The sequence below is a fragment of the Hibiscus syriacus genome, unplaced genomic scaffold (genome assembly GCF_006381635.1).
Source record: "Hibiscus syriacus cultivar Baekdansim isolate YM2019G1 unplaced genomic scaffold, ASM638163v2 tig00000910_pilon, whole genome shotgun sequence".
Lineage (NCBI taxonomy): Eukaryota > Viridiplantae > Streptophyta > Magnoliopsida > Malvales > Malvaceae > Hibiscus > Hibiscus syriacus.
Window position 1 is genome coordinate 40,545 of NW_024061831.1, and position 144,179 is coordinate 184,723.

General features: G+C 34.4%; 2 protein-coding genes, 1 long non-coding RNA gene and 3 pseudogenes across 3 annotated transcripts; 2 read left to right on the plus strand and 4 right to left on the minus strand.

Moving 5' to 3' along the window:
- The first annotated feature begins 8,039 nt into the window (after positions 1-8,039).
- On the plus strand, positions 8,040-10,176 carry LOC120115944 (40S ribosomal protein S8-like). Its single transcript, XM_039136557.1, has 5 exons — positions 8,040-8,121; positions 8,235-8,307; positions 8,704-9,040; positions 9,482-9,651; positions 9,863-10,176. The coding sequence occupies exons 1-5, from the start codon at positions 8,118-8,120 to the stop codon at positions 9,936-9,938; spliced, it is 660 nt and encodes a 219-aa protein (XP_038992488.1). The 5' UTR covers positions 8,040-8,117; the 3' UTR covers positions 9,939-10,176.
- Positions 10,177-13,815: 3,639 nt separating this feature from the next.
- On the minus strand, positions 13,816-26,832 carry LOC120115824 (beta-1,2-xylosyltransferase-like). Its single transcript, XM_039136426.1, has 4 exons — positions 26,822-26,832; positions 15,269-15,908; positions 14,628-14,777; positions 13,816-14,558 (listed from the first exon to the last, which is right to left on the minus strand). The coding sequence occupies exons 1-4, from the start codon at positions 26,830-26,832 to the stop codon at positions 13,836-13,838; spliced, it is 1,524 nt and encodes a 507-aa protein (XP_038992357.1). The 3' UTR covers positions 13,816-13,835.
- Positions 26,833-34,942: 8,110 nt separating this feature from the next.
- LOC120115832 lies at positions 34,943-44,725 on the minus strand (annotated as a pseudogene).
- Positions 44,726-46,694: 1,969 nt separating this feature from the next.
- On the minus strand, positions 46,695-69,332 carry LOC120115796. The gene is made up of 5 exons (XR_005515510.1): positions 69,284-69,332; positions 69,149-69,177; positions 68,887-69,053; positions 50,083-50,085; positions 46,695-46,707 (listed from the first exon to the last, which is right to left on the minus strand). It is a non-coding gene; the product is annotated as an uncharacterized LOC120115796 (long non-coding RNA).
- LOC120116077 lies at positions 64,230-64,368 on the plus strand (annotated as a pseudogene).
- Positions 69,333-94,154: 24,822 nt separating the features above from the next.
- On the minus strand, positions 94,155-107,748 carry LOC120115954 (annotated as a pseudogene).
- Between the last annotated feature and the right edge of the window lie 36,431 nt (positions 107,749-144,179).

A 144,179-nucleotide genomic window follows, 5' to 3' on the forward strand; every position in this document is an offset into this window, starting at 1 on the left:
CAGAACCCCAGGGGGGTATCGATTCCCCTGTGGGGGGAATCGGTTCCCCTTAAAAGGGGGAATCGGTTCCCTCAAAGGGGGGATCGATTCCCTCTGCACCAAAATGCTAAAATCCGATTTTAAACACCCAAAATGCTAAATTAATTTCCTCTAGTGGTATTGGCAACTCATATATTAAAAATTAATCATATTTAAACAATTCAATTAATCTTTAAACGATATTTGAACATAAAATTAATTTTTCATCAAGAATCATAAATTCCCCCTAACTAATAGCAATGAATGCAATCAAAAATTACTATTATAAGCATTTTTCATTTATTATTAAAAGTGCTAAAATTATTTTAAACACTCAGTGAAGATAGATTGGTCAAACATAATTCTCTCCTAAGTGTCCAAAATCGTTCCTTGTCTAAAGGTTTTGTAAAGATATTCTCTAATTGGTGCAAAGTATCAACAAATTCTAGAGCTACATCTTCCTTAGTGACATGGTCTCTAATGAAGTGATGTCTTATTTCAATGTGCTTAGTTCTAGAGTGTTGGATGGGATCTTTAGTGAGACAAATAGCACTAGTATTGTCACACTTGATAGGAATGGTACCTACTTCAATTCCATAATCAAAAAGTTGTTGTTTCATCCATAAAACTTGTGCACAGCAACTACCAGCTGAAATGTATTCGTCTTCAGTGGTAGATAATGCAACACAATTTTGTTTCTTTGAAAACCAAGAAATTAGCATATTTCCAAGGAATTGGCAAGTACCGGAGGTGTTTTTCCTATCTAATTTGCATTCTCCATAATCCGCATCAGAAAAAGCATGCAAGCTAAAGCTAGAGTCTCTAGGATACCAAAGTCCTAAACTAGGAGTGTCTTTAAGGTATCTAAAGATTCTCTTAACAGCTAGTAAATGTGATTCCTTAGGACATGATTGAAATCTAGCACATAAGCAAACACTAAACATAATATCCGGTCTACTTGCAGTTAGATAAAGTATAGATCCAATCATTGACCTATATAATTTAACATCTATACATTTACCTCCTTCATCTAAGTCAAGCTTTGTTGAAGAGCTCATTGGAGTGTCATGAGGTTTCCCATTTTCCAGTCCAAACTTCTTGAGAATATCTTTGACGTACTTAGCTTGATTGATGAAGATGCCATCTTTTCTTTGCTTGATTTGGAGTCCCAAGAAAAATGAGAGCTCCCCCATCATGCTCATCTCAAACTCACTTTGCATTAGCTTAGAAAATTCTTGGCAAAGAACATCATTAGTAGAACCAAATATTATATCATCAACATAAATTTGAACTACTAATAAATCTTTACCTTTATGCTTCAAAAATAATGTAGTGTCAACCTTCCCTTTTGAAAAACCTTTTTCAATTAAAAAATTTGACAATCTTTCATACCAAGCTCTAGGAGCTTGCTTTAAACCATAAAGAGCTTTTGTCAATTTTAAAACATGATCCGGAAAATTTGAATCTTCAAAACCTGGAGGTTGTTCCACATACACTTCTTCTTTTATAAAACCATTTAAAAATACACTTTTAACATCCATTTGATATAATTTAAATTCATTGAAACATGCAAATGCTAATAACATTCTAATTGCTTACATCCTAGCTACGGGAGAGTATGTTTAATCATAGTCTATGCCCTCTTCTTGAGTATACCCTTGAGCAACAAGTCTAGCCTTGTTTCTCACTATATTACCACTCTCATCAAGCTTATTCTTAAATACCCATCTAGTACCTACAATAGATTTATTACTAGGCCTTTCAACTAATGTCCATCCTTTACTTCTCTCAAATTGATTTAACTCTTCTTGCATAGTCATAATCCAATGTTCATCATTTAATGCTTCTTTAATATTATTAGGCTCTATGCATGAAATAAATGCAACATAATTACAAATATTTCTAAGAGAAGATCGAGTTGTTACCCCTTTTGATGTATCACCTATAATTTCACCATCCTTGACATAGTTGTACTCTCTTGGATAAGATACTTCCCTTTCTTCAATGGTTGGATTCTTAAGAGGATCATAAGTTTCCTCATTTTTCGTTTCTTCCTTTGATGATGGTTCTCCAACGTCATGTCTAATGTCATTTGTATTTATAACACCTACATCATCATTCACACAAGAATCCTTCCTCAGAAGGGGATTATCATCGAAAACAACATGTATAGACTCTTCTACAACTAAAGTTCTTTTATTAAATACACGATAGGCTTTAGAATTTAAGTAATAACCCAAAAAAATTCCTTCATCACTTTTAACATCAAATTTTCCAAGGTTTTCTTTACCGTTGTTTAAAACAAAACATTTACATCCAAAAGGATGAAAATAACTAATGTTAGGCTTTTTATTTTTGAAAATTTCATATGGAGTTTTCTTTAAAATTGACCTAATCATTACTCAATTTATAACATAACAAGCAGTATTTGTGGCTTCCGCCCAAAAATATTTTGGCAAATTATTTTCACAAAGCATGGTTCTAGCCATTTCTTCTAAAGTTCGATTTTTCCTCTCAACAACTCCATTTTGTTGAGGGGTTCTAGGTGCTGAAAAATTATGGCTAATACTGTTAGAGTTACAAAATTCAGTAAATCCAAGATTTTCAAATTCAGTTCCATGATCACTCCTAACACTAGTTATAGAGAAACCATTTTCATTTTGGATTACTTTTGAAAACGTGATGAATTGTTCTAATGCTTCATCTTTAGTATTTAAAAATAGAACCCAAGTATATCTAGAATAGTCATCTACCAAGACAAATGCATATTGTTTTCCACCCAAGCTAGTAGTTCTAGTTGGCCCAAAAAGATCTAAATGGATCAATTGTAAAACTCTACTAGTTGATACATCATTAATGGAATTAAAAGAAACTCGCTTTTGTTTTCCTTTAGCACAAGCATCACAGATTTTATCATTATCAAATTTAAGCTTAGGCAACCCTCGAACTAAATCACCTTGAATTAGCCGTTGCAAAACACTCATACTAGCATGTCCTAGTCTCCTATGCCATAACCAACTATCATGTTCATCCTTAGCAACTAGGCACAAATTAGTCATATCAATATAATCTAAATGCACCATGTAGATATCCCTATTTTATGACCAATAAGCATAATCGAAAGTAGATGCAATGTCAATCAATTTTGTAATCATTTAAAATAAAACATTGTATATTTTATCAAATTTATTTTTTCAAAAGATTATGCTTTTAACCCATTCACATATAAAATATTATGCAATGTTGATTATAGAGAGTAAGAGCACATGCATAAAGTTTTTGAAAATGTTATGCATTAAAACTTTATAATATTTAAACAAAAATCTATGCATAAACATTAAAAATTTCAGATCAAAATTTTGCAAAACCAAAGTTCTTGAAAAATCAATATCAATTATTAAAGAGATATCAATTACATTTTAAAAACAATTGTGACCAAAAATTAATATGATGAACTAGAGTTTTAAAAAAAATTACCAAAAATTACCATGTTCATCATACAATATTTTTCAACATACATGAGACAAAACATAATCATTTAGAATTATTTAACATTTAAAACCTCATGCATGCATATAATAAATGAGCAACCAAATAAAATAAAAAAAAATTAAGTTTAGAGGTTACCCATTACTTTTTCATGTGTGGCTAGAGCATCTTGAATATCATCAACTTCATCACCATTGCTCCCACACACCTACAAGAGACATTTAAGTAGATTTTGGTATCCAAATTGCTTTGGATCCTTGAACATTAGTTTCAATGCCTCTTGTTCCTTTTGGAATCCATACTTGTCTAATTTTAAATCGTTTTCCTTTCTTTAAAGGACAAGTATGTTCCTTATGACCATGATAATGACAATGTGAACATATTGTCATTATTGAACTAGATGAATTATTTAGAATGATCTATTTTTCTTTAGTTAAACATTCAAGCTTATCTTTTAAATTGAAATTTTCTTTTTCAATACTTTCAAATTTCATTTTTGAGAGTTCTAAATCCTTCTTCAAGATTTCGTTTGATTTTCAAAATCCATTTTCATTTCTAGAAGAAGTTTGTTTAATTTGAAAATTTCTTTTTCAAAGTTTTCAGATTTTATTTTTGAAAGCTCTAACTCCTTTCTCAACATTTCATTTTGATTTTCCAAGTCTGTTTTAGCTTTCAAAAGAATATCATTTTTAGCAATAAATTTAGAAATCAATTTATTGTATTTGGAGTTCATAGTCTCAAACTCCGAAAATAATTTATCATAAGCATCTTGTAACTCATTAAAAGATTTTGAATTTGATATATTTGAGTTAGAAGATACCTTTGGCTCTGTGAGAGCTAATAGAGACATCACTTTTATTGGTTCTTCTTCTTCCTTGTCTCTATAGATCTCCTCAAGCTTATCCCACATTTTCTTGGCACTTGAACAAGAAGAAACTCCTTTATATACATTAGGATCAATTGCACAACACAACATGTGCATAGCCTTTGAGTTTTGTTGAGCTTCATTCCGTTCTTGAATACTCCACTTCTTTGCCTTCTTAGTAGGAGATGAATATCATTTCTTGATTATCATCCAAGCTTCCATATCAAATGCTTTGATGAATATCATCATACACCTCTTCCAATGACGATAAATTGTTCCATTGAAGTGTGGAGGCACGTCAATTGGTCTGGATTCTTCCATGGAGAATGAACCGAAAGTGGACGCCATCTTTATCGATTTAACTCTTCCCGGATCGACTCAAGAGGCGATTAAACCTTCAAATGAGTTAGGATCTGATGCCAATTGTTGAGTTAATCGATTGACGGAATTGGCCAAGAGGGGGTGAATTGGCAATTAAAAATTTGGTGGAAGCTTTTGCAGAAAATTGAAAGTAATTACACAGCGATTTAGAGTGGTTCGACTTTCTCAATCAAAGTCTACGTCCACTACCTTAGCTATCCACACTAAGGATTTTCCAACAAATTCACTAATTTGTTCTTTCTTTTGAGGCCAAAGAGATAACCTTACAACACCCTCAAGAATATACCCCAATTCTTGAGAACACTCTTTCCCAAAGAGAAGATTACAAATTTGCAAACTTACAAGAAAAACCTCTCAAGGTAAGATGTTTGCACAATTCTAGAACAAGAAAAGAACACTCACAAATAATTACAAATGAGCACAAATGGTGTTCTTTGAAAGCAAAATGAATATTGAAAGGAAAATTGGCTTGATTTGCACAAACTTGGTGTTTGATGCTTTCTCTCTTGTTTCTCTATAATTTCTTGTTGATCAAGGGCTTCAGAACTTGTTTAAATACACTTTGAATCACTTCTGAACGTTGGGGATGATTAGTGAAGATCATATAGCCGTTTTAGTGTGAAAACAATTAATAAAACAGCTTGGAGCGTGGGGGGAATCGGTACCCCCTATGGGGAATCAGTTCCCTAAGTGTAAAATTCAAATATTTCGACCGTTATACAAGGGGGGAATCGGTACCCCCTGGGGGGGAATCGATTCCCTCCGAGCATACTGGAATTCTCGGAGCCAAACCATTCAGGGGGGAATCGGTACCCCCTTAGGGGGGAATCGGTTTCCTCTGAGCAATCTGGAATTTTTGGCTTTGAAATGGTTCGAAATACTTTGTAAAATTATTTTGAAATTGTTTTAAGATTAAAACTTAATTTTACACTTTGAGTAAGGATTAAAAATGATCTTTGAAAGATTTAGAGTAATGTTTTGATATTCGAATAATTCTATCGAATATACTTAGAAAATCATTTGGAAAATCTTAAAATTCATTTAACTTAATTTGTTATATCGAAATATCAAAATGTTTTCAACAGTAAGAATCAAGAAGAACATGATTAAAAAGCTCAAATACATTCAAATTATATTTAAGATCATCTCCTGTTGCAACAAGCTGAGAATCAATCTCAGTTTCTGCTATTTTTGCATTATAGATCGGCTCCGATGTAGCATTAGTTTGCCAGTTGAAATATGAACTCAAAACCATGACTTACGTACTACGTAGCTTCGGAAAGAAGGAGTCCATAAGTTGAGGGATTCCAAGTTGAGCTTGCAAATACTTGACATATTTGAAGGCAGACTGAAGCATTTCAGCAGTATTCATCTTACTCCTACCGGGAACAGGCTTCTCGAGCTCTTCTTTTTCATTTTTTCATTTGTGGTTGTCCTCCCCTTTTCAGAATCAAAGGTCCCTATGCTCTTACCAACTTTGTAAAGTCGGATCATTCACGACTATTGCACATTCAAATGATTTTCGGGTATGATTCTGGCCAAGAATCTCACTTTCTTTGTTCACCAACTTCTGTTCTCGGATTTCAACCCGACGAAGAAGCTCAACTTCGAACCGAGTCGAAAGATGGAGCTGGTTGGAGACAAGTTTTTGATGAGTAATTGTTAACAGAACCAGGGGTTTTGTATGATTACTTCGATTATGAAAGCCATGCACTAATACTTGTCGATGAAATGAGGTTACCAGAAGATAGTAAATTAGAACAAGGCTATCCTTTTTCCCACCAGTGGCTCCAAGTTGATTTGATATTTAAGCCCCCGAGAGCGTGAGACCAACGCCAATTAAATGTGGGAATGAAATTGCCATTTGATGTTGGAAACTAGAAAGTGGAAACCATGGAAGACAGAGAAAGAATACCGAGAGAGAACCCCACGCCCAGTGTCCCCCCTTTTCAATTTCTGGTGGCCCCCTTTAAAAAGCAAAAGAAAATGGAGTTTGTTTTAGTTAGTTGGGGGTAGTGGCACGATGGAAGGGGAAATCAATTGTTTGTTGGGTAGTGTTTAAGTGGGTTAAACATGAGGTCTGTAAAAAATAAAAAAATAATAAAAAATAAAAATAATAAAAATAATAATAAATAAATAATATAATATAATATAATATTTTTGTAGATCTGGATAAAAACGGGTGTCTACAGATTTTTTTTAAAAAATTGTAATTTTGGTGTAACAATTTTTTACAGCTACATTACCCATGTAAACATATCAAATTTTGGTATTGGATAAACACGTGTTTAATATATAAACTATTATTTTTGTTTTCTTTTGGTACCTAAATTTTTATTTATTTCAAAATTATACCCTGAGACGGAGTCACGATTTTAGTTCGGGGCAAAGTATAATTAACAATAGAAAATGTGGGGAGGAAAAATCAAAATAAATCAAAATTTAAAGGTCTAAATTGATAATTATCCATATTTTTTAATGGTAAAAAATTTTGGGTTAGTGCCTCCGGGGCTAAATGGCTCTGTCACTGATTATACTTAAAGTATACTTTCTATTTCATTTTGGTACCTCGTTGTTAAAATTAAATTTAAAAGTTAGAGTGATTAAATTAAGATCAATTTGAAAGTTATTAAATTTTTTTTATTTTATTTATATATTAATAAATTAATAATAAAATGTGATGTCACAAAATTAAAAAATTAAACATGAGTGGGAAGATAATTGAGTAATAAATGATGTAATTTACCCATAAAAACGTTATGCTTATTCCACTAAACTTTTCATAGCGAGCTACCAAAATGAAATAAAAAAACTAAACTTTAGGTATAATTTTAAAACAAATAAAAATTTAGGTACCAAAAGAAAACAAAAATGATAGTTTATATATTAAACATGTAGTTTACCGAATACCAAAATTTGATATGTTTACATGGGTAATGTAGCTGGAAAAAATTGTTACACCAAAAGGAATTTGTCACCTTAAGGTGACGAGTTTCACAATAAATATTAAAATATTGGGCATAGAATAAAAAATAATATCATATAGAACTCGTTATCTCGAGATGACGAGTTCGTCATGCACCGTAGAAAATTCTATAGATCCCAAAATAATTTCTAGACACTCTTTTTCCCTAAATAATTTTAGGGCCCACGGTAATGGGCCTAAAAAACTTCCAAACTTTGTATTGGGCCTATAGCTATAATCTATCCGTTGACCAACATAAGCCCAAACTCAGACAGGACACAAAAGTAATTTCAGACAAACTAGGGTTTTTGTATAACCAACCTTCACATCTCAGTTTATCATTTCCTTTGAATCTTAAAAATCTACCCCCAAAAGGCTTTAGCTTCTTCCTCAGCTAAAATGGGTATTGCTCACATTTCTCTAATTTTTATTTTATCAATCTCTTCTACATCATGCAACGTTTCTTATTGATATTATTGTTTAATATTTTTAATTGGTTTTCTTTTGTTCTGACAGGTATTTCTCGTGATTCCATGCACAAGAGGCGTGCCACTGGTGGCAAAAAGAAGGCTTGGAGGAAGAAGAGAAAGTAATCTACTGAACCCTTTTTTCTCTCTCTTTTTATCGTGCTTCGACTTTTTTTATGATGATTTTTTTCCTGTAGTTGATTTAAAATTATTAATAAATGTGGGCTTTTGTTCTTGTGATTTAATTGATCTGTATATGGCTTCATTTTATTGTGATTGAAAATTTGGGAGCAATTTTATTAAGCCTAAGGGGGGATTGTTTTTGGTTGATAGATTCAAATTCATTATCATTACCATCGACTATGCTATTTATTTTTGACTGTAAAAGTTCAACCTTTCTAGTTTGTTTAGCTCCAGGGACCTTATCCCTTTTTTCTCTCATTATTGTTAGGTTGTTTCACTTGAAGTTCTTCTGTTTGAGTTTATCCGTTTTTCTAAATTTTGTTGCTTTTTAAAAGGTATGAGCTCGGAAGGCAACCTGCAAACACAAAGCTGTCGAGTAACAAGACCATAAGGAGGATTCGTGTTCGTGGTGGGAATGTGAAGTGGCGTGCTTTACGTCTTGACACAGGAAACTACTCATGGGGCAGTGAAGCTGTGTCTCGGAAGACCAGGATTTTGGATGTGGTGTACAATGCATCTAACAATGAGCTTGTTCGTACTCAAACTTTGGTTAAGAGTGCTATTATTCAGGTTGATGCTGCTCCGTTCAAGCAATGGTATCTCCAGCACTATGGCGTTGACATTGGTCGCAAGAAGAAAGCTGCAGCTGGAGCAGCCAAAAAGGAAGGAGAGGTGAGACTTTAATTCTTATTTTTACATCTCATAGATATTGCATCAATAACAGATTATTTGCTATGTTGATGCATTAATTATTTTTGTAAAGTGTTGGTCATTTTGCTCTGTTGTCGACTTGAGTATGTCTTTATTTTGTTTGTCAGGAGCTGATTTTAGTTTTTCTTACCTTCTTGTGAAATTGTTCTTTTTCTTCGCACAGCTGTCCTTGCTGCAACTGATTTGCCCTCACTATTAGAGATATCAGTGCATACGGTTATTCCTATCTTGCTATCATTTCAGTTGGTTTCTGCCCCTTCTTGAACTTGGTTCCCTACAAAATAAAAGTTATATAGCAATCCAACTTATACCTTAGACAAGGCTAATGATGTGGTTCTTTTAATCCTCAGTTGGGGATATCCTGTTTACAGTTTCACATTGCTTTGACCCATTTTCCTACAGGAAGGTGAAACTGTCACTGCGGAGGTGAAGAAGAGCAACCATGTCTTGAGGAAGCTGGAGAAGCGTCAGCAGACTCGCAAGCTTGACTCCCATATTGAGGATCAATTTGGTGGTGGTCGTTTACTGGCTTGCATCTCTTCACGGCCTGGTCAGTGTGGCCGTGCTGACGGGTATGGAATCTCCTAAATGTCTTCCTGCAGAAGCCTTTTATCATGTTCCCTTTACCTCTTACCTTTTACTGTCGGCATCTACAATTTCTTTGTCGGACTTGTTAATTGTTTCTCGATAGCCTTCGTAAAAGCTTTTCAATCCTCTAATCTCTTGTATATGCTGGACAAGTAGTTCTTAGGTAACCATAACTATGTCAAATCGGCTTGACAGGTATATCTTGGAGGGCAAAGAGTTAGAATTCTACATGAAAAAGATCCAGAGAAAGAAAGGAAAGGGAGCTGCCTAAACTTTTGTTGCTCGAGATTTTATCTTTCTGATGGAAATGTTGTTTTCTGCTTTACTTTCATCTTTTCGGAACGCTTGAGATTGTGCTAGTGTTTATCTACGAAGAAGTGGCGTGTACCCCTATACGAGTGTATTCTCATGTACTTCAGTTGCATGCTAGTTTTTGTACTTTGGAGTTAGTACGTTGAACCTTATAAACTTAGCCTATTTTGGTTGGTATGGATGAGAGGCTGGTTAAATTGATGAATAATTTTCTGGTTATGGTATTATGTATGTTCCAACAATCAACTTGATAAAATGGTTAAAAGTGGGATCAGGGTTTGCAACTACATGCAGTTGATGTTCGGATTGTGGTCTTGGATGTTAAAAATTATAAAATGGAATCAGGTTGTGTGTGATCCAATAATCAATTTGGTGGATTCGGATGTTAGAATTAAAAAATGGAGCGGATTTTGAACAATAGTAAATGATGTTTCGAAAATCTATTATTTCAATTCAAATAACTTACAGCATATACTACTGTAGGTTCGAGATATTCAAATATAACTTTGAATTCTAAATTATAAAGTTGTAGGAAGAAATTTATTTTAGGGTGAATCGTACTATCGTTAATGTTTAAGCTTTTATTGTGTCCATTGAAATTCTAAAAGTAATAATCGATCACTAATATTTTTGATTTGTAATATGTCAACCACTCAACGTTAACAATCATTAATGTGGGGATGGAAAGCTTACTTGACATGTTAACCACTTCCCTGAATTATTGGTTGCCATGTTGGAGAGTTTGATCGACACTTCAAATAAATTAAAATTGAAAAGAAAAAAAGATGTCTGGGCAAGTTTTACATGCCATTGCCACCGGTAGCAGTAATCGCATTGTTAGGAATCCAAGGAAGGTCAAAACTAGTCAAAAAATATCAGACCAACAATCTTCGGTGACCATTTCAGCAATTCCTTCAAATCCTTCGAATAAGTCATCACTCAATGTCGTGTCAGACATCCCAATCTTCAACTAAATCCTTCATGTTTGCCACCTTTGTACTTTGAACCACAACTCTTGAGATAAACCTGTTGACAGTTCGTCTCCGGCAACCTCCGTGGATGAAGGGGTTGTGGTTCAAAGTATAAAGGTGGACAGTTGAAGGATTTGATTGAAGATGAAGGCGAAGATGAGTTTGGGATGTTTGACATGACAATAAGTGATGATTTTTTTGAGTGTCTAGAAGGAATTGTTGAGAATTGTCTGTCCAGCTCAGTTGGTAGAGCGCAAGGCTCTTAACTTTGTGGTTGTGGGATCGAGTCCCAGGGTAATTCATAATTCTGACTGCCGGAGGTCTTCCACGGAAACTGCTCACAACCTGGCGTTGGGGGCAACCTACTACCTTACCTCCCCTCACCCTATTATATATGGAATAGGGTCAACTATTTAGAAGGAATTGCTGAAATGATTGTCGGAGATTGTTGGTCTGGTATTTTTCTAGCTACTTTTGACCTTCCTTGGATTGTCAACAGTGTGGCTACTGCCGTTGGTGGCATATAAAACTTGCCCATATACGTTTTTTTCACCTTTAATTCATTTGAAGTGTCGGTCAAACTCTCTAGGTGGAAGTCAACGATTCAAGTAAGTGGTTAACGGGCCTAGTAAGTTTTTTATCACCACGTTAATGATTGTTAATGTCTAAGTGATTTATTTATTACAAACCAATAATGTTAGTGATCTATTTATTATTTTTAAAACTTTAGTAGAAAAAACAAAAACTTATTCAAACATTATTGACTATTTTTATAGTTCACCATTTATTTTATAAGGGTGTAAACTTAGAGACACAATTAGGGAGATCATACTGAAAAAAAAGATTTTGAAAAAAAAATGAGGACGATTGAGAATTATTTTGGAATATAAGTCATTTGTTATAATACAAGAGAAACTCGTCACGTAGAGGTGACGAGTTTCATATAATTTTAATCCTTTTTATTTTTCAACATGTATTGTAGCAAATGATCTATATCTCAAAATAAATTTGATGGTGTCCTATTTTACTAATTAGTTATGCCGTCTGCATTATTTGCCTAATTTCTCCAAACTTAGACATTTATATTAGAAATTTAAGATTACAGAATTATAGTAAGTGCAGAATTAGATCATTAATAAAAAAAATATAAAAAATACTTAAATATTCAATAAATAGGATTGCACTTCGAAACATCCCTCTCCGTTTATTCCTGTTTATTTGGCAAGCAATCTGTCATCTAGCAAGTAACAATTACGAACCATAACACAACAGTCTATAACATGGGCTGAATCTCAACGGATAAAGGAACCAGATGAACTAAGAAAATGGTTATAAACCCAAAGTTATTCCACATAACACTGATGCTCATATACCCGAAACGAGAGCAGAGAATGTGAGTACAACCGAGGATGGACCGACGGTGCAATTCAATTCTATAGTTTGCCATATTTCTTCCTTAACCTCTCCTTAACGAAGTCGTTTCGAGCTTTAGTTCGAGCTTGCTGTGGGGCGGCGTTCACGTAAGAGAAATGCGTGCCGAGTGCAAAAAGGCCAGCACCAGCAAGGAAGCACCCCACTGTCACCGCCAGCTTCTTGGGCGTTGATGGGAAACAAAAAACCATCTTGGCTGATCACAAAAGTAATTGCTTTGCTCCCACAGATGGATCCAACACTTAACCTGGAAACATAAATCACGTAACATAAAAAAACCATACTTTTTCTTAGAGGCAATTTGCCAGACACTTGGTAGGCTGTCTTGATTTATCGTATTTCAATGCTTCCATGACTCGATTTCTGCATTAAATAACACAAGTAGGGATATTGAAATATTTAACCACCATGTTTTCATGCCTCTTTTTGTCTTGATTTGAAATAATTACCTCATGTGTGTATGTTTGTTTTTGACATTCCAAATGAAAACGAAAATAGAAGGAACTCATACCTCAAACTAACAGACAAGATTCCAGATGATGGAGCTTAATTTAATTTAATGCGAAATGTTGGAATGTGTTGAGATTCAGATTTTATGTAAAATAAGAAGAATTGTAATCCATTAATACTAACTCAGAGTAGATATGGAAGACCCGAAACTCATGCGATGAATATTTTTCTTTGGGGATAAATCAATTTTTCACCCCTGAATTCCATAATTTTATAAATTTGACACTTCATTTTTTTTCTGTCCACATGTGTTGTCCACATGCATTAGACTTTAAATACGATGCGTTTGATTAAGGGTGAGTAAAATCGACTAAAAATCAAATAAAATTTGAGTTATAAAATAGAACTCAAACAACTTAATCTTTTTTTTTTGTAATTAGTGTATTAATTTTTAAGTTTAAATATAGTTCCTCAAACCTACGCTATATATGTATGCATTGACGGATCTAGAAATTTAACAACGGGTGTCCAAAATTTTAATTTTATTTTCTTAAAAATAATGTGGTGCAATTTTTTTTCCATTTTTCTTTAACGTATCATACTAAATATCACTTTTTTTCCTAAATAATGAAAACGCACTTGCCCCTATAGGGGGCTTAGTGCATCTGCCCCTGTATGTATGTATGTATGTATGTATGTATGTTGTATATGGTTATAGAAAGACATTTAAATTGGAATCAATCATTATCATAACATTATAAATATTTATTTATACTCAAACAACTCGAAAACATTTAAATGGAATTTTAATTATAAAATAAGATTTATCAATTCGATTAATTCAAAATTTTGTAAGTCGACTCGGCTTCAATTTGATGTTCATCTTTACTTTTTGATAATGTAATCAAAATAAGAATTAGCATAAACTAAAAAAAAAATTCAAAGATCAAACCTTAATTTTTGTATCTGTATATGAATTTATGAAAGGATCGACCTTGAATCATTTAGCAACCAAGAGTCCTCATTATCCTGTCAAGCCGATTAATGACAAGTTGAGGATCAGCATATATTCCATGAAGATCAATGCCATGAGCTTCCAACCCTTTCCACTGCGCAATCAGTTGGAAGTGCGGCCGTTTGAATTTCGGGCTAATGATCTCAAGAAGCACCGTGTTCGGTGTTGCGGATACCAGGTGCGTTAGACCAGCACCGTGAGCACCGATGACAACCGAAGCATCTTGAACGACTCGGACCTGCTCTTTCATCGGCATATGAGCAAACAACCCATTGATGAGGTTCACTTTGCATTCAACATGGTTAGATGCCCAACTCGATAGTGAATCGAACACTTCTTGTTCATTGCCGAGTCTTTTTTCAACTGTACCTTCATGGCGTGGATGTGCTAAATAATCTTCTCGACGGATAAACAGAACATTGTGACCGGAGGCTGCCTTACCGGCACGATGCATGTTCACTGGAAGGTCGAAAGCGGCTCTTATCATTTCTCCAAACTCGGATAATCGAGCGGTTTTGTCGAAATCGGGACTTTGCTGAAGATCATGAGCAGAAACTCCATGGCAATCTATTTCTTCGTCGAGTCCTCTAAATAATGGGGTCTCGTACCCCAAAGGCGAGAAAATAACATGGCTGAAGCACATTGGACCAGTGAAGCTTTTAGCGTATCTGAGGCTCGAAAACAATGCATTCCATGTTTCGTCCAACTGTGTCTGGAAAAAAAGATCAACATTAACAGAAGAACAATGACAAACCTAACATGGAATAGTGATTATGTATACCTGAGAATGGCCATCGACAAAGACCAAATGCGGCCGATTAGGCAAGCCGGCCACCCTAGAAGACACGTACGCGCTGTACCAATCAGTGACCGTGTGGAAAAGGTTAGCATACTCCACTCTTGTTACCAGAAGTGTAGGCTCTTCTACCCACTGTAATCAGAGCTTCCCACATCAGAATCCATAAAACCAGAACTAAACAATAAGCATGTAAACCAGCCAATCGAACACGAACAAGTGTATGTTTATATTCGTGTGTCTAATTTTAACCACACAAATCAACAAGAAGAACTAAACAAACATAATTTTTATTCGTATTAGTTCCTTAAAGAACATAGCTTATTCATGTTCGACACAAACGAACATAAACAAACATAAATGAACACATATTTAAATGTTTTTCTTTTTCAATCTACAAATAAATAGTAAGTTGTTGGATGGAAAACACACATGCGAATAAATTTAAATGAATAAATTATCGAATTTTCATGAACATAAATGAACGAATGAACCATTTTTTTTCAAGTTTGTTAATTTAATTAAATAAATAGAAAATCTTATGTTTCGTATATGTTCATTCGATTCATTTAGAGTCCTAACTAAACATTAACATGCAAAAACTTGGAAACGAAATATAATCAAACCTCTTCACAATCGAAATCATTTGCACCAACAACAACAATCGACCTAACCGATTCCCTAATAGGATGTCTTGAATCACCTTCAACAGGTATAAACTTACGCAAGAACCCTTCACCAACAAGGTTCCTTCTCTTTAATCCTCCATGATTACCTTCAACCACAAAAGCTCCATCTCTAAACCTTGGCAGTTCATCTTCTTCCCTTCTGCCAATAACATCCTCAAGCTTTTCACCTCCTCTCGACATCTCAATCTTCGAAGGATCCATCCTTATCTTCCCACCTTCACAGATTGAAGTCCTCAATGTCTCCGAGTAATGACACCGAAACCAACTGGAGGCGACCTTTGCGGGTAAAATATCAGCTACCTTTGTAAACCCATTTCCGAAATAAGCTTCACATGAATTTACAGCTACGTTTGCGTTCATAAACCAAGGCAAATATGATGGGATGATTGGCCAGGGCTTTGACGAACGAGGTCTACGGTATGGGATGTTTGATGGATAACTTTCAGCCGTACGGTGGTGGTTCACCGCCGGATGGTGGTGGTGGGTGGGGTGGATGGACGAGAAGTAATGATAAAGAGTAATGGAGTTGAGAGCAAATAGAGATATGATGATTATGATAAAAAATAGAGAAAATCGCCTCAGTGACCAAAAAAAAGTTATAATATACGATTTTAACCAACTTTTTTTGGATTTGCCAAAATGACCAACAAAATCGCAACGCGAAATAAAAATCGCAACGCGATCCCCAGAATCGCAAATCAGTTTCCAGAATCGCAACGCGATTCTTGAAAATCGCGATGCGATAGTACAAATTCGCATTGCGATTTTCCATAATCGCAACGCGAATATGAAAATCGCAACGCGAACACATAAATCGCAACGCGTATCCGTAAATCGCAACGTGTATCCGTAAATCGCAACGCGTATGGGTAAATCGCAATGCGTATCCGTATATCGCAACGCGTATCCGTAAATCGCAACGCGTATCCGTAAACCGCAACGTGTATCCGTAAATCGCAACGCGTATCCGTAAATCGCAATGCGTATCCGTAAATCGCAACGCGTATCCGTAAATCGCAACGATAATCCGTAAATCGCAACGCGTATCCGTAAATCGCAACGATAATCCGTAAATCGCAACGAGAATCTGTAAATCGCAACGATAATCCGTAAATCGCAACGAGAATCTGTAAATCACAACACTGAAATTTTGGGTATATAACACTGAAATCATAAACTAAATCCCTAAATCGCAACTCATTCCATCTCCATCTATCACTCTCTCCGGCGACATCCGTTCCTATATCCAACGACATCCTTCCCCATCCGGCAACAGGTCTTAGTTTCGCATCTCGTTTGTTTAGTTACAACCATGAAATCATCTAATGTTGATCATGTTTGGATAGATTTGTGTTTTGGAGGGTCATGGGATAATGTTAATGGTGTTTTACAATATATGCCTTTACCCATAAATCTTCAACTAAAATTGTCTTTACAAAAGTTAACTTATGAAACTCTAATGCTACGTGTTTCAAATAAATTGAATTTAGAGCCCCTAAGTGGATTTAGGCTATCTTATCAGAGAAATGGTAAAGTTTATTGTTAACCGACAATGAAGATGTTGAACGATTCATTGCTTACATTAGTGTTTCACAAGATGATGTTACATTGTATGTTGTTGAACCTAGAAGTAGTATTGTTGGGTCAGTAGCGGGTAGTAATCAACTAAGTTTTTCTCAAAACCCACAACCTTTCTCTAATCCAAATCCCAATCAACTTTCAGCACCAAATTCCGGTTTTCGTATTGACCAGTTAGACGATGATGAGCCAACAGAAAAAATTGTGATTACTAGTCAGTATTCGAAATTTGGTCTTGGTCAATATCCGGACTTTGATATTGGTCAATACACGGATTTTGATGATGTTTCAGAAGAAGAAACAGACCATGCGTGTAATGATATTGATATTGGTCAATACCCGAATTTTGATGATGAAACAGCCGTTGCCGAAGAATGTAATGTTGATGATAATGAGGAGGAAGTTACGACTGTGAATGAACATGTTGAACATCCATTCTGTAATTCATATAATCCTGAAGAAGAAAAAGAAGAAGAAAAAGTCCCCGAAGAAAAGAAAATGCCACGGGCGTATAACTGGAATATGCCAGAATTACTTCAGATACCAGAAGAAGAGTTGATAAAGAAAGCAGTTGATTGTTACACAAAAGTTATTCGTATCAAGAAAGATGATTGTTTTGATACAAAGGAAGACTTGAAGATAGCTTTATATACGAAATGTGTGGAAGATGGCTATCAACTAAAAGTTAACAAATCAAGCAAAGATCGTTTCGAAACAAGGTGTATGATTGACAAAAACTGTACGTGGCGTATGATTGCAAAGAGAATAAAAGATTGCAAAATGTTTCAAGTTAGGACTTTTATTGATAAACATACATGTTCAAGAACCCAAGTTTTCCTCACCATAGACAGGCAAACAAAAAGGTGTTGGGTGGTTTTCTGGCTGAGTTAATGTTTTTGAATGGCAGGGTATATCGGGGACATGAAATTATGACTGACATGAATGCTCGGTTCAAGATTAGTATATCATATTCTCAAGCTTGGAGAGCCAAATGTTATGCCTTGGAATTGTTGAGGGGGTCGCCAGAAGCATCGTTTGCCCAACTGCCGGCTTATTGTCACAATTTAAAGCTGAAAAATCCTGGGTCGGTAACTCATATCAAAACAGATAGAGATGGACGCTTTGAGTTGCTGTTTATCGCCATTGGTGCTACGGTTAGTAAATCAATATAATTTTGTTGACTCATTTTTGTTAGTTACATGCATTTCACATTTAAATGATTATATTTCTTGTGTATATTATTTTGTAGATTCGTTCGTTTATTACTTGCATGCGCCCAGTTATTATAGTTGACGGAGCACATTTGAAAGGTCGATACCTTGGAGTAAACTTATTAGCAGTAGCCATGGATGCTAACAATGGGATATTGCCAATAGCTTACGGGGTTGGCAAATCTGAAACCTCTGATTCATGGACATGGTTTATGGGGCATCTTAGGGATTGCATAGGTCCTATTAGCAATCTGACAATCATATCCGATAGGGCAAACTCAATTGACAAAGCTGTTAGAAGGTGTTTCCCAGATGCTTTTCATGGACTTTGTGGTGTTCATTTGTATAGAAATCTAAAATCAAGGTCTGCTGGTATAAAAAAGCACAAATGGACATACTGGAAGGCTGTAAAAGCTTATCGGGAAGTGGATTTCAATAAGCATATAAATTGTTTAAGACGTGTTTTGCCTCAGTGTGCTCAAACACTAGAAGATGTCGGGTTTGAAAGATGGTCAAGAGTACATCAACTTGGAGCAAGATATGGTTTCATGACGTCTAATAGTGCAGAATCAATCAACGCTCTAAGTCGTCATTCCCGGAAATTACCCATTACTATGTTAATGGAGTTTTTTCGAGCCTCTATTCAACAGTGGTACTACAAGAAAAGAAACCATGCAGGTATTATTTCTTTGAATTCGTAACTTATCATATTTATATTTTACTAAGTATTGTTTATTTAAATTTACAGGAACATTGGAACATCGTGTTACACCATGGACTGAAAAAAAGATAACGAAACGTGTTGTGAAGTCAACGTCATGGAGAGTTGAACCATGTTCAAACACTTTGTTTCAAGTACTGGATAATAACTTAAATGGGCTAGTCGATCTAAATGCAAAGACGTGTAGTTGTATGAAATGGCAAACATCTGGTTATCCGTGTGGCCATGTTATAAAAGTTGCTCTTCATTTAAACCAAGATGATTCAAGCGCATACGCTATGGATTGCTACACTACAGAAGTTTATCGACAGACTTATGCCGAGATTGTCTACCCTATTCCACATCCTTCTGAGTGGGACATACCAGATGACTTACAAACAGTTTTGCCACCAGCCATGGACAGAAGGCTACCTGGCCGACCAAAAAGTCACGATCGTATACCGTCTAAGGGTGAAGAGAAGAAGAGATCGACATGTAGTCGGTGCAAGGAAAGTGGTCATACAAGGTTGACATGTGGATCACCAGTGCCATCAAAATCATCTTTTCCTCTACCAAAATATGGATCCTCATCAAAATCCAAAGCTCATATGGTGTGAACTTTGTATTATGTAAACGTTGTTATTCAGTTGTATTATGTAAACGTTTTAACATTTAACATTTTATGTGTATTATGTAAACGTTGCCATCAAAAGCTCATATGCAAACGTTGTATTATGTGGATTTTATGTGTGAACTTTTAACATTTTCAGTTGAATTAATGACTCAGGCCAACCATTTTGACTTAACCAACTCTTGTTATTCAGTTGTTATCACTATTAGGCATGCATTTGACTATCGCAACACGGAAAATACAATCGCAACGCGAAATGAAAATCCCAACATGAAAATCGCAATGCGGAAATGAAAATCGCAACGAGAGAATCGCAATGCGAAATGAAAATCGCAATGCGAAATGAAAATCGCAACGAGAGAATCGCAATGCGAAATGAAAATCGCAATGCGAAATTAAAATCGCAATACGAAATGAAAATCGCAATGCGAAATGAAAATCGCAATGCGAAATGAAAATCGCAACGAAAGAATCGCAATGCGAAATGAAAATCGCAATGCGAAATGAAAATCGCAACGAGATAATCGCAATGCGAAATTATAAACGCATTGCGATTTTCATTTCCGCATTGCGATTTTCATTTCGCATTGCGATTCTCTCGTTGTGATTTTCATTTCGCATTGCGATTTTCATTTCGCATTGCGATAGTCATTTTTGCCTTCAACATAATGCAGATTGAAATCAACAAAATCAACCATTACATTTCAATCAATTAAACAAGCACAAATAAGAATTATGTTCGCATCAATTACACAAATCAACTTTTACAAATCATCTTTTACAAATCAATTAAACAATCAAAAATTGAATCAACTTTTACAAATCAATTAAACAATCAAAAAACAATCAATTAAACTATTGAATCAACTTTTGCAGCTCGACATCATTTTCACGCAGTTCACTTCTGAGATTAACCTGCAGAAACCAAACATTTGTTCAAACAACACTTTCTACGCAAATTATTGAATTCTAATTACTTAACCAAACATTTTCATTTATAAGTATATAAACTTACCAATTGTTTATGGACATTTTTATAACGCGGATGCAGGTAGGCAGCGTCTCGTATATATCGATTTAGCCATATAATGCCGAAACCACAAGCCTACTGCAGCTTTATCTCTATCGGTGGGAGGTAGATACTTGATGCTTCCCGTCGTCAAACGCTCCAACGCCAAGCATACGAGAGGACCACAATCTCCTCTGGCTCCGCTCGTTTGTTGTGGCGCGGTCTCGTCTCTAATAACTGTAATATTGAGCTTCTTTGGCTTCTTATTTCCAGAACGAGTCCAATAATTGATCGCATCCAAGAATTTAGCCAAATGAGAGCTCCATCCCTTAATAACATCTCTTAAATCATCCAATGATATGTAATTTATCATGCTGTCATACACTATTGTCTTAAGGGATGGGAGCTGAAGCTCGACGAGAATCCAATGTTTACGTTCCAAAACAGGGATAAACACCTGCAATCATAAGTAATAATTCATTCATTTGCGCACTTATTTCATAAAACCTTTAAACTCAATCTAAAATAAATACTAACCTTATCGACCTCCCACCATGCAGGATAAAGTTTAGCTTGTCCATTGCCCAAATCAAATGATTCATCTCGTGCATTCTTCAAGTGAACGGCGTGAAAAGACGTCGGCATTATTGTATATCGTATATTTTTATTTTTCTTAAGTTTTCTTATTATTAGAAGACGTGTCACCCACGCATCGATATGCTGTTTTACAAAAAAAGACATATATTAGTGACTTACATAAATTTAAAAAAAAATTAATCAAATTGAAATATAAGAAAAATATAAGACTTACCCCCCCATCGAAATAGCCATTGTCTTCGACCCCTAATAATACGCCCCACCAAGGCCGTTCAAGCAACAAAAGATATCATCGGTGAGCTTGCATATGTCAGTGAAACACCCCTTGCTCCGCTCATGTAGATAAAAATCAACTGCGGTCTTAGCCCAAAGGGTGTTATCCAAAATTGTGTCCGGTAGTTGTTCCCTCTCCTCTTCAGATACCGGTATGGTACTGGCCGGTAACTCATACGAGAGCCAACTCTCATCCATCATGTCCGGAACCGGTGGGGGTTTCTCAATACTTCGATATATTACCCCATGTGAATCGGGCTCTGGAATGGTGGGAGGGACCTCTTCAACGATGACAGTTGCCTCTTGAACGGTGGGAGGGGACTCTCGAGGAATGATATGGGGGCCTCTTCAACGATAGGAGTGGACTCTTGAGGGATGACAGGCGAGTCGGGCTTCTTCTTGCGGTGTCTTCGCACTATTGGGGTGTACGGAGACTTAATAGCACGTGCACGCTGTCTGATGCGTGAACTCCGTCGTGCAAGCATAACCCGACGTAAAGCATCCACTCTATCGGGCCGTTAAATAATTAAATACAAAAATCAGTAAATAAACAGACATGATATTTAAACAGTGAAAACAAAGACAAATATGTTTCAAACTTGCATTGTATTCACCCAAGTCATTATTCTATCATAGTTCACAAAATGCATCAGATAACAAAGAAAAATATGTTTCAAACTAATACCCTGAAGTTAGTATTTGTCTTTGATTTGTCTATTGGTTGAAGTAATGCAATCCATTCAAGTTTCAATTTGCAGAAGAAGAAATAGTTTACTTTCGCAACACGAAACTTAAAATCGCAACGAGAAACCAAAATCGCAACGCGAAATGAAAATCGCAACGACAGAATCGCAATGCGAAATGAAAATCGCAACGAAAGAATCGCAACGCGAAATGAAAATCGCAATGCGATTTTGGTTTCGCGTTGCGATCTTGTCGTTGCGATTTTGGTTTCGCGTTGCGATTCTGTCGTTGCGATTTTCATTTCGCGTTGCGATTTTGGTTTCGCGTTGCGATTTTAAGTTTCGTGTTGCGAAAGTAAACTATAAATTCTTCTGCAAATTGAAACTTGAATGGATAAATTTACTTTCAACCAAAAGACAAAACAAAGACAAATACTATTTCACAGTGTTAAAGAATACACAGTTTAGCAGAATTGGCAGCAACCGAACAAATTTACTTTCAACCAAAAGACAAAACAAAGACAAATATATTTCACAGTGTTAAAGAATACACAGTTTAGCAGAATTGGCAGCAACCGAACAAATTTACTTTCAACCAAAAGACAAAACAAAGACAAATACTATTTCACAGTGTTAAAGAATACACAGTTTAGCAGAATTGGCAGCAACCGAACAAATTTACTAAGCAATCTAAGTGAAATGGCTAATCTAAGTGAAATTACGAGTAAATTTATCATTAAGTTAAATATGGAAAATCTTAAACTTACCTCGTTGCGTAGAGTATGAACCTCATTCTGCAACGATACTATCATCTCACGTAGAGCGGCAACCTCACCACGTAAAGTTGACACCTCCACACGCCATGCACCATCGTTATCGCGTAGAGTACCGATCTCCTCACGCAAGGCATTGACCTCATCACGTAACTCCCTTGACTCATCCCGTTGAGGTGGAGGTGGAGAACAGGGAGATAGGAGTCGTGGCATCTTTGCCGGTCGCCTATCATGAGGTGATGGTGGAGAAGAGGCTCGATGATGTGACGAGATAGGTGATGGCTCTCGTTCTAGAGGTGTATAGTCGTCACGATCGGGTGATGGCTCTAGGTGAGGTGATGGCTCTCGAATTGGAGGAAGTGGATGCTGCTCATCATCCGTGCCATCAAAAAAACTCTGACTAGCTTGCCACCAATCAGTGGCAAGCTCTTCCTCCGTGGGTGACAGTCTTTGTAATGGAATGTTGGCCTCCTAAAATATAAAAACTCAAACAAAGTTAAACGTCTACTATTAATAACTTGTTTATATATTATATGAAAGTATTTGTGTTAACTTACATTATTTATTGTGGCATATGGTATTAAGTCTTCCCAATCCAACAGAGTTTTCCTCTTCCAGGAAATAGCCCTGGGAATATCATTTGACGTTTTTATTGCATATGTACGCATGCTGGGGAAAGCCTCGAATATCCAAATCTACAAACAATATAATAACAAAATTAGTAATTGTTAAATAATTAATTATAATTTTAGAAACATTATATAGAAATTCTTACCTTAAAGGCCCAAACAAAGCCTGACAAAGTGTATTTGGACCCATCGCCCCGCAAACTTTTGCGGTCATCAAAGGCAGACGACAACTTAGTCCAGGTAGCTTTCCATATATACGAACCCCACGGAAACAGATTCCATGCATTCAGGTCCTCTACCAATATTATTAGCTCCCGATGAATAGGTTGTCTGGCCTCTCTGCCTAAAAGCCGGCATACACAAGTAGTAGAAGGCATACTCGGACAACATCGACGTCTTCCATCCGAGTGAAACCAGCTTTCTTATTAAATAATTTCTTCAGGTCGTCGACATGTAGGTTCGGCTTCTCCATTGACTCATCCGGAAAAACCCGGGATAACCATGATGGGCGGGCGATATGACGAGTGTACCGGCCTACATCATCGTGTCCGAATCGTAGACCAGTGATTAAGCAGAACTCCTTCCGCCCAAAGCAAGTATACGCTGGTGGAAAATGAAACCATATCTCTTCCTCACCACGTTGTATACTGTCGGGTAGATTTGATGTCATGGTCTGAAGCCACAAATGGGTCAAATTAGCATCTCCACCCGGATGCTGTACTCTCAGCCATGGCCCGAAGCAGGTTTCCTCAAACAATTGTCTTTGAGCAGGTGAAAGCTTCTTTGCAATTGTAGTGGCCAGGCTGACTTTATTTCTCAAGGTCAATTGAGCCGAAAAAAATTTCTACAAAAACAATAAACATACCAAGTTAGATATACCAAAAACTACACTGTGAAGATATACCAAAACAATAAACATAAAAAGTAGTAGTTTATTCTTGAAACTAAAATTTGCAACACTGTTTTGTCTTTTGGTTGAAATGAAAATCGCAACGAGAGAATCGCAACGCGAGATGACAATCGCAACGAGAGAATCGCAACGCGAAATGAAAATCGCAACGAGAGAATCGCAACGCGAAATGAAAATCGTAATGCGATTTTGGTTTCGCGTTGCGATTCTCTCGTTGCGATTTTCATTTCGCGTTGCGATTCTCTCGTTGCGACAGTCATTCTCTCGTTGCGATTTTCATTTATCTCGTTGCGACTCTTCTGCAAATTGAAACTTGAATGGATTGCATTACTTCAACCAAAAGACAGAACAAAGACAAAGACAAATACTAACTTGAAAATCGCAACGAGAGAATAGCAACGCGAAATGAAAATCGCAACGACAGAATCGTAACGCGAAATGAAATCTAAGTGAAATGGTTAATCTATTATTGAAATGACCAGTAAACTTATCATCAGTTTCAATATGAAAAACCTACAATAATGCAAACATTTCAAAATAAAAATAATTAAAAAAACTAACCCTCGGAGGTTGATTTTCCATTTCTGAATATTGTGAGGGATTTCTGACCGTGAATGGTTGTGAGGGATTTCGCCGGAGATGGGGACGGAAATCTTCGGAGATGGGGACGGATTTCTTCGCCGTAGAGAGTGAGAGATGGAGATGGGACTGAGTTGTGATTTTAGGTTTTAGGTTATGAGTTGCGATTACGGGATTTTTGTCTTAATATTCTTTTTGTAATTTGAAAATAAAATACGCGTAGCGATTATAATGGCGCTTTAAATATCGCGTTGCGATTTACGGATACGCGTTGCGATTTTATGTATTATCGTTGCGATTTACGGATACGCGTTGCGATATACGGATACGCATTGCGATTTACCCATACGCGTTGCGATTTACGGATACACGTTGCGATTTACGGATACGCGTTGCGATTTATGTGTTCGCGTTGCAATTTTCATATTCGCGTTGCGATTTTTGAAAATCGCAATGCGAATTTGTACTATCGCATCGCGATTTTCAAGAATCGCGTTGCGATTTTGGAAACTGATTTGCGATTCTGGAAACTGATTTGCGATTCTGGGGATCGCGTTGCGATTTTTATTTCGCGTTGCGATTTTGTTGGTCATTTTGGCAAATCCAAAAAAAGTTGGTTAAAATCGTATATTATAACTTTTTTTTTGGTCACTGAGGCGATTTTCTCTAAAAAATAATACTTCCCTGTTCATGGGTGAATTTTTCCTCTTATTATGATAGAAATTTCGTATTTTAGAAAAGTTGAAACTCGAGATGGAAAATCTCAAATGGGTTGATATGATCAAACTTTAATACTTTAAGGGAAATTCAGTTAGTATCATAACGATGAATATATAATTTTGTTTTGATATTGTACATATCTATCATATCTTTTCGTAGATTTCATTGATAAAATATAAAACTAATTGATTCTTAAATGCAAAAAGTAAAAAAATCTAGGCTGAGACCAGTCACGGATCAACATTCTCCTATACCTTTCTCAAATTCGTTGGTGTAATTTTCTTGAATTTTCATCACAAACGGTCCAAATTACGGTAATGCATGATTCATTTAAATATTGAAAGCCGTGGTCATAAGGGCTTGGTATGCACAAGGCAATATTCCTCTCAGATAAGAAAAGACCGAGTATTAGTATGGGTTATGAGGGCAGTTTACTCTTTTCGGTTTGAGCGAAAAGTCACAATCGATGATATTATTATTTCTTTTAACGTTGGTCAAATAATTTTTTAACGACTCTTAAATTTGGTGTTAGGTGTAAAGTTATTATAGTTTATAGTAGACTAACATACTAGATGAATATGATCAACTGATGATAAACTTTAACTCTGATAGGTTACGTGAATTTGCTAGAAATCATATCAACTGGTTACGGCTTTTTAAGATTAGATCTTCTAGATCATTCTTTTGGTAATATTTTTCTGAGAGTTCTCGAAGAATATTGAGTGTTTGAGACTCTTTCTTCGAAGATGTTCTTATAGGAAAATTCTCTAGAATCTACGAGATGCGATGAATCCCTAGCAAAGGTACAACATTTTGTCACTGTTGAAAATATTTTGATGTTCCGATGTAACAAATAAAGTGTAAATGAATTTTAAGATTTTATATTTTAAAAATAATATTCGATTAAATTAATCGAATATAAAAAATATTGCTCCAAGTTTTCAAATGTCAATTTTACTCCTTACTTAAGTGTAAAATTGTGTTTCAATCTTAAAATATTTTTAAAACAATTTTTACAAAGTATTTCGAACCATAATCAAGCCAAAAATAAGTTTTATATAGGGAGGTACCGATACACTCTTTGAATGTACCGATACCCCTAAATTTCGAATGTAATAAGGGTTTAAATCCCTAATTTCTTCATTTTGTTAAAATTCCTAAACCTAAAGCACCTCGCCGTTCGTCCCTCTCTCTCACCCAATCTCCATTTTTGCTTAAATCAACAAATTTAAGTCAGATTTCACTCGATTTTCAACTTCTAAACCTGATACAATCATCAAAATCGTGCAAACAACTCAACATTCCACTCAATCTTCAATTTTTCAAGGTAAACTTTTCTAAAACTATTTTATTGATTTTTTAACATAGGACTAGTTTTAATTAGTTCTAGTTTGAATTAGTGATCGAGCATTGCTTGTATTATGATTTTATACTAGAATCTACAACAAATTTCATCAAAAACACAAAATTTTTCAATTTTTTTAAAAATTTTCAAAATTTTCAAAATTTTCAAAATGATTTTATTTTAAAATTGTTGTTTTTGATTTAATTATGTTGTTTTAATGAAAGCTATACATATAATGATTTTTCAAACTTAGTTTTTCAAATAGTTTTCAAAATTGCCCATTAGGATTAGTTTTAGAGAACCTTTAATATTGAGGACTCATATTGAGTTTTGGGATTGATATTGTTGCTTACACGTGTTTTCAAGTTGCAAGTATCCTTATCCCATTCTGATTTAAACCAATCTCATTCCAAACGACCTAGGACTTCGTCTAGTCGGTCAAACCAACCTCCAAACTGACCTCCTATTCCACCTCCCAATCCAAACCCAACTAAACCCAAAATGACTATATGAAATTCTTGTTTTAACGAACCTGTCCATTGGGAAAATCTCTACACTAGGTTTATTAACCTATTTGAGTCTTATAACATTCGGGAAGAACGTATCCCTTCACTTCAAGCCGTGATTGATATGAAATTTAAATATCTTCCTACCCTTCAATCTTGGAAATTTGATAAACTATTTCAGCTTACACCTGTTGTTTATCACCAACTCGTCCGTATTTTCTATTATATTGTGGTTTATGTCCAAAATGAGTCTCAAACTGCCACTGTTAGTGTTTGGTCTTATCTCCTAGGCCAATACATTCATATTGACTCAGACTCAATCGCCAAAACCTTTGGTTTAGATAATGAGGGCTTAGATAACGAGAGGGAAATTGTGGCTACTCCTATAGAGCCAAGGCTAGTGCGAGTACGTTGTCAGATCACCACGATCGTTTTCTTCATCTGATCATATCTTGGTGGTTTAGACCATCCAGAGGCAAATAATCCACCCTTAGAGCTTTAGATTTATGGTGGATACATTGTATCCAGTATAATAAGAAAATAAACTTGCCACAAATTATTTTTGCTGAACTAGTTGAAACCGTATACAACGTTCCTTCTAAACACGTAGAAACCTTAGTTTACGGTTATCTTATTAGTAATATGTTTATCAAAGTCAAGCTTAGGGTACAACTTGATGTAGTCATCCTTATTAAAAACCAAATTAATCTAAAATATTTGCGTAAATCGGGATGGAGTGGGGATAAAGATCAATGGGTTCGATCAACCAAGAAAACACCGGGCGCTAGCTCTTCACGAGTTGTTCCGACACCAGCTGCTGATGATCCAGAACTTGAAGATCTTTTTCGGGATGTCGATGATTCCGTTAACCTAGCCGAAGATGAGCTGGTCCAGCAAGAGAGTCAGATGCCTCCATATTTTCGTTCATTCATGGAGACATTTGACATGAGGTTTGCATCCATAGAGTCTCACTTAACTGCAATGGGGCTCTAAAATTGGAGAATCAACGAGAGATGCGAGCTAACAACGAAGCAATAAATCATCGACTCATTGCTATGGACGAAAGACTCAATGCACTCAAACTCGACATGGCTGCTCTACGAGCACATTTTCCTCCTCTTGACCCACTGATGGATGACTAAACCTTTTCTTGCTTGTTTTCTTGGTTGAATGTTGGACTTAAACATTGTTAAAACATTTTGATGTGTTGGGATAATTAAACTTGAATGTTTATTGGATTTGTTTGACTTTGTTTGATTTTGAATGATTATTAGTTATTTGCACTTAGATTGATTTGTCATAATTATTGCATCATTTACATATTAGATATCAAATGACCAATTCCCAATTTACACATTGTTTATGAATATTGTTTATGGACTAATGGCTAACAATTCTCTTGATTGTGATCTTAGCAGCTAAATCACTATATCTATATAAATCAATTGGCTATTTTCCTTAAAAACTTGTTTAAAACGTTTCCATAGAGTCTTTTTGATTTAAAAAAAGGGAGAATAATATAGTAAGAGGAGTAATTTTTCAAAATCGATTTCAAAAATGATTTTTCAAAAAGAAAATCTTAAAATTATTAAATTGTTTTGTTATACCAAAAAGGGGAGATTGTTGAAAACATTTTGATATTCCGATATAACAAATAAAGTGTAAATGAATTTTAAGATTTTATATTTCAAAATAATATTCGATTAAATTAATCGAATATAAAAAATATTGCTCCAAGTTTTCAAATGTCAATTTTACGCCTTACTTAAGTGTAAAATTTTGTTTCAATCTTAAAATATTTTTGAAACAATTTCTACAAAGTATTTTGAACCATAATCGAGCCAAAAATAAGTTTTATATAGGGAGGTACCGATACACTCTTTGAATGTACCGATACCCCTGAATTTCGAATGTAATAAGGGTACCGATACATAGCCGAATGTACTGATACCCCTCATGTCAAATTTGGCTCCAAGAAACATCGAATGTCATAGGTGTACCAATACACTCGGTCAAAAAACGGGCGAAATATTTAAATTTTACACTGGTGTACCGATACCCTTTAAAGGTGTACCGATACCCCTACGCTCCCAACAATTTTTTTAAATGGAAAGCATACAACAACGGCTTTATTGACTTCACCAATGATCCCTAATGTTCAGAATTAATCCAAGGTGTATTTAAACAAGTTCGGAAACCATTGATCAACAAGAATTGAGAGAGAATCAAAAGAGAAAGCCTTAAACTTATTGTTTGAGCATTTCAAGCCTATTTCCATTCAATATTCATTTTGCTTTCAAGAACACCATTTGTGCTCAATTGTATTTATTCTTGAGTGTTCTTTTCTTGTTATAAAATTGTGCAAACATCTTGCCTAGTGAGGTTTTTCTGTAAAGTTTACGAATTTGTAATTTTCTCTTTGGGAGAGAGTGTTCTCAAGAATTTTGTAACACCCCAATTTAGGGGCAAAATTTTAGAATTATAAAGTGGTGGATTTAATTGGTATTTTGGGAAGAAAATTGAGGATTAAATTGAAAATTTTCAAAGTTGGTAGATCGTTTTATAAAGTGCAGGAAATTTAGTGGCTAAACACATAGTTTAACCATTTTTATTTTTGAGACAATTATAACTCTCTTCCCATGAATTTCTGCAGAAAATTCTCATTTTTCCTCTCCCCCGATCAACGACTTTGATCTCCGATCCACTCGTCGTCCGGCCTCCGTTCGACGAACCAAAACCATCATCGTGTTCGTTGTCGACCGATGAACAAATCCCCTCAAGCCTCTCGTCGTGAATCGACGTCGTTCATCGTTAATTTCAATCGGAAGTATCGTCGGTTTTAACTTAATTTTTGTTGGTTTTCCGTCGATTCAATTCGATCCGACCACTTGTTTTTGACACCTCCCACACCATCGTGTTCCTTGCATCGTTCCAAGTCCACCGGTGATCTCTGTGTCTTCGTCGTCGCCGGCGCGTGGAGGGGTGAGAAAGTCAAAGTTTCCAACGTTTCGGAATCGAGCTCTCCACCATTCAAAATTGTGAACCGAGCTTGGTAAGTGTCTCAAAATGCCATAAAATAATTGTTAAATTTTTTTTTCAGGATTTTTAGGGGCTTCGAGGATGCCACACGCGCCACCCCCTGCGCGTGGGGATAGTTCTGCGCAGGTAACATGAAAAAAAAGAAAAAAATCGGTTTGATTGATCCGATCCGACCAACCGACCGACCGACCGACCCAACCCGTTGACTGCGTTGATCGTTAACCGACGTTGACTTCCGTTGACCACAATTGACCAGAACTTTGACCGGTGTTGACCGGGCATTTAACGACCGTTGACTTTTTTCCGGGTATACCTATCCTGATGTTTTTTAACGTACTGAATCCGTTTTTGGGGTACGTTTCGCCAAATTTGAATCTGATAAGTTGTTTTTCACTGATTTATCATCCGATTTGATCCGTTTTTTAGAATTAAGCCCCGTTGTTTTATGAAAATTATATTGTTATTTATTTGAGAAATTATTGGAAGTTGAATTAAGGATCGAGGAAGTAAGAATGGAAATTAATGGCCGATCAGTATTGCACGGAAATCAAGGTAATACTTTACTACTTTTTTATGATTTGTGGAACATGTTGATATTGGAAAATGCATGATTGAACATGCTTGGTCACTTTTGGGTTTTTAATTAATTAATACACTCGATATGGATGCGGTAAAATTTCGGTAAATGAATACGGCTCGGATGATTGATATAAGAAATTGAGGGATTTTTAGAATTAAATTACGAGTTCTGTGATCAGTGATAAAGGAATTAGCCTGGATATGTAACTTATAATTTATTTCATCAAAGGTTAAATATTAAAGGTACTTGGATGAGAAAGTATGAGAATACTCTGGTAGGGTAAAATTACGAAAATACTCTTATGTTGTAAAAAGATAAGATTTGACCATGAAAGTTGAATAAATGATTTTTAAAGACATTGATCTGATGAAACTACTGATGTGCATAAGAAATGCTAGTTTTGCTTAGAAAATTTGAATAAACGATTTTTAACCCCAAGATGGTTTGGGCAATATTCTAGGAGTCTGTTAAGGAATCATTTCAAGATCAGAAAATATTCGGGAAAAAAATTAACCATAAGATCTCAATATTATAATTATTTTCGTTAAGAGTTAATACCGAAATTATTCGGTTAAGAAATTACGAAAATGACCTTGAGAGATAAAAATAGTCCGAGTTGACCATAAATGAGAAAACACCCTGAGATTTCGTATTTAACCCGATAAATTATAGATTTAATTGTTAAGATCTTGTCTTTGTACGGAATATTCCTGATAATCTGTTTGTAACTTCTGAGAAGGCAATTGACCTGAAATCTCTGAATTAAGAATAAATTATTGAGGGTGCTCTTTTGTCAGAATTGTTCGAAAGGTCTGGAAAAGATGACACGTTTGAATTAAATAATAAGATCGTTTGGAAGGAAGAGATTGAAATACACTAGATTTGTAAAATGACCAGAATACCCTGAAATATAAATGACCCAATAATATCACCAAGCTCAGGAATAATTGGATATCCTCGAGCTCTGAAATGAATGAAATAAAACTGAACACCAAAATGACCAAAATACTCTTATGGCCTAGACTAAATAAATGTTTTGGATTAATTAAGGAATCCAAGTAAATATGGGTGTTGTAGAACCCTTAAAAGTTACGGAAAACAACTTAAGTAAGCTGATCAACCTCAATGATATGTCAGTACCTGAACTGCATAGATATTACTTGAATATGTGTTCGTCTACTCAAGTTTGACTCGATGATAATTTTGGAAGTATTCAGCTCAGCTCAACTCTAGATCGCATTCAGTACTATGAATTGGATGTTTATTCGACAAATCAACCACGAAGACCAAATTGAATGGAATAGAAGTACAATATGTATATGAAATTCAGGAACGTTTGAATTACTCTGAAAAATCCCGAAGTAACTGGAATGGACTTGAATGCTAAATGAACTAAGTAACCTCAAGGACTAAGGATTAAGTAAGTGATTGGGATAAGCCTGGAAACTAGGATGAACTTATATGATGTATCATCCCTATGGATTATGAACCATAAATCAAGTACGTGGCATTTCCTGGTATAATTGAAACATGGAAATAAAATAAAAAACATTAGAATATCTGTTCGTCTCCTTAAGATCTGTTTAGTGATGACTCAGAAGATGATCTATGGACAAGAATTTTTAGTATTAAAGAATGGATACCCTGGAAGGGTAATGAATTGACCAGTTGATAAGCATCAGTTCTGAGAGTTGTTTAGCTCGAGTTGTTCGATATTCTGATAGATCGATACAAATCATAAATGTTTCGAATCTTCGTTTCTTCCTTATCAGCTCAATTCACATTCTGAATAACTGATGATTCTGTCAGTTAATGAACTCTTCCAATAGTGATTCTAAATTCCAACATTCTATCGGCATACTGAAGATCCGTGTTTCTCTGCCTGATAAGATTATCCGGTACCTCTGAATAATATATGTAAACTCTGGTGTGTTCCCTGATCAAATGAATTTTTTATTTGATTTCCGATTTGAATTCTGTTATGATATTTGACCTGGATTATGATTTGATACTTGACATGGATTCTGATATGATACTTGACATGGATTCTGATTTGATACTTGACCTGAATTATGTTTTTATTTTTTATATATCCGTTTACGGACGTAACATATTTTTATTGGGGGTATTGTTGGAGGAATAATATTTGAAGGCTCCTCGGCTTTGTGCTTAGGGTCTTACTGGACGTGACGGAGTTGTATGGTTCTGGAGAACCTACACATTTTGTTCGTGATGGATGGGGGTAGTGTTTATATATATATGTTTTAAAAGATTTGTATCATTTTTATTGGTTTAACGGGAACACACTAGACAACATATTCTGATCTCTTGAACTTAGTCATTCAAAATACTTATCTGAACTGAAAGCTCATTGTCCGTTACCCCTGAAATATCAGTAGGATCTCCGCTCAACATAAAAATCTGTAGATGTTTGGAACCAATAAGAAAATCTGTAGATGTTTGGAACCAATAAGGAAATATATGTTTATCTGTATCTGCACGTTCTTCAGCATCATTTGGTAGTTTTGTATTACTGAGATTTCCAAAGCTCACCCTGTTATTTACCTTTTCAGGTTAAAAGAATCATACCAGTGCAACTATCGACATCAGTAAAAGAGTTCTTCCGGTGTTGCTTGCAGAGTATAGTACATGTGATTAGGGGGCATGTAATTGTATTTTGTTTATATACGAGTCTGAAAATCTATTTTATCTCTGCATACTAATAAATCATTTTATAAGTTAAATGTTTTAATAAAAGTTTTAAATTTTCTGCTATTTTTACAGTGGGTCGCTCTGTGACACTTCATATCGGATCGGGTTACTCACATCGGTCTGAGGGGGTTACAAATTTGGGGTATAATTCTTGAGGGACTTGTAAGGTTACTCTTTGTCCTCAAAAGAAAGACAAATTAGTGAATTTGTGGAAAATCCTTAGTATGAATAGCTAAGGTAGTGGACGTAGACTTTGGTTGAGAAAGTCGAACCACTATAAATCGCTGTGCAAATATTTTCAATTTTCTGTCAAAGCTTCCACCGACGTTTTAATTGTCAATTCACCGCCTCTTGGTTGATTCATCCGATCGATTAACTCAACAGTCACAATATAATCAAGGGAATATTAAAAAGAGATTTGATCCAAGACTTAATCGTTGAAGCATTACAACCGATTAATAGTTGAGGGAATACCAATATACTTCCTTCATTAGTTTCATTACACTCTTTAGCTATTAGTGATTAAAAAAATGTTACAATGGTTTGTCATTTGTTAAAATATTTTAAATTAAATCTTAAATTATTTACATTTTACTAGAAATTAGGTCACTAATATAAATTTTAAACCTAGAAAAATATATCTCAGTACTCTTCAACAATCTAGGATTCTAAAATAAATGTTAAACTTTTTTAATAATTAATATTATTTTAAAAATTAAACTTATACGGATTTAAAAATTTATTTTATATTACTAAATTTGACATACGATTTAAATAGAATTACACTTTATCAATCAAATATATATTTAGAATTTTAGCATCAACCCAACCACTTCGGTGTTTAAATAGAATTAGACTCTATATCAATGTTAAGAATTTTAGCATCAATTTAGCGACTTCGGTGGTAAGAGAATTGTTGTTATTTCTTAAGGTCCAGAGTTTGAGCACTAAGAATGTCAAGGGTGTGAACGTTCAATGTCAAATGATTGAAAATTATCTTTGAATAGATACAAACTTTTACTTACCCCAAATTAATAAAAAAATGTTTAGAACTTAAAATTCTTTATAATTAGCACAAACCAACTTACCTTAATGGTTAAATGAATCAACCAAAGAATCATTATTGTTCTTAGAGGTCAGGGTTTGAATACCAACGACTGCAGTAGGGTGATTGAGCAGTCAATGTCAAATAATTGAGAGTATTTAAAACATATACTACTTTATAATCACCCTAGCTTAATTGAAAAATATTTATAATTACAACTTGAGGATTGGCATATGGTCCATAAAGGTAAATGCCATGAGATTCCAACCCTTTCCACTATGCAATCAATTGAAAGTGTGGCCGTTTGAATTTTCTGCTATCTATCTCTAGAAGCACTGTGTTTCGTGATGCAGTTACCAGGCGTGTTAGACCGGCACCGTGAGCTCAGATGATAACCGAAGCATCTTGAATGGCTCGGACCTGTTCTTTCATCGGCATATGTGCAAACAACCCATTGATAAGGTTCACTTTGCATTCAACATGATTAGATGCCCAGCTCGATAGTGAATCAAACACTTCTTGTTCATCGCTAAGTCTTTGTTCAACTGTACCTTCACGGCGTGGATGTGCTAAATAATCTTCTCGACGGATAAACAGAACATTATGGCCCGAGGCTTCCTCACCGGCACGATATCTGTTTAACTGAAGATCGAAAGTGGATCTTATCATTTCTCCGAACTCGGATAATCGAGCAGTTTTGTGGATATCAGGACTTTGTACTAGATCATGGGCTGAAACTCCATGACAGTTTATTTTTCACCGAGTCCTCTGGATAATGGGGTCTCGTAACCCAGAGGTGAGAAAATAGCATGGCGGAAAGAGACTGAACCAGTGAAGCTTTTAGCGAATCTAAGGCTTGAAAACAATTCTTTCCATGTTTCATCTAATTGTGTCTGCAAATGTTCAGCCAACAACTAAAGATAATAAACTATTACAAGACAAACGAGTTATACTCAATAGAAACCGAACATGGAATACCGATCAATGTGTACCTGACAATGAACATCGACAAAGACCAAATGCGGCCGATTAGGCAAGCCGGTCACCCTAGAAGACACGTTCGCGCTGTACCAATGGGTGACCGTGTGGAAAAGGTTAGCATACTCGAATCTTGTTACCAGAAGTGTAGGCTCATCCACCCACTGTGATCAGAACTTCCCACATCAGAATCCATACAACCCGAACTAAACATAAGCATGTAAACGAACTGAACGAATACTAATGAGGGTATATTCACGTTCATTTAACTTTCTTTAATCGAATTAACACGAACAATTAACCTATCAGCCTTAAACATATGTTCTGACATTGAGCATTGCATTAAATAGTAATCAAAATCAAAGGAAATATAATTTAACCTCTGGGCAATCAAAATCATTTGCACCAACAATAACAATAGACCCGATTGATTCCCTGATAGGATGGCTTGAATCATCATTATCATCAACAGGTATAAATTCATCCAAGAACCCTTCCCCAACAAGCTTCCTTATCTTTGATCCTCCATTACCTTCAACCACAAAAGCTCCATCTTGAAACCGAGGCAGTTCTTCTTCTCCACTTCTACCAATAACATCCTCAAGCTTTTCACCTCCTCTCTCAATCTTTGTCTCCGAGTGATGGCTCCGAAACCAACTGGACCCGGTTCTCAAGGCAACCTTTGCGGGCAAAATATCAGCTACCTTTGAAAACCCATTTCCGAAATAAGCTTCACATGACATTAAAGCTACGTTTGGGTTCAAAGACCGAGGCAAATATGACGATATGATTGGCCAGGGCTTCGATGGGATGATTGGTGATGGCTTTGATAAAGAGAAAATCGCCTCAGTGACCAAAAAAAAGTTATAATATACGATTTTAACCAACTTTTTTTGGATTTGCCAAAATGACCAATAAAATCGCAACGCGAAATAAAAATCGCAACGCGATCCCCAGAATCGCAAATCAGTTTCCAAAATCGCAACGCGATTCTTGAAAATCGCAATGCGATAGTACAAATTCGCATTGCGATTTTCCAAAATCGCAACGCGAATATGAAAATCGCAACGCGAACACATAAATCGCAACGCGTATCCGTAAATCGCAACGTGTATCCGTAAATCGCAACGCGTATGGGTAAATCGCAATGCGTATCCGTATATCGCAACGCGTATCCGTAAATCGCAACGATAATCCGTAAATCGCAACGAGAATCTGTAAATCGCAACGATAATCCGTAAATCGCAACGATAATCCGTAAATCGCAACGAGAATCTGTAAATCCGGTAGGGCATATGTCTGTAAATCACAACACTGAAATTTTGGGTATATAACACTGAAATCATAAACTAAATCCCTAAATCGCAACTCATTCCATCTCCATCTATCACTCTCTCCGGCGACATCCGTTCCTATATCCAACGACATCCTTCCCAATCCGGCAACAGGTTTTAGTTTCGCAGCTCGTCTGTTTAGGGTTTTAATTTACAACCATGAAATCATCTAATGTTGATCATGTTTGGATAGATTTGTGTTTTGGAGGGTCATGGGATAATGTTAATGGTGTTTTACAATATATGCCTTTACCCATGAATCTTCAACTAAAATTGTCTTTACAAAAGTTAACTTATGAAACTCTAATGCTACGTGTTTCAAATAAATTGAATTTAGAGCCCCTAAGTGGATTTAGGCTATCTTATCAGAGAAATGGTAAAGTTTATTTGTTAACCGACAATGAAGATGTTGAACGATTCATTGCTTACATTAGTGTTTCACAAGATGATGTTACATTGTATGTTGTTGAACCTAGAAGTAGTATTGTTGGGTCAGTAGCGGGTAGTAATCAACTAAGTTTTTCTCAAAACCCACAACCTTTCTCTAATCCAAATCCCAATCAACTTTCAGCACCAAATTCCGGTTTTCGTATTGACCAGTTAGACGATGATGAGCCAACAGAAAAAATTGTGAGTACTAGTCAGTATTCGAAATTTGGTCTTGGTCAATATCCGGACTTTGATATTGGTCAATACACGGATTTTGATGATGTTTCAGAAGAAGAAACAGACCCTGCGTGTAATGATTTTGATATTGGTCAATACCCGAATTTTGATGATGAAACAGCCGTTGCCGAAGAATGTATTGATGATGATAATGAGGAGGAAGTTACGACTGTGAATGAACATGTTGAACATCCATTCTGTAATTCATATAATCCTGAAGAAGAAAAGAAGAAGAAAAGTCCCCGAGAAAAGAAAATGCCACGGGCGTATAACTGGAATATGCCAGAATTACTTCAGATACCGGAAGAAGAGTTGATAAAGAAAGCAGTTGATTGTTACACAAAAGTTATTCGTATCAAGAAAGATGATTGTTTTGATACAAAGGAAGACTTGAAGATAGCTTTGTATACGAAATGTGTGGAAGATGGCTATCAACTAAAAGTTAACAAATCAAGCAAAGATCGTTTCGAAACAAGGTGTATGATTGACAAAAACTGTACGTGGCGTATGATTGCAAAGAGAATAAAAGATTGCAAAATGTTTCAAGTTAGGACTTTTATTGATAAACATACATGTTCAAGAACCCAAGTTTTCCTCACCATAGACAGGCAAACAAAAAGGTGTTGGGTGGTTTTCTGGCTGAGTTAATGTTTTTGAATGGCAGGGTATATCGGGGACATGAAATTATGACTGACATGAATGCTCGGTTCAAGATTAGTATATCATATTCTCAAGCTTGGAGAGCCAAATGTTATGCCTTGGAATTGTTGAGGGGGTCGCCAGAAGCATCGTTTGCCCAACTGCCGGCTTATTGTCACAATTTAAAGCTGAAAAATCTTGGGTCGGTAACTCATATCAAAACAGATAGAGATGGACGCTTTGAGTTGCTGTTTATCGCCATTGGTGCTACGGTTAGTAAATCAATATAATTTTGTTGACTCATTTTTGTTAGTTACATGCATTTCACATTTAAATGATTATATTCTTGTGTATATTATTTTGTAGATTCGTTCGTTTATTACTTGCATGCGCCCAGTTATTATAGTTGACGGAGCACATTTGAAAGGTCGATACCTTGGAGTAAACTTATTAGCAGTAGCCATGGATGCTAACAATGGGATATTGCCAATAGCTTACGGGGTTGGCAAATCTGAAACCTCTGATTCATGGACATGGTTTATGGGGCATCTTAGGGATTGCATAAGTCCTATTAGCAATCTGACAATCATATCCGATAGGGCAAACTCAATTGACAACGCTGTTAGAAGGTGTTTCCCAGATGCTTTTCATGGACTTTGTGGTGTTCATTTGTATAGAAATCTAAAATCAAGGTCTGCTGGTATAAAAAAGCACAAATGGACATACTGGAAGGCTGTAAAAGCTTATCGGGAAGTGGATTTCAATAAGCATATAAATTGTTTAAGACGTGTTTTGCCTCAGTGTGCTCAAACACTAGAAGATGTCGGGTTTGAAAGATGGTCAAGAGTACATCAACTTGGAGTAAGATATGGTTTCATGACGTCTAATAGTGCAGAATCAATCAACGCTCTAAGTCGTCATTCCCGGAAATTACCCATTACTATGTTAATGGAGTTTTTTCGAGCCTCTATTCAACAGTGGTACTACAAGAAAAGAAACCATGCAGGTATTATTTCTTTGAATTCGTAACTTATCATATTTATATATTTTACTAAGTATTGTTTATTTAAATTTACAGGAACATTGGAACATCGTGTTACACCATGGACTGAAAAAAAGATAACGAAACGTGTTGTGAAGTCAACGTCATGGAGAGTTGAACCATGTTCAAACACTTTGTTTCAAGTACTGGATAATAACTTAAATGGGCTAGTCGATCTAAATGCAAAGACGTGTAGTTGTATGAAATGGCAAACATCTGGTTATCCGTGTGGCCATGTTATAAAAGTTGCTCTTCATTTAAACCAAGATGATTCAAGCGCATACGCTATGGATTGCTACACTACAGAAGTTTATCGACAGACTTATGCCGAGATTGTCTACCCTATTCCACATCCTTCTGAGTGGGACATACCAGATGACTTACAAACAGTTTTGCCACCAGCCATGGACAGAAGGCTACCTGGCCGACCAAAAAGTCACGATCGTATACCGTCTAAGGGTGAAGAGAAGAAGAGATCGACATGTAGTCGGTGCAAGGAAAGTGGTCATACAAGGTTGACATGTGGATCACCAGTGCCATCAAAATCATCTTTTCCTCTACCAAAATATGGATCCTCATCAAAATCCAAAGCTCATATGGTGTGAACTTACGTATTATATAAACGTTGTTATTCAGTTGTATTATGTAAACGTTTTAACATTTAACATTTTATGTGTATTATGTAAACGTTGCCATCAAAAGCTCATATGCAAACGTTGTATTATGTGGATTTTATGTGTGAACTTTTAACATTTTCAGTTGAATTAATGAATCAGGCCAACCATTTTGACTTAACCAACTCTTGTTATTCAGTTGTTATCACTATTAGGCATGCATTTGACTATCGCAACACGGAAATTACAATCGCAACGAGAGAATCGCAATGCGAAATGAAAATCCCAACATGAAAATCGCAATGCGGAAATAAAAATCGCAACGAGAGAATCGCAATGCGAAATGAAAATCGCAATGCGAAATGAAAATCGCAATGCGAAATGAAAATCGCAACGATAGAATCGCAATGCGAAATGAAAATCGCAATGCGAAATGAAAATCGCAACGAGATAATCGCAATGCGAAATGAAAATCGCAATGCGAAATGAAAATCGCATTGCGATTCTCTCGTTGCGATTTTCATTTCCGCATTGCGATTTTCATTTCGCATTGCGATTCTCTCGTTGCGATTTTTATTTCGCATTGCGATTTTCATTTCGCATTGCGATAGTCATTTTTGCCTTCAACATAATGCAGATTGAAATCAACAAAATCAACCATTACATTTCAATCAATTAAACAAGCACAAATAAGAATTATGTTCGCATCAATTACACAAATCAACTTTTACAAATCATCTTTTACAAATCAATTAAACAATCAAAAAATAAGCAATAATTCTTATTTCCGATCATCTACTATTGAATCAACTTTTACAAATCAATTAAACAATCAAAAAACAATCAATTAAACTATTGAATCAACTTTTGCAGCCATACATCATTTTCACGTTGCGATTTTGGTTTCGCGTTGCGATTCTTTCGTTGCGATTTTCATTTCGCGTTGCGATTTTGGTTTCGCGTTGCGATTTTAAGTTTCGTGTTGCGAAAGTAAACTATTTCTTCTTCTGCAAATTGAAACTTGAATGGATTGCATTACTTCAACCAATAGACAAAACAAAGACAAATACTATTTCACAGTGTTAAAGAATACACAGTTTAGCAGAATTGGCAGCAACCGAACAAATTTACTTTCAACCAAAAGACAAAACAAAGACAAATACTATTTCACAGTGTTAAAGAATACACAGTTTAGCAGAATTGGCAGCAACCGAACAAATTTACTTTCAACCAAAAGACAAAACAAAGACAAATACTATTTCACAGTGTTAAAGAATACACAGTTTAGCAGAATTGGCAGCAACCGAACAAATTTACTTTCAACCAAAAGACAAAACAAAGACAAATACTATTTCACAGTGTTAAAGAATACACAGTTTAGCAGAATTGGCAGCAACCGAACAAATTTACTAAGCAATCTAAGTGAAATGGCTAATCTAAGTGAAATTACGAGTAAATTTATCATTAAGTTAAATATGGAAAATCTTAAACTTACCTCGTTGCGTAGAGTATGAACCTCATTCTGCAACGATACTATCATCTCACGTAGAGCGGCAACCTCACCACGTAAAGTTGACACCTCCACACGCCATGCACCATCGTTATCGCGTAGAGTACCGATCTCCTCACGCAAGGCATTGACCTCATCACGTAACTCCCTTGACTCATCCCGTTGAGGTGGAGGTGGAGAACAGGGATAGGAGTCGTGGCATCTTTGCCGGTCGCCTATCATGAGGTGATGGTGGAGAAGAGGGTCGATGATGTGACGGGATAGGTGATGGCTCTCGTTCTAGAGGTGTATAGTCGGGTCGATCGGGTGATGGCTCTAGGTGAGGTGATGGCTCTCGAATTGGAGGAAGTGGATGCTGCTCATCATCCGTGCCATCAAAAAAACTCTGACTAGCTTGCCACCAATCAGTGGCAAGCTCTTCCTCCGTGGGTGTCAGTCTTTGTAATGGAATGTTGGCCTCCTAAAATATAAAAACTCAAACAAAGTTAAACGTCTACTATTAATAACTTGTTTATATATATGAAAGTATTTGTGTTAACTTACATTATTTATTGTCGCATATGGTATTAAGTCTTCCCAATCCAACAGAGTTTTCCTCTTCCAGGAAATAGCCCTGGGAATATCATTTGACGTTTTGATTGCATATGTACGCATGCTGGGGAAAGCCTCGAATATCCAAATCTACAAACAATATAATAACAAAATTAGTAATTGTTAAATAATTAATTATAATTTTAGAAACATTATATAGAAATTCTTACCTTAAAGGCCCAAACAAAGCCTGACAAAGTGTATTTGGACCCATCGCCCCGCAAACTTTTGCGGTCATCAAAGGCAGACGACAACTTAGTCCAGGTAGCTTTCCATATATATGAACCCCACGGAAACAGATTCCATGCATTCAGGTCCTCTACCAATATTATTAGCTCCCGATGAATAGGTTGTCTGGCCTCTCTGCCTAAAAAGCCGGCATACACAAGTAGTAGAAGGCATACTCGGACAACATCGACGTCATCCATCCGAGTGAAACCAGCTTTCTTATTAAATAATTTCTTCAGGTCGTCGACATGTAGGTTCGGCTTCTCCATTGACTCATCCGGAAAAACCCGGGATAACCATGATGGGCGGGCGATATGACGAGTGTACCGGCCTACATCATCGTGTCCGAATCGTAGACCAGTGATTAAGCAGAACTCCTTCCGCCCAAAACAAGTATACGCTGGTGGAAAATGAAACCATATCTCTTCCTCACCACGTTGTATACTGTCGGGTAGATTTGATGTCATGGTCTAAAGCCATAAATGGGTCAAATTAGCATCTCCACCCGGATGCTGTACTCTCAGCCATGGCCCGAAGCAGGTTTCCTCAAACAATTGTCTTTGAGCAGGTGAAAGCTTCGAAGCAATTGTAGTGGCCAGGCTGACTTTATTTCTCAAGGTCAATTGAGCCGAAAAAAATTTCTACAAAAACAATAATAAACATACCAAGTTAGATATACCAAAAACTACACTGTGAAGATATACTAAAAACAATAAACATAAAAAGTAGTAGTTTATTCTTGAAACTAAAATTTGCAACACTGTTTTGTCTTTGGGTTGAAATGAAAATCGCAACGAGAGAATCGCAACGCGAAATGACAATCGCAACGAGAGAATCGCAACGCGAAATGAAAATCGCAACGAGAGAATCGCAACGCGAAATGAAAATCGCAATGCGATTTGGTTTCGCGTTGCGATTCTCTCGTTGCGATTTTCATTTCGCGTTGCGATTCTCTCGTTGCGATTTTCATTTCTCTCGTTGCGACAGTCATTCTCTCGTTGCGACTCTTCTGCAAATTGAAACTTGAATGGATTGCATTACTTCAACCAAAAGACAGAACAAAGACAAAGACAAATACTAACTTGAAAATCGCAACGACAGAATCGTAACGCGAAATGAAATCTAAGTGAAATAGTTAATCTATTATTGAAATGACCAGTAAACTTATCATCAGTTTCAATATGAAAAACCTACAATAATGCAAACATTTCAAAATAAAATAATTAAAAAAACTAACCCTCGGAGGTTGATTTCCATTTCTGAATATTGTGAGGGATTTCTGACCGTGAATGGTTGTGAGGGATTTCGCCGGAGATGGGGACGGAAATATTCGGAGATGGGGACGGATTTCTTCGCCGTAGAGAGTGAGAGATGGAGATGGGACTGAGTTGTGATTTTAGGTTTTAGGTTATGAGTTGCGATTACGGGATTTTGTCTTAATATTCGTTTTTGTAATTTGAAAATAAAATACGCGTAGCGATTATAATGGCGCTTTAAATATCGCGTTGCGATTTACGGATTCTCGTTGCGATTTACGGATTATCGTTGCGATTTACGGATACGCGTTGCGATATACGGATACGCATTGCGATTTACCCATACGCGTTGCGATTTACGGATACACGTTGCGATTTACGGATACGCGTTGCGATTTATGTGTTCGCGTTGCGATTTTCATATTCGCGTTGCGATTTTGGAAAATCGCAAAGCGAATTTGTACTATCGCATTGCGATTTTCAAGAATCGCGTTGCGATTTTGGAAACTGATTTGCGATTCTGGGGATCGCGTTGCGATTTTTATTTCGCGTTGCGATTTTATTGGTCATTTTGGCAAATCCAAAAAAAGTTGGTTAAAATCGTATATTATAACTTTTTTTTGTCACTGAGGCGATTTTCTCTTTGATAAATGGGGTATACGGTATGGAATATTGTAATGATTGGTTTTAGTTTGAAAAGTGAAAACTAAAAACCCAACAAATTTGGTTTGCTTAAATTTTTTTGTAATATTTTTGTAGTTGTAAAAAATAATTATTTTTTATTAATTAGGGGCATGATATTATTTAAATATAACTTTCAATTATTTTCAAATACTCACATCTCTTACACTTATGATACTCGAATTAGGATCTTTAATAAATAACAATAATTATTTTATCACCAAATTTGTTTGATTCGTATATTTATAAAAATATAAAGAATCAAAATAAATTAAAAAAATATAATCATTTAAATATATATTAATTTAATTATTAAAGATAAAGTTTACATACATAGGTTGTCACTCAACTCATGCAAACAAATGTCTTTGGCACTTCTCACACGTGTTTTTTTATTTTTGGATAAATTTCCAATCATTTTTGTATGTTGACCTTTATTTTTTCTTTTTAACCTCAAGTTTTTATTTTTATTTTTTTCAGTCAAGCCTCGATGATTGAGAAACTCTTAGGTGACCATTGGTTCGTTGGAATCCCTTGGAATTAGGGGAAATTGTAATCCAATTCTATCATTTTTTTATGTTTGGTTCAAGTTTTCAAAGGGGAATTGGAATCCAATTCTATCAAGGGAGAGAAAGTAAATTTCATCCATAACATGATGGAATTGAAATACTTTAGAGGAGGGAATGTGAAATTTGACCATACTATCATCATCAATCTTTTGGTATTCAGGTCGGATTTTTAAAAAAAAAATTTGAGTTCGGGTCGGGTTGGGTTTTTTTAAGTGTGATATTCGGGTCGGGTTCGGGTTTAGGGTGAAAAATACCCGACCCGACCCAAAAAAATATATATAATTTTACCTTATATATTTAGGAATAATTACAATAATACCCCTCTATATATATTTTTTTTCAATTAAGTTAGTGTTTTTATTGAATAAAAATATATTTTTGTTGAAAACATTTTAATATTTCGATATAACAAATTAAGTTAAATGAATTTTAAGATTTTCCAAAAGGTTTTTCGAGTATATTCGATATAATTATTCGAATATCAAAATATTACTCCAAATCTTTCAAATGTCATTTTTAATCCTTACTCAAGTGTAAAATTAAGTTTTATTCTTAAAATAATTTCAAAACAATTTTATAAAGAATTTCGAACCATTTCAAAGCCAAAAATTCCAGATTGCTCAGAGGGAACCGATTTCCCCCAAGAGGGTACTGATTCCCCCTGAATGGTTTGGCTCCGAGAAAAACAGAATGCTCAGAGGGAACCGATTCCCCCCCAAGGGGGTACCGATTCCCCCTGTTTAACGGTCGAAATATTTGAATTTTACACTTAGGGAACCGATTCCCCTCACGCTCCAAGCTGTTTTATTAATTGATTTCACACTAAAACGGCTCCATTGACTCTACTAATCATCCCCAACATTCAGAATCAATTGAAGGAGTATTTAAACAAGTTTAGAAGCCATTGATAAAAAACAAGAAAACACAAGAAACAAGAATCAAGAGAGAATCAAAGAGAAAGCATCAAACCTCAAGTTTGAGCATTTCAAGCCTATTTTTCATTCAATATTCATTTTGCTTTCAAGAACACTTGTACTCAATTGTATTCATTTTTTAGTGTTCTTTTCTTTGTTCTAGAATTATGCAAACAATCTACCTTGTGAGGATTTCCTTGTAAGTTTGCAAATTTGTAATATTCTCTTTGAGAAAGAGTGTTCTCAAGAATTGGGGTATATTCTTGAGGGAGTTGTAAGGTTATCTCTTTGGCCTCAAAAGAAAGAACAAATTAGTGAATTTGTTGGAAAAATCCTTAGTGTGTATAGCTAAGGTAGTGGATGTAGACTTTGGTTGAGAAAGTTGAACCACTTTAAATCACTGTGTAAATCTTTTCAATTTTCTGCAAAAGTTTCCACCAAAATTTTTATTGCCAATTCACCCCCCTTTTTGGCTCCATCGATCGATTAACTCAACAATTGGTATCAGAGCCTCACTCATTTGAAGGTTTAATCGCCTCTTGAGTCGATTCGGGAAGAGTTACATCGATTATCAAGTCATCAATGGCCTCTACAATAAATGTCGACTCCGGTCTCGATTCGATGCCCGTCAACAAGCCTCTTTTCTTCAATGGAGCTAACCATGCCTATTGGAAGAATATGATGATGTATTTCATTCAAGCAAGTGACATGGGAGCATGGAATGTTGTAGAAGACGGATATATCAAGCCTCTCACTCATCCAAGATTGTGGAGTGAAAGAGAGACAAGAATGTTCCAGCTCAACTCCAAAGCCATCCATATCATATTTTGTGCTCTTGGACCAGATGAATATGGAAGAGTTCCATCTTGTACAACGACCAAAGAAATATGGGATAAACTACAAGTCACTCATAAAGGCACTGACGAGGTAAAATAATCTAAAATTAGTCTTCTAACACATAGCTATGAAAATTTCAGGATGAAACCAAATGAAGATATCAAAGCTATGATAGATAGATTCTCAACGATTGTCAATGGTCTCAAGTCATATGGAGAGATCATTCCAAACGAAAAGCTTGTGAGGAAGTTAGTTTACTCACTTCCAAAATCGTGGCAATCCAAGAAGACGGCAATCATTGAGGCTAATAACCTAAAGTCCTTAACTCTTGAAGAGCTAATCGGTTCCCTCCTCACTCATGAAATGATGCTTGAAGATGAGGTGGACCTCGATAAGATTGATGAGACACCAAAGGAGAAGGAGAAGAAGAAAAACATTAGAGTTGCTCTCAAATCCACAAAAGATGAGAGTGATTCGGATGAAGATAACGATGACGATGACGAGGAAATGGCATTGTTTGCCAAACGGTTCAGAAAAATGATGAGACCTTACCGAGGAAGAAAATTCAAACGAAATGAAGGCCTCAAAAATGAACCAAAAGAGAAGGACCCTATCATTTGCTATGAATGCAAAAAGCCAGGGCATGTCAAATATGATTGCCCACAATTGAAGAGAAATGGTCAATCAAAGAATAAGCACAAGGCTCACGTGGCTACATGGAGTGATGAAAAAGGTTCCGATGAAGAGGAACAAGAAGTAGCAAACTTGAGCTTGATGGAATTCGAGGAAGATTCTAAGGAAAAGAAGCATTGCTACAAGGCACGAGAAACAAATTCAAACTCATGGTACCTTGATAGTGGATGCTCAAGACACATGACTGGAGACAAAAGCCGGTTCATAGAGCTTAACACCAAAAATGGAGGAGAAGTAACTTTTGGTGATAATTCAAAAGGTCACATTGAAGGTATAGGTACAATAGGTAATACCTCTTCCATACAAATTAAAAATGTTTTATATGTGAATGGGTTAAAGCATAATCTTTTTAGTATTAGTCAATTATGTGATAAGGGATTCAATGTCATGTTTGAAACTAATGGTTGTAAAGTCATTGACATTGTATCTAATCGGATTATGCTTGTTGGTAATAGAATAAGAAGCATTTACAGGGTGCATTTAGATTCTATAGAAATAACTAATTTATGCCTAGTTACTAAGGATGAACATGATAGTTGGTTATGGCATAGGAGACTAGGACATGCTAGTATGAGTGTTTTGCAACGGTTAATTCAAGGAGATTTGGTTCGAGGGCTGCCTAAACTAAAATTTGATAATGATAAAATCTGTGATGCTTGTGCTAAAGGAAAACAAAAGCGAATTTCTTTTAAATCCATTAATGATGTATCAACTAGTAGAGTATTACAATTGATCCATTTAGATCTTTTTGGGCCATCTAGATCTACTAGTTTGGGTGGAAAACAATATGCATTTGTCTTGGTAGATGACTATTCTAGATATACTTGGGTTCTATTCTTAAATACTAAAGATGAAGCATTAGAAAAATTCATCACATTTTCAAAAGTAATCCAAAATGGAAAAGGTTACTCTATAACTAGTGTTAGAAGTGATCATGGAACTGAATTTGAAAATCTTGGATTTACTGAATTTTGTAATTCTAATGGTATTAGCCATAATTTTTCAGGACCTAGAACCCCTCAACAAAATGGAGTTGTTGAGAGGAAAAATCGAACTTTAGAAGAAATGGCTAGAACCATGCTTTGTGAAAACAATTTGCCAAAATATTTTTGGGTGGAAGCCACAAATACTGCTTGTTATGTTATTAATCGAGTAATGATTAGGTCTATTTTGAAGAAAACTCCATATGAACTTTTTAAAAATAAAAAGCATAACATTAGCTATTTCATCATTTTGGATGTAAATGTTTTGTTTTAAACAACGGTAAAGACAATCTTGGCAAATTTGATGCTAAAAGTGATGAAGGAATTTTTCTGGGTTATTCCTTAAATTCTAAAGCTTATCGAGTATTTAATAAAAGAACTTTAGTTGTAGAAGAGTCTATACATATTATTTTCGATGATAATCTCCTTCCGAGGAAGGATTCTTGTGTGAATGATGATGTAGGGATTATAAATATAAATGACGTTGGACATGACGTTAGAGAACCATCATCAAAGGAAGAAACGAAAGATGAGGAAACTCATGATCCTCTCGAGAATCCAACCATTGAAGAAAGGGAAGTATCTTATCCAAGAGATTACAACTATGTCAAAGATGGTGAAATTATAGGTGATCTATCCAAAGGGGTAACAACTCGATCTTCTCTTAGAAATATTTGTAATTATGTTGCATTTATCTCATGCATAGAGCCTAAGAATATTAAAGAAGAATTAAATGATGAACATTAGATTATGGCTATACAAGAAGAGTTAAATCAATTTGAGAGAAGTAAAGTATGGACATTAATGAAAGGCCTAGTAAAATCTACTGTAGGTACTAGATGGGTATTTAGGAATAAGCTTGATGAAAGTGATAATATAGTGAGAAACAAGGCTAGACTTGTTTCTCAAGGCTATACTCAAGAAGAAGGCATAGACTATGATGAAACATATGCTACTGTAGCTAGGATGGAAGCATTAGAATGTTATTAGCATTTGCATGCTTTCATGAATTTAAATTATATCAAATGGATGATAAAAGTGCATTTTTAAATGGTTTTATAAAAGAAGTGTATGTGGAACAACCTCATGGTTTTGAAGATTTTAAATTTCCAAATCATGTTCTTAAATTGACAAAAGTGCTTTATGATTTAAAACAAGCTCCTAGAGCTTGGTATGAAAGATTGTCAAACTTTTTTAATTGAAAAAGGTTTTTCAAAAGGGAAGGTTGACACTACATTGTTTTTAAAGCATAAAGGTAAAGATTTATTAGTAGTTCAAATTTATGTTGATGATATAATATTTGGTTCTACTAATGATGTTCTTTGCCAAGAATTTTCTAAGCTAATGCAAAGTGAATTCAAGATGAGCATGATGGGGGAGCTCTTATTTTTATTGGGACTCCAAATCAAGAAAAGAAAAGATGGCATCTTCATCAATCAAGCTAAGTACGTCAAAGTTATGCTCAAGAAGTTTGGACTGGAAAATGGGAAACCTCATGACACTCCAATGAGCTCATCAACAAAGCTTGACATAGATGAAGGAGGTAAATGTGTGGATGTTAAATTATATAGGTCAATGATTGGCTCTTTGCTTTATCTAACCGCAAGTAGACCGGGCATTATGTTTAGTGTTTGCTTATGTTCTAGATTTCAATCATGCCCTAATGAATCACATTTACTAGATTTTTGCCTCAAACTCTCTTCTCTTCTTCTTCATGATGTTCTCCTCTATACTCTCACCCTATCTCCATATTTCATCAAAAACACCGTTTTTAATCGGAATTACTTCAAATATCAACTCCTAAACCTGTTGAAATCATCAAATTTGTGCAAACTTCATCCAATCTCACTCAAATCTTAAATTCTTCAAGGTATTTTTCTAAAACTTCTATTTTATCATATTTGAACATAGGATTAGTTTTAATTAGTTCTAGGTTGAACTTTAGATCGGGCATTGATTGTTTAGTGTTTAGAAACTAGATTTTACAACTACTTTCATCACAAACACAAGAATTTTTCAAAATTTTGAAACTTTTCGAAATTAAATTTTTTTTTTGATTTAATTATGTTGTTATTATGAAAACTATATGTATATTGATTTTTAAAACCTTATTTTTCAATAGTTTTAAAAAACTTTGCCCATTAGGATTGGTTTAGAGAACCTTGAGATATTGAGGACTCAATTGAGTTTCGAGATTGATTATATTGCATACATGTGTTTTAAAATTGTAGGTTATTCTTTCCATTCCGATTACCTTAAATCATGTCTCACAAACATTCTAGACCTTCTTCTAGTCGTTCTAGCCAACCTCGAAACTCACCTCCAAATCCTCCACCTATCCAACAAATTCCTATTCCTAATCTCGATGATCCAAACATGACCATTCACAATTCTTGCTTCAATGAACCCGGTCGTAGACAAAATCTCCATTTTAGGTTTTGTTAATACTTTGAGTCCTACAAAATCCGGGAAGAACGCATCCCATCTCTTCAAGCCATGTTAGATATCAATTTTCAACATCTTCATACTCTTCAAGAGTGGAAATTTGACAAACTTTTTGAGCTTGAACCAATAGTCTACCATCAACTCATTCGTATCTTCTACTCTAATGGCGTTTGCATTCAAAATCGGGAGAAAACCTTTACCACAGGAATTTGATCCTATCTTCTAGGACGATTCTTTCATCTTGACTTTGAATACATAACCAAAGCATTATGATTAGATAATGACGGGTTAGACAATGAAAAATTGACGGTAGGATCTCATTATAAACGAAGGGATAATGCGAGTGTGTTGAATACATTTTGATATTTCAATATAACAAATTAAGATAAATGAATTTTAAGATTTTCCTAAAGATTTTCTAAGTATATTCGATATAATTATTCGAATATCAAAATATTACTCCAAATCTTTCAAAAGTCATTTTTAATCATTACTCAACTGTAAAATTAAGTTTTAATCTTAAAATAATTTCAAAATAATTTTACTAAGTATTTCAAACCATTTCAAAGCCAAAAATTCCAGAATGTCCAGAGGGAACCGATTCCCCCCCAAGGGGGTACCGATTCCCATTGAATGGTTTGGCTCCAAGAAATTCCAGTATGCTCGGAGGGAACCGATTCCCCCCTAATCAATGGTCGAAATATTTGAATTTTACACTTAGGGAATCGATTCCCCATGAGGGGGTACCGATTCCCCCCACGCTCCAAGCAGAAATATTAATTGTTTTCACACTTAAACAGCTCCAATAACTTCATTAATATCCCCAACATTCAGAAGTGATTCAAGGTGTATTTAAACAAGCTTAGAAGCCATTGATCAATAACAAGAAACAACAATCATCAAGAGTTGAGAGATAATCAAAGAGAAAGCATCAAACTCATTGTTTGAGCACTTCAAGCCTATTTTTCATTCAATATTCATTGTGCTTTCAAGAACACCATTTGTGCTCTATTGTATTTATCCTTGAGTGTTCTTTCTTTGTTCTAGAATTGTGCAAACAATCTACCTTGTGAGGTTTTCCTTGTAAGTTTGCAAATTTGTGTATTTCTCTTTGAAAAAGAGTGTGCTCAATAATTTGGGGTATAATTCTTAAGGGAGTTATAAGGATACTCTTTGTCCTTAAAAGAAAGAACAAATTAGTGAATTTGTTGGAAAATCCTTAGTGTGGATAGCTAAGGTAGTGGACGTAGACTTTGGTTGAGAAAGTCGAACCACTCTAAATCTCTGTGCAAATATTTTCAATTTTCTGCAAAAGCTTCCACCAAAATTTTTATTGCCAATTCACCCCCTTTTGGCCATTTCCATCGATCGATTAACTCAACAATTGGTATCAGAGCTTGACTCATTTGAAGGTTTAACCGCCTCTTGAGTAGATCCGAGAAGAGTTAAATCGATAAAGATGGCGTCCACTTCCGGTTCATTCTCCATGGAAGAATCTAGACCAATTAAAGCGCCTCCTCACTTCAATGGAACAAATTATCGTCGTTGGAAGAATTTCATGATGATATTTATCCAAGCATTTGATATGGAAGCTTGGATGATGATCGAGAAAAGGATATTCTTCTCCTACGAAGAAGGCAAAGAAGTGGAGTGATCAAGAACGGAAGAAAGCTCAACAAAACACAAAGGCTATGCACATGTTATGTTGTGCAATTGATCCTAATGTATATAAAAGAGTTTCTTCTTATTCAAGTGCCAAGGAGATGTAGGATAAGCTTGAGGAGATCTATGGAGACAAGGAAGAAGAAGAACCAATAAATGTGATGTCTCTATTAGCTCTCACAGAGCTAAAGGTATCTTCTAACTCAAATAAATTAAATTCAAAATCTTTTAATGAGTTACAAGGTGCTTATGATGAATTATTTTCAGAGTTTGAGACCATGAACTCCAAATACAATAAATTGATTTCTAAATTTATTGCTAAAAATGATATTCTTTTGAAAGCTAAATCAGACTTGGAAAATCAAAATGAAATGTTGAGAAAGAAGTTAGAACTTTCAAAAATAAAATTTGAAAACTTTGAAAAAGAAATTGTCAAATTAAACAAACTTCTTTTAGAAACGAAAATGAATTTTGAAAATCAAAATGAAATCTTGAAGAAGGATTTAGAGCTTTCAAAAATGAAATTTGAAAGTTTTGAAAAAGAAAATTTCGATTTAAAAGTTAAGCTTGAATGTTTAACAAAAGAAAAAGAGATCATTTTAAATAATTCATCTAGTTCAATAATGACAATATGTTTACATTGTCATTATCATGGTCATAAGGAACATACTTGTCCTTTAAAGAAAGGAAAACAATTTAAAATTAGACAAGTATGGGTTCCAAAAGGAACAAGAGGCATTGAAACTAATGTTCAAGGATCCAGAGTAATTTGGATACCAAAATCTACTTAAATGTCTCTTGTAGGTGTGTGAGAGCAATGGTGATGAAGATGATGATATTCAAGATGTTTTAGCCACACATGAAAAAGGAATGGGTAACCTCTAAACTTAATGTTTTATTTTATTGGTTGCTCATTTAGTTTATGCATGCATGAGGTTTTTAATTCTAAATGATTATGTTTTATCTCATGTATGTTGAAAAATATTGTATGATGAACATAATAGTTTTTGGTAATGTTTTATAAACTCTAGTTCATCATATTAATTTTTGGTCAAAATTGTTTTTAAAATGTAATTGATATCTCTTTAACAATTGATATCGATTTTTCAGGAACTTTGGTTTTGCAAAATTTTGACCTTAAATTTTTCTTAATGATTATGCATATTTTTTTTAAATATTATAAAGTTTTAATGCATAACATTTTTCAAAAACTTTATGCATGTGCTCTTAATCTCGATAATCAATATTGCATAATGTTTTGTATGTGAATAGATTAAAGCATAATCCGATTAGATGAATTTGACAAAAGATACAATGTCTTATTTTTAAATTAAGTGTTTGCAAAATTGATTGACATTGCATTTACTTTGATTATGCTTGTTAGTCATAGAATAGGAAACATTTACATGGTGCATTTAGATTCTATCAATATGACTAATTTATGCCTAGTTGCTAAGGATGAGCATGATAGTTGGTTATGGCATATGAGACTAGGACATGCTAGTATGAGTGTTTTGCAATGATTGATTCAAGGAGATTTAGTTAGAGGGTTGCCAAAGCTAAAATTTGATAATGATAAAATTTGCGATGCTTGTGCTAAAGGAAAACAAAGGCGAATTTCTTTTAAATCCATTAATGACGTATCATCTAGTAGAGTATTACAATTGATCCATTTAGATCTTTTTGGGCCATCTAGATCTACTAGCTTGGGTGGAAAACAATATGCATTTGTTTTGGTAGATGACTATTCTAGATATACTTGAGTTCTATTCTTAAGTACTAAAGATGAAGCATTAGAAAAATTCATGACGTTTTTCAAAAGTAATCCAAAACGAAAAAGATTACTCTATTACTAGTGTTAGGAGTGATCATGGAACTGAATTTGAAAATCTTGGATTTACTGAGTTTTGTAATTCTAATGGTATTAGCCATAATTTTTCAGCTCCTAGAACCCCACAACAAAATGGAGTTGTTGAGAGGAAAAATTGAACTTTAGAATAGATGGCTAGAACCATGCTTTGTGAAAACAATTTGCCAAAATATTTTTGGGCGGAAGCCACAAATACCGCTTGTTATGTTATTAATCGAGAAATAATTAGGCCTATTTTGAAGAAAACTCCATATGAACTTTTAAAAAAAACCCAACATTAGCTATTTTCATCCTTTTGGATGTAAATGTTTTGTTTTAAACAACGGTAAAGACAATCTTGGCAAATTTAATGCTAAAAGTGATGAAGGAATTTTTCTGGGTTATTCCTTAAATTCTAAAGCTTATCGAGTATTTAATAAAAGAACTTTAGTTGTAGAAGAGTCTATACATGTTGTTTTCGATGATAATCTCCTTTCGAGGAAAGATTCTTGTTTGAATGATGATGTAGGTGTTATAAATACAAATGACGTCAGACATGACGTTGGAGAACCATCATCAAAGGAAGAAACGAAAGATGAGGAAACTCAAGATCCTCTCGAGAATCCAACCATTGAAGAAAGGGAAGTATCTTATCCAAGAGAGTACAACTATGTCAAGGATGGTGAGATTATAGGTGATCCATCCAAAAGGGGTAAGAACTCGATCTTCTCTTAGAAATATTTGTAATTATGTTGCATTTATCTCATTCATAGAGCCTAAGAATATTAAAGAAGCATTAAATGATGAACATTGGATTATGGCTATACAAGAATAGTTAAATCAATTTGAGAGAAGTAAAGTATGGACATTAGTTAAGAGGCCTAGTAATAAATCTACTATAGGTACTAGATGGTATTTAGGAATAAGATTGATGAAAGTGGTAATATAGTGAGAAACAAGGCTAGACTTGTTGCTCAAGGCTATACTCAAGAAGAAGGCATAGACTATGATGAAACATACGCTCCTGTAACTAGGATAGAAGCAATTAGAATGTTATTAGCATTTGTATGTTTTCATGAATTTAAATTATATCAAATGGATGTTAAAAGTGAATTTTTAAATAGTTTTATAAAAGAATAAGTGTATGTGGAACAACCTCCAAGTTTTGAAGATTCAAAATTTCCAAATTATGTTCTTAAATTGACAAAAGCGCTTTATGGTTTAAAACAAGTTCCTAGAGCTTGGTATTAAAGATTGTCAAACTTTTTAATTGAAAAAGGTTTTTCAAAAGGGAAGGTTGACACTACATTGTTTTTAAAGCATAAAGGTAAAGATTTATTAGTAGTTCAAATTTATGTTGATGATATAATATTTGGTTCTACTAATGATGTTCTTTGCCAAGAATTTTCCAAGCTAATACAAAGTGAATTTGAGATGAGCATGATGGGGGATCTCTCATTTTTCTTGGGGCTTCAAATCAAGCAAAGAAAAGATGGCATCTTCATCAATCAAGCTAAGTACGTCAAAGTTATGCTCAAGAAGTTTGGACTAGAAAATGGGAAACCTCATGACACTCCAATGAGCTCATCAACAAAGCTTGACATAGATGAAGGAGGTAAATGTGTGGATGTTAAATTATATAGGTCAATGATTGGCTCTTTGCTCTATCTAACCATAAGTAGATCGGACATTATGTTTAGTGTTTGCTTATGTGCTATATTTCAATCATTCCCTAAGGAATCACATTTACTATATGTTAAGATAACCTTTAGATACCTTAAGGACACTCCTAGTTTAGGACTTTGGTATCCTAGAGACTGTAGCTTTAGCTTGCATGCCTTTTCTGATGCGGATTATGGAGGATGCAAATTAGATAGGAAAAGCACCTCCGGTACTTGCCTATTCCTTGGAAATATGCTAATTTCTTGGTTTCAAAAGAAACAAAATTGTGTTGCATTACCTACCACTGAAGCCGAATACATTTCAGCTGGTAGTTGTTGTGCACAAGTTTTATGGATGAAACAACAACTTTTTGATTATGGAATTGAAGTAGGTACCATTCTTATCAAGTGTGGCAATACTAGTGTTATTTGTCTCACTAAAAATTCCATCCAGCACTCTAGAACTAAGCACATTGAAATTAGACATCACTTCATTAGAGACCATGTCAGTAAGGAAGATGTAGTTCTAGAATTTGTTGATACTTTGCACCAATTAGCAGACATTTTTACAAAACCTTTAGACAAGGAATGATTTTGGACACTTAGGAGAGATTTAGGTTTAACTGACCTATTTTCACTTAGTGTTTAAAATAATTTTAGCACTTTTAAGAATAAATGAAAAATGCTTATAATTAGTTTTAATTGCATTCTTTGCTATTAGTTAGGGGGAGTTTATGATTCTTTGTGAAAATTGATTATATGTTCAAATAAATTTTAATGATAGATTTGATTGATAGAACATAGTTAATTTTTCGAAATATGAGTTGTCAATACCACTAGAGGAAATTAATTTAGCATTTTGAGTGTTTACAATACCGTTTTTTGAATACAGAAGGAATCGATACCCCCTTGAAGGGGAACCGATTCCCCCTTTGAATGGGAACCGATTCCCTCCTTTAGGGAATCAATAACCCGCATGGGTTCTGGTTATTAAACGCCCAGAAAAACCTTTTCTCTCAAAACCTTCTCTTCTATTTTAAACATCATTCATCCTCTCTTTCTCTCTAAATCTCCACTTTTGCCAAAATCATCAAATACAAGTCGGAATTATATCTTTCTTCAACTTCTAATCCTTGCAAACAACATCACATTCTCATAAAATCCAAATTTTCAAGGTAATATTTCAAAATCCTCTATTTCATTGATTTTTGAACTTATGACTAGTTTTGATTAGTTCTAAGATGAACATTACATCGAGCATTAGTTATATGATGATTTTACAACCAATTTCGTCAAAAACACTCAATTTTTCAAAATTATCTTTTAATTTTGAAATAAAAAAATATCGAGAATTGTTGTTTTCATAAAAACTATGTGTATTATGATTTTCAAACATTATTTTCCAAATAATTTTTCAAAACATTGCCCTTTAGGATTCGGTTTAGAGAACCTTGAAATATTGAGGACTCATTTGAGTTTTGGGTTTGATTATATTGCATATATGTGTTTAAATCTGCAGGTTACATATTCTATTCCGATTCTTAAACCATGCCAAATCCTAAACGACCTAGGATATTGTCTAGTCGCTCAAGTCAAAACCGACCTCTTATTCCTCCACCCAATCCAAATAACCCAAATATGACCATTCTGAACTCTTGTTTCACGTACCTGGTCATAGACAAGATCTATATCATAGGTACCATACTTGTTTTGAGTCATACAAAATCCGGGAAGAACGTATCCCTTCGATTCAAGCTATAGAAGATATGGACTTCCAATATCTTCCTACTCTTAAATCCTAGAAGTTTGATAAACTCTTTAAACTCAAACCTTTGGTTTATCATCAATTAGTCCACATTTTTCTATTTCAATGTGGTATGTGTCCAAAACGAGCGCCGATATGAAATTATAGGAATTCAATCCTATCTTTTAGGACAATTCAATTTTATTGACTCCAGCACAATCACTACTCATTTTGGACTAGATAACTCAGGTTTAATGAAAAAGAGACTGTGGATTCACCCTATAAGTCTAAGGATAGTGAGAGTACCCTAAGAATTTATTGTGATAGATTCCTTCATTATATGATCTCTTGGTGGTTTAGACCATCCGGAGGTAGGTACTCCTCCCTTAGGAACATAGATATATGGTGGATATACTGTATCCAATATAAAAAGAAGATTAATCTACCACAAATCATCTTTAGTGAGTTTCCATAAACACTATTCCTTCCGAGAATATAGAAACCTTGGTTTATGGTTGTCTCCTTAGTAATTTGTTTATCAAACTCGGTCTTAGGGTCTCTTTTGATATTCCTATCCCTCTTCAAAACCAAATCAATCTTACTTCCTTGAAGAAAGCAAGATGAAAAAGGATAAGGAAGCGGGCCAATGGATTTATCATCCCGAACTCAGAACTTTGAATTGTGAAACATTTTGATGTTCATGGATTGTTTTATTTTGGATGTTTCAATTTAATGGATAATTGGATATTTGAACTTACATGCTTATATATTTGGTTTGGTTTTAACTTTCATTTTGAGCTTAATGTTTATTTTTGCATCATTTACATATTAGTTGCATTATGACCAATTTTTGCCATGTCACATTGTTTATGAATATTGATTATGAAACTAATGGCTAACGTTTCTCTTGATTGTGATCTTAGCAGCTTAAGCTATTTATCTATATATAATCAGTTGGCTGAATGATTTCAAAACCTTGTTTAATATCTTTTAAAAGTTTTTTTGATTTAACAAAAAGGGAGAGAAATGTTAAAAGCGTTTTAAAGAGGAGTAGTGTTAGAGTAAGGGGTAGTAATTTCAAAACTTGATTTCAAAATCTTAAAATTACCAAAATGTTTTGTTATATCAAAAAGGGGGAGATTGTTGAATATATTTTGATATTTCGATATAACAAATTAAGATAAATGAATTTTAAGATTTTCCTAAAGATTTTCTAAGTATATTCGATATAATTATTCGAATATCAAAATATTACTCCAAATCTTTCAAAAGTCATTTTTAATCCTTACTCAAGTGTAAAATTAAGTTTTAACCTTAAAATAATTTTAAAATAATTTTACAAAGTATTTCGAACCATTTCAAAGCCAAAAATTCCAGAATGTCCAGAGGGAACCGATTCCCCCCCCAAGGGGGTACCGATTCCCCCTGAATGGTTTGGCTCCGAGAAATTCCAGTATGCTCGGAGGGAACCGATTCCCCCTGATCAACGGTCGAAATATTTGAATTTTACACTTAGGGAACCAATTCCCCATGAGGGGGTACCGATTCCCCCCCACGCTCCAAGCAGAAATATTAATTGTTTTCACACTTAAACGGCTCCAATAAATTCATTAATGATCCCCAACGTTCAGAAGTGATTCAAGGTGTATTTAAACAAGCTTAGAAGCCATTGATCAATAACAAGAAACAACAATCATCAAGAGTTGAGAGAGAATCAAAGAGAAATCATCAAACTCATTGTTTGAGCACTTCAAGCCTATTTTTCATTCAATATTCATTGTGCTTTCAAGAACACCATTTGTGCTCTATTGTATTTATCCTTGAGTATTCTTTCTTTGTTCTAGAATTGTGCAAACAATCTACCTTGTGAGGTTTTCCTTGTAAGTTTGCAAATTTGTGTATTTCTCTTTGAAAAAGAGTGTGCTCAAGAATTTGGGGTATAATTCTTGAGGGAGTTGTAAGGTTACTCTTTGTCCTTAAAAGAAAGAACAAATTAGTGAATTTGTTGGAAAATCCTTATTGTGAATAGCTAAGGTAGTAGACGTAGACTTTGGCTGAGAAAGTCGAACCACTCTAAATCGCTGTGCAAATATTTTCAATTTTATGCAAAAGCTTCCACCAAATTTTTTATTGCCAATTCACCCCTCTTGGCCATTTCCATCGATCGATTAACTCAACAGAGTGTGTTAGATCGTCACGACCGTTTTATTCATCTCATGATCTCTTGGTGGTTTTGACCATCCGGAGGCCTTTACTCTACTCTCCGAGCCATGGATTTATTTTGGCTACATTGTGTCCAAAATAATCTTAAAATCAACCTTCTACAGATTATCTTTGTTAAACTTGTCAAAACCGTAAATCTTTTTCCTAATAAGAAACTTTGTTCATCTTTAGTTTACGGTTGTATTCTTAGTAATCTGTTTAAGAAGGCTGGGCTTAGAGTTGGTATTGATTCTTCTTTTCCCCTCAAAAATCAAATCAACCTATTTTCTTTAACCAAATCGGGATGGAAGATCAATGAAAAAACTGGTCTTTGGGTTCGTACTCATGAACAACCTCCGGAAGCCGACGACTCCGACGATGAGTAAGAACAATACGTGGAACAAGCACAACCAGAGGAACAAGTACATCAAGAAGATCAAATTCCTCCATACTTCCGATCATTTATGGAGAACATTGATTTGAGGCTTACATCCGTCGATTCAAATCTGACTGCTACCACTGAAACGATGAATCATCGTTTCGATAGTTTGGATGAAAGGGTCGATGCACTTTCACGTGATGTGACCAATATTTGGTCACATTTATCTCCTCCTGATGCACCGATGGTATATTAGGCCCTGTTTCTTGCATAGCTTTATTGGATCAAAACTTTAAACTTATTGTTTTCAACATTTTGAATGACTTTGGATTGCTTTTACTTTAATTGTTGGATTTTTGAATTTGGTTGATGGATTATGGATGTTTGAACTTATATTTCTATATATTTGGTTTGGTTAAATTTATTCATTATTGCATCATTTACATTATGTTAGATATATAACCAATTTTGCCATGTCACATTGTTTATGAATATTGATTATGAAACTAATGGCTAACCTTTCTCTTGATTGTGATCTTAGCAGCTTAAGCTATATTGATAATCAATTGGCCTAAATGGTTTAAAAAATTGTTTAAGATCTTTTAAAAGTTTTTTTGATTTAACATAAAGGGGGAGAAATGTTAAAGTGTTTTTAAAGGGGAGAAGTGTTAGAGTAAGGGGGAGTAATTTCAAAACTTGATTTCAAAATCTTAAAATTACTAAAATGTTTTGTTATATCAAAAAGAGGGAGATTGCTGAAAATATTTTGATATTTCGATATAACAAATTAAGTTAAATGAATTTTAAGATTTTCCAAAAGGTTTTCCGAGTATATTCGATATAATTATTCGAATATCAAAATATTACTCCCATTTCAAAGCCAAAAATTTCAGATTGCTCAGAGGGAATTGATTTCCCCCTAAGATGGTACCGATTCCCCCTGAATGGTTTGGCTACGAGAAAAACAAAATGCTTGGAGGGAACCGATTCCCCCCCAAGGGGGTACCGATTCCCCCTGTTTAACGGTCGAAATATTTGAATTTTACACTTAGGGAACCGATTCCCCATGAGAGGGTACCGATTCCCTCACGCTCCAAGCTGTTTTATTAATTGATTTCACACTAAAGCGACTCCATTGACTCCACTAATCATCCCCAACGTTCAGAATCAATTGAAGGAGTATTTAAACAAGCTTAGAAGCCATTGATCAAAAACAAGAAAACACAAGAAACAAGAATCAAGAGAGAATCAAAGAGAAAGCATCAAACCTCAAGTTTAAGCATTTCAAGCCTATTTTTCATTCAATATTCATTTTGCTTTCAAGAAAACTACTTGTACTCAATTGTATTCATTTTTGAGTGTTCTTTTCTTTGTTCTAGAATTGTTCAAACAATCTACCTTGTGAGGATTTCCTTGTAAGTTTGCAAATTTGTAATCTTCTCTTTGAGAAAGAGTGTTCTCAAGAATTGGGGTATATTCTTGAGGGAGTTGTAAGGTTATCTCTTTGGCCTCAAAATAAAGAACAAATTAGTGAATTTGTTGGAAAATCCTTAGTGTGGATAGCTAAGGTAGTGGACATAGACTTTGGTTGAGAAAGTTGAACCACTCTAAATCTCTGTACAAATCTTTTCAATTTTCTGCAAAAGCTTCCACCAAAATTTTTATTGCCAATTCACCCCCTCTTGGCCAATTCCATTGATCGATTAACTCAACAATTTTTTATTATTTCGGGTCGGGTCGGGTTAGGTTTCTAATTCATATATTCAGGTCGGGTCGGGTGAAACTTTATTTTGGTCGGGTTGGGTCTCGGGTGGAGGTTCCCTTATTCTCGGGTCGGGTAGACCAAAAACCCGACCCAACCCGACCCATGGCCATCCCTAATTGGGATGATTTTAACTTATGATGTTTATTATTATGATTTTTATAATTTATTGAAATGAATAATCAATCAATAAAATGAAAATTTAATATTTTTTAAATTTTTATAGTATATTGCTACATGTAAGTTATAAAACAAACTAAAATTAAGCAAAAAACAAGAAGGACAATTATGTCATTTTACATTACTGAAATCAAATTCATCTGATATGTCTGCGAACCAAACAAAATATGAAATTGGATTTCAATTCAATTTCCTACCAACCAAACAGGTTTCAGATTCAGATTCCTACAAATTCCAATTCCTTCACAAATTCCAATTCCCTCATAAACATTCCAGTGAACCAAACACCACCTTAAAGTTGTTTGAAAATGACAACGACTTCAATGATAATTGTCATTATTACTTGACGAGATTTTGGAATATAACGTCGAATGTAGGGCTGTAAATGAGACGAAACAGATCGTGAGCTACTCGAGATCGACTCGATCAAGGCACGATAAATATTCGGATCGAATAGACTCGACTCGAGCTCAAGCTCGACTCGAATTCTTAACCAGTCGAAACGAGTTACTCGATACTCGACTCGAAAAGCTTCTTAGCAGCTCGAAAAAAATGTTATATTATAATTTTAGATTTTTTAAAATAACATTATTAAAAATATATTAAAATACACTATTTATAATTATAAAATTTTAAAAATTCTATAATACAACTACCCTCAAATTTTAATTTTTTTAATTAACCAGCCCAAGTCCAATTGTTACATTGTACTTACCTCATAAATCGGTACCAAGTTGATTAATTAATGTCTTTGCAATGAACCCTAAACCTTAAATCCCAAATTTCAAACCTTAAACCATAAGCCCTAAGCCATAAACCTTAAACCATAAATCATAAATCCTAAACCCTAAACCCTTAATCTAATTATGCGATAGGGGTTAAATTATGCACATGAAGGTAACATACAAATTATGCAAAATGATGTTATGTGACTCCTAAATAAATCATTCACATACTTATACATAAACATATCAACATGCAAAATAAATATACACAACTAATTAAAAAAACAATCCTAAACATAGATTAAATTAAGAGAAACCTAAATGCGAGGACTAATTTAAGCTAAATATATTATCTTTAGAATGATGATTAAATTCACGTAAATGTAAAATTAAACTTGCAAAATTGGAATTAGCTAGGATTTCACTTCTTTTTTTCCATATGAACAAAATCCACAACAAACTTACCTTTTACGTGAGGGATCAGCTAGGATTTCTGATGCAAGTTCGATCAAAACATCTTCCCATCCGAGTGGGATTGGTTGATCATCAGCAAAAGGATAGCTGCATTGGCAGAGTCCTATAAGGTGGGGAAATGGATTGCATTCATAAGTTTACTGGAAAAAGTAGGGAGATTTGCTTCAAGTTCTTACTTGTGTGCTTTGCAGGCTTCAAGAGCCATGATTGCTTTCCTCAAGTTTTGCTTTGATTTGGCAGCAATCTTGGCAGCAAAATCCATGGATAGGTCAAACTCCTCTTTCCTTGCAATCTGAACAAGTACCTCCATAATCTGCAAAGTTAACAGCCACAGTGTTAACATGATTAAATGTAAGCAATTTGGCAAGGAAAGTCATTTGGTGCCTTGTCAGCATCATAAAGAACTATAACTGAAATAAATACACAACATTATTGGCTTTGAGTTGATTGCTTTAAACTGTTCAAGAGGAAGTTTGCTTGAAGAATGAACCGAACCTTTGTAATTTGCCTTGAAACTAGCAGTGCTGATTTCAGGGGTAATTGCATAAACGACGCTTATTTCTTTGACTAATTCCATTAATGCATATTTAGCATTTGTTTCCAAGTTTAAATTGAGCTCGAAATGATGAGCACTTGAAGCGAGTGGAACAAGGACCTGTGAATTCCAAATTGAAAACAATCCAGTATCCCACATCGGTAGGTTTAAGACAGTTTTGCGCTGGGGGATATTATAAAAGGAGAGGATACACGGGTTTAAGGCAGCATTGTGTTGGGGGCAATAACGCAGCTAGGTTTGAACCGAGGTGTGTCTATTGCTGGTTGAAAATTATTTCCAAATGCCCTTTTAGGCTTTGAGTTTGAATTGAGTTTAAAATGGAGTTTGAATCGAGTTTAAAATGGAGTTTGAATCAAGCTTGAATTGAGTTAAATCTTGAGTTTATGATTTTTTTTGAGTTAAGTCTTTTTGATTTGTTGAATTTAATATTAATTTTTAAGTTTGAGTTGAGTTTGAAAGTTTAAGACGTGAGTTTTTGAGTCAAGTTCGTTTACACTCATAGTCGAATGTACCATAGATCTCTAAATAAATCGCCAACAATATTATTTCACAAATTTTATTTATCAAGTGCAATATTTCCATATTTTACCTAAAATTGAAGATGAGAAATCTAAAATAACTTGAGGATGACATATCAATTATTAAAATGTTTATGTAATCAAATATTAAATGTTGAAAGTTTAAGAGTCACAACGATTTAAATTCAATATATATATTTGTGTGTGTTAACTTGAGTTGATAATCTGAATCATAAATTTAATTAAACTCGATGCATTGAGATTGATTTTAATTAAATAAAGATTAGACCTCAGAGGCACTAATCAACTTATCTGATTAAAATAATCATTATTTTTTCTAGAAATCACGAGTTTAAGTACCAACAACTGCAGTAGGACGATTGAATATTTATTGTCAAATGGTTGAAATATTTTGAACATATACTATCTTGTAATTACCATAATTTACTCAAAACAAAATTAGACCTCAAAGAGATGATAAAATAGAGACTTTGAACTAGTGTTAAGTAGGGGACCTAGAGCACAATTTGCTCATGGATTTAAAAAATGGGTTGCATACTTTTGTTTTAATTAGGATTTAGGGACTTAAGTGTTGAACATTTTAATGTTCCAACCATTCTTCCTCCTCTCTCTATAAGGGTATGATTCTTCTTTTGCTTTCATTTGTGAGCTCCAAGAAAAGCTCTCTATCATCATGTTTGAACATTTATACTTTTTTTTTTCATTTCAATTTGCATTTTAGATTCATACTTCATCTTCTATTAACCATTTTGGTGATATAAATCATCCTCCATGTGTTGAAATGTAGCCAAGGAAATTGAAGAGACATAGATCTAAGGGAATGGCATTGTGATTGAGGAGTAAGCGGAAGACTTTTTTTTTTTTTTTTGAATTGGTAATATTTTCATTTAAATACCCAAAGCATCAAGTAGTACAACTTGTTTGATTAACCCGGTTCATCAAAATAGAACCAAAGAGCATTGGTGCTTGACAAAGCTCAAAAAACTAAAAAGATAGCATCTCGATTGATGTAAAAAATCTTGAGGTTATGGTGGTACAAAAGAGTATCACGAGTCTCGTTGAGCAATAATCTGATAATAAAGATATTTTATTTACATTTAACAATAGAAATTGCATCTTCTTTGATAGTAACGTGGTTCCACTCATTCTCAACTATCATTCTAATTTCATGAACGAACTCCATTACTTCCGTTGTTTCAGGGGCTTAGGGATTCTTAAGTTTACAGTCAAGCCCTTCTAAAACTATCCACGGTGTTCACGGGTAACCAAGCTATGTTCGTCTCACTGTTACTTTGGATAAAAGCTCCATCAACATTAATTTTAATGCACCTAACCATAGGAAGTTTCCATGCGAGTCTTAGACCATTGCTGTGCGTGGGGACAATTTTGATCAAGCTCGTGTTCACCTCGATAAAATCTTATACAAGAGCCCAAACAACGTTGATTATTTCCCTATCGGTTTTTCCATTCACGACCTTGTCTTTTATAAAACTGAAAGCTTCCTTTTTATTATGCCCCACCACAAGCGGGAGACCCAAATATATTCTACAATCTCCTTCTCTTGAAATCCAAAAATTTCTCGGATCATTTTTTCTATCTTCTTCAAGGGTATAGGAACTAAAGTAGATAATAGAATTGTTATAATTTATCTTGTCTTAATGAAACTTCATACAAGTAGAGGACATCTTTGAGTCTTCTCGCTTTGTCTATGGAGCTCTTGATGAACAATAAGCTATCAGTTACGTAGAAAAGTTGATCGACTTGTGGGCCTCGTATGCTCGCCCAAACTCCTTTAATAGTCCCTTTCGCTGCTCAATGAGGAGAAGTGATGAGAGACCCTACGCACAAAACAAAAAAAAGTATGGGGAGAGTGAGTCTCCTTGCCGATGGCTTTCTCTCCAACTTAAAAAGCTTCGAGACCTGTCCATTGATTCACACAAAAAGGAACTGTGGGGAAGCGCTTCATGGTAAGATTAATAAAGGAATCATTAAAGCACAATTTTCCCATGGCAGAGCAATGAAGTTCCATTATTATACATTTTTTTCATATCTAGTTTAAGTGTCACCCCTCTGTTGGGATCATTTTTTGAACTTTTGAGGTAGTGGAGGACCTCGTACCCGGAGCAGAAGAGCATTGCCTATCAGAAATACAAAAAGGCATCAAAAGTTCCAACTGATTTTGTTACTATACTTCTAGGGTATTGCATCTTGAACTTCGAAGTGTTTTTTTAATTTAAATAAAAAAATGGTTATGGGCGTATAGCAATACTAATACAATAGTCTAGACACATAATTCATATAACCAAACAACACAAATATAGAGTATATATATTACCTCGATAATATCACACCATGAACATATAATACACGAATAACAATTAATAATAATCATAAAATTCAGAAAGTTTTATACAAAATGGTATAACACCTTAGATTAATTAAAAGATTGATATAACACTTAAGGTGAGACATAATTATTTTGATAAAAAATACAATATATTTATATCTTTTAAAAAATCAAATAATACCATATGAGTCTGAAATATAAATATACAAATTAAAATCAAATAAAATAAATTGAATTTTTAAAGTAAGTAGGTGAAAATCAACTGTCAGAATCAACCATCAATCAATGTGTTTGGTAAAACATGTTAGGTTTTGAGTATTTTTGGTTTTAGGTTCAAGTTGGAACAAAGTGAATCAGATCAAATCGAATTAGGTATGGTTTGGGTTAGTGGTTTTAGGTCATTATGTGGGTGTTTTTAAATTTTTTTTTTTAATTGTCAACTCAAACTTCTGTTAATGGTTAACAGAAGTTATCGATCGAAAAAATTAAACCGAACTAATCGATAATGTAAGGGTTTTTGAGGCCTCAAATCATTAGGCATCAGACCTAGACGAATGCAGGCTAAGGCATTATTGGGCAAGTTACAAGGCATGACGTTGTATATTTCTAAGGTTCACGAAACAAGCTCCCAAGTTTTTTTCGTTCGATTCTGTTCCTAATTTTCTCAAAAATAAATAAATAAATAACTAAGCTATTAAATTTCAATTTTATTCAATTAACTCTCCTAAGTTTCTAATTATTTCCAATTAAGTCCCTAAAGTTTTTCATCTTCTTGTATTAATCTCATTTTTCTCATATTAATCCCTAAACTTTTAGCCCATGTTTTGGGATGACAAAAATGATTGCTAGTAATTTTTCGGTTACTTCGATGATTCAATATGACACTTTTGAATTTATAAAATATTTGAGAGCTGGTTTAAGGTGTTACTAGGGAAATAAATAGATAAATTAGAATCAACATTATATCTATCAAAATATTTTTTCAGGTATTGCTCATATTGTTTTATCATTTTGAATACTTTATTGATAAAATTAAATCGACAAATTCTTAAACCAAAATAAGGAATCAAAAGTCTAGACTAAGACCTGATTCAGATCTCCAATGCCTTGCTTTCTCAAATCCATTGGAATAATTTTCGAAATCATCGATTGTTTGATCGATCTCTTTTTTAGTGTTCATCACAAACGGTCCAAATTGCACCAATGATTCACCCAATGGTTCACCTCCGACTAAAATGAACCTTAACAATTTAGATGACTTGTTCCATGCCTCCAAGCCATCTCCGACTCCCAAAAGAAGCAAATGGTGAGCATTCACCGGTGATGATTTTGACCACCCGAAGATACCCTCTCCTTCCAACACGTAAACAAAGGCGTTCCACGATTTCGGTATCGGTTGTCGAAGTGACTTCCGGGATCCAGAGTGAAATCCAAGTACATTGTTGGGGTTATTGTATAAATTGGTGACTTTACTCCCATGGCTTCACCGGCTATAACCCTAACTTTGATTCCATCTTTTGTGATTTCAACAATATCCTTACTTGACATCTCTTGATACCTTGTCTCAATCCTATAAATAATAACATGAAAATAAAGATTAAACTCTTTATACATGTATTCCATACATATACAATAATTTAGAGGATTAAAAAATATGCATATTAAATTTACACTCGTATGACGTATCCTACATCTACCCAAATTTGGGCAATATACAACAACAAAAAAGGCTTTGGATATAATGTGTAGCTAGTGGGACAAGCAATAAACCATTTCATGATTAAAGATTCTTTCTTCAAAAATGGGCGAATACAAGACCACTTTAGCATGACAAAATCATTGACGTATTTACTTTTTTGTTCGATTGTTTGAACTACATTATTTTGATACCACAAAACTTTTTCGATTAAATTCGAGCTTGATCTTGTTGATTTATGTCCTGAATTTTAGAACTCCCATCTTTTAATGAACTTACATTTTATATTTGGAGGAGAGATTGACCCAAAGTTGAAGACCCCTTTGGGTTCCTTGTGGTGCAGGCATCACTGAGTGGACAATGCCTCTTCCAGCAGTCATCCATTGAACATCACCTGCTCCGATGGTCCCCTTATGCCCCTCAAAGTCTTCATGTGTAACTGACCCCTAATGCAAAATCAATTCAAATATACCACTAATATTAATATATAGAAGATACAGATATAATATTTATATATTCAAATACATAAAAGAAGTCAAACCTGTAGCATATAGGTGACTGTCTCAAATCCTGTTAAAAAGAATAAAAAACAAACAGAGTATTGTATTAGAATACAAATAGTTTTCCATTTTCAGAAACAGAATCTAAACTTGTTAGGGAGGAACTGAAATCAAACCTCTGTGTGGATGATCGGGAAATCCAGCAGGTGCTGTGACTGCAAGTTCCAAAATCAAAATCTTTATAAAATACGAAAAGAGGGACAAAACAAAAAAATACCAAAAAAAAAAAGAACTAACATAAAACAGACACTAATCTGAGAATTCATCCAAAACAAGGAAAGGGTCAAAGAATCTTATCTCGAAACTGCAAAAAAGATGTACCCTTTAATCTAAAAAACTCGAATTCATAGATTTGAATGGGGAAAAAAATTATTGACTTACCGGCCAATGCTTCTTCTTACGATAGCTCCAACTCCTTCGTGCTGCGGCCTTGCCAAAAACTTCCTCGCCACCAATCTTGGCTCATTTATGCCGACATCACACTTGTCTTTATCAGGCATTCTTTTGTAGGTAGGTTGGTTTGTTTTCGGTTTAAAGTTTACCTTTTTTTGAGTTTTTGTGAAGAAAAGGTGAAGGATGTGAATGAATATATATAGAGGAAGAGAGACTTGTTAAAACACTGGATTTTTGAAGTTGAGAGGGTAAGGTCAAGGTTTCAAACACTGTTATTTACAAATAAAATAAATTAAATTGAAAGAATTAATTTTATTTTTATTGTATTCAGTTTAAACTAGTCGATCAGTAGAACGAATATATAATAAATGGTTAATTCAAATAGAAAAAAGACTCACCATTTCTTGGCTCAAGTTCATAGACTTTTTAAATTACGTCAGCCTGGCGTTTCCATGATGTATGACTATGCTAATTTTGAATCAGGTCCATGATCAATACGTGTTGAATCAGGCTGTCTTTAGTTATTCGGATTCGGTGTACGAAACCTAGACGAATTTATTGTTCACACAAACACCAAGGGAGGATATTCCATCCCAGATTGATTTTGTGAAACAACAGTGCATTGGTTGCCCTATTCCCCGTGCCGAAAGGAATCAGTTTGGCCCCAATCATCTTATAATTTCGTTTGCTTTTCAATTTTCAAAACTCTTTCAACTTCATTAATCATTTATTGAGTTGTTTTTCTTTTTTTAATACATTAAATTAAATTAAATTAAAAATGAAATAAAATAAGAGATATATATTTTATCTTATAAGTATATATTTGATAATACATATTGATATATTTAGTTCTCTATCATATCAAACGATTTCAGTAGTTAAAGAGAATGTTATTCTCTCTAGAGGTTCTAGGTTTAAATAGTTACTTCTATAGGGTATGTGTAGTGTGTATATTATCAATGACCAAGAAAATTATAAACATATATTTTGTAAGAAAATTATACCCATATTTAAAAAATATACATAAAAGCCTAAATAAATTTGCCAAGGCCACTAAATGGTAAATTTGGATTAAGGGAAGTAGGGAGCTTCCAATATGTTTTTTTTTGGGGGAAATATATGGAACAAAAAGTGAACTTTCATTTGGGGTGTTGCCAAAAAAAAATTATTGCTTATACTCACCGAAAAGGATAAAGTGCATTAAAATCATATAATAAATGACTTTTAAAAGTAATTTAATTGCTTTATTATGGTTAACCATGAAAAGAAGTTAATGATATTTTATGAATGGACCACTTCTCGGGGTGGTGACCCATTGATTTGGTAGTGGAAGGGTCCATACGTAACCTGTCAGCCTATTCATTATAGTCAATGTAGGTGACACTAATTAGATTAATTTAATTTTTTTATTACTCTAGGTAATCATAAATAGTATTATACGTTCTATAAACTTTTAATCATTTGATAATAAATACTAAAATATCTTATAACTACGGGTGTTCAAACATATCGACCCTTTATCTAATGAAATCACTTGGTTCGTTCAACTAAATTAATTCAATTATATTAGATTATATCATATGGAAGAAGTAATATTTTTTTGTTAAAAAATCATTTATAAAAATTAACTTAATTAAAAATTATTGATAAAATGGTAAATGATTCGTACTGTCCAAACATTATTATGTAATTTAATTAAAAGTTATTATTTGCATATATTTTGTTTACAGATAGAACGAAAAGATATATTAGTTTTTTCCCTTTCAAGTTATATGATCTAATAAAAATACTAACTAAAAGTTTACTTTTTTGAGTTTATTTCATAAACTTATAACATATCAAACGTTACAATTTTTAGAAGGAAAAACATAAAATAAAAATAGAAGTATTGATTAATTATTGAAAATTTTCATTAATGTATTTGAATTTTTAAACACAAATATTTTGAATATGAGATATTAGGTTAAAAAGGGTAAACTACACATTTAATACATAAATTATCAGTTTTGGATTGTTTTAGTACATAAACTTCCATTTTTTTTAAATTATACCTAATGTTTAGTTTTCATTTCATTTTTGTACCCCACTGTTAAAAACATAATGCGTTTAGTACCTAAATTATCAGTTTTGATCCGTTTTAGTATCTAAACTTTCAATTTCATCAAAACTTAACATTAAATTTTGAACGGATTACTAAAATGAAACAAAAACTAAAGATTTTAACGACGAGATACTAAAATGAAACAAAAACTAAACTTTAGGCATGATTTGAAAAATTGAAAGTTTAGGTAATACAACAGACCAAAATTAATAGTTTAAGTACTAAACATATAATTTACCTGGTTAAAAATGTAATGACATAATTAGCACAAAAGCATGACGTAAGGAGAAATATCCTACGGGCTATGCGTGTGTTTGGATAACGAAAAACTTGAAAAAAAATGTCAAGTCAAAAGCTTAATCCATTACATATATAATTGCAAACTACAACAAATTAATGTCTGCAGAGAAACAAACAGCTTGTGGAAATCAAAATCATTAATTGATGAATTGGGGATTACAAAATGATGATGCAATTCCCTGTCTTTAACTTTATTGTCCAAATCCGAAGACTTGTGCTATATTTATAACATTTTTTAATAAATTTTTAGTCACTATTTTTCATCAATCATTTATTATTAGGGTAAATTACACGTTTAGTATTTAAACTATTAATTTTGATCCGTTTTAGTATATAAACTTTTAATTTTTCTAAAACTATACCTAAATAAACAAATTAACCCTTACGTTTGACAATATTGTCGAACTTACCCATATTGTTTTTGACACATTTGACCATTCAACGTTTAATTTTGGGTAAAAAACGCCGGGGGATGAAAACCGTTACTCAACTGACGGTCAACGCCTAATGCTGATCAAGCATGTACACATGGACGAAGATGCTGACGTGACTTGTCCAGCTCATGGTACATGATGACATGGCAAATCCACGTGGACTAAATGATGCCACGTTAGTAAATATTTTTTAAATCAATTAATAATTATTTTTTACTAAATTATTAACAACCAATTAGATATTACCACGTGGCATGAGATTTATTTAATTAAATTAGGAAGGAGGGATTAAACCTCCAAAAGATGCACCTAAGGGGATTTGAACTCAGGTTAGATGGATGAAAGACTCTATATCTAACCACCAGAGCAACTCACTTAGATGTTATTACAATGCTAATAACAATATTTAAAGTATATTATAGCCATCAAAACCACAACACATGCACTTTATAAACTTTTATTTTAAATTTATTTTTATTAAATTTAAATTACATACTCTCTAATTAAATTCATATTTTAAATAAAAAACAAAACGTCATCATTTAGTCTACGTGGATTTGCCATGTCATCATGTACCATAAGCTGAACAAGTCATGTCAGTATCTTCGTTCATGTGTACGTGCTTGGTCAGAATCAAGCGTTGACTATCAGTTGACTAACAATTTTCATTCACCGAGGGGGTTTTTGACCTAAAATGAAACATTGAGTGGTTAAATGTGTAAAAAAACAATACGAATAAGTTTCATAACACTGTCAAACATTAGGGTTATTTTGATACATTATGCCTTTTGTAAATACATTAAAAATATATATCAGGTTGGGACAGGTTGGATTTTTTAGTGTTTAACCCGAACCCGATGACCACTCATAAAATCGACCCGACCCGACCCAAAATTGAATTTTAAAAGAAAAAAACTTGCCATATCAGGTCGGGTCAGAACCCATTGGATCCGGGTCTCATGCCCATCCCTAGTCTAGTCTTACGCTTTTAGAGATAATTTTGGATCCTTATAGGGCACTATTTATAACTAAGGGCAAATTTGTAATTTTAATCCTCTAAGGGCATTTTAGTTGTCTCCCACAGTTGAGCTAGATGTCCTATCTTGATCGATATTAAATTCTTCACTCTTGAATTTATTTGACATCTTGAAGTTGCCCAACCACTCTGGGTATTGATACTAAGCGTTCGATATGGATACCCAATCTACGATATGGATACCCAATCTACGATATGGATACTAATTCATCCAATATAGATACCAACTCACCTGGTATGGATACTAATTTATTCGTTATGGATACCAGCCCACTGATATCGATACTATAATCCTCAGTATTGATACTGATACCTGTTCATCCAGTATCGATATTAACACTTAGAAAACCCAATTTTCACCTAGAATATGAACAATATTGACAACATTTCATACACTATCGATACCATTACCCAGAAGCACATTGTTTTGCTCAGTAAACACCCTCAAACTCATACCAAAAACTTGTTTTAGGGTAATTATACATCATTTTTACACCCATATAACATAAAAAACATCTATAACATCAAATCAAACACCCAACCCCCACATGCTTCACCATTCCTATATAAGCAAGCTATGCTAAATGTTATGCACTACAAGTAGTAAGGAAGAGTAATAGTGTGTTACTTCATCTCCTAACAACCCAAAAACATCTTTAGCTTACCCAAGAACAACCTTTCATTGACTTTGTTCATTTAAGGGTTCTTGGACAACTTTTTCACCACCCAAATGTCAACCAATGATTCCAACATGAAAAATAAGAATAATAGTTGTTAAACAACAACTAAACCATAAGAAAAATGAATGAAAATCAAGGGAGGAAGCCTTTGGAGCTCAATCTCTACCAAAACTTCATGAAAGCTTAATAACACCATTAATGTAGATAGTGAACTTCTCATGAAGTTCAAGAACTCTAGATTAAAAATCTTACCTCTAAATTTTTGGATTAAAGTAGAAGGTGAAGATAGGTGAAGCCTTTCACTACAGCTCTTGTAACATCCCAAATCATGGGTTAAGAGATTTGGGCTAACCCAAGATGGGCCTTGATTGAAATCTCTAGCTTGTAGGAAGTTTTTACCCAAATTGAAGTGGATTTGGGCTTAAGTTAAGCCCAATAGAGAGTAAAAAGGGTATTTTTAGTTTACAGTTAAAATCAAAGGGATTAAGGAAACAATTATACTATTGTTAAAAAATAAAGCTAAAAACCAATTAGGATTGGTGAGATCACGTATGATTTCCCTCGTTTCTCTTTTTTCTTCACCTTTGTCTTCTTCTCCCAAGCTCTATTCTTTTCTTCATATGTTTTTCTCTTACTCCTCTAATTTAAGCTAGCTATAACTTGGTAACCTTGCAACCATAGCTCAACAACACTAAGGTAAGAAACGAATTCAACATCTCCAGGGCTTTTAATTAAGCCCCCAACTTCACCATTTCACCATGAGAACCAAAAAGGGTTTTGTGGGGGGTTTAGAAACCTAAGTGTTTTGAGTTCGTTTTATGGAAATTTAGACCCCTCAGAGCATTTTAAATTATTCTCTAAACATCTTAGCAACATTAGTAACCTAAATGTTTGATTTTGTCTAGTAAGAGAAGTTGGGGAAATATCTCAAGTAAGGATAAAGGAGAAACTCACCTTGGTTGACCTTTGGACACTCGAGTTTCTCTTTAGCAGAACACGACAGTCAGTGGAAATCCAAGTCAGTGCCAAGCCACTTCAGTAGCCGACTGGACGCAATTGCCAATCCGGGGGCTCTGTCGTGACATCTTTGATCAACACCGCACCTGCCCTGGCGGCCAACCTCTCTCGAGGCATGACCGTCGCTCTACTATAGCCTGGCTATGGAGGACACCTAGGACGGTCAGTTAGAAAATGGTGGGGAAGCACTGTAGTTACTCACTCATGCTTCAGTTAAAGCTCTTTTTACTTCACTACCTCCTCTTTTTGGTGGCTGTGGCTGGGTATTTATAAAGGGAAATCTCCTAGGGTTTCATGTAAGTGAAGATTCCCTAAATACCCGTTATTTTCTTATCCAAGCTAAAAAAGAAAAGATGACTGGCTGTTTTCAGAATCTTGAGGGCTTGCTTGCACGTGAGGGTAATCGTACAGTTGGCATGTGACATAGGCAATTTTTCATATCTGTTTCAGACTTGAAAGATAAAGCTTGCTTTGGCGAGATAAATCTGCTCCTCACTGTCTTTATCTTCTTTATTCCACTGGCCCTTGCGAGATACTTTGTCGTGACTGAAAAATTCTTCTTAGCTAATTTCTTGCACATACACAATTCACACAAGCCCTTTCTCCTCAGCAACATCAGTCAAACCAAATAAATATTGCCTAAACAACACTTATCCACCACAAACAAATATAACATAAATGTAACTAAATGCAACTAATATGATGTGCATATTTTGTTTAGATGAGCAATAACTTAAGTAAAAAGACTAGAAATAGAGTCTTTTTATGGAATTATCACACTTCCAAACTTAAGCTATTGCTTGTCCTCAAGCAATGGACAATAGCAAGAAAAAAATTAAGATTTTCATGGCAAAACAGTATTAAGAAAATCACGTGGTTTGAAATTTCAGTCCTCAGTAAAAGTTTGGCCTCAACATGTTCGACTGTCATATCAGTCAAGTACCTTCCCTAGTCAGATTACTTGTTATCGTGTGTGCATGATTGTAATCAGTCTATTCATTAAAGTAATTAGAAAACTTCAAGTAAGTTCTTTTGTTTTATTAATGCGTTAAATTATTTGTCAGGCTCGGTTTCCACTCCTAGTTATTCATCAACTTTTTTTTGGGGAGTCATCTCATCACACCTACCCTCTCACACTCTAGGTGAAAGGGAGAATACCTTTCACCCCAAGCTATTCAGGTAGATTCATCCTGTGACTACTTTCATTCACTCATATGCCTCGACAACCCTTAATTTTTATGGAGTTTTATGATTATGCCATTACATAGATGAGTGTCCCTTTTATTCTTCAAGTTTTAAATACTAAGGAGTTCGACCTTAACTTAAAATTCTTTGATGTCTCGGCAAGAAGATAGTTCTTTCCTAAAAATTTTACTGATTACCTTAAACGGAGAAAACTTACAATCATGTTTATAATTTTTCAAAGAATCAAGCCTAAGGTTGGTTCTCTTCTTTCGACAATCTTAAAGATAATTCTGGCTTAGGTAATTAAATTATGCATTCATCATCGGGCATCCCTAATCCATTCCAAACAATAAGCTTAACATGCTTATATAATGACAACCAAATTTTTTAAGCAATTATCATCAATTGCTTTTTAACAAAGTGTGCTACAATACCTCCCCCAAACTTGAGGGATACATTATCCTCAATGCATGAAAAATTAAACTACATGTATCTAAATGCAAATATAAAAAGAAAAAAAATTAAAATGCGATCTTACTGTGGTAAGGTAGCTTGACTAGACGCACGCATTTTACGTCGTTTTATAGGAGGGGGACTCTCTGATCCCGTTTCTGCTGTTGCAATTGTCAAGGGAGATAGCTGAAGGACATGCCATTCGCTTAGTGCTCGGGGCTCGTGCTGGTGTATGTTGTTCTTCAGCTTGAGTGGCTTGTATAGGAATTGGAGTCTAGCTTTAAGCTATTTAGGAACTGGCATTGCTTGACAGACGAGGGACTGTTCTGGTGCTTGCTCGGGTGCAGGTTGAGTAGGGACTCGAGTGAAATCTTCATCAGCAAAGAATTTGGGTGGAATCTCCTGAGTGCTTTTTAAAGTAGAGAAGGAGGACTGATGAATTTATCTGTGTCGCCGTGGCCTTGTTCCAGTATAGGCGAGACATGAGTGGCCAGTGACGGAACATCTGTGGGTACTTATGGGGGAACATTTTGTGTCGAGGCATTGAATGTATTACCGCCAGCATTGTGTTTTAGGATAACATTGGGGAAGGGTGGCATGTCTTCGTTGGTGATTGGGAGCAACTCCTTGAAAAAGGCGTTGAGTTGTGCATCCTTTGCCTTGACGTAGCCAAAGAAGATCTCCATGTGATTTTCTAGATGCTCGATCTTATCACGTGTTTCTCACGTGTATGTGACCACTGCTACCATTCTGGCCGCGGTAATAGATTTGGCTCCTCTCTCTAGACCTTCATGCGAGACATTGTCATTAAAGCTCATTAACTCTGGCATTTTCTTCTTGGTGATTCCCTCTTGTATTTTTGAAGTCCTCAAATGGTTTTTCGGGGACCTTCTTTTTCCTGCATAAAGCAGTTATGAAATTAGGGAATAAAAGATTACCTCAGTTTTTTTTGAGCAGTCGTGTATTTACTTGAAGATAAGTTCTTTAACATTAATCGATCGCCTATAGATTATCAAATTTAACAACATCAATCTTTTCACTAGAATGGTCGTGTTGTGGAAGGTCGACATTAGTTTGCCCTTAAGAAAGTGATTCCATAACTTCGCCATCGGTTTAAGGGCTCGGCGATCGACCCGCTTTCTTGTTAGCACATTTCCCTCAAATTTGGCCCACCTGAAACATATGTCTTCAAGTACTCCATTGTAAGTATCTTGGTCCGCCTCAGCCACAAACTTCTTATGTTGATCCTCCACTTTTCACAACTTGAAGTAACAGTTGAGTGCTGAAGGGGAAAACCAAATGAGTTTCCCTATCACATAAATAGTGTAGTGGGATGAGTCTTCATGATGAGCGTAAAATTCCTGAACCATTGTTGGCGCTACAACCTTAGGATTTCTAGAAAAGTTCTCCCATTTATGTTTTCTAACCACATCCATCACTTATGGTCTGAATGGTTCTTCATTTTCTGATGGAAAAATGAAACCATCCTCTAAGTATACTTGCTGTTTTTGGAGGTTCTTGAGATGTATCTCAACTTCAGCCGTCTGGAAACGCTCAAATCCTACTGCTGGGGCTGGAGTTTTCTTTGATCTTGCTATGATACTTGTTGTTTCAGTGTTTTATGTGGTGACGATGAGGGGGAAATTTTAAAAGGAAAATTTTTGAAGGAGAGAAAATGGTGTGCACGATGAGGAAGATGGAGTGTAAGTTGGTTTTTCTGGAAAGTTAATGGATGGTTTCTTTGGGGCAAATTGGTCAAAACGAGAGGGAAAAAGATATAACATTAATGGCTCAATAGTTGATTTGACATAAAGAGGGGAAAATATAACTTTCCCTCTTTACAATTGTCGCCAAAACCTTATTTACTATAGGGTTTCTCTTCATTTCATGCGTGAGTTCTCACCCCATGCTGCCACGTGTACCTTGCATGCCAACAATAAACAAAAAGAACAAAAATAAAGTGAAACAAATAACTTATACATAAAACAACTTAATTTATTTATGTACAAAATTCAGCTTTTTGTTGCCGAGGCAACGTATATTGTTTAGGTAAGTAAAGCAAACTCTTGGGCATCGTGTGCTGTTGATGTCAGTTTATCGCGCATGATTGGTGCGCTTTTGTATTCCTTTAGTCTATGACCATTCACCTTGAAAATGGATCAATCATCGGTTCTTGATTTCTATTGCTCTATTGTTATGGACTTGATATACGATGAACGATCATGACCATCTTGATTTTAACTTGTCTGAAAATAATTTGAGTCGTGAATTATTGAGCAACACTTGTTGTCTAGAATAAAATTGCGTAGACAAGATTTTACTGTCATGCCATCATTTTGTTTTTTCTTTGTATAGGTTGGCATTTTCGTAAGCGTGAGCTCTGAATTCATCAATTTCGTTCAGTTCCAAGAGTCTTCTTTCTCCAGAAACCTGAGCATCCATGTTCAATTTCTTGATTTCCCAATAAGCTTTATGTTCAAGTTCCACAGGCAAATGACACTCCTTACCGTAGACGAGTTTGAATGGGGACATTCCTAGCGGTGTCTTAAATGCTGTGCGATAGACCCATAGTGCTTCATCTAGCTTTGACAACCAGTCCTTTCGGCTTGGGTTGACCACTTTCTCAAGGATCTGCTTGATTTCTTAATTAGAGACTTCGACTTATCCATTAGTCTGGGGGTGATATGCAATGGCTATCTGATGTCGCACTCCATATCATTTCAGCGCCTTGGCAATTAATTTGTTGTTAAAGTGTGTGCCTTCATCTCTGATGATAGCTCCCGGTGTTTCAAAATGTGTGAATATGTTAATGTGCAAGAATTTCAGCACGGTCTTGGAATCATTTTTAGGTGTTGCGATGGCTTTCACCCATTTAGACACATAGTCTACTGCCAAGAGTATGTATAGATCACTAAAAGATGTGGGAAAAGGTCCCATGAAATCTATCTCCCATATCCAGAATGTTCTGCCATGAAATCTCATATCTCTTTAATATGTTCCTTGTTCATTGGCACCTATCACATATCTTGTAAAATTCGTGTGTATATTTGAACAAGGTTGGCAAATAGAAACTGGATTGAAGAACCTTCGCCGCTGTTCTTATCCCCCCAAAATGTCCTACATACGGTGATGAGTGGTATTGAAGTAGAACTTTTGTGTTCTTCTTCTGGGACACATATCCTGATTATTTGTCTCTACATTGCTTGAATAGGAATGGTTCATCCAGTAATAATGTCGCACATCATGTCTAAAATTTTTCCGGCCTTGGCTAGATAAATCTGGAGGTACAATACCACTAACAAGAAAGTTGACTATGTCAGCATACCACGACAAAGCCGTGACAAATACAATTTTCTCATCAGGAAAATCCTCTTGAATATCTTCTATGTTATGACAATTAATTTTGTTTTCTAGTCTAGACAAGTGATCTGCTACTTGGTTTTCCATACCCTTTCTATAATTAACCTCTAATTCAAACTCTTTTAGTAATACTATCCATTTTATTACTAGGCTTTGCATCTTTCTTATTGATCATATATTTAATGGCAGAATGATCCGTATGCAAAATGACTTTAGTTCATATGAGATATGGCCTAAACTTAGCGAATGCAAATATTACTGCAAGAAGTTCTTTTTCAGTTGTGGTATAGTTTACTTGTGCATCATTAAGAGTACGACTAGCATAGTAGATAACATGAAAGAGTTTACTTTTTCGTTTCCCTAGCACTACCCCAACTGCGTAATCACTAGCATCACACATGAGCTCGAAAGTTTCATTCCAGACTGTGGAACAACGATTGGTGCTGATGAAAGTTTTTTCTTCAAATCTATAAAAACATTTAAATAATCATCATTAAATACAAATGGTTTATTTTGTTGGAGCAAAAGACACAAAGGTTTTGAGATTTGAGAAAAATCTTTTATGAACTACCTGTAGATGCCTATATGTCCAAGGACAATGCGTTTGCCTTTCAGAGATGTAGATTTTCAATTACTTCCACCTTGGATCTATCAACTTCAATACCTTGACAAGAAATTTAGTGACCCAACACTATTCCCTCGATTATCATGAAATGGTATTTTTCCTAATTCGGTACTAGGTTGGCTTCTTCACATCGTTTCAATACTTTAGATAGGTTACCGAGGCATCGATTGAAATCGTTGCCTGAGATGGAAAAGTCATCCATAAATATTTTCATGCAATCTTCCACCATATCCGAAAAAATGACCATCATACATCTCTAAAAGGTAGTTGGAGCGTTACATAGCCCGAACGACATTCGTCTAAATGCATAGGTACCATATATACATGTGAAAGTAGTTTTCTCTTGATCCTCTGGTGCTATGGCTATTTGATTGTATCCTGAATATCCATAAAGGAAGTAGTAAAATGTTTTTCTTCCTAATCTATCTAGTATTTGGTCAATAAAAGGAAGGGAAAGTGGTATTTCTTTGTGGCTTTATTGAGTTTCCTATAGTCCATATTTATTTGCCACCCCGTGACTGTTCTGGTAGTTAACAACTCGTAATTTTCGTTTTTAACCATGGTCACACCACCTTTTTTGGCACGCACTACACCGGACTGACCCATGAGCTATCAGATATTGGATAGATCACTCCCACATCTAGCCATTTTATGATTTTCTTCATGACTACATTTTTTCATGATCGGGTTGAGTTTTTTTTGTGGTTCCACTGAAGTGCTATGACTTTCTTCTAAGTTGATATTATGCATGCATATGGTAGGGTTGATTCCCTTCAAATCTTCCATGGTCTATCTGAGAGTTTTTTTATGTTGTGACAAAATATTTAACAAATTATTCTCATGTTTAGAGGTTAGATTGGCAGAAATTATTATAGGTAAAGTTTTAAGTTTACCTATGTAGGCGTATTTCAAATCTGATGGCAAATTTTAAGTTTTAATGTGGGTGCATGCTGTAATGATGGTTTTGGGGGACTAACTTCATTGAAATCTAAGGGTTTGAATTTCATACATGGTCTAGCATGAAGGAAACTAGATTGTTCCTCTGATTCTCCTTCATAATCTGCTTTGGTGTCATTAGTAAGGAATCTGTTTAGTGCTTTATTCAAACAATTTTTGTTAAGACCATAGTTATCTGAATCCTCTTCTGAAAGTTTGTCGCCTGGGCCATAAAATTCATGTTCATGCGTCATAGACATCAAGTCGTGGCACAAAGTGTTGTATTCATTTATCCTTAAAATTTCCTCTTGGCCAAGAATTACCTTTTCCACTTCTTCCATTGAGTTCATGTCTCTAATGTATTGACATTCTTATGAATCGCCCACATATCTCATAGAGTTAAAGACATTGATTGTGTCGCTTTGCTCTCCTACCCGCATCATGAACTCTCCCTTATCGCAATTTATTAAAATTCATCCAGTGACCAAGAAGGGTCTTCCGAGAATGATAGGTGCGTTTTCATCGGCTTCACAATCTAAGATGAGGAAATTAACTAGAAATAGGAATTTTTCTACTTTTACAATGACATCTTCTTCTATTATAACCTCAGGACGCACATAAGACCGATGAGCTAACTGTAGGATAACTGTGGTTGGTCAAGCGTTATACCTTTATAGTTTTAAAAATATGGACTTTGGTATTAAATTTACGCTCGACCCTAAGTCAATGAGAGCTCATCCTACAAAGTTGTTACCAATCAAGCATGGTATCACAAAACTGCCAGGGTCTTTTTGTTTGGTGGGAGTTTGCTTACTGCAGAGTAGATTTTTGTTGCTATGGCAACATTTTCTACCTCTTTTCTTTGTGACAAAGTCTTTTTAGAACTTAGAATAGAAATGCATCTAATGAATGGCTTCACGTAAAGGTACGTTGATATACAAATGATCCAGAACATTAACAAATTTCTTGAACTGGATGTCATCATTTTGTTTCTTCAATCGTTGAGGTAATGGTGGTGGAGGTCTATGTCTTTTGCTGTTAGTGCTGAGGAAATGCTGGCCTTGGCCATAAATTTCCCATTATCAGGTTGACGATTTTTGGAGCCTTCATCATTTTGCTTCTCTTCGGACAATTCATCCTGTTCCACATCTTCAGCTAGCTCCTCTGGTTGTGTAATACCTTGGCTAGAATTTTCCAGCTGTTTTCCCCAAACTTGTTGTTCTGGTTAATATGTGTCCCACTCTTTAGTGTAAGTACACTGCATTGCTCCTTTCCATGATGTTTACTGATTTCAGTATCACTAGGGAGACTTTCTTGAGGGCGAGAATATAATGTCATGGCGATTTAACCCACTTGGTTCTCCAATTATCTCAGGGATGAACTATGGCTTTGCAAAAGAGCAACTTGACTTTGCAACAAATTTCCTTGGTTTTTTATTGTTGATGAGTGCTCGTGCATCAGAGTCTTTATTGAGGCCATGAAATCTTTTTTCGAGGCCATGAATTTGTGTAATGAATCTTCTAAGGAGTTAGAATTAGAGTTGTTATTAAAGAAAGAAGCTGTACTTTTAGTATTTTGCCAGGGCATCTGATGATACTGATTTTGAAAATGTTGATGCTCTAAGTTACTCTGATGTGGCCTAGTATAATTTCCTTCATGATTGTTGTTGGTCCCTTGATTACCCCATGAAAAATTCGGATGTTGTCGCCATCCAGGATTGTATGTATTTGAGTAGGGGTTATTGTTGCTTCGGTATTAGTTGTCCACAAAATTGGTAGACTCCTAGTTATCTGGATATTCACTCTCATGATGGTTGCCGTGACAAAATATGCATGCATTACTGGTTGCTTTGACATCTCTCACCTCATTAGGATGCTGCAAATATTTCAACATATTAGTTATGTTAGAAATTTGAGCAGCTACTGAATCCTTACCCTCAATTTCATATGATCCATATATTTTTCTACCGATTCTCAACCTTGTAGTTGGGAATTGATAGTCATTATTTGCTATTATGTCGAGGATATCAAAGGCTTCCTCGGGTGATTTGTCAATTAGAGTACCATTTACTAAGGCATCCAACATCATTAAAGTAGGTGCATTAACTCCATTCTAGAATATCACGACTTGAGTCCAGTCATGAAATCTGTGGTTCACACACTTGCGAAGTACTTTTATACCTATCCCAATACTCGTACATTGATTCATCATCACCTTGGCGAAAACTGGAAATATCATTGTGTAGCTGTATATTCATATTGGGTGGATTGTATCGAAGTAGGAAACTCTTGCATAAATCCGCCCAAGATTCCATTGAACCTAAATGAACTCCACTGAGCCAAGCTCTTACTCTATCGCATAGGGAATAAGGCTAAAGTTTAAGTTTAAGCACATCTTCATGTACTCCTTGTTGTTGGATTGAATCGCACACTTCAAGCAAGGAACGAATATGCTTTCTAGCATCCTCATTAGGTGAGCCACCAAATTGGCTGATAGATTTTAGCATGTTAAACATCACCGGTTTAAGCTCAAAACGAGTTGCTTGTATTTTAGGTGCCACGATGCTTGGATTGAGATCGTCGAGAATTGGATTCAAGTGATCTCATATTGCTCGTGGTCTTGCAACTTCTCTCTGAAAATTATTTGCCGCTACATTAGGATCTGCCTGATCTCCCATATTGTTGTTGCCTTGAAATTATAGTTGGTTCATATGATCTCTAGCTCGTTGGTTACGCCACCTTTGTCTGAATGACTGTTCAATTTCAGGGTCAAATAGATCTAATGTTTTACCAGAAGATTCAGGGTTATGTAATGATAAAACCTACAAAAAACACGTTAAACTAAGTAAATAAAAGGTGATAAGAAAACTTGTTATGGAAAAAAATAAAAATTCTGTCAATTGTAAATCCCCGGCAACAGCGCCAAAAACTTGATCGCTTGGAAATGTATATGCTAAGGCAAGCAATTCTGTGCAAGTATACATAATCGAATAAAGTAATAAAGGGTAAGTGAGTTATCGTCTCCTCAGGGATTGGTCGGTTCTTTTCAAGTTTCACCACAACGAGAACTAGTTGTCACAAGCTAATTCCTGAAGTCTTGTCAAACTAGAAAATTATTAGTAATAAAGCAAGAAAATATTATAAAGTATGATTACATAAAAGTTTGGTAGAGGAAAAATAAATATGCAAAACTATCGAATTAAAATAAAAAAAGGCAAAGACAAACGTTGATTTAAATATTTTCAAAACAACCTCACATATTCAGACTTTTCACAGAGCACTCATGCTAATCTTTTGTATGACAAGAAATTATTCTAAGTCTATAATGAATTTTTATGATATGCTTAAGCTGCTCGACAGAATTACTGAGTATTCTTAGATGTTTTTTATGACAATACTACTCAGCGTTAACTACAACCCTTGGTTTGTCAAACTGTTGTTGTAACAATACCTCTTAGCGTGAATTATAATGTTGTCTATCCTACTCTAGCGTCTATTCCTTTTATTAAATTGAAACCCTCTACTTATCTCTAAGGTAGACAAGTTAGAACATCACCATCCAGATTCATTCCATTTTTCATGTATATCTATCTTAATTCTCTCAAATCTAAGAATCAATATCTAGACAAATGACAATCTCGAAGCTCTTACAATGTCAATACGAGTTTCACCTAGACCCCAGACAATCTCTGAAGCTCTTATAGTGTCAAGGCAAAATATTTAAACAATGAACAAAACAGACATGAGTAAAATCATAATTCATCATTCATAAAACAAAAAATAATTATTTTGGCAAAACAAAGATTAACACCAAGTAAAGCATTTCATGGTGTTGTCAAAAAGTCAACCAAAGTATCATCGTTTTAGTACTACCCCAAACAAAGTAAATAAATTAAGATCAAAGGAAGAACAACTCCCAAAATCGGGGGCTCTGTCTTGACATCTCTGATCAACACCGCGCCTATCCTGGTGGCCAGCCTCTCTCGAGGCCTGACCGCCGCTCTACTATAGCTTGGCTATGGATGACACTAAGGACGGTCGGTTGGAAAACGGTGGGGAAACACTACAGTTGCTCGCTCACGCTTCTGTTAAAGCATTTTTTACTTCATTGCCTCCTCCTTTTGGCAGTTATGGCTGGGTATTTATAAAGGGAAGTCTCCTAGGGTTTCACGTAAGTGAAGATTCCCTAAATACCCATTATTTTCTTGTCCAGGCTAAAAAAGGAAAGACGACTGGTTGTTGTCAAAATCTTGAGGGCTTGCTTGCACGTGAGGGTATTCGTACAGCTGACATGTGACATAGGCAATTCTTCATATCTGTTTCAAACTTCAAGATAAACTTTGCTTTGGCGGGATAAATTTGCTCCTCACTGTCTTTATCTTATCTATTTCACTTGCCCTTGCAAGATACTTTGTCGCAAATGAAAAGTTATTCCTTAGCTAATTTCCTGCACATACACAATCCACACAAGCCTTTTCTCATCAGCAGCATCAGTCAAACCAAATAAATGTTGCCTAAGCAACACTTATCCACCACAAACAAATATAACCTAAATGCAACTAAATGTAGTAAATATTTTGTTCATACTTTGTTTATACGAGCAATAACTTAAGTAAAAAGATTAGAAATAGAGTATTTTTATGGAGTTATCAGTTATTAGTGAGGAACTGAGCTCGTAAGCTCAGCGTTTGGAATACGTTTTCATGCGCAGGTTCTTAGGAGATCATTCATGTGAAGTTATCATCACAGATATTCCAATGCCTCAGTCCAAATTTTCATAGACCTTCAGAGTACGTCTATAGTATTTTTAAAGGGCATGTACTATTTTTAGATCATTATGTGTGTTCAGTCGTAACTCTTGATTTTTACTTAGTATTATATTATTTTGGATATACTTTGGGAGATGCCTACTTTTTGTAAACTCGAACTAATATCATGTTTTATTTTAATTTCTATGGATGAATTTTTATCAGTCATTTTATAAATTAGTTTTCAAGGAAATTTTTCGATCACTATTTTGGTAGTCCCGTGTAACATTGTAATCCATGTATCTTTAGGTCAGACTGGATTAGGGTGTTACATTTAGTGATATCAGAGTGTCCATGTGTTTTCGTTCCTAGGACTCACGAGATAAAGTATGTCAGTGTCTGTATATGTACATGCCTCTAGGAGTCAAGAGTACTATAACAACTGGAATAACGATAATGACCCCTATTTCTTTCTAATTTTCGATAGAACCCATGAACGATAACCCAACGCATAGTCAGGATGGAAGAGATGAGAGTTATGCATCACTAGCGTCATATATCTGTGATGAGTTCATCTCAGATAGCTCTCAGCAGGATACCCCAGTAGATGCGGGGGTTGAAGAGTAGACTTTTTTCAGGGACCTCACTTCAATAGTTAGACAGATAGCTAGGTCACTCCCTATTTCTTTATCTGCACCACCTCCCCCACTAATACTCTTAGCTCAGCTAATGGCCATACCCCATGAGTCTCTAGTAGAATGACTCCATATATATAAGACCACTGAGTTCTTTGGTTCAGAGGATGATGACCCTAAGGCAGCCAACTAGTGGCTCAAAGAGACGCTCCACACCCTCAGATAGATGCATCTTACTCCAGAGGGTAATCTAGAGTGCATCACCACCCTACTCAAGGGTGACGCCATAGATTGGTAGGAGAAATTCGAGATGGATATGGTGCAAGATAGGCCGACATAGGAGCAATTCCTCTAAGAGTTCAAACAAAAGTATATCGACCAGATTCATACCGATGACTTGATAGAATAGTTCCTACGTTTGACTCAGGCTAATCGTTCAATGATGAAGTATGAGCAAGAGTTCCTTAGGCTCAACAAATATGCCACCGAGTTGATTCCGACAGAAGATCATCGCTATCGTAGGTTCAGAAGGCATTCGCTACGACATTTTGACCCACCTTATAGCTGATCCTCCCAGGTCTTCGCTCAGCTGACTCATCAGGTGAAGGTGGTCGAGAGGGTTCTAGATAGGTAGGCTAGGCAGTCCAGTGGACTGTAGGACAGACTAGGAGAGCTCTTGAGCTGGACAGGACATCTTAAACTCTAGACAAGAGGGTTAGAGACATTCATAGTTTGTCGAGACCTCTAACAACATAGTTAAGGAGGATTAGGTAGAGTTCGGATCAAGATGTAGGTTTGATTCCAGGAGGAGGCCACTGAACTAGCCTCCGGGGTAGTACCAGTGAGCTGACCAGAGGGTTCATCCATCCCATATGTACTCAGTATGGGATGAGACAAATGAGGATATGCCAGCAGGGGTTCAAGGGTTGCTACAGTTGCATCTCTTTAGACCACTTCATCAAAGATACCCAGGAGCTTAGAATGCAGCATCAGCAATGACTCAGTGATCGACACCATTAGTGCAAAGTGGCTGAGGGCCAGCTAGGGGTGGTAGCTCTGTGTCTGGATAGTAGAGCCATGGGACATCCATATCAATAGCCAACGCAGAGTCGAGAGTGGCTCCAGATAGTATGTGATGTGAGCCAAGGAGGAATACGATGTGACATATTTCATACCAAGTACCTTTACAATCTTTTCCATTCCAATTACCGCATTGATAGAACCATTTTCCAATAGATGCCCTAGGTTTAGATTCTCTTGTGGATAAAATTTTCAATAGATGCCCAGTGAGAATTCAGGACCAAACCTTCCTAGTAGATTTGATAGAATTACCCTTTAGGGAGTTTGATATGATTTTGGGGATGGATTGGATAACCGAGAATGATGCCAGTTTGAGGTACAGAGCGAGACGTGTTAAACTTAGAACAGTTGATAGAACCAAGTTAACGATGACTAGTGAAAAACCTAATCAATTGCAGATAGTGTCAGCTATGAAAACCCTAAGGATAGTTGACTATTGTTATAAGGCCTTCTTGGCTTACGTGGTTGACACCCGAATATCAGTTCCTACACTTGATGATATCTAAACAGTACGAGATTTCCCGACATCTTCCTAGAGGAATTGCCAGGTTTTCCACCAGAGCATGAGTTAAAGTTTGTCATTGAGGTAATGTCGGGTTCTGTTTTTGTGTTCATTGCTCCTATCGCATGGCACCAACAAAACTAAAGGTGTTAAATGTTCATATTCAAGAGTTACTAGAGAAAGGTTTCATCCGACCGAGCATATCTCTTTGGGTTGCACCGGTCTTGTTCGTTAAAAAAGATGAGTCGATGAGTTGAACAACTTAACCATCAAGAACCGTTACCCACTCCCTAGGATAGACGACCTCTTCAACCAGCTGAGAGGAGCGTGCATCTTCTCCAAGATTGATTTGAAGTTTATGCTAATATCAGTTCAAAGTTAAATATTAAGATGTGGCAAAGATAGTTTTCAAAACAAGGTATGATCATTTTGAGTTCTTGGTGATGCCGTTTGGACTCACCAATGCTCGAAGGACATTCATAAACCTAATGGTCTGAGTCTTCTACCCATACATAGATCATTTTGTGGCGGTGTTTATTGACGATATTCTGGTGTACTTTTGATCAGAAGAGGAGCATGATCAGCATCTTCGTATCTTTTTTTAGATTCTCAAAGATAGACAATTATATGCCAAATTTGAAAAGTATGAGTTTTGGCTATCAAAGGTTTCTTTATTGGGTCATGTTGTATCAGCAAATGACATCAGGGTCGACCCTCCATAAAATTCAGGCTATAGTTAAGTGGGGGCCACCTAAAACGTGTCAAAGGTACACAGCTTTCTTGGTTTAGTCGGGTACTACCGTCAATTCATTCAGGGCTTCTTGATGATAGCCTCCCTACTAACCAAACTAGTTCAGAAAGGAGTCCCATTCATTTTTAATGAGAAGTGACAGGAGAGTTTCGAACAGACTTGGGTGTGTTCTAATGCAAGAGGGTAAGGTTGTAGCTTACGCATCCCATCAACTTAAGCCTCATGAGCGTAATTACCCTACCCATGGACTTGAGCTAGTAGTAGCTGTGTTTTCTTTGAAGATTTGGCAACAATATCTTTTTGGTGATAAGTGTCATATCTTCATTGATCACAAAAGCCTCAAGTATCTTATCACTTAAAAGGATTTGAACATCAGACAACATATATAGGTCGAGTTACTTAAGAACTATGTTTGTGTGATAGATTACCATCCAAGAAAGACTAACATTGTAGGAAACGCCTTGAGCAAAAAGTTCATATAAGAACTAAGAGCCTTTCTAGCACAATTGTGTTTATCCAGAGACATTGGGTTCTTAGCTGAGTTACTAGTTGAGCTGTCACACCCCGACCCGTACCCAACCCGATACGAATCTGAAGTGTAACATTGAATTTTCAACGTTTTGAGTTCATGAAAATCCGATTAAAATTTGAGTTTTTATCTTTAATTTAGTGGCGAAGCCCTCAATAAAACAAGTTACTATCAAAATTAATATTAGACAATGAAAATAAATATTTTCATATATATATATATATATATATATATACATTTATACATATACTTTAAATAATATAGTTACAAAATATATCAGAGCATTTGAATTTTAAACTTTTATAGTACATTTATAATACATGCCAATAAATTTCAAAATAACACAAAAATTACATACTGTTCAAATAAGAATAATCTGATATTCTTCAACGGGTATGCTGTCCAGACCTAGCTTTAATATTCGGATATCTTTGAACCTACATGTGGAAACACTCACATGCTAAGCCGTTGACTTAGTGAGACGTAAATGAGCATAATAAAACACTAAAGCATTTACTTAAACATTTCTGAAGAAGCAGTGAATACATAAACCAATATACATTTCATAAAATAACGTACACTATTATGCACTGTTCAATTTATATCAATTTATTTAAATAACCCAACATATATCACTGAGAACTCAAGGTATGTGAGTACTTTAAGGTTGTGCACTGTAGTTGTAGTCGAAATTTCCGCGTAGAATTTGCACCGAAGTGCCACGTAGAATATGCAATGAAGTGCCACATAGATTTACCCCGAAGAGTCGCGTAGAATTATCCTGAAGGACCACATAGAATTGTCCCAAAGGACTACGTATAACCCTCAACTCTTGGCATGCCAATTATACATCTAATTATCATAACACATACTTTGGGATTTAACCATATAAGTATTCACATAGCATTATTCACATGATCATTTATTCACATAGAACACACACGCATTGAAATGAAATCAAAACAGTGCCTCTAAAATACAATTTAAGTAAAACATTATAAAGATACTTCATACAATAATTCAAATTGTTTTCGATCGAAAACCTTCGAGGTTGGCTCATCGCAAGTTGTACTCATATCAAATATAAAATAAGTAAGTTGCACTCATCTTTGTCTCACTTAAGCCTTAAGCAAAATTCATTTTTACTTTGCTCAATCTCTTTACTACTTCGATACTTGCTTTTGATCGAAATCTACACGTTAACACACCCACAAATAGGGAACCTCGATTCACTTCTCGCTTCGAGAAAGCCCTTCATAAATCCTTAGGCACCAAATTACATTTTAGCACAACTTTTCATCCTCAAATAGATGTCCAATTAGAGTGAGTTATCCAGATTCTTGAGGACATGCTTAGGTGTACCATTATCGATCTAGAGGGTTTTTGAGATGACCATTTGCTATTAGTGGAGTTTATCTACAATAACAGTTTTCAGTCGAGCATTAAGATGGCTTTGTATGAGGCCTTATATGGGTGCAGTTATAGGACTCTGTTATACTAGATAGAGCTCAGTGAGGGTAAATTAGTGGGTCCATATTTGATCAGAGAGACAGAGGAGAAAGTTTAGTTGATTCAGAATCGGTTAAAGGATGCTTCAGACAGGCAAAGATCTTACGCGGACTTAAAGCGTAAGGACATTGAGTTTATAGTTAGGGATAAGGTATTCCTCAAGGTTTCCCTATAGAAGAAAGTACTCCACTTTGGGCGCAAAGGGAAGTTAACTCCGTGCTGCATTAGACTATATGAGGTACTTGAGAGAGTCGAACCAAAGACTTACAGACTAGCCTTACCACCAGAGTTAGAGTGCATTCACAATGTGTTCCATATATCCATGCTCAGGAGATACTGTTTCGACCTCTATCACGTCTTACTCTTAGAGAAAATAGAGGTCAGCCTAGACATGACCTATATAGAGGAGCCAGTCAGAATCCTAGCAAAAGATGCCAATGAGTTAAGGAACAAGGGAATCTCTTTAGAGAAAATGTTATGGAGGAACCATGGCATTGATGAGGAGACTTGGGAAACTGAGGAAGGCATGTAGCTCCAGTATCCTCACCTCTTTTATCTAGGTAAATTTTGAGGATAAAATTTCTATTTAAGAGGGGAGAGTTATAACACCCCAGATCTTAGGTTAGGAGATTTGGGCTAACTCGAGTAGGCCTTGACTAAAATATCTAGCTTGTAGGATTTGACCCAAATTGAAATGGATTTGGGTTTGAGTTAAGCTCAATAGAGAGTAAAAAAGGGTATTTTTAGTTTGCAATCAAAATCAAAGGGACCAAGAGAGCAATTAGACCATTATTAAAAAATAAAGATAAAAACCAATTAAGATTGGTGACACCACGTCTGATTTCCCTCATTTCTTTTTTTCTTCACATTTATCTTATTCTCCCAAGTTCTATTCTTTCATTCATCTTCTTTCCTCTTACTCCTCTAAGTTAGGAAAACTATTGGTGATAACTTGGTAAACTTGTAACCATATTTCAACAACACTAAAAAAGAAATGAATTTAGCATCTCTTGGGCTTTCAATTAAGCCCCCAACTTCACCATTTCACCATGAAAGCCAAAAATGGGTTTTGTGGGATGGGTTTATAAACCCATGTGTTTTTAATTCATTTTGGGGGAGATTTAGACCCCTCAGTGCTTTTTAAATTCTCCTCTAAACATCTCATCAATGTTAGTAACCTAAATGTTTGATTTTTTCTAGTGAGAGAAGTTGAGGAAACCTCTCAACTAAGGGGAAAGAGAAACTCTCCTTGGGTTAACCTTTGGACACATGAGTTTCTCTTTAGAAGAACACGACAACCAATGTATATCCAAGTCAGTGCCAAGGCACTTCAGTAGCCGACTAGACACAAGTGCCCCAAGACTCGACGGAGTAAGTTGGTGGATGTACATTTCCGATGCAGATTTTGGATCTCACATTGGTGTACCCGAGGGTATACCGGTAGGCTAGAGGGGTGCATGAGATCCTTGATGCAGAACCCTTAGTCGTACCATGATGACAGCCACATCTATATAATTCAGTAGTTGCATGCTTTAGACTTGTGCCGCTAGCCATTTCATTTAATGAATGCATGTAGTATAGTAGAATTATTAGTGAGGCACTGAGCTCATAAGCTCAGCGTTCGAAATGTGTTTTTGTGCGCAGGTTCTTCAGAGGCCATTTGTGGGGAGTTATCATCACAAATATTCCAGTGCAATAGTCCATCTTTTCAGAGACCTTCAGAGTACGTCTTGAGTCATTCTTAGAGGTCATGTACTATTTATAGAACCTTGTGTGTAGTCAGTTATAACTCTTTATTTGTACTCAGTATTATATTATTTTGGATATATTGTTCCCCACCATTTGTAAACTTGAATTATTATCATGTTTTGTTTTAATTTCTATGGATGAATTATTATCAGTCATTTTATAAATCAATTTTTAAGGAAAATTTTGGGTCATTATTTTAGTAGTCCCGTATAACATTGTAATAATTGGATCTTTATGTCGGACTGGATTAGGGTGTTACAACTCTTGGTTGGTGGAGGAGGAAAGAGAAAGAAGAAGATGAAGTATAAGATAAAGTAAAGAGAAATAGGGGAAAGGGTTTTTAATTTTAAACCCACGGTGACCTCATCAAAAATAAATCAATTTCAACTTTTTTATTACCCAATGGTTTAATAGTATATTTAGTCATTTCTCTTTTTCTCTCAACTTAAAAATCCTATTTTTATCTCAAGTTGAACCAAATTCTCACTCGATTGAATTCAATTTCGAACCAATGAACCTCCATGCTATAATAAATATATTAAATAAATTTTTGGATCGTTTATAGCCCTTCTGTTAGTTCTGTTTTGAACTTATAATATAGTATGCAATTGTGGTTTTAGTTTTTGGGTCTCTAAAATGAATTCAAATTCATGTTGAACACACATTATATTATTGTAAATCTAAAATTTTTGCCCAAAAGAATAATCACACCATATATTTATACAAAATCAAATAGGCATCAAAGACACACGCCTCTCAAGAATTTTGTCTTTTTTAAAATTACAACTGAAAAGAACGAACACACCTACAAAACCAAATGCTAAAATAATTAACATCTGTTTGGGCTCTCAAAACTAGAAAGAAATATGGTATTTTTTGCCTGCACACAAACCTTCGAGCTACTCAATATCGAATCAATAAATACAAGAAAAATGGTTTAAGGGAGGGCTGGGTTTCTGAGGGTTTCAAAACACAAAAGAAATTGCTAGAAGCACGGTCAATAGTGAGATGATGACTGATGCAACAACTTTAGTATATCCATTTGGTGATCTTGGGGCAGCTGCAGTACTATTTGGAGAAATAGTAGGGGCTTTTGCCATGATGGGGGCAAATGAGGCTCGATAACGTCCGTATCAGTCAGGTAGGGTTTGGAGCTTTAGCTGGTGGCAAGTAAGGAGCTGTGATTAGTTGATAAAGGTTACCATGCTGTACATGACTCATATAACGAGGTGTACAATTTCCTCTGTTAAGCATCGGTTCCCTAAAAATGATTATCACATCAGTAATGGTTTGTGAGATATCCTCTTCATAAAAATGCAAGGCCAGTAGCCTAAAGCCTAGGAAATTTTATAGCTTCAGCATATAGCAATGCTTTCAACCAGTTAACACTTACTCCGGTATCTATAGATATCTTTGGGAAGTCTGTAATGACACCATTAATACCACCTCCTATGAAGAATAAATTAATCTCAACGGTTGCATCTGAGAAGAAGTCCCATACTTGAGATGTGAACTCATTACTGAAGGTTTAGACATAGACAAAGAGATTCACAGCTTGTAGTCTCGACACAATGTTTATAGTACTAGTGGTAAATAATGAATTATGGGGAATATAGAGTCCTTACTAATTACCACAACAATAGCAAATATGTAACATCCCAAAAATCGGGTTAATGACCAAAGTGTAAGATTTAAACTATGTCTAATTTTCAAAAAATTGAAAAGAATAGGAAGTTAATTTGAAATTATTGGTGTAGGTTGATTACCAAAGTTTGAAAGAGGAAGGGGCATAATGGTCATTTATCAATAAATTGAATTTAAAATTCATTTGTGGTGTAATATATGTACACTTGGGAAAAAGGGAAGGAAAGAGTTAAAAGATATCCAAAACATTCTTCATCTTTCTTCATTCTCTCCACCGTGACTCCATAGCTAAGGTAAGGGATCTTTAAGTTTGTTATTTCTTGTAGGGGGAAAGGGTTTTTAATTTTAAACCCACGGTGACCTCATCAAAAATAAATCAATTTCAACTTTTTATTACCCAATGGTTTAATAGTATATTTAGTCATTTCTCTTTTCTCTCACTTAAAAATCCTATTTTATCTCAAGTTGAACCAAATTCTCACTCGATTGAATTCAATTTCGAACCAATGAACCTCCATGCTAATAAATATATTAAATAAATTTTTGGATCGTTTATAGCCCTTCTGTTAGTTCTGTTTTGAACTTATAATATAGTATGCAATTGTGGTTTTAGTTTTTGGGTCTCTGAAATGAATTCAAATTCATGTTGACACACATATATTATTGTAATCTAAAATTTTGCCCAAAAAATACTCACACCATATCTTTATACAAAATCAATAGGCATCAAAGACACACGCCTCTCAAGAATTTTGTCTTTTTTAAAATTACAACTGAAAAGAACGAACACACCTACAAAACCAAATGCTAAAATAATTAACATCTGTTTGGGCTCTCAAAACTAGAAAGAAATATGGTATTTTTTGCTTGCACACAAACCTTCGAGTACTCAATATCGAATCAATAAATACAAGAAAAATGGTTAAGGGGGGCTGGGTTTCTGAGGGTTTCAAACACAAAAGAAATTGCTAGAAGCACGGTCAATAGTGAGATGATGACTGATGCAACAACTTTAGTATATCCATTTGGTGATCTTGGGGCAGCTGCAGTACTATTTGGAGAAATAGTAGGGGCTTTTGCCATGATGGGGGCAAATGAGGCTCGATAACGTCTGTATCAGTCAGGTAGGGTTTGGAGCTTTAGCTGGTGGCAAGTAAGGAGCTGTGATTAGCTGATAAAGGTTACCATGCTGTACATGACTCATATAACGAGGTGTACAATTACCTCTGTTCAAGCATCGGTTCCTAAAATGATTATCACATCAGTAATGGTTGTGAGATATCCTCTTCATAAAATGCAAGGCCAGTAGCCTAAAGCTAGGAATTTTATAGCTTCAGCATATAGCAATGCTTTCAACCAGTTAACACTTACTCCGTATCTATAGATCTTTGGGTAGTCTATAATGACACCATTAATACCACTCCTATGAAGAATAAATTAATCTCCGGTTGCATCTGAGAAGTCCCATACTTGAGATGTGAACTCATTACTGAAGGTTTGGACATAGACAAAGAGATTCGCAGCTTGTTCTTGATAAGTATAGTTGAGTTTAATAGCATGAAATGAGTTAAAAGAGTGGGGCTTAAGTAAGTTTTGGTTAAATTTTGAATAAAAATGAGTAAGTTCTGGGTAAGGGGTATCGGTTTTGGATGAACAGTACCGATACTCCAAAGCAAAAATAAGTGAAATTTGGGTTTGGGTATCGATACTAGAAGAACTGTATCGATACCATAAGATGAAATTATATGAATTAGAAGAACAGTATCGATACCGAATGAGTAGTATCGATACCAAGGGGTATCGATACCAATGAACAAGTATCGATACCATTTTTATAAGGTAAATTCCAGAATGAAGGATAGGTATCGATACTGAAGTATAGTATCGATACCATAGTAAGAAAGTATCTGTATTGGGCCTAGGGTACCGATACTATTCAAATGAAATTGTGAATTAAGTGTTTATTTTAGAATAAGTTATTGATAATTGATTATAGTGATATAAATTCTGATATTCATATCGATCATATATTTTTGTAGATATCGAACGAAGGCAAGTATCAAAAGATTCAAATTTATAAGATCGATTAAGAGAGAGATCAAGATTGTGCTTTGACTAAGTGAGGCTAAGGTGAGTGCGTATTATTATAATATATGATTATATGGAAATAAGACTTGTGATGAGTCTATTTCCAATGTTTTGACGTTATGAGTTCATGAACACTAGTATGTTGTTGATATGTTTCTATGTGTACACAAATACAAGCATATGTCTATGTGTTATATGCATTGTTTTACATGATCTATGTGTTATATTTCATTCTATGTGATTACGTGAAAATGTGACATAAGCTTGTGGTATTGACCTATGTGACTATCTGAAAATGTGATATAAACTGTGTGACAATGACCTATGTGATTATATGTCTATGTGATTAGCTATGTAAAGTGTGTAAATGGTAAAACCCATAAGTATGTGATATGAAAGCTACGAGTATAATTGGCATGCCAAGAGTAGAGGGTTCTATGCGGTCCTTCGGGAAAATTCTACGTGGTCCTTCCAGACATTTCTGCTTGGTCCTTCGGGATAATACTATGTGGTATTTCAGGACATTTCTATGTGGCACTTTGGTGCAATTTATACGAGCTTTGGTGACAACATTAGTGCACAACCTCAATGCACTCACATACCTTAAGTTCTCAATGTTGTACCATATACTATTAAAAGAAAATATATAAATGAACAGTAAATCGAATGATAATATAAAAATGATGTTGATGAGGATGATATGTATATGTATGCATATATGCTTTTCTTATATGATGTGTTCCATGGTTTCTTCATATGATTTTATGAAATACTTAGAATATGTTTCAGTGTTTTAAGATTTAATTACACCCTTTATATGCCTCACTAAGTTAACGATTTAGCATGTGAGTGTTTCATACGTAGGTTCAAAGAAGCAATAAGATTAAAGGTAGGAGTCAAGACAACATAATTCTTCCGAAGATCAGATTATAAAAGATTTAACAATATGTGTTTTGTTGTATTAAATTTGGTTGGGATGTAATTAAATGTTAAATCGTATATGCTCTGATTATTTTTGTAAGTGAACTTTAATATATTTTTGTAAATTATTAAGTCTTTTATTTTCAGACGGAGTTTGAGTTTTCTTTATACACTTTGATCAAGGGATTCCATCATTTTAGTACAAATAAAAGTTTAAATTTTTCATATTTTTTAAGAGTCAATGATTTGAAAAGTCAATGTTATACCTCAGATTCGTATCCGAATCGGGTACGGGTTAGGGGTGTTATATTTAATGGTATCATATCTATGGTTTAGCTGATTCTAGTCTTAAACTAAAGTCAAATGTGTTTTAAAAAGTATACATGCCAATAAAATATTGAAAATTTCTGATATGATAGTGTTAGGAGTGTGTTGTCTTGCTAATAGAGTTGAATGGTTATGTTTTATTAGATGTCTAACCACGAGAGCTCCCGAAGTGAAGTGGGTGATGAAAGACATGAAGGTAATAGTAATTCACCTGCCTTGGCTAGGCAAGGTGAAGAGCAGGCACCTTAGGGAGTGCCTGTACAAGATCAGGGGGTGTTTTTCAGGACGTTGAACGCTATTATGACGTGTTTCCAACTTCCTGCTCCCTCAACCCCTAGAAATAAATGTAGGGAAAGAGTTGAAAGGATTAGAAGCTCCTGAATTCAAGGGTGAAGCTGAGGAAGGTCTTGTTGCTGCGGACCTTTGGTTAAATGATGTCAAGATCATGTTGGAGGGTCTACACTGTTCTGAAGTACAGAAGTTAGATTGAGTTGTCTCTTTGCTATGCGGGCAAGCTAGGGTATGGTGGACAAATGTCACCATGAGAATGTTAAGAGATTAAGTGACGTGGTTGTTGTTTTTAAAAGAGTTCAAGAATAAGTACATCGGTGATCAGTTTATTAGGCAAGTGAAGCAAGAATTCATGAGCTTGAAGCAAGAGAATTACACCGTGTATGAGTACGAATGTGAGTTTAATAAGCGAAGTAGATTTGTTGCTGAACTAGTTCCTACTGAAAGGATGTATGCGGTTGGTTTGTGGAGGGGTTGCACCCTAGATTAAAAGAGTTATTGTTAGCTTTGAATCTGTCCTCATTTCAAGAAGTGGTTAATCGCGCTAAATCTCTAGAGAGAGCTCATAATGAGAGGTATGAAGAACAAAAAACTCAGATGATTAAGAGAACTGGTGCTTTATCGAGTTCAACACCATCAAAGAGAGGCAAAGATTCTGGTTTTCAACCTCAGACTAGATCTAAGTCAGCTACATCCTCTGCTAGAAGATCAAATCCAAGTCAATTGATTCAATGTTAGCATTATGGAAATAATCATACTAGAGTATGTCGAGTGGTCTCCAGAGCTTGCTTTATATGTGGTGACACCAGGCATTTTCTTCGGGATTGTCCATTGATAACTGATGAGACTGCACAAACTAAGCGATCTACTATGGTATCTCAGAGAGGTAGAGGTAGAGAAACAAATTACTCTGAGTCATCAACTCAACATGAGATGCGTTCAACTACCTGGGTTTACAACATGAAAACTAATAAATATCGCGATGATGTGGAGATCATTGCAGGTACTTTTCAATTATTTGGTAAACTAGTTTTGGTTTTGATAGATCTGGGATCAACATATTTATATATTAGTATTAAATTGGTGAGAAAATTGAAAATCCAATTAGAAGCGATAAATAACGAGGTAATAGTGACTAAACCATTTGGGCATAGTGCTCAGGTGAATAAGTTGTGTTGAGTTCGTTCGAGGTATGAGAAACTTATTCTGGAAAACATATAAGGAGCTAAGAATGGTTAATTCATAAGAAAATAGGTTTAAATATAAATTTTGTGGACTAGATAAGAAGATTCGTTAGAAATGGTGCAAATTGAAGAAGAAGAAATATTTTAAATGGATTAGATAAGTATTTGAATCTAGTCCTTGATGAATCAAGTGGACAAAATGCAAAGATAAGAAATAATAAAGAATAAAGTTTTGTGCAAGTAGTGTTGACTATCAAGGTTATGAAGATGTGATAAAAATTGATAATCAAATATAAGTATAAGTGATATGAGAAGAGTAGTAGAGCATAAAGAGAAAGAGATGACCTATGTTGCAAGGAGATTTTAAATTGTGAAAAAATAAAGAGCTAAAGAATTTAAATGATTGAGTTTAAAGGATCTTGTATGACAAGGGTTATAATGAGGTATAGATTATAAGTTGGTACATAAGTAAGCAATTTTCAATTCTTAGTGGAATTGAGCAAGAGTTGTTATGAACTTTGTATCAGGATTTCTTTGGAGACTGAATTTGGGCGTTTATGAAGAAATTGATTAATTTAGCACCCTTTATTTTAACAAGATGAATATTCTATTGATAAGTACGTGTGATTATATGAAGAGATTATTTGATTTTGTGAAGTATATGTCTCAATTATATCTGATGAAGATTTAAGGTTACCTTAAAGTTGTAGAAATCTTTGAAAAATATCTCAGAAATTTGATTTAACTGTAGCATTTCTATCCATGCATAGACAAATAGTTAGTTTAAGTAGATTATTTAGGTTTTAAAAAGGTTATGTAGGGGTGAGTGGAATAGAAATTTAATTTGATCTGATCTACGAGGAAGAACTGGTACAAATGTTGGCATATGAAGTAAGTAGCTAAGGGATAAAATGATTCCGTTAGTCAAGCTTTAAGGATGATATACATAGACAATTTTCCTCGTCTCTTTGTGTAGTGAAAATTTGATGACTAATTTTCTTAAGGGGAGATTTGTAACATCCCAAAAACCGAGTTAGTGACCAAAGTGTAAGATTTTAAAACTTCATGTCTAATTTCAAAAAATTGAAAAGTATAGGGAGTTAATTTGAAATTATTGGTGTAGGTTGACTAGCAAAGTTTGAAAGAGGAAGGAACATAATGGTCATTTAGCAAGGAAATGAATTTAAAATTCATTTGTGGTGTATTATATATATACGTGGGAAAAAGGGAAGGAAAGAGTCAAAGGATATCTAGAAAATTCTTCATCTTTCTTCCTCCTCTCCACCGTGATTCCAACACTAAGGTAAGGGATCTTTAAGTTTGTTATTTCTTGTAGATTTTGATTGGTTTAGATTGTTGGAATGTTAGGAAAGCTTAAGAAAGCTTAAAGAGAAGTAGAAACAAAAAGAATTATAAGTTATGGGTGATTAAAGTGAAGGGTTTAAGCGAATTTATGAGAAAGAGTTAGTAAATGGATTTTGAAGTCATATTTGACTTGTCATCAGTTAGATAAGAGGTTTAAGAGGTTATAAAGGATTAACAACAAAGTTGAATAATTGGAAAGATATTTAGTTTCAAGTGATGATGTGGAATTTTGGATGTATAAGTATATTGAAGTGATATAAATTAGTCTTGATAAGTATAGTTGAGTTTAATAGCATGAAAGGAGTTAAAAGAGTGGAGGTTAAGTAAGTTTTGGTCAAAATTTTAATTGAAATGAGTAAGTATTGGGTAAGGGGTATCAGTACTAGATGAACAATACCGATACTCCACAAAAATAAGTGAAATCTGGGTTTGGGTATCGATATTGGAAGAACAATATCAATACCATAAAATGAAATTATATGAATTAGAAGAAAATATCAATACCGAATGAGTATTATCGATACCAAGGGGTATCGATACCAATGAACAAGTATCAGTACCATTTTTAGAAGGCAAATTCCAGAATGAAGAATAGGTATCGGTACTGAAGTATAGTATCGATGCCATAGTAAGGAAGTATCGGTACTACTGGGCCTAGGGTACCAATACTATTCAAAATGAAATTGTGAATTTAGTGTTTATTTTAGCATAAGTTATTGATGATTGATTATAGTGATATGAATTCCGATATTCATATCGATCGTATATTTGTGTAGATATCAAACGAAGGCAAGTACCAAAAGATTGAATTTATAAGATCGATCAAGAAAGAGATAAAGACTGTGCTTTGACTAAGTGAGGCTAATGTGAGTGCATATTACTATAATATATGATTATATGGAAATAAGACTAGCGGTGAGTCTATTTCCAATGTTTTGATGTTATGAGTTCATGAATACTAGTATGTTGTTGATGTGTTTCTAAGTGTACATGAATACAAGCATATGTCTACGTGTTATATGCATTGTTTTACATGATCTATGTGTTATATTTTATTCTATGTGATTACGTGAAAAGGTGATATAAGCTATGTGGTATTGACCTATGTGACTATATGAAAATGTGATATAAGCTATGTGACAATGACCTATGTAATTATATGTCTATGTGATAAAAGCTATGTGAAATGTGTAAATGGTAAATCCCATAAGTATGTGATATGAGAGCTAAATGTATAATTGGCATGCCAAGAGTCGAGGATTCTACGCGGTCCTTCGGGACAATTCTACGTGGTCCTTCGGGATATTTCTACGTGCTCCTTCGAGACAATACTATGTGGTCCTTCGGGACATTTCTATGTGGCACTTCAGTTCAATTTGTACGAATTGTGGTGACAGCATTAGTGCACAACCTCAATGCACTCACATACCTTAAGTTCTCAATAATGTATCATGGGCTATTAAAAGAAAATATATAAATGAACAGTGAATGGTAATGATAATGATAATGATAATGATGTTGTTGATAATGATATGTATATGTATACATTTATGCTTTTGTTATATGATGTGTTCCATGGTTTCTTCATATGATTTTATGAAATGCTTAGAATATGTTTCAGTGTTTTAAGATTTTATTACGCCTTTTATATGTCTCACTAAGTCAACGACTTACCATGTGAGTGTTTCACACGTAGGTTCAAAGAAGCAAGAAGATTAAAGCTAGGAGTCAAGACAACATAATTCTTCCGAAGATCAAATCAGAAAAGATTTAACAATATGTGTTTTGTTGTATTAAATTTGGTTGGCATGTAATTAAATGTTAAATCGTATATACTCTGATCATTTTTGTAAACTAACTTTACTGTATTTATGTAAATTATTAAGTTTTTTTATTTTCAGATGGAGTTTGAATTTTCTTTATACACTTTGATAAAGGGATTTCACCATTTTAATACAAATAAAAGTTTAAGTTTTTTTCTACTTTTTAAGAGTCAATGATTTGAAAAACTAATGTGACATATCGGATTCGTATCCGGATTGAGTACGAGTTAGGGGTGTTACAAAATCTCTTAATGTCATCAATCGTTGAATTTTGGGTGCCACCAATATCTTCATCAATCTTGTAAAAGAGATCATAGTTGGTTTGACTCTTGAACTTCAATAGGACAGAGCTCTTGCTAGACTGTATCATAACTTTCAGAGCTGTCTGGTTATTGTAGCCTGCTTTGCTCAAGGCATCGATCACTGCATCAGTTACACCTAATCCTTGTTCTGCAAGGAAAGCCGCATTCTGAAAGGAATAAACAAGTCAAACAATGTATAAACTCTTCATAAGGAATATTTTAGCTAGCTTTAATCATCATGAATGAAGTTTTTAAGCAGATTAGAGTTTCCGAAATGGTAGATTTCGTATCACCAAAAAGAGAGAAGGATTGGAAATTTTGTTACTCAATGTCAAGAAAATATTTCGACATTTGCTACCCATATAGAGGAACGACCATGTTTCTCATAACAATAGCGACCACTCACAGTCACTGTGTTTAAACTCTTAACATCCATGATTAGGTTCAATAATGTAAGAAGAAATAGAGAATTAAATTACAGAACTCCAATGCAGGAAAATTGAAGAGCAAAAATATAGAGGGAAGGAACAGACCTCGATGCTGATCAAGACACCTTGAATAGAGCTAGCATTTCTTGCCATGGTTAAGAAGTCGGATAATGATAAGAATTTCCCAGCATTTCTGAACTTCGGGTTTCAAAGCAATTCAAACTGTGACTGTGGGCTTGATATTACAGCTGTACTAAAGTAATGGTGGATTAAAACAAGGAAGTTCATAAAAAGATAATGCAAACCATATCTATCAAGGAAATAAGAAGCCAGCTAAATATCAGCAACTGAAACACAGATTTTGATCACAAGGCAAAGTAATGTAGAAACTGCAAACTATATTGAGTTGGAAAACATATTTTATCAACATGTTAAGTTTCTATATTGTAGAAAGACCCGTCCTCAGGAGAGAAAATGAAAAAGAAAAGAAAGCAGAAGTTCAGTATAAGAATGTACAAACAAATAAGAACTGAATTTAACTTACGTATCAAGCTTTGAATATCATTCCAAGACATATTAAAGGTAAATATTCCACTGCCCTGCTTAATCTCTGGAATTGTTGTTGAAAGATTGCTAAAACTTGTTTGAACCACTGTTGTGCTATCTATGAGATTTATAAAGCTCAAGCAAATAGGTGTTCCATCCATTGTCATTTGAACAGGACAGTCAAGAACATCTACACCATCTTGGATCGCTTTTGAGTATGCCGAATCTGTACAACCAGGAAAGTCTCCACTTGCTCCTTTGCTAGAGATGACCAAAAGGTCCACTGTAGCCTGCCAGCAAAAAGAAAATAGTTTAATGGTAACCTTAGAACAATTGTTGGTGCCTTAAAACACACAAGCTCATGGCCATCCCCACTGATTCTTAGCAAGAAAATATAAGGTTTTTCAATCAGAAGCATTGTATAATGGCATACCTTGTTTTGAGGCATTTCTGTCTAGGTGAGCAAAGCAATCTGCAATGTTAAATGAAAGTTAGCATCTCAACAGAAAAATGATCTTATCCATCAGCCGCAGAACGTAATGGTATTTAGTAAGAATCCTCTTAATTATAGAGTAAAAACCAAAAGTGCAAGATTCTTGGGTGCACTCTTTGTTATGGGCTGGATCTCACAATAGGTTGCAGCACTCTTTTAGTCATAAAGCAGGATATACTCTCTAATTTGTTTAGACAAAAATTCAGAAGATATTTTCAAGATGGCAGCACAAGTCACTAAGACAAGTAATGATCCTTAATAATACTTTGAATTTGATCGTAATATAAGTATAAATGTAGATATCAGTGCATGAGATGCAAAAACAAATTGAAGAATCTTTGAGGATTTACATTGCATCCACAGGTTTATAACTCAACTTTAGCTGCTGATGGCGTTATCGGGAAGTCGGATATCACCTCATCAACAGAGAATTGGCCGTTGTTAACAAACTGAAGATACTCGGCCACTGGATCTAGAGGTAATTGAAGCTAAATGGAAAATCATTATAAAATTCTGATGCAAAAACTTGTAGCCCTTCTCTGTGAGCATCCAAGACGAGAGAAGTAGAAGGCAGTAAGAAAAGTTGTCCATCTATAGGCCAAATATAGGACTTGGGCACAATGATTCCAGAAGCAAATGTCTTGATAAATCTGATATTTTGTAAGAGAGAATCATAAGTCTGATTGGTTGAAGGCTCCACATCATTCTGTCCTAGAAATCAGAAGAAAAGATTTGTTGCTGATCTTCGGAAATTTGGTGCAATGCTTTGCAAGAAAGCCACTTCCGGTGATGAAATATAGTCAATAGTTATATTTGTATTTCTAGTTACAGAAAGTACGAAGCTTCTCATACTCGGGTTGTGTTGGGCATAGAATGTATCATGCTGCAAAATAAAAAAACAGTCAATTAAATCCATAAATAGGAAGACGGAATTATAATAATTTAACAAGGGATGAGAGACGATGGAAAATGTAAGAAGGCATTGTTAACCATTGACAAATCCTTTACCTGAATGTTCAACCAAAAACCAGGTGGACTCAACTGTGTATAGGTATCCTGAGCAGTCATAATCGGGTAATTTTGGCCATCAAACTTATTGGTTCGAGAAAAGATACCTTGAGTTACTGTCCATATGACAAATAACACATTAGATTGTAACACACCAAACAAAAGAAAGCAGAGAAGAATTGAATATTAGTACGTATTGAAACAAGTCAAACCAAAACAACCTTACATAAAATGCTGAACCTCTCTATAGGTAATAAATAATGTTGACATAGCAACTGGCATGACCATTTCAGAACTGATACCCAATTGCTTTCAGAATTGCTTGAACTAGATAGTGATTAGGGAATGCGTTAGTGTTTTAATATTCAAAACTAAAAACTAATTTGACACCAGCATTATGAACTTGGCACTCATAAGTTCATTAACAATCCATCCCATGAAGTTTGAGGAGGTAAATGTAATAATCAGACTGAAGCAAGGACACCAATAATGAATGATGTTAGGAGAACATTGATTATGACGGGGGTAAATCATGAGCTAAACTTACATATGACGTTTCCAAGTTCCCTGAGAGTGAAATCAATAGAAAACCATCCCTTTGTTGAGACCCCATTGACAAGGTAAGTCCTTTGCCTATCACTGTATACATTTGCCACGTCAGAATTATTATTTAGCTTAAGATCAGGAAAGCATATCCCAGCTGCATCCCTTGTTAATTGCACATCACACCACAAGATCACGTCAGGTAGACTGGTTAATAAAGCCAAACTATAAGCTCCAAAACTGGAGTCTGCAAACATTCCTGAAAATCCACCGCATGCTATGACAAGGGGCGGCCTCTCTGTAAAAACAATTAAATGGTTTAATCTTATTGAACAACAGAAAATTTTAACTGGCTTTGATGTCTATTAGGTAGGAGATGAACTAGGAGAAAGCTCAAGCTCTTTGGTACCCGGTGAGTAAAATTTATTCTAATTTGAGAAGAGTCAAAATAGAAAGCATAAATACAAAAAGTAGTAGATCAAAGGCATCAAGCCGTATTTTTGATCAATTTGTTACATTTTATAGTCTACAAAAATTGAAAATATCTACCAGTGAATAAATGAAATAAATATAAGGCTCAAAAGCAGCTTTATATTTCAAGGAAACCTGAAATAATAAATGTTCAAATGACACCAAAAAAGGAAAATTTACTTGCAGTTGACTTTGATTGACAGACAAGAAAACCTAAGCTTTATTCATTAACATTCTCAGAAACCAAGTAGAAAATAAGTAAATCTCAAATTAAGGATCATAAATCTATAAAGAACAGGTCAAATTTTATTTCTAATAAAGGAAAATATTTCCACTTTGATAAAGCTTGGAGTTGGAAATTATTAAAAACATACATTTTGTCATCGTTTCTTCCACTTTTGTACGAACTAAAGAGAAATTAGACAAAACTTTAGTTGTTTTTTCCCTTCACTTGAAGGATTGCAAAATTTTCTCTTTATTTTTCCTCCGTTTTCTTTGAACACAAAAAAAAAATACTGGAGAGCAAAAAAGCCAAATCCAAACTAGCTAAAATTCAAGCATAATAAGATAATTAACTTCAACGAATCTGCTAAAAGCTCAAGCAGCTCAAAATAAGCTTCTTTTGAGCAATTTTCTTATCATTTCCTTCCCTTTCGAGGAAACGAAAAGCCAACGATTAAGCAAAACTCAGGAATATTGAACATGCTTCCAGTTCAACAAACTATTTCTCAACAATTTCTCCTCTTCCTCATCAGTCAACCACAAACTAGCTAAAAGATTAAAACTAAGAAACTAATCCAACAAAAAATTTCTCGTCATTCAATCTATTCAAAAGATAAAGAAAGAATGAATCTAAAGAGATAAATGCACCGTTTAGTGTCTGCCAACGAGAACCATTAGTGGGTCCTTGAGAAGAAACCAAAGCTACTGAACTAAGAAAGCTTGAAGTGTTGAACTACAAAAATGGCAACCGAAATGCCCCTTAAGCTTGCCATTGTCGGAAATATCTTTTCCGATTACAGCTCAGCTCCGCCACTGATTGCCGGCGACGGTTTCTTCCCTCTTCGTAAACCGCGCAAGATTAGAGAGAACACAAAAACCAACAGAATGATAACAGAAAAAAGAACTTCCACGATGTCTTTTCCTTGTTGGTTTCCATATTATATTATTCGATTTTAAATAATTAAAAATTTTATGTAAATTAAATCATACACCAAATTACGAGTTGTCGTAAGCTCGGCTCGAGCCGGTTTCACTTAAATTTGTTAATTTTCTGTTTAGTATATGAATTTTATTTTATACATTACATATGCGATGATGTAATATCTCAATAACTAATAACATCATAAAATATGATAAAAATATTATACAATGTTAAAATGTCAAATAAAAATACAATAATACTCATAAAATAATTAAGAGAGTTCATGTTTCACATAAAAATAAATAATAAAAATTATTATTATTATTTGACATCCAGAATTCAAGTACCATTAATCTTGATATTCTCTTTACATGTTTTTTGTTTAAAATAAAATAATGAAAAATAACATATATGAAAATTTTATTTAAAAGTCCAATAATAAAATTAAATAATTCTACATATGATCTTTTAAACAAATAAATTATGATAATTTACTACTAAGTTTTATTAGATAGTTACTATAGTTAGTGTAAATATATATATATATATATATATATATATATATATATATATATATATATGTTACAGACACCCATTTTTGTTCGGGTTTACCAAAATATTACTATATTATATTTATTATTATTATTATTAATTTATTTTTCTTTTCATTTTACAGACCAAGTCAAGTCCAATTACATTACAAGCCCATCACCAAGTCAACCCAATTACAAGACCTGACCCGAACTGAAACCCATGATCCAACCCAACAGTTGATCCAACTTGACCCGAAGGGGACCTGAACTGTTCCAATCTTCAACCCAGATTGTTTAAAAATTATCATCAGCAGTCGCCGTCGACCCAAGGCAGAATCTGAGCAGTCCGTCAGCGCGTGAGATGCACGTGCCGTCTCTTTATCTCCCCAATCGGCACGTGAGCCACCACCGATAACCCTGAGCCGTCATCATCAGTAATCTGGCCGAACAGTAACCAGACCTGCATCAAACAGTCACAAATCAGAGCAAAAATATCCAAATCAAAACCCCATTTAAAATAATCACATAAATCTCGATAAATCGGGATTTAATTTGCCCAAGTCATAAATCATTTCCCTAGCCCTAGATATCATCATCATCTCACCAGAAATCCAGAGAAGCAACCATAAAGAGAAAAAGAAAGATAATAACTAGGGAGCATTAAGTGAGGGTTAAAAAAAGGAGATTCGGGGTGAGAAAGAAATAGAAAATGAAGAAAAAATAGAAAAGAAAATCGAAAGCTTTCACCTTTCATACCATCACCGTCGTGAGCGCCCCCGAGCCAAAGCCACCGAGATTCGAAGGTAACCACTGGTTTTTCAAATCTAGAGTGAGGGGTTGTTTTTTTAAGGTAATTTAGGTTTGGGTGTAGTTTGTAAGTGAGAAAGGGAATCGTTTGAGACCATTTCACTTCCCGATCAAGACCACCTCACGGTGACCGGAGTGATAGGCCATGGCTGTGGCTAGAGAAAATTATTCAAACTCTCCCCCTTCTATTTTTTTTTCAAAACGGCTGATAAGGGTAAATTAAAAATAGGGTTCTAAAAACCCTTAGAGATTGTTTGGTTCGAGGAATGTGGATTCCCATAGGAACGAAATCCACATTCTCCCGTTTGGTTGACTGGGAATATCATTCCCGGTAATGTTTTATTACAAATAGTGGATTTTTGGGGGTATATTACTGGGAATGTCATTACATCTATTCCCTTAGGTATTGTTGGATTACTGGCGTTTTGGACTAAAATGCCCTTAAATTTTTTCTCAAAAATATCATTCTTCTGTCATTGAATAATAAAAATTCTACAAAGGTTAAATTACAAATTTATCCTTAAACTATTTTAGATTTACAAAAAAAGTCTATAATTAAAATTTTATATGAAGTTCAGGGGTTAAAATAAAATTTTACCCTTTCATTAAACCTTTTTATATTTTCAATTTTGTAAAGAAAATTATATAAATTTTATGAATTTTTTTTTTAAAAAATATATAAATATTTTCCAACTTTTTAAAAAACAAATATATAATAAGGACAATTTGGTCAAATATACATTCCAATAATCTTTTATTCCTTTAACCAAACACTATAATCTTACATTCATGCTAAACCAACCAAACACAAAATACAACATTCTCAGTAATCATATTCCTTGGTAATCTTTTATTCCCACTGATAATCTTACATTCTGTGAACCAAACGTACCCTTAATGTAACATATAAATACCAAAGGAGACGATGTCGTTTTGGGCTAAGAGGGGAGACCGAGCTGGTGTTTAAGGGTTATTAGCAGTATGGGTCCTTGTAATTTTGTAATCTCACATGCATACCTTTATTGTTTCGGGGTAAAATCACATTTTCAGCCCATTGTATTTGTAGTGTTATCCTTTAGGTCACTGAATGAAATTTTATATTATTTTATTTTATATTTTAAAGTTTGTTTTGTTTGCATTTTAATCCCTGTATTTAAAGCTTTAATATTTGGGGCTTATTTCCTATTAGGTCCTTATCTGTTTGTAAATATGGTTGGTTTTATATATATTATTGTCTATTGATTTATGATTTAGTTCATTTATGTCCTTGATTGTGTATTAATTAAATTATTACTATTTATAATATGGATTATGTTTGTTTATCTTTTGATTTAGTTCCTAAATAATATTTTAAAAGATAAATATTTAATTGGTATTATAAGTTTTAGATTTTAATTTGAGTTCATATTTTATCACTGATGATTTTACAAGTAATTGCATGGGTAGTGCATATTTAGATTTTATTACTTTATCTTTTTTATAAGTTAATAATCTTATTGTGATACTTTAGTTTTATTATTTTATTTTTAGCACTAAAGTTTTATTGTAACATCCCAAATTATGTGTTAGTGACTAAATTATAAAAATTCAGAATTTAGTGACTAAAGTAGAAATTATTGAAAAGTTTAGTGATTTATATGGAAATTTTGGTGCATGATTAAATTGCAAAGAAGGATGAATGGAAGGGAAAAATGATCATTTGACTTAGAAATGAATTAAAAATAGAAGATGATAAGGATATATACACGGGATGATAAGCTTAAGGAGAGATTTCTCCAGAAACTCTCCATATTCTTCTTCTTTCTCCTCAGCCGTGAGCTACCATAGCAAAGGTGAGTTTTCTGGTTAGCTGATTATTTGTTGATTTTAAGAGTGGATTTTGATCCGTAGGTGATATTTAAGCTTAAGGAAAGCTTAGGTTGTCATATAATCAAAAGATGGAGAAGTTATGAAAGATTAAAGAGAAGGTTTTCAAAGTGAATTTCTGAAAAAGAGTTAATAAAGGAACTTTGAGATGGAATTTGACTTGTCACCAACTAAATTAAGAGATATGAAGTAATATAATTGGATTCAGAACATATTGAAAAATTTGTATGATTATTAATTTTTATATGGAGAAAGGAATTTTGAGGTTTAAGATATGATAAATGAGTATAAATTTGTTTAAGCATATGTATATGAGTTAAGAACATGAAAGGGGACGAAACATGAAGTGTTGAAGTTGAAAAAAGAGAATTTTCGTGCTTAAAATGTGATTTCTGGGCAAAGTGTATCGGTACACATTCAACAGGTACTGGTACACACTTGAATGAAAAACATCGAATGCAATAAGTGTATCGATACACAGGTAGCGTATCGATACCCCCTTTGACATGGATAATTTTGAATGTAATTTATGTACCGATACATATGTAGTGTATCGATACACCAGTTCAGGGATGTATCGATACCCTATAGAGTGTATTGATACCTACCTTAAATAAGAAATGAAAGTAGTCTTTCTTTTAGTTTAATAAATGAAAGATTAGAATATACCAATTAGAATACTAATATGTATCAATGTATCATTATGTAGATATTGAACGTAAACTTGTTCCGGAACAATCGAAGTATTAGAATCAATTCGAATCAAGTGAGGCTAAGGTGAGTTCTTATTAGAGTTATAGTTCAATGGAATCAAGACTTGTGATAAGTCTATTCCCTGTATTAGTTTCCATAGTGTAATAGTTATGAACATGCATGCATGATGATTGTTCAACTACATGCATAAGTTATATATATGTTTATATGAAATGATAAATGATATATGATTCATGTGATATGTGATAGAAGAAAAAACACATGCGATTACAAGAGAAATTATATGAGTACTTGAACATATGAAACCTAAGAAGAATTCCCATGTTATATGATATGAGAGCTATAGGTATAGTTGAGATGCCAAGAGTCGAGGGTTCTACGTGGTTCTTCAGGACATATATGTAGTCCTTTGGAACGTATATGTGGTACTTTGGTACACTTATTTGGTCCATTGGAATATATGTATGGTTCTTAAAGAGTGGTCATTCGGCACATATACAGAGGTCATTCGGGACAAATTCATAGGTCCTTCGGGATAAATTTCACATGCCCTTAGTGGGACCCTATACGTGCTGTGGTGACAGTATAAGTGCACAATCTCAATGTAATCACGTACCTTAAGTTCTCAGTAATGTACATGGGCCAATAAAAGGTATCAAAAGTGTTTTCATTATTACATGCTATCATGATATTAGTATTTGTACTGAATCATATATGACATGATTGAATGATTAGATTACATGTTCATATTATATGAAATGCATTATTATGATATTTTATGCCTCACTAAGTCTATGACTTAGCGTGTAAGCATTTTACATGTAGGTATTGAAAAGCGGAAGGATCCGATATAAGTTCAGCAGAACAACATATCTCCACTTGAAGATCAGATCAGAAGTAAATTACACAATATGTCTTGTTATGTGATAAATAGGTTGGCATGTAAACAAAGTCATCAAGTATGTATGATTTAATCGAGTTTGGTAATGTTTTGAATGTATTTATGTAAAAGGTTAATTTTGCATTATTGGAAGTTTTAAATTTTTTATGGTCTTTATAAAAGTACATGTTTTGAATAGTCAATGTGTCACCTCATATTCATATTCGAGTCGGTTACGGTTGGGGTGTTATATTTAATGGTATCAGAGTTACAGTTTAGCCGATTATGGGCATAAACCGGAGTCTAGAGTGTCTTTATAGGTGTACATGCCAACATAAATGTGAAAACTTCTTATCTAACAAGAGTAACAAGTATGTTGTTTTGCTAATAGAGTTATATGGTTGTGTTTATATGTGATAGCTCTCGAAGTGAAGAGGGAGATGATCGACCCACTGAGAGTAGTAATTCACATGCCCTGGCCAGGCAAGATGAAGAACATACACATTCTGGAGTGCCTGTACAAGATCAAGATGTTTTCTTTAGGACGTTTGACACTATTCTGACGTGTGTCTTGCCTCCTACTTCCTCTACTCACAGGATGAATGTAGCAACGGAGTTAAAGGGATTAGGAGCTCCTGAGTTCAAAGGTGAAACTGAGGAAGGTCCTGTTGATGCGGACCTTTGGCTCAATGATGTGAAGATTATGTTAGATGGACTCCATTATTCTGATGTGGAAAAATTAGATGGAGTGGTCTTCTTGCTTCGTTAGCAAGCGAGAATCTGGTGGACGAATGCCACTCTGAGAATGGCAAGTGACCAAGTGACATAGTCCTTGTTCTTAGCAGAGTTCAAACACAAGTATATTGGAGATCAATTCATTAAGCAGATGAAACAATAATTCTTGAACCTGAAACAAATGAATCGCACTGTGTATGAATACGAGTGTGAGTTTAACAAGTTAAGTCATTTTGCGGCTGAATTAATTCCAACAGAAAGAGATGTATGCAAGTGGTTTGTGGAGGGCTTGCGCCCAAGGTTAAAGGAGATATTGATAGTGTTGAACTTGTCCTTATTTCAAGAGGTAGTAAATCGTGCTAAATCTCTAGAGAGAGCTCAGAATAAAAGATTTGAGGATCTAAGAACCCAACCGTCTAAAAGAACTGAGGCTTCAAGTTTTGCACTACCTAAGAGAGGTAGAGATTTTGGTTTTCGGTCTCATGCAAGGTTTGAGTCAATGTCATTTTCTGCAAGAGGATCAAATCAGATGATAGCTAGACAGACTCAATCAGTAGGGTCTGGTGTTGAGAGAACAAATCAAGGTCTAGTTATACAATGTCAGATTTTTGGAAAAACTCATTATGCAATATGTTGAATGGTTTTCGGAGCTTGTTTCTGATGTAGAGAAGCGGGGCATTACATGCAAGATTGTCCCTTGAAGGAATGAGGGCCTACACACTCGGAGCGATCGACTTCAATGTCTCAGAGAGGAAGAGGAAGAGGTAGAGGGAGAAGATAACTTGAATCCTCTACTCAACAAGAAGTGCATTCCACTGCCCGAGTGTATAATATAAAGACCAATGAAGAGCGTGATGATCCAGAAATAATTACAGGTACTTTTCTATTGTATGATAAATGTGTTATGGTGTTGATTGATCCGGGTTCTACATATTCCTACATTAGTAGTAAATTGGTGAGAGAATAAGGAATTCAATTAGAAGCCATTAATAGTGATGTGATAGTGACAAATCCATTAAGGCACAGTGCTGGGTAAATAGAATATGTAGAGGATTTCCCATACGGATTCAGGGAATTGAATTTCCTATTAAAATGATAGAATTACCTTTAGATGAATTTGAATTGATATTGGGAATGGATTAGTTATATCGTTACCTTGCTAATGTTGATTGTAGAATGAAAAGGGTAACGTTGAGAAGTTTAGAAGGTGTGGAAATTATATTATTCAGTGAAAGATAGAATCCATTGGGAAATATAATATCAGTGATGTCAGCAAAGAAGTTATTATTACAAGGGGTGTCTGGTTTCATTAATGCGTTGGATACTAGGACCAAGGATAAAGGGATTGAAGAAATTTCCATAGTTAGAGAGTTTCCAAGTTTACCTCAAGATAGAGAAGTGGAATTTCAAATAAAGATAATGCCGGGAACATCGCCTATTGCAATGGCACCATACAGAATGGCTCCAAAGGAGTTACAGGAGTTAAAGATTCAGTTACAGAAATTGTTGAATAAAAGATTCATTAGACAAGTGTATCACCCTGGGAAGCTCCAGTGTTGTTTGTCAAAAATAAGGATGGGTCAATGCGTCTCTGCATTGATATAGGCAGCCATAAGGTGACTATCAAGAATAAGTATCCTCTCCCTAGAATTGATGATTTGTTTGATCAATTGAAAGGAGCTTCAGTGTTTTCTAAGATTGATTTACGATCTGGATATCATCAGTTGAAAATTCAAGAGAAAGATATTCCAAAGAGATAATTTAGAATGAGATATGGTCACTATGAGTTTATTGTTATGTCGTTTGAGTTACGAATGCACCGGTTTAGGATTTGATGAAAAGAATATTTCAACCTTATCTAAACCAAGTTTAGAAGGTGTGGAAATTATATTATTCAGTGAAAGATAGAATCCATTGGGAAATATAATATCAGTGATGTCAGCAAAGAAGTTATTATTACAAGGGTGTCATGGTTTCATTATTAATGCGTTGGATACTAGGACCAAGGATAAAGGGATTGAAGAAATTTCCATAGTTAAAGAGTTTCCAAGTTTACCTCAAGATAGAGAAGTGGAATTTCAAATAAAGATAATGCCGGGAACATCGCCTATTGCAATGGCACCATACAGAATGGCTCCAAATGAGTTACAGGAGTTAAAGATTCAGTTACAGAAATTGTTGAATAAAAGATTCATTAGACAAGTGTATCACCCTGGGAAGCTCCAGTGTTGTTTGTCAAAAATAAGGATGGGTCAATGCGTCTCTGCATTGATTATAGGCAGCTCCATAAGGTGACTATCAAGAATAAGTATCCTCTCCCTAGAATTGATGATTTGTTTGATCAATTGAAAGGAGCTTCAGTGTTTTCTAAGATTGATTTACGATCTGGATATCATCAGTTGAAAATTCAAGAGAAAGATATTCCAAAGAGATAATTTAGAATGAGATATGGTCACTATGAGTTTATTGTTATGTCGTTTGGAGTTACGAATGCACCGGTTACTTTTATGGATTTGATGAAAAGAATATTTCAACCTTATCTAAACCAATTCGTAGTTGTTTTCATTGATGATATATTGGTTTATATGAAATCAAATGAAGAACATAGTACACATTTGAAGATAGTTTTGTAGATTTTACGAGATAAGAAGTTATACGCCAAACTATCTAAATGTGAATTTTGGTTGAAAGAGGTGATATTCCTTGGACATGTGATTTCTGCAGAAGGAATTCGGGTTGACCCTCAAAAGATAAAAATCATTCTAGAGTGGGAAGTTCCAAAGAATTGGACTCCTGAATACCAAGAAAGTTTTGAAACGTTGAAGAAAATTTTGACAGAAGCTCAAGTATTAGTTCAACCAGAATCTGGCAAGAACTATGTGGTTTATAGTGATGCGTCCCATAATGGTTTGGGATGTGTGTTAATGCAAGAGGGCAAGGTGGTGGCTTATGCATCAAGACAATTAAAACCACATGAGAAGACTATCCAACGTATGACCTAGAGTTGGTTGCATTAGTGTTTACTCTGAAGATTTGGCGTCACTACTTATATGGTGAACGTTGCTATTTATATACTGATCATAAGAGCTTGAAGTATTTGACGACCTAGAAAGAATTGAATTTAAGGCAAAGGAGATCGGTAGAATTTCTAAAAGACTATGATGTGGTTATTGAGTTCCACCCTGGAAAAGCAAATGTGGTGGTGGATGCTTTAAGTCGGAAGAAGTTGCAACAAGTAAGAAAAGAAGAGATAAAAGATTTTGAGATCAAGACTTATGGGAATTTGTATTACCGAGGGAGATTAGTGATTTTAGATGATTATGAATTAAAGAAGGAAATACTAACAGAAGCTCACTGTAGCCCATTGACGATGCACCCTGGAGGAAACAAAATGTATATGGACCTTAAGAGCTGATATTGGTGGTCAGGAATGAAAAAATATATTATGGAATTTGTGTCCAAATGCTTAACTTGTCAGCAAGTCAAAGCTGAGTATCAAGTACCATATGGATTATTGCAACCAATGTCTATTCCTCAATGGAAATGGGAGAATGCGACGATGGATTTTGTAACGGGGTTGCCTTTGACTACGAAAAAAAGAGATTCAATATGGGTGATTGTAGATAGATTGACTAAATCAGCTCATTTCATTCCAGTAAGAATTGATTTCTCCATGGATAAGTATGTTGAATTGTACATCAGGGAGATTATCAGATTGCATGGTGTACCTGTTTAAATTGTTTCTGATCGAGACCCTAAATTCACATCAAGGTTTTAGAAGATGTTGCATAGAGCATTAGGAACTCGATTGAATTTTTAGTATAGCGTTTCATCCTTAGACTGATAGACAGTCTGAGCGGACTATCCAAATTTTGGATGCTATGTTGAGAGCCTGTGTGATAGAGTTTAAAGAATCATGAGAAAAATTCTTACCACTTGCTGAATTCACTTATAATAATAGATATCAGTAAAGAATTAATATGGCTCCTTATGAGGCTTTATATGGGAGGAATTGTCGTACAACCTTGAACTAATATGAGCTTAAGGATCGAGAAGTTCTTGGTCCCGAGTTAATTCAGGAAACGAAAACAAAATTTAAAGTGATTCAGAATAATCTGAAAGCTGCAACTGATAGACAAAAATCATATGCGGATCTAAAGAGGAAGGAAATTTAATTTCAAGTTAGAGATAAAGTGTTCTTGAAAGTGTCTTTGTAGAAAAAAGTGTTGAGGTTTAGATGTAAAGGAAAGCTTAGTCATCATTTTATCAGACCCTACGAGATTATCAAGTGAGTGGGACCAGTGGCATACCAATTAGCTTTACCACCTGAAATGGAAAAGATTCATAATGTTTTCCATGTTTCCATGCTTAGAATATATAGGTCTGACCCCTCACATATTGTGAAATCACCAGAGATAGAAGTTCAGACTGACCTGACTTATAAAGAAGAACCAGTAAAAATATTAGCTCATGAGGTGAAACAACTAAGGAATAAGACTATTCCATTAGTCAAAGTATTGTGGAGGAATCATAAGGTAAAGGAAGCAACGTGGGAATGTGAAGAGGATATGAGGAATCATTACCCCCATCTCTTTGTACATTGATGTTAAGTTAATCAATCGATGAATATAGCCAAGAGGGGATGAATTGGCAATTGAAATTTCGGTGGAAGCTTTTGCAGAAAATTGAAAGTAATTGCGCAGCGATTTAGAGTGGTTCGACTTTCTCAACCAAAGTCTATGTCCACTACCTTAGCTATCCACACTAAGGATTTTCCACAAATTCACTAATTTGTCTTTCTTTTGAGGACAAAGAGTAACCTTACAAATCCCTCAAGAATTATACCCCAAATTCTTGAGAACACTCTCTCCCAAAGAGAACAATACAAATTTTGCAAACTTACAAGAAAATCCTCACAAGGCAAGATGTTTGCACACTTCTAGAACAAAGAAATAACATTCAAGAATAATACAATTGAGCACAATAAGTGTTCTTGAAAGCAAAAATGAATTGAATGAAATAGGCTTGAAATGCTCAAACTTGAGGTTTGATGCTTCTCTTTGATCTTTTGATTCTTGTTGATTGTTGTTTCTTCTTGTTGATCAATGGCTTCTAAGCTTGTTTAAATACCCCTTCAAATGATTCTAAACGTTAGGGATGATTAGTGGAGTCAATGGAGCCGTTTAAGTGTGAAAACAATTAATAAAATAGTTTGGAGCGTGGGGGGAATCAGTACCCCCTCATAGGGAATCGATCCCTAAGTGTAAAATTCAAATATTTCGACCGTTGAACAGGGGGAATCGGTTCCCTCTGGACAATCTGGAATTTTTGGCTTTGAAATGGTTCGAGATACTTTGTAAAATTGTTTTGAAATTATTTTAAGATCGAAACTTAATTTTACACTTGAGTAAGGATTAAAAATGACATTTGAAAGATTTGGAGTAATATTTTGATATTCGAATAATTATATCGAATATAGTTAGAAAATCTTTTGTAAAATCTTAAAATTCATTTAACTTAATTTGTTATATCGAAATATCAAAATGTTTTCAACAATCTCCCCCTTTTTGATATAACAAAACATTTTAGTAATTTTAAGATTTTGAAAAATTACTCCCCCTTACTTTAACACTATTTATCTCCCCTTTTTGTTAAATCAAAAAGACTTTAAAACATTTTAAACACGATTTTGAAAAACATAGCCAATTGATTATAAATATAGCGTAAACTGCTAAGATCAAGGATCAAGAGAAATGTTAGCCATTAGTTTCATAATCCAATATTTATAATCAAATGTGAAATGACATAAATGGTCATAATGCAACTAATATGATGCAAAAAACAAATAAATGTAACCAAACCAAATATATAGAAATATAAGTTCAAACATCCATAAATCCAAACATATAAGCATTCAATGTCAAAACAATCCACAAATTCAAGCATTCCAAAAAATATCCAAAATGTTAAAACAATAAGTTCAGAGTTTGTATCCAAGAGAACTAAAGCACGGAAATAAATCAAGCATCCGTAGGAAGATCGGAAGGAGGAAAATGAGCGCGCATTGCGGCCATGTCATATGCGAGTGAATTAATACGTTCATTCATTGTTACATTGTTCGCGCGCATCTCCAATTGTTGAGCTCCCATAGTGGTCAAATTGGATTCTATGCAAGTGAGGCGTGAATCCATGGATGCATACCAGAAATCAAACGTCTCTATAAAGGATTGAAAATATGGAGGCATTTGATCCTCTGGTTGTGCTTGTTCCTTGTGCTGCTTTGGCTCATCGTCGACTTTCGGAGGTTGCTCATGGGTACGAACCCAAAGACCAGTCTCTTCATTTATTTTCCATCCTGATTTAGTTAAAGAGAATAGGTTGATTTGGTTTTTGAGTGGAAAAGAAGTATCAAGTCCAACTCTAAGCCCATTCTTTTTAAACATATTACTTAAAATACAACCGTAAACTAAAGATGAACATAATTTCTTATTAGGAACAAGATTTACGGTTTCGACAAGTTCAACAAAGATAATATGTGGAAGGTTGATTTTGAGATTATTTTGGACACAATGTAGCCAAAATAGATCTAAGGCTCGAAGAGTAGAGTAACGGCCTCCGGATGGTCGAAACCACCAAGAGATCATTTGATGAAGAAAACGGTCATGAAGATCTAAAACACTCGCACTATCCCTTCGTTTATACTGAGATCCTACCGTAAGTTTTTCATTATCTAACCCGTCATTATCCATTCCTAATACGGTGGCAATGTATTCCGAGTCAAGATGAAAGAATTGTCCTAGAAGATAGGATCAGATTCCTATGGTTTCGATTTTATCCCGGTTTTGAATGCAAACGACATTAGAGTAGAAGATACGAACGAGTTGGTGGTAAACTATTGGTTCAATCTCAAAGAGTTTATCGAATTTCCACTCTTGAAGGGTAGAAAGATGTCGAAAATTGATGTCTAACATGGCTTGAAGAGATGGAATTCGCTCTTCCCGGATTTTGTAAGACTCAAAGTATTGGCAAAACCTAAAGTAGAGATTTTGTCTACGACCGGGTTCATTGAAGCACGAATTATGAATGGTCATATTTGGATCATCGGGATTAGGATTAGGAATTTGTTGGAGAACGACTAGAGGAAGGTCTAGAACGTTTGTGAGACATGATTTAAGATAATCAGAATGGAAAGAATAACCTGCAATTCTAAAACACATGTATGCAATATAATCAATCCCAAAACTCAATTGAGTCCTCAATATTTCAAGGTTCTCTAAAACAATCCTAATGGGCAAGGTTTTGAAAACTATGTTTGAAAAACAAGTTTTGAAAAATTAATATGTGTATAGTTTTCATAGTAATAACATAATTAAATCAAAACATAACAATTTGATTTTTTTTTTAATTTCAAAAATTCAAAAATTAATTGAAAAATTGTGAGATTTTGATGAAATTAGTTGTAAAATATAGTTTCTAAACACTAAACAATCAACGCCCGATCACTATTTCAATCTAGAACTAATTAAAACTAGTCATATGTTTAAAAATTGATAAAATAGAAGTTTTAGAAAAATACCTTTAAGATTTTCGGATTTTGTGAGAATGTGATGATTTTTGCACTAGTTTGATGATTCCAAAAGGTTTAGGAAATGTTTTTATTGAAGTAATTCCGACTAGAAATCGATATTTTGAAGCAAAGTGAAGATTTGGGAGATAGAGAGAGTGAATGGCGGCAAGAAGGAGAAGAAGAGAGTTATGAGAAAAATAGGGATTCTGGTCGTGTAATATCCAGAACCTCCAGGGGGAGTCGGTTCCCCTACAGGGGGGAATCGGTTACCATACAGGGGGGAATCGATTCCCCTTCAAAGGAGGAATCGGTTCCTCTTCAAGGGGGTATCGATTCCCTCTGCACCAAAAATGCTAAAATCTGATTTTAAACACTCAAAATGCTAAATTAGTTTGCTCTAGTAGTATTGACAACTCATATATTGAAAATTAATCATGTTAAATCAATCAATTTTATCCTTAAACTACATTTGAACATAAAATTAATTTTTCATTAAGAATCATAAACTCCCCCTAACTAAAAGCAAAGAATGCAATCAAAAATTATTATTATAAGAATTTTTCATTTATTCTTAAAAGTGCTAAAATTAATTTAAACACTAAGTGAGGAAAGGTTAGTTAAACCTAATTCTCTCTTAAGTGTCCAAAATCTTTCTTTGTCTAAAGGTTTTGTAAAGATATCCGCTAATTAGTGCAAAGTATCAACAAATTCTAGAACTACATATTCTTAGCGACATGGTCTCTAATGAACTGATGTCTAATTTCAATGTGCTTAGTTCTAGAGTGTTGGATGGGATTTTTAGTGAGACAAATAGCACTAGTATTGTCACACTTGATAGGAATGATACCTACTTCAATTCCATAATAAAAAAGTTGTTGTTTCATCCATAAAACTTGTGCACAACAACTACCGGCTGAAATGTATTCTGCTTCAGTGGTAGATAATGCAACACAATTTTGTTTCTTTGAAAACCAAGAAATCAGCATATTTCCAAGTAATTGGCAAGTACCGGAGGTACTTTTCCTATCTAATTTGCATCCTCCATAATCCGTATCAGAAAAGGCATGCAAGCTAAAGCTAGAGTCTCTAGGATACCAAAGTCCTAAACTAGGAGTGTCTTAAGGTATCTAAAGATTCTCTTAACAGCTAGTAAATGTGATTCCTTAGGGCATGATTGAAATCTAGCACATAAATAAACACTAAACATAATGTCCAGTCTACTTACGGTTAAATAAAGCAAAGAGTCAATCATTGACCTATATAATTTAACATCCACACATTTACCTCCTTCATCTATGTCAAGCTTTGTTGATGAGCTCATTGGAGTGTCACGAGGTTTCCCATTTTCCAGTCCAAACTTCTTGAGCATATCTTTGACGTACTTAGCTTGATTGATGAACATGCCATCTTTTCTTTTCTTGATTTGGAGTCCCAAGAAAAATGTGAGCTCTCCCATCATGCTCATATCGAATTCACTTTGCATTAGCTTAGAAAATTATTGGCAAAGAACATTATTAGTAGAACCAAATTTTATATCATCAACATAAATTTGAACTACTAATAAATCTTTACCTTTATGCTTTAAAAACAATGTAGTGTCAACCTTCCCTTTTGAAAATTCTTTTTTCAATTAAAAAGTTTGACAATCTTTCATACCAAGCTCTAGGAGCTTGTTTTAAACCATAAAGCGCTTTTGTCAATTTAAGAACATGATCCAGAAATTTTGATTCTTCAAAACCTGGAGGTTGTTCCACATACACTTCTTCTTTTATAAAACCATTTAAAAATGAACTTTTAACATCCATTTGATATAATTTAAATTCATGAAAACATGCAAATGCTAATAACATTATAATTGCTTCCATCCTAGCTACGGGAGCGTATGTTTCATCATAGTCTATGCCCTCTTCTTGAGTGTACCCTTGAGCAACAAGTTTAGTCTTGTTTCTCACTATATTACCACTTTCATCAAGCTTATTCCTAAATACCCATCTAGTACCTACAATAGACTTATTACTAGGCCTTTCAACTAATGTCCATACTTTACTCCTCTCAAATTGATTTAACTCTTCTTGCATAGCCATAATCCAATGTTCATCATTTAATGCTTCTTTAATATTCTTAGGCTCTAAGCATGAGATAAATGCAACATAATTACAAATATTTCTAAGAGTGAATCGAGTTCTTACCCCTTTAGATGGATCACATATAATCTCACCATCCTTGACATAGTTGTATTCCTTTGGGTAAGAGACTTCCTTTCTTCAATGGTTGGATTCTCGAGAGGATCTAGAGTTTCCTCATATTTCGTTTCTTCCTTTGATGATGGTTCTCTAACGTCATTTATATTTATAATGCCTACATCATCATTCACACAAGAATCCTTCCTCGGAAGGGGATTATCATTGAAAACAACATGTATAGACTCTTCTACAACTAAAGTTCTTTTATTAAATACTCGATAAGCTTTAGAATTTAAGGAATAACCCAAAAAAATTCCTTCATCACTTTTAGCATCAAATTTGCCAAGATTGTCTTTACCATTTTTTAAAACAAAACATTTACATCCAAAAGGATGAAAATAACTAATGTTAGGCTTTTTATTTTTAAAAAGTTCATATGAGTTTTCTTCAAAATAGGCCTAATCATTGCTCGATTAATAACATAACAAGCGTATTTATGGCTTTCGCCCAAAATATTTTGGCAAATTGTTTTCACAAAGCATGGTCCTAGCCATTTCTTCTAAAGTTTGATTTTCCTCTCAACAACTCCATTTTGTTGAGGGGTTCTAGGTGCTGAAAAATTATGGCTAATACCATTTGGATTACAAAATTCAGTAAATCCAAGATTTTCAAATTCAGTTCTATGATCACTCCTAATACTAGTTATAGAGTAACCATTTTTCGTTTTGGATTACTTTTGAAAACGTGATGAATTTTTCTAATGCTTTATCTTTAGTACTTAAAAATAGAACCCAAGTATATCTAGAATAATCATCTACTAATACAAATGCATATTGTTTTCCACCCAAGCTAGTAGTTCTAGATGGGCTAAAAAGATCTAAATGGATCAGTTGTAATGTTCTACTAGTGGATACATCATTAATGGATTTAAAAGAAATTTGCTTTTGTTTTCCTTTAGCGCAAGCATCAAAGATTTTATCATTATCAAATTTTAGTTTAGGCAGCCCTCGAACCAAATCTCCTTGAACTAACCATTGCAAAACACTCATACTAGCATGTCCTAGTCTCCTATGCCATAACCAACTATCATGCTCATCATTAGCAACTAGGCATAAATTAATCATTTCTATAGAGTTGAAATGCACCATGTATATGTTTCCTATTCTATGACCAACAAGCATAATCCGATTAGATGTAATGTCAATAAATTTACAACCATTAGTTTCAAACATGAAATTGAATCATTTATCACAAAATTGACTAGTACTCAATAGATTATGCTTTAATCCATTCACATATAAAACATTCTTAATTTGTATGGAAGAGGTATTACCTATTTTACATATACCTTAATGTGACCTTTTGAGTTATCATCAAAAGTCACATCTCCTCCATTTTTGGCGTTGAGCTCTATGAACCGGATCTTGTCTCCAATCATGTGTCTTGAGCATCCACTACCAAGGTACCATGAATTTGTATTCGTTTCTCGTGCCTTGTAGCAATGCTCATTTTCCTACAAACATAGATTAATTTTTTATTTTTGGTACCCAAATTCTTTTGGTTCCATAGTCATTAGTCTCTAAAATTCTAGGCCCCTTAGGTATCCATTTGTGTAGGATATCCTTATCTTTAGTAGTAATGAGTTCTTTAGAAACCCATATACTTCTAACGATTTTTCTATTAGAGGTTATTCGAGGACCTCTATGATTGTAGTTTTTAAAACTTTTTCTAACAAAGTAGGATTTTGAATTTTCTCCTTTTTCAAAATGTTTTGTTCCAACTTTATCAAAAGAAGCTTTAAGATCATCAATTTTCTTTTGATGATCATCATTGACCTTTGAAAGTAAATTATGAAAATCAGAATTTTTCATTTCAAGGTCATTGTTGGTCTTGGATATGAGATTATTTTCATTTTTCAATTTTGAAATATCATTTTTATATTTTGAAAAGAATTTCTCATAATCTAAAGCCAACCCATTATATTCCTCTAATAACTCATCATAAGATAAATCATCTAAATCAAATGAGTTAGAGGTTACCTTAGAATCTTCCCCGAATGCCATCAAGCACAAGTTTGCTACTTCTTGTTCCTCTTCATCGGAACCTTCTTCATCGCTCCATGTAGCCACGTGAGCCTTGTGATTAATCTTTGATTGACCTTTCTTCTTCAATTGTGGGCAATCATATTTGACATGCCCGGTTTTTTGCATTCATAGCAAATTATCGGGTCCTTCTCTTTTGGTTCATTTTTGAAGCCTTCATTTTGTTTGAATTTTCTTCCTTGGTTAGGCCTCATCATTTTTCTGAACCGTTTGACAAACAATGTCATTTCCTCATCATCGTTATCTTCATCCGAATCACTCTCAACTTTTGTTGATTTGAGAGTAATTCCCACGTTTTTCTTCTTCTTCATCTCATTCTTTGGCTCGTCTATTTTCTCAAGGTCTTCTTTTCTTTAAGCATCATTTCATGCGTGAGGAGAGAGCCAATAATTTCATCGAGGGTCAAGGATTTTATGTTCTTAGCCTCGATGATCTTCGTCTTCTTTGATTGTCAAGCTTTTGGAAGAGAGTAAACTAACTTCCTTACAAGCTTGTCATTTGGAATGATTTCTCCATATGATTTGAGACTATTGACAATTATGGAGAATCTATCCGTCATAGCTTTGACATCTTCATCCGGTTTCATCCTAAAATTTTCATAGCTATGTGTTAGAAGACTAATTTTAGATTCTTTTGCCTCGTTTGTGCCTTCATGAGTGACTTGTAGTTTGTCCCATATCTCTTGGTGGTTGTACAAGATGAAACTCTCCCATATTCATCCGGTCCAAGAGCACAAAAAATGATATGGTTGGCTTTAGAGTTGAGCTGTAACATTCTTGTCTCTCCTTCACTCCATAATCTCGGGTGAGTGGAGGGTTTGATGTATCCATATTCTATGATATTCATGCTCCCATGTCACTTTCTTGAATGAAATACATCATCCTATTCTTCTAATAAGCATAATTAGCTCCATTTAAGAAAGAAGGCTTGTTGACGGGCAATGAATCGAGACCTAAGTCGAAGTTTGAAGCACCGGCCATTGATGACTTGAATATCGATGTAACTCTTCCCGAATCGACTCAAGAGGTGATTAAACCTTCAAATGAGTAAGGCTTTGATACCAATTGTTGAGTTAATCGATCGACGAATGGCCAAGAGGAGGGTGAATTGGCAATTGAAATTTCGGTGGAAGCTTTTGCAGAAAATTGAAAGTAATTGCGCAGTGATTTAGAGTGATTCAACTTTCTCAACCAAAGTCTACATCCACTACCTTAGCTATCCACACTAAGGATTTTCCAAAATTCACTAATTTGTCTTTCTTTTGAGGACAAATAGTAACCTTACAAATCCCTCAAGAATTATACCCCAAATTCTTGAGAACACTCTCTCCCAAAGAGAACAATACAAATTTTGCAAACTTACAAGAAAATACTCACAAGGCAAGATGTTTTCACAATTCTAGAACAAAGAAAGAACAGTCAAGAATAATAAATTAAGCACAATAAGTGTTCTTGAAAGCAAAAATGAATATTGAATGAAATAGGCTTGAAAATGCTCAAATTTGAGGTTTGATGTTTTCTCTTTGATTCTCTCTTGATCTTGTTGATTATTGTTTCTTCTTGTTGATTAATGGCTTCTAATCTTGTTTAAATACTCCTTCAAATGATTCTGAACGTTAGGGATGATTAGTGGAGTCAATGGAGCCGTTTAAGTGTGAAAATAATTAATACAAGCGTGGGGGGAATCGGTACCCCCTCATAAGGAATCGATTCCTTAAGTGTAAAATTCAAATATTTTGACCGTTGAATAGGGGGAATCGGTTCCCTCTGAGCATTCTGTTTTTCTCGGAGCCAAACTATTCAGGGGGAATCGGTACCTCCTTGGGGGGGAATCGGTTCCTTATGGACAATCTGGAATTTTTGGCTTTGAAATGGTTCGAAATACTTTGTAAAATTGTTTTGAAATTATATTTAGATTGAAACTTAATTTTACACTTGAGTAAGGATTAAAAATGACATTTGAAAGATTTAGAGTAATATTTTGATATTAGAATAATTATATCGAGTATACTTAGAAAATCTTTTGTAAAATCTTAAAATTCATAACTTAATTTGTTATTTTGAAATATCAAAATGTTTTCAACAATGAAAATTCGAGGACGAATTTTCTTAAGGGGATATTTGTAACATCTCAAATTACAGGTTAGTGACTAAATTATAAAAATTTAGAATTTAGTGACTAAAGTAGAAATTATTAAAAAGTTTAATAATTTATATGGAAATTTTGGTGTAGGATTAAATTACAAAGAATGATGAATGGAAGGGAAAAATGGTCATTTGACTTTGAAATGAATTAAAAATAGAAGAGTATAAGGATATATACACAGGAGGATAAACTTAAGGAGAGATTTCTCTAGAAAACTCTCCCATCTTCTTTTTCTTTCTCCTCATCCGTGAGCTTTCTGGTTAGCTGATTATTTGTTGATTTTAAGAGTGGGTTTTGATCCTTAGGTGATACTTAAGCTTAAGGAAAGCTTAGGTTGTCTTATAATCAAAAGATGAAGAAGTTATGAAAAATTAAAGAGAAGGGGTTTCAAAGTGAATTTCTGAAAAAAAGTTAATAAAGGAACTTTGAGATGGAATTTGACTTGTCACCAACAAAATTAAGAGATACGAAGTAATAGAATTGGATTTAGAACATATTGAAATATTGGTATGATTATTAATTTCTATATGGAGAAAGGAATTTTGAGGTTTAAGATGTGATAAATGAGTATAAATTTGTTTAAGCATATGTATATGAGTTAAGAACATGAAAGGGAAGGAAACATGAAGTGTTGAAGTTGAAAAAAGAGAATTTTCGTGCTTAAAATGTGATTTTTGGGCAAAGTGTATCGGTACACATTCAACAAGTACTGATACACTCTTGAATGAAAAACCTCGAATGCAATAAGTGTATCGATAAACAGGTAGTGTATCGATACCCCCTTTGACATGGAAAAATTTGAATATAATTTGTGTACCGATACATAGGCAGTGTATCAATACACAGTTCAACGATTTATCGATACCCTATAGAGTGTACTGATACCTACCTTAAATAAGAAATGAAAGTATCATTTCTTTTAGTTTAAAAAAAAGAAGATTAGAATATACCAATTAGAATACTAATATGTATCAATGTATGATTATGTAGATATTGAATATAAACCTGTTTCGGAACAATCGAAGAATTAGAATCAATTCAAATCAAGTGAGGCTAAGGTGAGTGCTTATTAAAGTTATAGTTCAATGGAATCAAGACTTGTGATAAGTCTATTTCCTATATTAGTTTCCATAGTATAATAGTTATGAACATGCATACATGATGATTGTTCAACTACATGCATAAGTTATATATATGTTTACATGAAATGATAAATGATATATGATTCATGTGATATGTGATAGAAGAAAAGACACATGTGATTACAAGAGAAATGACATGAGTACATGAACATATGAAACATAAGAAGAATGCCCATGTTATATGATATGACATCTATAGGTATAGTTGTCATGCCAAGAGTCGAGGGTTCTACGTGATCCATCGGGACATATATGTAATCCTCTGGAACGTATATGTGGTACTTTGGTACACTTATTTGGTCCATTGGAATATGTGTATGGTTCTTAAAGAGTGGTCCTTCGGCACATATACAGAGGTCATTCGGGACAAATTCATAGGTCCTTCGGGATAAATTTCACATGCTATACGTGTTGTGGTGACAGTATAAGTGCACAATCTCAATGTAATCACGTACCTTAAGTTCTCAGTAATGTACATGGGCCAATAAAAGGTATCAAAAGTGTTTTCATTATTACATGCTATCATGATATGAGTATTTACACTAAATCATATACAACATGATTGAATGATTAGATTACATGTTCATATTATATGAAATTCATTATTATGATATTTTATGCCTCACTAAGTCTATGACTTAGTGTGTAAGTATTTTACACGTAGGTACTGAAAAGCAGAAGGATCCGATATAAGTTCAAAAAAGTAACATATCTCCACTTGAAGATCAGATCAGAAGTAAATTTCACAGTATGTCCTGTTATGTGATAAATAGGTTGGCATGTAAACAAAGTTGTCAAGTATGTATGATTTAATCGAGTTTGGTAATGTTTTGAATGTATTTATGTAAAAGGTTAATTTTATATTATTGGAAGTTTTAAATTTTTTTTGGTCTTTATAAAAGTACATGTTTTAAATAGTCAATGTGACACCTCATATTCGTATTCGGGTCGTTACGGGTTGGGGGTGTTACATTTATTACTTTCATTTTAGTCACTATTCAGGGTTTTTTTTATTTATTCATGAATCCAATGCTATAGTTTAATTTATGATTTTTTAGTCACTGTTTATTTTGATGTGGTATTGTTTTTCTTATTTGTTTCATTTTGGTCCTTTGTTAGTTGTAGATATTTATTCATGTGCACATAGGTAGTATTGTTTCCACGTTATTTTTATAAATCATCATAGCTATTTTCATGTACAAAAATTAATGGTGAGGAAAATCTACGGAGATATTTCCCAACTACAAGGGATGTATCTTTTTAAGGATTTTTCACACATATGTTTTTTATGTTCAATAGTTTTCTTTGCTTTATGTTTATTGATTTTGATTATTGTTTTCACCTCTTTTCACTTTTATGTTGTTTTAGTTCATCTTGTTTTTAAGGGAAAAAATGTAAAATAATGTTTTTTGTGAGGGGAATCAATGGGAAAGCCTCCTAACTGCAAAGGAAGTGTATTCCCAAAGATTGTTCAGACAATAGGGGCATTAATTATCTGAAAATTGACATTTTTTATAAAGTCAAATAAATAGAAGGATCGTAATTTAAATATGCTTTCAAGTTTATAATTCCCAATATTTCAACAATATATAATCGTTTGGGTACCAAAATTTGGGCGTTGTGGGAGTGTTAACCCTTATCCACACGTAACCGACTTCCGAACTCTTAAAAACGAATCTTTGGTAAAACACATACCATTTTTTTTATCATTTAAGGTTTTCAACCTACCTAACTTAAAGGTTGGTGACGACTCCAAATCAAATCGTTTTTCAAATCATATTTCATCGCCTTCCCAAAAATTAAATTTTTTTTAGTATAACGGTCCCCGGAGAAACGTTATGACAGATGTCAAATAGAATATATTTCAATGTTTAATTTTTTTTATTCAAATATAAGAAAATTTTAATATTTATATAAAAAGGTTATGATAATTAATTTTCTTATCATTCTTATTTTGATAAATTTATACTATTATTTAGTTAATTAATTATCTTACTCAAATAAAAATTTTAAAAATTTGTTGCTCTCTAATCATTTATTTATTTTTGTTTGACAGATAACAACATCAATCTTAATATTAGTTATCGATCGTTTGTATTTTTTATTTTTTTATTTTTTATATAGATTTTTTTAATTTCTAATAACTTTGTCTTTATGGCATGCTATCATGTGTTTTTATGACACATTTTCAATTATTTGACTATTTTTGTTTAATTTTTCAAGATTAGATTTGAGGCGTCTCAATTGATTAAGATATCGCTTATTTGTTATCCTATTAATCTTCCTTGATTTAAAACTTTATATTAGATTTAGATACACGATTTGAGTTCAGACATACTCGACCATTAGGGGGAGCGCCCTGAGCGAGTGCCCATGGCTCTATTTTTTCATCTTTGTAATTGGGGGCCCCATTTTTCGTATTTATAATTAGGTCCTTATTTTTTAAAATCTTATTTTCACCTTTATAATTGAGGCCCTATTATTATTCAATCTAACTTTATAATTGAAATCTCTAATTTTTTTCAATCCATTTTTTACCTTTATAATTGAGGCCCCTATTTTTGTAATTTCACTTTTAACTTTATAATTGAGGCGTTTAATTTTTTCAATCTCACTCTCTACATTTTCAATTAAGGCCTCTAAGTTTTTTCAATCTCAATTTCTACATTTATAATTGAGGCCCTTATTTTTTTAAATCTCACTTTTTTAACTTTATAATTGTGGCCCTTAAATTTTTTTAATCTCACTTTCTAACTTTCTAACTGAGTCCCCTAAAATTTTCGATCTCAATTATACCTTTATAATTGAGGTCCCTATTTTTTTCAATCTCAATTTCTACCTTTATAATTAAGGCCTCTAATTTTTTACAATTTCATAAAATTCTCAATTTCTCATCCCTTTCTACATCTCTCTCGTTAATTCATTTAATTTTGAATTCATTTAGTTTTGAATTAAATCTAATTATATTTATCTGTTTTTTTTACAAATCTTATTTTTCAATTTACCAAATATTATTTAATTATTAGTCTTCTCCAATCTTAATCTAACGATAACATAATATGTTATTCTTTATTTTTTAATTTATTATTCAAAATAAAACTTCATATCATAATTTATACCCACTTTTGATTTTTTATTCTCTTAATTGTATTTAAGATGTTTTCTTAACAAAACAATGAAATTAATATTAAAAAAAGTTTAATAATTTTTCTACGATATTAAATTAATTATTTAAAGTAACGGAGTATATTTTCCTTCAATCAAGGCTTATTTTTTTATTTTGGCTCAGTGTCCCGAAAATATTCGAGGGCTATGGTTCGAAGATAGTTTTCTCATTATAAAGTTTGATTCTGATTTATGATTATCGATTATCTTTCAATAGTTTAATCTCTTATTGTGATTTATTTGTTAATGGACTTAGATATGTTCATATATATCTTTTGTTCAAATTTTTAGATGAATTTTTAATATTTTCTTTGTTTGATTTTTATATTATTTTAAGTGACTAATTTCTAGTGTTAATTATATTAAAATATATACCAATTATGTATTCATCGTAACGTTGAAAGAGTCTTGTTTTGATTGGACGACAGCTAGATGCCGGGTTTCAAAACCAATTGGCAAATCACCACGTGGAATTATCCCATTGTAATAAAACGGCTAAAAATATAATATAACAGCAAATAATCATTATTTACATGGCTTTTATTAATTCAATGTTCAAAATTGCATGCCTAGCTTTATTAGTAATAATATGCTTAATGGTTGTCCCTTGTTCCCATATGTAATGGCGTAAGGGAGGTAATACTAGTTTTATTAGTTGTGTACTATTAACAGAAAATAGACTATAATAAAATTCAAGTATCCATTGAATTGTTGTTATTCACGAGGATTCAAGTTTGAGCACCATATACTAAAATATGAACGTTAAATGTTGAAAAATTAAGAATTATTTTCGAACATATATTGTTATATATTTACTTCAGATTATTAAAAAAATCGAGTATCAATAAGGTTATAATTATTCTTATAAAAAAATAAGGCTATAATTATATTATTATAGAAAAAAAGAGATTATTCCATTTTAAATTGGATGGACTACACAGAGTCATTGAACTATAGGTATGTTTCTTTTCTTGCCACTTAACTATAAATGTTTCTTTTTGATCACTCAATAAAAAAGATGGGGTTATTGGTTGATTATAAAATCAATATAATAACAAATTTAGTCTTTAACATTATTTACATCAATTTGAATCAAACTATAAAGAATTATCCTTCGATAATTAATGGCCGATGTCCAAAAAATAAAATCAATTAATTAAAAGACAAAACAATTTTATAGTTATATCTATAGTTCGGTGATCCCTAACGTAATTTAGCCTTCAAACTTTGATGATGGAATAAAAGAAAATATTCCATCTTTACCAAGTCATAAAAGTGGCATTCACATGCAGACTTTTGTAATTATAATTATTATGCCATGCATGTTTTCATAAATTAATCAAAATATTAATTAGAAAAAGAGGAAAAGGTCCCCCATTGGGTAGGTTTATATTTTTAATAAAACAAAGTTAATAATTGTACCAGTCTTCATTTGTCGTTATTCTAAAACTAGAAAAAGACATTACTAAATCGTCCAAAACTAACATAAAACTAGTACCTTTTCATTAAGGGGTAGTTTGATTTACGATATTCATGATTATCAAAAGAATTTAATCTTTATTCTCTCGTTTGGTTTGTCGTTAATTCTATTCTCGGTAATCTTCTATTCTCAACAGTGAATTTTTTGGGTATATTACCATAAATATGATTACCCTATTCTCTCATGTATTGTTGGATTACCGGCGTTTTGGACTAAAATACCTTAATTTTTTTTCAAAATTCTTCTTCTTCTGTCGTTGAATAAAAAATCTACGAAGGTTAAATTACAAATTTGTCCTTAAACTATTTTAGATTTACAAAAAAGAGTTCATAATTAGAATTTTATATGAAATTTAGAGGTTAAAATAAAATTTTACCCTTTCATTAAACCTATTTATCTTTTCAATTTTTTTAAAAATATATAAATTTTATGAATTTGAATTTTTTTAAAGAAAATAAATAAATTAATTATAGTAAAATTATATAAGAATTCAACTTGTTAAAAAATAAATATAAAATAAGGACAATTTGGTAAAATATACATTCCAATAATCTTTTATTCCTTTAACCAAACACGATAATATTACATTCTTGCTAAACGAACCAAACACAAAATACAACATTCTCAGTAATCATATTCTCTGGTAATCTTTTATTTCCATTGGTAATCTTGCATTCCGTTAACCAAACGCACCCTAAGGGTCTATTAGTTTAACTGAATTATTTATATATATATATATATTTGTAAAAAAATGTTTCACAGTGTTTAAAAGATATTGTGTAAATCATTTTCCTTGCTTGATAATTTTTTCTGAATTTATTTATTACAAATATTAAATATCATAAATAATATTATTTATTGAAAAACTTATTATTTATTATTATTATTAATATTTTTTTTTGCAATTTTAAAAATAAAATATTAAGACTAATAAATTATATTAAATTATAAATATTATGAATTATATTAATTATTTATTAAAGTAAGTATATTATATTATATTTTAAAAACTATTAATAAATATATTTTAAGTATTTTTATTAAAATATTACATGACTATTACGTTATTATTAAATACATAAATAATATTATTTATTATTAATAATTTAATAATATTATTTTTATGACATTAATAAACAATATAAACTTTATTAATAATTTATTATATATTATTAAAATAAGGAACACGAGGAAAACATTTTTTTAAAAAATAGTGAAATATACATACCTAATTGCAAGTTGCACATAGGGATGGCAATGGGTCGGGTGGGTTTTTGGGCCACCCGACCTGACCCGAGAAGAAAGGGACCTCCACCCGTGACCCGACTCGACAAAATTAAGGTTTCACCCGACCTGATCCGAATATATAACTTAGAAACCCGACCCTACCCTACCCGAAATAATCAAAACAATATTTTTATTCAATAAAAATAGTGACTTAATTGAAAAAAAATTATATATAGAGGGGTATTATTGTAATTATCCCTAAATATATAGGATAAAAATATATATATTTTTCGGGTGGGTCGGGTCGAAACCCGTCGGGTTCGGGTTGAGTTGTCATCCCTAGTTGCGCATTATTAAAGGCCAAGAGAATAACCATTTTACCTGAAAGAAAAACATTCACTCATTAAAACTAAGATTAATATTTTATAAATATGAATTAGATAACTTAAAATTTCAAAATCATTTTTGATAATATATTATGATATGATTTATTGATTGTGTATAAATTTATATACTAATAATGTATTAAAAATCTATTAATTAAAAACTAATTAAATAATTTATTCTAATTATTTTGTCACGGGCCATAGTGTTGGGCTCGGGACATTGTTGCAAGTGTTCGACAAAGAGGTTCCAGATGGAGTATCGAGCTAGCCAAGACCACCAGACTTGGCCCATCACTTAGAGAATGTTGTGGAGCCCGTTCACACTGGCTGTGCAAAAAAAGAAAGTTACACCTTATCAAATTGTGTCCACATATGTAGCACATATATGGCAAGAGATAACAAATCAGAAGAAATTGTGGGGGAATCTTACCATATCAAGTGCGATCAACCGTTGATGTAAATAGATCTAGGCCATTGATTTAGAGGGAGCTCAACTATAAATAGAGAGCATCTCATCCTCATTTGTAACATCTCATTTCATTCATTTTCTTGAGAGAGTAAAAAGCTCTAAGACATTTACTTTATCTCTTGTGTGTTTTGTTCCTAAGACTCTTTGTGTTGTTGCCTCTCTTGGTGGCTAGGAGTAGCCAAGCTTATGTTTGCACTTCCACACCATAGTCCAACCTTGGTGGCTCGTAGTAGCCATGTTGGTGTTAAAGCTTCTGTATCTTAGAAGCCTTAAGGGCTTGGTTCCAACCTTGGTGTGTTGCATGCTCACTAGGATTGGTTAAGGCTTACTTAGCTACAAAGAAGACTCATAAGTGTCAAGAAGTGCCTAAGGATGCATGTCTCGTCAGACCTTAACTCTGATATTACGACAATTTGAGCTTGAAGGTTCTGAGGGAGTGACAAGTGGTATCAAAGTGAGTCATTTGGGGAGACAATGATCGTTTCGTACGTGTTTGGTGGAACTGGTAAACTAGGTAAGTTTGATTTACTCACTTTATTGTCAATTTACTTTGGTAGATAAGTTGGAAAGGATTTGCGCTCGAGCTAGTCAGGGGTGATTGAGCTAGTTCATGGCTAAGGAGTTTGAGATGGCAAAACCAAGAGCTAGAACTTTAAGGGAGTCAATAGCTTTGGTAGAGGAAAGGGTTACTAGGTTGGAGGAATTAGACAGCCATACCCAGAAAGAGGTGTAGGAGTTACTCGATGAGTTCAGTGGAAAAACTTCAGAGCACGTGATGGATGTGTTGGACAACAAGTTAGAAATCTTAACTTGGTTGAAGAAAAGGGTCGATAGAATTGAGAGATCCGTAGAGGGAGCCAAGGAAACCCAGGGTGTTGTGGAGTCCTGCCTTGATAAATTGGAGTCCATCGAGGACAGGTTCAAGGATAAGATGCATCGAGTTCTCAATCAGTTAGAGATGGTTCAAGGGAGTAATGCTTATGAAGTCGAGATGATGACTTTGAGAAATGAGGTGAATGAGTTCAAGGGTGAGTTGCTCATATGCAAGGGTGCAATGAGTGAATGAGGTGCGCTCAAGACCTTCTTGGAAGTACTTAGACCAGGGGCGAAGCTCGCGGTAGAGCAAGGTGATGCCTAGAGACTTTCGGAGGACATTGTTGTAAAGCTTGCGGGGGGCAAGCCAACCAACATAGAGTCATCCAGGCCCACGCTGAGGTAATACGAAAATGATGGGGAGACTATAGAAATGTGCAGTAAGAAGATGAAAGCTCTTCGAATGGACAAGGTGGGTCATCGACTATTCATAGCCAAGGGAAACCATCAAAGGGAAATGACAAGGCTGAGTCCGAGGTGGAGAAGAAGGTGAGCATAAATGAGATCAAGTGTTACTTCTGTTATGGTCCCCATGTGATAAGGGGATGTCCCAAGAAGAATTGATTAGCTACCATCATCAAAGGGATAGACGAGTCTGGAGAAGGAGCACTAAGATGTGGTGCGACTAAAGGTGTTAAAGTAGTCAACCCAGGATCAGAACATGATGAGACTGTAGGTGTTAAAGCAGTCAAGCACGAGGGGAAAATCGGTGAGATAGTAAGTGGAATCGTCAAGCCGAGGATAAAAAGAAAGTGGTTAAACTGTACGGTACAAGGGGTTTCACATGGTGTGGAGGTGCCCAAATCGAACCAAGCAGCCCAGGGGGAAGAACCAGGACGAGGATAAGAAGCCTGCAATACTTGGTGCGATAAGGTTTGTTTCTGCCAAGGCGAGTGTTATCCTAGTGCAGAAAGGGATAGACATGTCTGAGGAGGCTAGAGAGCTCACCGAGCATGTTCAAGTGGAGAAGAATATGGCTTTAAAGACCAAAATTGGTGAAAGGTCGAAGGGAGCTAAGCCAAAAAGGGACAAGAAAATCATGGAACCACCAATGGACAAGGTGGGAAAGGAGCGAATGACTTCGAGTAAGAAGTGCCAATACAATAGGAAAAAACAAACTTCAAGGAAAAAATAAACTTCAAGGAAAAAGAGTCGGGGTAACAAGGGATCACCGAACTTCATAAAGGAAGGATCAATGCATAGAGTGCCAAACTTCATGGAGAAAGAAAGCTTGCACATTTTAGAGTAAATGTAACAGAAAGGGAGGTACATCTCGAACACAATTCTAGTGTTTCTAAGTTTGATTTGTCATCTTTAATGAGTATAGGTGTGGAGAAACCTAACCATCCGTGCGGAGAGGCCAAAGGTTTGAGGAATAATTCCAAGCCTTCGCTAAAAGGACTAGGGAGTCCAAGAATAGAAAAATCAAAGAGCTGATAGGAGAAGGCTCTATGGGGGAGATATACCCAAAGGTGACATCACTTGGATGAAAAAGCCAAAGAAAGCACAATTTGTATGGTAAGGCTAAGTCCTTATGGGGGACGTAAGCAAGACGAGGCATCTAACAACCAAGGCAATAGGGGGAATGGCGCGAAGGATCATGGAGTTACGACGGTAGGACCCAATGCAAGCAACTCGTATGGGAGGACCACAACAAGCCGAGGCATCGAGAAGTATCTAAGGTAAAGTAGCCCAGGATCGTCAGAGTGGAACGACGAGGGTGTCGCTAGGTTTAGTTGGGGATAATGTCATGGACCACGGAGTTGGGCTTGGGAAATTGGTGTAAGTGTTCGAAAAAGAGGTTCCAAATGAAGTATTGGGCTTGCCAAGACCACTAGACTTGGCCCATCTCATAGAGAATGTTGGAGCCTGTTCACACTGATTGTGCAAAAAAATGGCACGTTATCAGATTGTGTCCATATAGGTAGCGCATATATGGCAAGGGATAAAAAATAAGAAGAAATTGTGGGGAATCTTACCATATCAAGTGTGAGCATCCATCCAAGGAAAAAATTATACTAATTGATGTGATGGGATGGTGGTTTTGGTATTTTTCCTTAAATATGGGATTTGATTATATGGTAATTGATGGAGTTTCCTTAGATACAAAGATTTGTAATTAATTGGGATCATCTTAACCATTGATGTAAATAGATCTAGACCATTGATTTAGAGGGAGCTCAACTATAAATAGAGAGCATCCCCTCCTCATTTGTAACATCTCATTCCATTTATTCTCTTGGGAGAGTAATAAAGCTCTAAGGCATTTACTCTATTTCTTGTATGCTTTGTTCCTAAATCTCTTTGTGTTGTTACCTCTCTTGGTGGCTAGGAGTAGCCACACTTGTGATTGCACTTCCAACCATAGTCCAACCTTGGTGGCTTAGAGTAGCCACGTTGGTGTTAAAGCTTCCGCATCTTAGAAGCCTTGAGGATTGGTTCCAACCTTGGTGAGTTTGCATGCTCACTAGGCTTGGGTAAGGTTTACTTAGTCGAAGAGAAGACCCATAAATATCAAGAAGCTTTTAATGCACACGTCCCGTCAGACCTTAACTCTAATATTGCGACAGTTTGGGCTTGAAGGTTCTAAGGCATGACAATTTAGTCTAAAGAAAATATTTAAATTGTTTAATTTTTTTATTTTCCTTTTCAAATCATATATTTAAATAATTTAACTAGCATGTCAATCACATAATTCCAATTATGAAAATGACATCCGAAGTAATAGACAATCTTCTCGATTCCAGAGAGAGGTCTAAGTGTTGCAACGAATAAGCTTCCACAATAGGAGGAGTGGACTTTACTCATAGACAATCTCAGTAAACAGGTATCAAGACCATTTTTGGAGGAGTTACTCAGTCATCACGGTGAGGTAATGAGGGTTTTTATTCCGATGATTAATAAAGATCAAAGTATAATGAATCAACTTTGCCTTTATCCCAATCAGTAGTAGGGAAGATCTTGATAAGATAGTTTCAAGAGTGGAAAAATCTCTAATCGATGGGAGAACTATTAGAGTTTCACAAGAAAAATACCCTAGACCTGTGGCTAGTAGAAAGATCCCTTAGGAAGTGAGTCATAAGGATTCCTTATCTCAACATGTTGAAGGTAGATCGAGAGTTAGTTTGGCAAAGGAGGCTTATAGTCATTATGGTAATCCTATTTCGGATGATTTAGAGAGGAAGAAATACATGAAGGATTTATTAAGCAATCTTATTCTATGAGGTGGTAGGGAGTCGAATATTCTTAACTTTCTAGTCTCTGTGATTAATGAAGAAGTGGTGGGTGATGAAGGGATAAACTTTAGTTTCAATCTAATTGATAATAGTTGGATTAGTGGTTGCATGGTTGGTATCTTAAAAAGTTCTTTTGATCAAGATTTAGTTCAGAAGGCTTTTTTCCAAGATAATATAGATGCAAAGATTGCGAAATGAGGTTGTGAGAATAACACATATATTGTTAGATTCAATTCATCATTAGAAATGAAGATTTCCTAAGAGGCTAATAAAGAAGCCATAAGCTTTTGGTTTGATTATCTAGCCCCTCTTTTAGTTAATGGAATCCTTCATTAGCTCTGCTATGTTAATCTAAAAAGAGTCCCTCCAACTTGTTGGCATGAAGGTTTTTTGATGTTAGGTGGTCGATTGGGGTGTATTTTTCTAGATAAGAGAATACGAGGAAAATAAATAAGCTTGATAGGGCTTGCATGATGGTCCAAGTGGTTATTCCATTGGATATTTAGAAGACAAGCAAGATAAAATCCATGGGACACTTGTTCTGAGTTGAAATTAGTGTGACATTCTAGATAATTTGGGTGAAATTTTCAAATAATGCGGGGGAAAAAATTCTCAAATAATGATGTGTGAAAATTATTTTGCGAAATAGGGTGAATGCTACAGTTGCGTTGTCGTCCCGACGTCCCAGCCCCTCGAAGATGCACAATTCTTGGAGGGGGAGACGCATGGCAGATGCGTCTCCCAAGGGGGCCACTCTCTCGGACTGGGTTGCAAGTGGCCGTATGTAGCTCCACAGGGTCCCCTCGCGTGGCCGACAAAGTTGCATGGCATGTCACTCACATAGGTACAACAGTAGCTGACATTTAAATGATAAAAGTTTAACCCATGCATCTCCTAAGGGGGGCTACTCTCCCGGGGCTAGATTGGAAGTGGTTCCATGCGTCTCCTTGGGTCCCCTCGTGTGGCCAACAAAGTCGCATGGCATGCCACTCACATAGGTACAATAGGTAGCTGGTATTCGAATGATAAAAGTTTAACCCATACCCCTATCCTAACCTAACCATACCCTTAATAACACGTTGAACATTAAAAAAACATTTCTCTCAACTATATATATGTAATAATGAAATCGTGACAATTGCAATTAAGAAAATTGATAGATGGAACAAAAGCAATTGCAAAGAAGATTAAGAGATTGAGCATTTCAGAAAATTTAGTGTGTTTTTTTCGTTCGTTATTCTAATTTGAGTATGTATTATATGTTAAATTGTTTTAAATTTCTGTTTTTTTTGTTTGATATTAGTCTAATAATTTGTTTTTTTTTTTTGCAAAACGAAGGTGAATTAAATTTAAAGAAATTTTATTTGAGATATTTTACTATTGATTATTATGTTAATATTATTTTTATAAATATATGTTAATTTTACGATTGTTGTTATGTTAATATTAGTTTTATATTGTAGATATCATTTTTATAATTTATGATCATAGTGTACTATAATTTTTTATTCTAAATACAAATTTTAAATTTGTAGAGAAAATGAGCAACAACTTTTTTAAGATTGTCCATTATGATGGGCATATTATGGAAAATGAGGTCAGGTTATTTTTCAGTCTGAAAGACTATAAATATGATGTTCAAAAGGGACATCACATTTTTAGAAATGAAGTATAGGATAGAAAGAAAAATTCAAGCTACAGTTGATGGTTTGAAGTAACGGTTCATGGTATATCCCAATCCAGATAGATATGTTACAGTACCATTTAAAGAATATGAGATATTAGAACCATGATTGGATTGCATGAGTCAACAAATATTTTAGTTATTGAGTTATTTGTGCAAGATATCTGATGTTCCTAGGTCATCAAGAAATGTACTGAACTATATTTTGATATAACAATTAAGGCAAAATGTTTTTGACTTGAATTGAATTTATTCAAAGTTTCTCAAAGTTTTCAAAAATAATTCAAAGCCCATTTAAAAGTGGAATTGAGCACAAAATGATTTTATGGACAAGAAGTACTGATATTGTTCTTACAGTATCAACACCTCATGAACAGTACCGTGTTCATATGGTACCGATACCAAAGGTAAGGGAAATATCAATACTCAATAGGTAGTATCGATACTACCAGCATTGCTCAAATTCCATAATGAAAAAATGATACTGATACCCAAAGGGGTACCGATACTACTCTGTATAGTAGTATTGATACCATAGTCATAGTATCGATACCATCTGGCCCCAACGGTTAATAACGACTAGTTTATTGAAATATAACAAAGGTAGTATCGATACTCTCTTTAGGAGTACTGATACTCTCTATTCTGGGCAGCTTTATTTTGCACGAAAATTGATCCCCAACGGCTAGAAACAACCACAACATTATTCCATCATATAAATACAAGTTAAGAACATTTGAAGAATGGTTAAAACACCTATCCAAGTAATAAAACACAAGAGAAGAGTATTTCATTCTTATTTTTATTTCTCTTATAAATATTGTGTTTGTGTGAGCTTAATTCTTTGTAAACACCTACCTTTGAGAGATTTATTTGTTTACTTCTTTTTACCTTTTGTAAAAGGGGATTGGTTCTATCTTAGCCAAGTGAAAATATAGGGAGTTATAAAGGTTACTCTTAATCCTTGAAAAAGAAAGAACAAATTAGTGAATTTGTTAGAAAATGCTTAGTGAGGAGAAAGGTAGTGGTTGTATACTTGGTTGATAAGTCGAACCAGTATAAATCCTTATGTTTATTGTCTTATTTTTTTTCTCTCCTTACTCCCTAAACACATTTTTATCAATTTTCCCCCTTTGCAACTCTTTCGGTTGTTAATTTGAGCTTCCTCAAATCCTAACAATTAGTATCAGAGTTTGACTTATTATAAGGTTTAACCGCCTTAAGACGATCCTCAAAGAAGCTCTACCGATTCTCGACGCAACTGACAAAGAAATGGCTTCAACCTCCAGTTCCTACTACATTGAAAATTTACAACCGGTCAATAAGCCACTCTACTTCATTGGAGAAAATTATGTCTATTGGAAGAATAAGATGGTGCTCTTAATTCAATCCAACAATCTAGGAGCTTGGACCTCTATCATGAAAGGCTACACAATTCCAACCGGCGAGATGGATGATTTGAGTGATGGAGAGAAGAAGAAGTTCCAACTTAATGCTAAGGCTATGCACATTCTCTTTTGTGCATTAGGTCGGATGAATATAGAAGAGTCTCCTCTTGTTCCAATGCTAAGGAGATATGAGATAAACTCCAAGTTACTCATAAGGAACCGATGAAGTAAGGGAAACCAATATAAGTCTTATCAACCATAGATACGAGAATTTCAAGATGAAACTGATGAGGACATCAAAGCTATGATGAATAGATTTTCCATGATTATCAACAATCTCAAGGGATTTGGAGAAGTAATCTCTAATGAGAAGCTTGTGAGGAAGATGATCTACTCTCTTCCAAAGTCTTGGTAATCGAAGAAGATGACTATTATCGAAGCTAAGACCTGAAGTCTCTCACTATCGATGAGTTGATTAGTTCTCTTCTCACTCATGAGTTGATGGTGAAAAAGAGAAAGAAGATGAAGAGAAGCAAAACAAGAAGAAGAATGAGGTAGGCATTACCTTCAAGTCCACCAATAAGAGTTATCAAGATTCAAGTGAAGAGGTGGATGAAGATGATGATGAAGAAGAATAGATGGCCAAGCTCTTTAAAAAGTTTAAGAGAATCATGTCTTCCAAGGAAGTGAAGCATGAATCAACCAAGAAGAAGGGTTCCCTGGTGTGCTTCAATTGTCAAAGGACGTGGCATGTCAAGAATGAATGCCCTCTCCTAAAGAAGAAGGAATCAAGCATGAAAAAAGCATTTATGGTGGCTTCGAATGATGAAGATGACTCCAATAATGAAGATGAAGTAGTCAACCTATGCCTCATGGCCATCGAATGAGATTCAATGGTATCTTCTAACTCAAATGATTTAAATTCACATTCTTTTGATGAGTTACAAGATGTTTATAATGAGTTGTATTTGGAATTTGAGACCATGAATTCCAAATATAAGAAAGCAATTTCAAAATTTAAAGTTGAAAATGATTTGATTTTAAAAGCCAAAGTTGATTTTGAAAATCAAAATAAAATTTTGAAAAATAATTTAGAGCTTTCAAAAGTTAAAACAATGATTTAGAAAAATAAAATTTTGATTTTAAAGTTAACATGAGAACTTAACAAAGAAAAAAGAATTAATTTCTAAAAACAACTCATTATGTTTTAAAATGGCAAAATGCTCACATTGCCATTTTTATGGTCATTTGGAACATACTTGTCCCATAAAGAAAATAAAATCTTTTAAAATTAGACAAGTATAGGTTCCCAAAGGAACAAGGGGCATTGAAACTAACGTCCAAGGATCCAAAGCAATTTGGATAAAAAATTCAAATAAATGTCTCTTGTAGGTGTGTGGGAGCAATGGTGATGAAAGTGAAGATGTTCAAATGCTCTAGCCATACTTGAAAATGAATGGGCAACCTCAAAGCTTAATGCTTTTGATTTTGATTATTTGGTTGCTCATTTAATTTTAAGCATGCATGAGTTTGATCTGAAATGCCTTCGTTTTGTTTTTCATCTCATGTATGTTGAAAAAGTTTTATGATGAACATTTTAAATTTTTAATGATTTTTCGTAATTTTTAATTCATCATAATGAATTTTGGTCAAAATTGGTTTTAAATGCAAATGATATCTCTCTAACAATTGATATCAAATTTTTTAAATGCTTTGATTTTACAAATTTTAAATTTTTGACCTAAATTTAAATGTTTATGTATGTGTTTTTTTTAAAGCAAAAGATATCTCTCTAATAATTGATATCAAATTCTTCAAATGCATAACATT

Bases quoted from the DNA above. Each gene is read 5' to 3' on its own strand.
- LOC120115944 (XM_039136557.1), top strand. The intron at 8,308-8,703 runs GTAATCTACTGA...GCTTTTTAAAAG, and splicing joins GCTTGGAGGAAGAAGAGAAA to GTATGAGCTCGGAAGGCAAC. The intron at 9,652-9,862 runs GTATGGAATCTC...TCGGCTTGACAG, and splicing joins CAGTGTGGCCGTGCTGACGG to GTATATCTTGGAGGGCAAAG.
- LOC120115824 (XM_039136426.1), bottom strand. The intron at 14,778-15,268 runs GTTTGATTATAT...CTCTGATTACAG, and splicing joins ATGATTTCGATTGTGAAGAG to TGGGTAGAAGAGCCTACACT. The intron at 14,559-14,627 runs GTATACATAATC...CTTTTTTTCCAG, and splicing joins TTGTCGATGGCCATTCTCAG to ACACAGTTGGACGAAACATG.